The 144,179-nt window shown below is 39.5% G+C and overlaps 3 protein-coding genes across 8 annotated transcripts in view; all 3 read left to right on the top strand.

Moving 5' to 3' along the window:
* Positions 1–24,836, top strand: part of ROR1 (receptor tyrosine kinase like orphan receptor 1) — a 455,574-nt gene extending 430,738 nt beyond the window's left edge. For all 3 annotated transcript variants that reach the window (XM_043461091.1, XM_043461092.1, XM_043461093.1), the window contains 2 exons: positions 6,216–6,427; positions 20,988–24,836. In XM_043461091.1, the coding sequence (XP_043317026.1) occupies positions 6,216–6,427; positions 20,988–22,415 (1,640 nt within the window). In that variant the 3' untranslated portion in view covers positions 22,416–24,836. The remainder of the gene's footprint in view (positions 1–6,215; positions 6,428–20,987) is intronic.
* A 19,210-nt stretch (positions 24,837–44,046) lies between these two features.
* UBE2U (ubiquitin conjugating enzyme E2 U) lies at positions 44,047–111,225 on the top strand. 4 transcript variants are annotated; one of them, XM_043461085.1, is made up of 10 exons: positions 44,047–44,553; positions 45,855–45,936; positions 46,933–47,025; positions 50,333–50,430; positions 61,131–61,251; positions 71,794–71,842; positions 80,694–80,782; positions 92,551–92,632; positions 104,840–104,934; positions 110,895–111,225. In XM_043461085.1, the coding sequence occupies exons 1-10, from the start codon at positions 44,488–44,490 to the stop codon at positions 111,068–111,070; spliced, it is 951 nt and encodes a 316-aa protein (XP_043317020.1). In that variant the 5' UTR covers positions 44,047–44,487; the 3' UTR covers positions 111,071–111,225. The 4 variants fall into 4 exon arrangements, with proteins under 4 accessions (XP_043317020.1, XP_043317021.1, XP_043317023.1 ...); XM_043461088.1 differs by lacking the exon at positions 45,855–45,936 and having other exon boundaries at positions 44,542–44,553; XM_043461086.1 differs by lacking the exons at positions 104,840–104,934; positions 110,895–111,225 and having other exon boundaries at positions 92,551–92,636.
* Positions 63,304–63,988, top strand: LOC122436878 (histone H2A.V). The gene has a single exon (XM_043461090.1). It carries the CDS (start codon positions 63,380–63,382, stop codon positions 63,764–63,766), a length of 387 nt encoding a protein of 128 aa, XP_043317025.1. The 5' UTR covers positions 63,304–63,379; the 3' UTR covers positions 63,767–63,988.
* Positions 111,226–144,179: the final 32,954 nt, after the last annotated feature.

Below are 144,179 nucleotides of genomic sequence, written 5' to 3'. Positions count from 1 at the left end.
GCAAAGGACTTAGACATTCCTCCAAAGATGATATACAAATGGACAAGAAGCATTATAAAAATATGCTCAATATCACTTAATAATTAACATAATTAAAGTAATGCAAATCAAAACTACAATGATATCTCATCTCATATCCATTAAGATGGCTACTATCAAAAAATAGAATATAGCAAATGTTAGTAAAGATGTGGAGAAATTAGGACCATTTTGCACTGTAGGTAGAAAGGCAAAATGTTGTAGTGGTGACTATAGAAAACTTATGGATATTCCTCAAAAAGTTAAAAATAGAATAACCATATGATCCAGCAATCCCACTTTGAGTATACATCCAAAAAAACTGAAAGCAAGATCTCAAAAAGATATTTACACACCCATGTTCATCGCAGCATTATTCACAATACCTAAAAGCAGAAAGCAAGTCAATGCCAACAGTAGATGAATGGGTAAAAAAAAAAAAATATGGTACTTATATACAATGGAGCATGGTTCAGCCTTGAAAAAGAAGAAAGGCTTGTCACATGCAACAACATGGATAAACCTTGAGGACATTATTCTGAGTAAAGCAAGCCAACCAAAAGACAAATGCCATTTGAGTCCACTTACATGAGATATCTAAAGTAGTCTAGTTCCTAGAAACAAAAGGTAGAATGGTGGTTGCCAAGGTCTGGGGGGAGGGGGAAATGGAGAATTGCTATTCAATGAGTACAGAGTTTCAGTTTTGCAAAGTGAAAAAATTCTGGAGATCTGTATAATAGTATGAATATACTTCACACTATTGAAATGTACACTTCCAAATGGTTAGGATGGTAAATTTTCTTACATGTTTTTTTTACCATGATTTTTAAGAAAAAATGTTTTCATTTAAAAGATTAGCCCAACTCTTTCCTTTTGTAGAAAATGGAGGCCCCAAGATTTAAAGAAACTTTTAGTGAACTTGTGTGGATTCCAGTTACTAAGGTTTTTCTCAAGGACTCACAAATGAGTTACTGCCCCTAACTTAATGTGGTTAAAACATTTTCCAAGGAGAAAAATGTTAATCACTGTATATGGGCTATTCAGAGTCTTTTAAAGAATTCATTTGAGAATACATAAGGCAATAGATCATCTACTTAGTCTTTCTATCATTAAGTCAAGAGAGCTAGTGGCTGGGCCCAGTGCGCCAACTGAAGGCCTATTTGCCACCTTTCTTTCTTCAGTTTCCAGGTACTTGCTTAAATATCACCAGTGCAGGCCCCCATCTGCCACAGGCCCACTTATTTTGTAGTTTTCAAATAATAAATGGCGGCTCCTCTGTTTGTTTTCTATGGTATTTTAAATTTTTTCAGACAAGACCATAATTCAACTTGTTTAATTTCCTTTGAATTCTAAGGTTCTGTAAGACTTCTTCCCACCTTTGCCAGATTTAAGATCTGAGTACTTTCTTTTTTTAACTCAAAGTAATATCCCAGATGATGTTTCACTTCATAAAAGTACCTCTTGAATGAGAAATCTTGTTTACCTTGCTGTAAGCCCCAAGAGAAGAAAGAAGTGTTTTCTCCATTATATTTAATTACTAATCAAAGTATTGAATATCATTGTAAAAACAAAATAGGAATGTCAGATGTGAACTGTGATACCAAATTGTTGATTTTTAAAAAGAAAATTAATCATGTGATCCAGGCTAAATTGTTGGTTTCAAAAATCCCAAGTATTTAACTTGATGTAACTAATATGTGCATTTAACTTTTAAACAGTTATTCCAAAGTTTTAAAAATCTTCCCCATTCTAATTTTCAGCCAATTTTCTTTGCAGTGCCTCAGAGGTGTCTATTACCCTTTAAAATGAATAGTAAGAATAATGTCCATTGTTCTTATGTGATTCTTTTTAATAGTATAACTCCCACTAGATATTAGTCCTTACTTAGAAGGAATCTTGGAATCTTAACAAGAATGATGAAAAACAATTCCATATAGTATTTTGATTTTTATTAGTCATATAATTTAAAAAGCACAGAGGCATCGAAGACAGACAGACTTTCATTCCAGCCCTGACTCCCCCACTTCCTCTGTTGTTCAGCCGCTCAGTGGTGTCCAACTCTTTGTGACCCCATGGACTGCAGCACGCCAGGCCTCCCTGTCCTTCATCATCTCCCAGAGCTTGTTCAAACTCATGTCCATTGAGTTGGTGATGCCATCAACCATCTTGTCCTCTGTCGACCTCTTCTCCTCCTGCCTTCAATCTTTTCCAGTATCAGGGTCTTTTCTAATGAGTCAGCTCTTTGCATCAGATGGCCAAAATATTGGAGCTTCAGCTACAGCATCTGTCCTTCCAATGAATATTCAGGCTTGATTTCCTTTAGGATGGACTGGTTTGATCTTGCAGTCCAAGGGACTCTCAAGAGTCTTCTCCAACACCACAGTTCAAGCTTTGGCAAATTTATCCTTTCTCAGCCTCAGTTTCCCTGTGTGTGAAATCAAGATAACCTGGACTTCCCTGGTGGTCCAGTGGTTAGGACTTTGCCTTCCAACATGAGGGATTCGGGTTCAACCCCTGGTTGGGGAGCTAGGATCCCACATCACTCTCTGCCAAGAGGGCAAAACATTAAACAGAAGCAATAGTGTAACAAGTTCAAGAAAGACTTAAAAAAAAAATAGAAAACAAGATAATCCAAAGTGTGGGGTTAAAATGAGGAATAAAAATGGTAGGACATTAGAAAGAGGTTGGGCAAATGTTAGTTTTCTAATTTTCCATGAGTAAGGTTAGTTGTTCTGTGGAATGTTTTTATATGAAGTTTTTTGAGCCAGACGGTGACTCCCCTTCTGGCCAAGTGCAGAGAGCCGTGTGGGAAAGGAAGCGTGTAGTCAGTAAGACTTACAATGGGCCTGAATTTGTTTTCTGTCACTTCCAACACGACCACGTAGTGTTCTGCTTGATTATTTCACTTGGCAAGAAGACACTGTCCTCGTTTGCATATCCTCAGTGTAATCAGAGGGAGCCAAGTTTGACAATGTTTAAAGGATTTAGCTTCTTGAAGTTTGTTCTCCGGCAGACCTACACGGGGATTTGTCCCAGACCTCCCGTTTACAGTCAAAGGCGTTCCATGAATAATCTGATACGGAGTGAGTACAGAATAGACTCCTTTGTTTGCCAGACAGGTGAGGACCCTAGTTTCTCTTGTTGCTAAATATGTGGCCAGAAAAATGACTAACTTTACATTCGTGCTAAATTAACCTCATTCCTTTTGTAATCTTACCCTCAAAATGATTTCACTGAAAATCCAAGAATAACAAGAGGCACTTCCCCCCCAGGGGCCTGAGAAACTTGAAAGTGTTTTATAATGTTAATAATAATCATAGATGCAATGGTTTATTTCTGGACCTTCTATCCTGTTCCATTGCTTTACAGCAGAAATTAACAAAAAATTGTAAGGCAAATTATACTCCAAAAAAATTAATAATAATAATAAAAATAAAAGTGTTAGTCACTCAAGTCACGTCCGACTCTTTGTGACTCCATGGACTGTAGCTCACCAGGCTCCTCTGTCCATGGGATTTTCCAGGCAAGAATACTGGAATGGGTTGCCATTTCCTTCTCCAAATAATAATAATAACAGCATTGAAAAACTACTCAACAGTTTTCAGTTTTCCCAGACTCTTTGCTGACTATCCTCTCTCATATGAACTAAACAAGGTTGGCAGAGCAGGTATTATTATCCCCCTTGAATAATTGAGGTTAGAGAGAGGTTTCTGGCTTACTGTTATTTAGAATTTCCAGCCCAAAGTTTTATTCCCTGAATCTTCCTACTCTAAAGGTGGAGGGTAAACATTGTGTGATTGAGCTATAACAGGAACTAGAATAGATACTTGCCATGTTTCTTCACTTGTGGTTTATAACAGTTTTCTGAAAGAGTCCTATTTTACAGATGAGTTTGCTCAGAGAAGCCACATGCCTACTCAAGGGTACACAGATAATGAAAAAGTCCGTCTTCAGAGATTTCTCGCTCTAAAACATAATCCCCTTTGTTGTATAAAGTGGATGGATAGATAGATTAAGAGATATAGCCATCCCTTTCCCTCAGTCTGTCCACCCACCCACAGACATGCAGAAATAGGTGTTATTACAACATCCAAAACCCAGTTCCCAATGACTAGTATGATTAGAACAACCTTCAGAGACGCCTGGGTTTATGCTCACCTGCCACAGTGTACGAGTGGAGCGTTCAAAAGCATCATACCTGGCGAAGCTTCAGTGTTAGTCCCTACCTTTTAGGCCTCCTTCCTTCCTACTTCCATGAAACAAGAGAAAACCTACGCCAGGAAAATAGGTGCAAAACAACAGCCACTCTCAGATGACTGGTGGTCTAGTGTAGTACTGGAGCAGGAGGTGTGAAGCAAGACCAACTGGAGAGGAATCCGAGCTGTTGAATTACTGGCTACATGTCCTTGGGCAAGTAAATTAACCACCCTGCCCCTCAGCTTCCTCATCTGTAAAAGCAAGGGTAAGGATGGTACCTATCCCATGGGGTTGGTGGTGAGGATAAAATGAATGAGTTACGAAAAGTACTTAGAACATTACTTGGCCCATAGTAATAATAACAGCTAACATGATTTTCCACTGATAGAAAACACTCAACAAATATTAAAACTATAATTTTTATTATATTCAGCAAGCAGATTTCATCCTTCCCCCAGCTCCTCTGAGGGTTAACCCACAGATGACATGTTTTAGGGCCCCTTCCTAACTTCTCATGTTGAGTCTGTTTCTATGGAAAGTGTGATTAATTACTGCTGTATCTCACTGAACAGCAGGTTCCCAAAGAAAGTGTGTGCAAGTAAAAGCTATGTATAGTATATTCTCACTTACATGTGTTGAGGAAGCTTACTGTTTAAAGGGACTTTTAGGGTCTCTCCACGCCTCTATCCTTACTTCCCTTGTAGCATTTCCAATAGCGTGTTGTAGTTATCTTGTCGCTGTTTTCCTTACCCGATCATGAACTCCTTCAGAGCAAAGCACATGTTGTATTTCATTCTATATTCCCAGTACCTAGTGGAGTGCTTGCCAGTAGTAAGTTTTGTTTATTGACTAACTGAACAAATGGGAGGATGAGGGAATGGATGCATGGTTAATTCTTTTAAGTAAATAATCAACTCTCAATTTTATGTCAATCTGACTTTTCACACTGTGGATTTTCTTAAAGCTAGGTAGCTGATGACGTTGTTGGTGATCAGGGTGCATCATTATGCAGCCCCTCTAATTACTGTCCCATAATGCTTGCATTTGTCCTACCAGTCAGGTCATTAATTTTAGTGTATACTCAGGGCATTGAGTTTAATGGTCAGACTCAAATCAGAAAAAGAAAAATATGAGTCCTTGTGCCCTTCTATACATGTTATTTTATGTATATTCTTTTATATTGTATTCTTTCCCAAGCAATGGTAACAGTGGATGTGTCAGATTTCAAAAATATACTTCAAAGGGTTACCACTCATAATTATTGAGTTCATATGAAACTCTTTAAGAAGAATTCTTGGCTTTCAAAAAAGTGTCAAGTTATACAGTGATGCTGTGAGAGAGGGAATTGTAGACACCATCCAAAACAGACAGATACTTCACTTCTGTGGATGAGAAAAAGCGAGACCCAGAGAGGTGAATGATTTGTTCAGGGTCACACAGCTCAGCAGAGATGGAGCTAGCCCTGACTTCTGGTCCTCATATTCTCAGGCTAGGGGCTTTGTGGCCCCTGGGGTCAATATGCTTTGGTGATGTTGATTCTGGAAGATGCAGGACTGGCCCTGTATATCCAAGCCAGCCCAGACAAGGGCACGATTCCTGGAATGTGCATTGTGGTTGATATGGGCTGGCGGCCAATGGAAGAAGACCCCTGTGGTCCACATTAACACTCCTGGATGTATACAGTCCATCCATGTGGCGTTTAACTTTTAAGGTGTTGGAGAAATGCAGCTCTGCTGCTAAACAGAGGTGACCCACGCACATGCGAAGTCTTCATAATGTCCCTCTGCAATTTTTAAACGTTTGAACTCTAAACTTTTCAACTTTAATAAATTACATTGAAGGTTTGATAGAAACAAATTGTAATAAGCAAGGGTTCTTTTTTCTCACAGAAGATTTGTGTGTATTGAGGAATAGGAGATCATTTTAAAGCTCTGCTATGTAATATTATCTGTGTTATTTGAACTAGTATAACTTTTGCTGTTTTCCATTTCTACACCCAGATTCAAAGGATTCCAAGGAGAAGAATAAAATGGAAATCCTGTACATACTGGTGCCCAGTGTTGCCATCCCCCTGGCCATTGCTTTGCTCTTCTTCTTCATTTGTGTCTGTCGCAATAACCAGAAGTCGTCATCACCGCCTGTCCAGAGACAACCGAAACATGTCAGAGGCCAAAATGTAGAGATGTCAATGTTGAACGCGTATAAACCCAAGGTAAAACTAGCAGTCCTGAGCTGCGCTTATTCTACAGACTTCAAGTTAAAGCAAAACTTATAATCCTCTCAAGCTTAGAAATCAAATGATACAGAATTAGAAGCTGTATTAGTACTGGAGTGCATTGTCAGCATAAGCATGCATCTCTAACTATCCCAGGCAGCTTGAGCATACTTTCATCGGTGTGACCACTTTGGGGTTGGACTATCACCTCACTGCCTTGCATAGAGTTTGCGATGGAAGGAACCCTTATGAGATCATCTCTACCAGCCCCTCAGGATTCAGAGTGTGAGCTGTTTTTCTAAATTTTCAAAAATGAAATTCCATTTTCTTCCAATTAAACTGAAAAGAGCTGAACAGACAGAGAGAAAGCCAACACTGTTTACTAACTTCATTGTCAAAAAATCCTTGCACAACAATGTGCATGTATTAACACTAATGGTCAGTTTTGTTATTTGCTTTTTACCACAGTTCAGAAAATCTATTTCATGCTTAACCTAAATGCCTTTCTCTTTGGTTTCAATATATTTTAAGACAAGTTTTGTCCTTCCTACAGTCTTTGAAGGCTGTTTTATGATAGCCCTTAGCTTTCTCCTCTCTCATGCTAAATCAATCCACTTCCTTTTAGTTTTTTCTCCACATCTTTCAACATTTGGGTTGCTCAAGGTCCTGGCAAGGAAACCGGGGTCACTGGCCCTTCCCTTAAATGGAACACACATCATATCTTGGGGCTGAAATACAACAGGGGCTTTCTCTCCGGAAAACCAGCACCTCAATCCCAGGCCTCTCGGGAAAGAGATTTCATTTAAATAATTTAGGATTCTTGCATCCACAGAAGCCTGCTTTTTCTTCATGTTCCCACTCCATAGGAACATTCATTCAGCAAGTATTTATCTTCTCTGTGGGTTAGAGACCATATTATTCTTTTGACCCTCATAAAGAGAAGATGCATCGCTTTTTTATACAGTTTTAGAGGAAAAAATGCCTTCACACTCAAATCAATCCTTTCACCCAATAAGTAGCATAATTGGGCCTGACACATAGCTCTCATTTGATCTTACTTTGCTTTGCTGTTGGATATTTGTTTTTAATTTTAAAAGACTTAAAATAGTTTTCCATTGCAGAGTCATACTTGTTGGTAGGGCTATGGGGTTTCTTAAATGCTAAAAAATTCATCATTAAGCATTCTGTCCCAAGCAAAACCACTGTTCTCTTAAGTGTGAATTTTTACCAGAAAAAAACCCACAGACTCTGGAGACCACAGAGTTCACTCAGTGGATTGGGGAGTGGGTCGGGGAGGGAGGTTTAACTCTTGATATCCTGGCTGCTTGTTGGCCAATTTACATATATTATAATGTGTTACATCACAGCACTCTTAATCCTTACAATTAATAGAAGAAAATAGAAGGGTTAATATTAGTGTACATTCATGTAGGCACACCTAGTTGACCTTTAACACATCCCATGACTTCAAACTTGTAATGCAATAGTCTTTGTTCTGTGAGAATCTTTCCCTGTCATTTCCGTTATGAAATGCTGAGAATCCTTACAAACACCAGAACTCTGGGTGAAAGTGAGACCCAGATCAGTTTGGTTCCAGTAGTCAATGTGCAGCAACCACCATCCTGGGGAGGTGGGCTCCTTGTTGCTATAGCAGGAGTCATAGAAAGAGTCATTTCCGTCTGGAGAAACAATCAGTTTTGTAGGTCAGCCTCAGTCTGCAACTCAGTTCCATTGTTGTTGGAGGTTTATTTTGCAGCACAACACGTCCAACATGCATGATGATTGGGATTTATATCATCTTTCAGATAAAGATCTCAGAGAGTTTGTGGTGTCACAGAGAAAGCAAATATATATTCAGTGACACAAATTTTCAGAAACTATTCTAGGAATAGTTTATAGGAACATTCATAATCTCATTTAATCCTCACGCCCATTACATCAGGGAGGTATTATCATCACTATTGTACAACCAGGGTAACCGAGACTGCAAATCAGTTAAGTAACTTGCTGAAGGTCAAAGAGCTAGTAACTGGAAGAGACAAAATGTGACTAGAGGATTTTCAGCTCTAGGTAAAGCCCTTGAACTTGCCTGACACCATGGTAACTTTTTGACTAAAGAAATCATACTGTGAAGAGGGAGTAGGCGGCCAGACGGACAACTAAATATGACTCCATTTGTCAGTTTGGGCTGAACGCTAACCACAGGCATCACCTGGCTTGTGAATGAGCTCCTGAGGAGGCCTGGATAACAGTTGTAAGCCTGAGTTATACAGCCCCAGTCAGTCCTGCCAGGGACATGGGAAATTTGGCCAAAGAAATAACAGTCCTCCGTCCTCCATGGTCATGGAGACAAATGTAACATACACTGGGATAAATTTTTTCCTAAGACTTGGTAGAGCAAAACATTGTTTTCATCATTTCTGGACCATTTCCTCAGCATGCCTTGCAAAATCTCCCAGTGTCAAGATTTTTCCAACACAAGGCTTAGAGTTTCGCCTTAATCAGCTCACCAGCAATTCTGAATCAGACTGGAAGTAGGAATGGCTCAAGCATATGTGACTGGGTTGAGGAGGGAGAGGGAACAACAAAAACAAATGCTGAGTTTTTTTCTTTTTCTTTCTCTCCTAAGAGATTTGGCTCCAATCAAATTTGACTTATTCAGCTGTTTGTTTTGGTTCTTACTGAGTGCCTTTCCTGGAAAAAGCACAAAGGACTTTGTAGACCTTAAAGAAAATTCCTAAATGTAAACAGTTGATCTCTAAAACTGGTTTGAAAGGTCACCAACACATAAATATTACATGTACCTATAAAATCTAAAAAGAAGGGACACACATAAGAAAGAAAGAGGGGGGAAAAGAGTCCTAAAAACAAACACCCTACCAGAATAAAATCAAAAGGATATTTCAAGGCTGGGATGAGAAAGGAATGAAGGATAGAAGCTAGTCGGCCCTGGCCTCATACTTATTTATCCAAATGAATGTGCCCTTCAGGTTTTAAACTATCTCTTTCCATTCTCTCCACTTGCTGAGCTGATTTTACCCACCCCTACCCCCCTCCCCGACACTGAGTGTTTGTATTAAGAAGAGGCTTCTCTGGGAGATTAGAAATCCATACCCACAGAGGAGACAATAGGCAGCCCAGACAGACTGGCTGATGGGATCTGGCTTGAGTCCCCAGAGAGGTAGATGGGAAAGGTGGAAGTTAAAAATTTGATGAGGCATGAGTCTCCTTCAAATATGTGGGGAAAGGAAGCCAGTGGACCAGAGAGGCATCTTAACTCTGAGCCTTGAACAGTCAGGAAATAGAGATGCTCCCCAGCCCCACCACTAACTGCCCTCTGACCCTGAGAAGCCAGTTTGCCTCTCTGTGTCTCAATTTTCTCAGCTGTTCAGAGAAAGAGGTCAACTGTGTTCATGCAAAGGACTGCTTGTTTATTTTCCTTTTATTTTGTTAGGCAAAAGATTTCAATCCATTCTGTTGGATCAGTTCATCTCCTATCTTTTCCATCTTTAAAATCCTCTGACAGTACTCTGGTGATGCAGAAACTAAGTAGGTTATTCCATCTTGCATTACACATTTTACAATCTGAGCAGGGATTTTTTTTTTTTTAATGTGCTATGGAAAATGAAACTTCTCCAATAATTCTGGAAACCCTAACTTCCCATCTCTCGGATTCTTTCCCTTTGCCAGCCCCCCAACTCCTGCCACCCTGGCCCAACTGTCATGTCTGAAATACAGAGTAGTCTCCTGGGGGAGGAACGCTGTGGAGCTCACCTCCTGGGGAGTTAGAAAAGGGGCAGAGCCTCCCCCTCAAACTCAGGGTTAACCTAGTTCTGTCTTCCCCTATGTGACCCACTTACGTGGGATTTAGATCCACAGAGAGGTTAAGGGGTGGAGGAGTGTGAAAATGAGGAGCAGGAAGACTTCGGGGAGGGCTACAGGGTCAAACTCCTGCAGCTCTTGGCTGATTGTAAGGAAGATTTTGGAGAAAGCAAAATTTGCCTATAGCTTTCTAAAACTGGTGGCTGTATTTTATTTTATTTAGTTTTTAAACTTTTATTTTGTATTGGGATATAGCCAATTAATAATATTGGGACAGTTTCAGCTGAACAGCAAAGGGACTCAGCCATGCAGATACATGTATCCATTCTCCCCAAACTCCCCTCCCATCCCTGCTACCACATAACATTGAGCAGGGTTCCCTGGGCTATGCAGTAGGTCCTTGTGGGTTATCCACTTTAAATATAGCAGAGTACACATCCCAAACTCCCTAACTACCCCTTCCCCCCATCCACCCACTAGCCACCATAAATTCATTCTCTGTCTGTGAGTCTCTTTCTGTTTTATAAATTCATTTGTATCATTTCTTTTTAGATTCTACACAGAAGGGACGTCATATAATATTTCTCCTTCTCTGACTTACTTCATTCAGTATGACAATCTCTAGGTCCATCCATGTTGAGGCAAATGACATTATTTCATTCTTTTTAATGGCTGAGTAATATTTCATTGTATATACACACACACACCCCCCACATCCTCTTTATGCATACCTCTGTCAGTGGACAGTCCTATTGTTTCTGTATCTTGGCTCTTGTAAACAGTGCTGCTTGTATGCTGTGCATGTATACTGCAGTGCATGTATTTTATTTCTCAACTAACTCTCATTTCTGTTTCTTCACTTCCAGACTATTCCTCTCTCCTTTTCCTTTCCAGCCAAAGTAGTCAGGCTTTGCTGAATGAACTGACAGTTGATTGTATTCCCTGGACCAGTCCCTTTTGCTAGCAACATGCTTTCATCTAAAAAGCCCTGCTATGGTTGGGGGACCCCTTGGAAACCCCTGTCCTTTTCCAATGTCACTACACTTATTGCTAAAACATCCTCAATAAATTTTCCTCTCACTCTTTAAAGCCGTTGTCTCCCAGGCTTCTGAGCTCATCATGCTATTCACACGGCCTCTGGGGAATCACTAGTGATGTAATTTAATCCAATGACCTTTCCTAAGTCTTCTTCCTCCTTAATTTCTCTGGAGCATTCTTCTTAGCCACCATCTTGAAATACTTTTTCTCTTGGCTCTCCTCCTATCTCCTCCTGTTTCCTTCACTAGTTCTTTTAACTCCCTAAAGGAGAGCCTCCTCTGATGTTTTTCAGTTCTCTTTCCTCTTTCTTTCTCTCATGCTAATTTCATCCTCTGGCATTGCTTTAGCTCCCAGTTGACATCATGATTCAGCAATCTGGGAGGACCTAATCTCAAGTTATCAAGTTCTTTGTCCCAGCACCCAGGAGTCTCTCTGGGCCTAAATTACCTTACTCTCTGGGCCTAACTTACCTTTCCAGCCACATTTGTTCTTGGTTTATTTCTGGGAAGTAATATGAGATACTTCAAAGATCAAGGATTTAGAGACAAAGAGATATGATTATAAATCTTGGCTTCATTATTTACCGGCCATGAGATCATTGTTTTCTCATTTATAAAACAAGGATACAAATAGTACTTAGAAGAGATTTTTAAATTTATTTTTATTGAGGTATAATTGACACACGTGATATTAGTTTCAGGTATATAACATAATGATTCAATATTTTTAAGTAGTGCAAAATGATCACCGCAACAGGACTAGCTAACATCTGTCATAGTTATAACAGCTTTTTTCTTGTGATGAGAACTTTTAAAATTTACTCTCTCAGCAACTTTCAAATGTGCAGTACAGTATTATGAAGTATATTCACCATGCTATACATCCCTATGACATTTTATAACTGGAAGTTTGTACCATTTGCCTCTCTTTACCTGTTTTGTCCCTCCCCCCCGAAAAGCCCCCCTCCCCCACCACCACCACTAGTAGCCACCAATCTTCTCTAAAAGAGGTATTTCTGACACTTCAAGATAGTGTGTCTGGCACCTCACAGGTACTCAACAGCTAGAATTTACTATTATTGTTTGTTACAGCGATAATATGAACAGTCAGAAACCTTTTAGTCAACTACCAAATGCTGTGTGCAGGATTCTGCGGGCAGGGGAGGAAGATACAGGATTCAGCAGCCTGCAGCATTAACTGTGGTGGGGACAAGCGGATCAGAGAAAAGATTATAGTGATAACTCTTTAGGTAGCTCTGGTATTCCTGTGCCAGTGAGCATAAATCCTCTGCCCCACCTCCTGTTCACACCCTGGATGAAACCCCTCAGGATGGAGAGGGTAGTCTCTACCCTGTGGTGGTGTGAGGACTGGGGGCCATCCAGTTCAGAGTTCACCTTAAAGCTATGTCTGAAGAAGCTTTACTTCTAGGAAGAATGAGTATTATAAATGGATGTTACGAAAAAGCTAAAGTACTTTACATGCTTTATCTCAATATAATCTTTACAGTAATCTTCTGAAGGTGGTACTAATTTTGAGCCTGATTTTGGGAGGTGAGAAAACTGAGGCTTGAGATTAAGATTTTATCCAAAGTCACTCAGCTGGTGAGTGGCAGAGCCAAAACTCAAACCCAGGTGTGAGCAGGTCTGGAACCCAATGTTCCCTAATTTTCTGGCTGCTGAAACACACAAGCCCAAGTTACAAGCCCACGGTGGCTCACGCAGATATTCAAATTACTGACGTCTGTTCTACCTCTTTGCAGGCAGAATTGACCCTCTCCTGCTGACACTATAAAGTAACCCCACCACAGAATCAACCCTGGTCACCACCAAACATTCAAACTATCAGAAAGTTACATTATAGAGAAAAGAACTGTTTCTGAAGTTAAATCACTTCCAGAGAAGCGTAGCTGAACTCTGAGCAAATGTGGCCAACTATTGGTTGGAATGCCCTCTAGGATTTGATTGCTTAAGCCAGAAGGTACTTAGTTTGGCTGTAGTCTTTGAAAATGTCCATAACCTCTCCAAATCAAATGGTTGTGGCCTTTAAGCTTTAGAATGTAATCATTTCCATTTATGAGTGGAGTCAGTTGTTTCACAATTCTACCACTGTTTACCTAAGAACCAGTAAAATGCACAGGAAAGGAAAACCAGCTTTAGAGTCAAATGAATTCCTCTCAGATACTAAAAACTCTCAATCTTGTATGCTATCCAAGGCTCTTAGGCCCAACTCAGGTAAAGTCGGCTGTTGAATGGCTTTATTCATTATCCCAGTCAACTAATGTGAGCAACAAAGGATCAGCCAGAGTAAAGTCTAGGTCATCAGAGACCAGAGAGTAATTAATTACACCTTGACATCCCACTTTTACACCAGTGGGACTCATGCTTCTAAAATTGTGGAGCCCTCTGAGGATCAAATGAAAACTACCCTCTTCTTCCCAGAAAAGTGCTCCATCTTTGAAGCCAGACATAGGTGAATCTGAATCTTGGCATTACTACTTAATAGTTATGCTTCCACAGGCAAGCTCCCTAACCTTGAAGGCCTTAATTTCTTGACCCATAAAGTGGAGAAATCATAGTATGAATCTCATGGGTTTGTGATGAGGGTTAAATGAGTTGATGCATTAAACAATGAGAGAGCCCACGAGGGAGTATAGTATAGTCATGAGGAAGACAGACCCTGGAGTCTGAATTAACAATCTAAATACTAGTTATGTGGTCACTTAACTGCTGTTCCTCGGGTTCTGCATCTGTGAAACGGGGATAATAGTCATAGGGACCAATTTCATAGGGTTATTGTGATATGAAAGGAATACCTATGTATAAAGTACTTATAGCCTGACACATAAACACTCCACCCCTTGCCCCAGCTTGCAGCCATTATTATGATCTCAGCATCTGGCACATGGCAAGTATTCAGTACATGGTAGCTCAGATTACAAACATCTACAATAGGAGCTGTGTCCCTTCTCCTTGTGATTCTTAAATGGTTTCTCATATACCATTCCCTGTGTACACTCGTTGGTATATAGTATAGTATATAGTATCAGCTGACTGACTGAGGTAACCAGCTATGAAAATTCATCATATACGATTGGTTGCACATGAAAATAGAATAAACTGATGACATGGCCCAAGCTATAAAGTGATGTCTATTTCAAAATCCGAATCTCTCTAAGACAGGAGCCATGCAGAATGTAACCCAGTAAAACACTAGTTGATGGCTCTTACATTTTTCTCTGCTGGCATTTCCAAAGCATCTTCCCAAAGCGGAGTGTTACAGTCTCTGTCTCTATTAGTCAGAATTGCTCAAATAGGTTCTGCAGAGAGACTGTAGTCATTCATCATGCCAGGAGCAGGGACCAGACAGTTGTTAACTGTCTGATCCAGGAAGGCATATTTTCTTTCCTTTCTTTTGAAAGTCATATTCCATTTATTCCAGTGGTTCTCTCTTTATTCCAGTCCCAGAGCATCCTCATCACCTGGGAACCTGTCAGAACTTCAGAATCTGACTTACAGAATTAGAAACTCTAGGAGTGAGGCCTAGCAATCTGTGTCATAACAAGCCCTCTGGGGGATTCCAGTGCCTGCTCTGGTGTAGACTCTGCTGGTCAGTAAGTAAGTCCGCAAGGAATATAGTTCTCAGAGAAGACTGTGCCTCCAAAGAGAAGCAAACCTGGTCATATCCTCCTATTATCCCAAATACCACCCCCTTCCCCCTGCACTTTCAATAGGGCCACGATCTGCTTCATTATTCCTCTAATAGAGCTGGGGACAAATGCCGCTTGTGGGACCTACCCCTCTCCTGCAGATACTTGCATCCAGCTAGAATCGGCACCTGTGTCTAGTGAAAGATACTTGTGAAAGGGCAGCAGTGGTGGGGCATGAGGATTGGGAAAGGAGCCAGGAGAGGGGATTCAAGGACTACAGGAGGAGGTTTGCCCATGGCAAGAACATGAACGTCAGTCCTTTCCCAGCACCTGCTGCTGGGGCCACCTTCCTGTCCCGGAGTCCCACCCTGGCTTCTGGTTCACACCGCCTTCCTGTGGCTCTGCTTTCTGTCTGCGTGTCTAGGTCACTCTGGACGCAAAGTAAAGCCATCAATCATGCCCCGTTCAGGTTAGAGGTGAAAAGTCACAGAGCGGGATCTGTGCTGCACGCCAGCGTTGACGGCCATCACAAAATCCTCACCTCATTTCCTGTGGTAATCATTTAGGAAAAGTGAGCAGGAAATGGCAGGTTAGTCGCAAGCTGTGTCACCCAGAGGTATATTATCACCTAAGGTGTAACTTCCCAAAGGTGGAGAGAGATAAAGTCGCTGAGTCTGTCGCTCTTATCCATCTTCCATCTACATAATTGCAATTTTGTTAAAAAACTCTACCCATGGTTCATTGCTTTCATACCTCAAGTTAATGGATGTAAAAGGGGCACATGTCTTCACTTAGTATTCATCATTCAGGTGAAAGAAGCCTGGCCTCTGTAGCAGCTGTTTAGACAGGACTACACTACTCATATGGGCTCACACCTAACAACTCACCATCTAAAAATGTTCTCTCTTCATTTTCTTTCTGGTCAGAGCTCACTGAAGCCTGAAGACAGTTGCTCTTCAGAAATTTCAAGGGGAAGAAATACAATCAGATTTTAGAATAATGTATCAACTTCCACATCAACTCTGATTTTTCTCCCCCGCCAAAATTATATAATTTTTTAAACCACACTGAGGCAGATGTGTGTTTACTTTGAGAAGTAAAAATGTTAACATTTAAACTGAAAGCCTGTTTCAGTTTTAAGGTACTTAATTGCCTTGCAGCATATAATAAACGGAGCCCATCTTGTCATTCAACTAATGGAGGGAGTGATAAAGAGATAGGAGCCCAGGACCCTATTCATTCCAGCTTTCCTTTGTACTTGGTTTACTTTGGCATCGTGCCTCATGTGTATTTTACACTTCTTTACATTTTGTACATCCCTGTATGACAAATACTTGTCAAACAAAAACTAAACAGATTTATAACCCTTTAACTTGAAATGAGCCAAAATTGAACTGCCAAAACTTTATGACTTCATTTTCTTTCATAGTTTTCCACTACATTGGTTCAAACAGACAAACCCCACTTGAGGTCAAGCAGAGGTCATTTCACTTTCATTACTAAAATATAATTTACAATATGCCAGACCTAAACAAGTTTAGCCTAAAGGGTTTGTATAATGTAAACCATCTGTTCCTCAACAATACAGCTAATTTCCTGCCGTCACCATACAGTCTACTGACTGCTTCTTTAAGGATTTTTATGATTTTTTAACTAGTTCAGGATTTATGTAAAATTTGAAAATGAGTCTATAGTTAAAACTCATTTGTACCAAATAACTTGAGCATTTAAAAAATGCAAATCACTGTGTAAATTGTTCCCCTGAAACCAAGCTCTGAGCAGTTTTTTGGTTTTGGTGGGTTTTTTTTTTTTCCTGGGTATTTCTATGCCGGCTGCTGCACAGGTGTTCCAAGAAAAGGTTTTGTGAAATTGGTCATTTTAGTTACTTTGCATGCTTCCTTCCAAAGCAAATCCCCAAATTTGGTTATGACTGTCTCCTGTGAACTATTCCTTCCTTCTATCGGCTGGAGAAGTGTTGGGACTATATGCCTCTGGCCCACTGGGTACCTGTAAGCTATGACAAGGCACACTTGGAGTCAAAACGTACTTTTTTCATGTGTCTGAACAGGGAGAAAGAAGAGCAATTATCGTTCCACAGAGTGACCACACACCGAAAGCTGACCTCACAGCCCTGCAAGGTGTCAGGCCCCAGGCTGAGCTGACAGAGACGTGCTGTGTCCAACTGGGATTGTTGGCCGGCGGGCTTCTCTGGTTTCAAACAGAAGGCCTTATACACGCAAGGACAGCAGTTTTGGCTCTCTTAAAAATTCTTGATACTTTTCTAAGCCTCTTTCTCTGTCTATAAAATGGCAAGAGTAAGAGTTCTTCTTCCATAGATGAATACCAGAGAACTAATTTGCTTACCTCAGTGTAGGGGAATGCAGCCGGCCTCCTTAGCCATGAAGCCCCAGGGGCCATGTGTCAGGCGGGCGCCAAAGTCCTGTCCACCTCTTCTTCTCTTCCCATCCACACAAGTTTGGCCTGCTTGCTTCCTTTCCCATCTGCCACCATCTACTCTTCCCCATGGGTTTTTTTGCTCCCTCCGCCTCCATCAGCATCTTCCAGAATCCTCAGAGGAACAAGCCACAGGACACTCAAATTCTTATCCACCCGCAAGTTCCAAGACAGACTCTCTGTAACTTTTAAAGAATTTATTTAAAAACCAAAAACTACAGGAGAACAGAGAAAGATTAACAAGAAACTTAAACATTCTTTTTTTTTTAAAAAACAGAGATGGCTATCTAGAGCTATTTAAGGCTGGACTGTGCTATGCTTAGTCACTCAGTCATGTCCGACTCTTTGCAACTTCATGGACAGTGGCCCGCCAGGCTCCTCTGTCCATGGAGATTCTCCAGGCAAGAATACTGGAGTGGGTTGCCATGCCCTTCTCCAGGGGATCTTCCCAACCCAGGGACTGAACTCATGTCTCCCACATTGCAGGCAGACTCTGTACCATCTGAGCCACCAGGAAAGCCCAACAACACTAGAGTGGGTAGCCTATCCCTTCTTGAGGGGATCTTCCTGACCCAGGAATCAAACCGGGGTCTCCTGCATTGCAGGCAGATTCTTTACCAACTGAGTTACCAGGGAAGCCCTATTTAAGACTGTAAATGGATCTAAATAATTTGCATTGACTCCACTTTTTGGATTACTTCCCTAATATGGATAATAAAATTGATTTAAAGACCACTTATTACATGGAAATTACTTTCATACATTGTTGCATTTAATCCCTACTGTAATTATGGAAGCTAGATATTATATTATCTTACAGATATGGAACTAGAGGTTTAGAGAAGTTAAGAAATCACCCAAGTTCAGTCACCTATAATATAGGACTTATCCCACAGGGTTGTTGTAGTAATGTTAGTTGCTCAGTTGTGTCCAACTCTTTGCAACCCCATGGACCATAGACCACCAGGCTCCTCTGTCCATGGGATTCTCCAGGCAAGAATATTGGAGTGGGTAGCCATTCCCTTCTCCAGGGGATCTTCCCAATCCAGGGATGGAACCCTACACATCTCCTGCATGACAGGTGTTTTCTTTACCCTCTGAGCCACCAGGATATTTGTCAAGTGCTTAGAACAGTGTCTGGCGCATAGTAAATACTATATAAATATTAACTATTATTAATGAAAAGCAGCAGGTCCAAAATGCAAATTCAGATTCGTGTTGATTAGTCCAAAGGTCATATGGTTTGAATTATCCCACACTGCCTATGGGTTAGCTTCAGTGAGGGATGTGGGAGAGTCCTAAATCCTCATTGAGTGTGTGCATGCTAGGTCGCTTCAGTCATGTCTGACTCTTTGTGATCATCAGGCTCCTCTGTCCATGGGATTCTACGGTCAAGAATACTTGAGTGGGTTGCTCTGCCCTCCTTCAGGGGATCTTCCCAGCCCGAGGATCGAACCTGCATCTATGTCTCCTGCATTGGCAGGCAGGTTTTTACTACTAGCACCACCTGGGAAGCTTAGATCAGTCTCTATTCCTTGAATTTAGTTCCTCATCCCAGTTTCCCTCAAAAGTACTTTAGTACTCAACCCCTTACCTTTCTCTAACACCAAAAGCATGGGGATCCTGTTTAGATCAAAAGTAATACCTTCCGTGCCATTCAAGGGACTTTCACTTAAATTGGATTCTTTTAAATCATTAGGAAAAGTTCTGAGGGAAACCCTCAGTTCTGAAAAGTTCACTTTAGTGGGTATCTTGCTGCAAGTTTATTTACACTTATCATTAGGTTAATGGGCATTTTGCCCTGGAAAATAGCAGCCTAGAACAGAGCTAATCATCATGAATTCTAGATCAGCAGAGTTTGAATTGGAGAAATTTTTTACTTAATTTTCCAAACTGTTAAAACTGTGTGCACAGAACTCAGGATTCCATATATATTTGCAAAATTGTCAACTTCAATTGGGATACTCACAGCAGTACTTTTTCTAAAAAATAAGGATTTAAATTCCATTTAAAGGGATTATTTTAAAAACCAGTTTATGTACAAATGCATTGCTTTTATGACTTTTTCCCTAACAAATTAGGTTAAACTTCAGGATAGATTGAAGGTGAGTTTCAAAAATAGTAAAAACACATGACAGGTCAATCAGCAAATAATTCCGGAGAAGGCAATGGCAACCCACTCCAGTACTCTTGCCTGGAAAATCCCATGGACAGAGGAGCCTGGTAGGCTACAGTCCATCGGGTCACTAAGAGTCAGACACAACTGAGCGACTTCACTTTCCCTTTTCACTTTCATGCATTGGAGAAGGAAATGGCAACCCACTCTTGCCTGGAGAATCCCAGGACGGGGGAGCCTGGTGGGCTGCCATCTATGGGGTCGCACAGAGTCTGACACGACTGAAGCGACTTAGCAGCAGCAGCAGTAAATAATTCACTTGCAAAGCTGTAGAGATAATCAGTTGGTTTGAAGGCAATGGCTCCCTTCAAAAAATTGAATTCTAATTGAAAGGACAAAATATAAAATGGACAAATGTTGTTGTTCTTTCATAAAAAGAACAGCAACAGTGAGATAATAATTGCTAAAAGTTAAATAGACCTTACCATGTGCCAGACATCATGCAAATTTGCAAAAACCCTACAAGATAAGTACAATGATTATCATCCCATTTTATAGATGAGAGAATTGAGGCACAGAGTGGTTCAATATTGTACCCAGGGTCACACAACTGGTGAATATAGAGGGCAGAATTTCAACTTGAAGTATCAGTCTGCAGAGGTCATGCAAGTGACCATTTACCTCACTGTGTCCTGCACGTAGCGACATTCAGGCTGTAAAGCCAGAGGGATTCTAGAAGAGGCAAAGACCAGAGTGGTCAGGGAGAGTTTCAGAGCAAGGATTCGAAAAGTAGAGAGGAGCCACCTCCAAACCTCCCCATCTCTACTAAGGGCACCTCAGAACAGTCTTTTATTTTGGTTTTTCTGGCTTTTAGCTCAATATGCACCTTAAAAATAGGACAACATTGCAAGAACAAACGTGTACAGCAAGAACATGCATGGTGTTTGCATGTGGATGATAAGGAAACCTATTCAGCTAAATGATGCCATCATGTAGAGGGGTAGCAAGGGTAAGAGCAAATCACAGATACTCTTAAGTGCCAGGCTAAACATGAAGGCTGTATCCTCTGCAGCACTGCTTCTCACACTCCAGTGTATACCGAAATCACCTGGGGTCTTGTCAAATGCACATCCTGATTCTGTAGGTCTAAGGTGGGCCCAAGAGTCTGCATTTATCATGAGCTTCAAGTGGTGCTGATATTGCTCTTCCCAAGACCACACTTTAAGTAGAAAGATTCTAGGCAATAGCAGTAAAGCATTGTAGGAGCAGAGGGTGTGGATAGAGGGATAGGTGAGTGATGGACAGAAATTTGCTTATGGCTAAGTTGCAGCCAACAATTTTAAAGACTTCTAGATGTACAACGTTGTATTTAATTTGATGTATAGAACCTTCCTCGACATACCCTATCCCTGCTTTCAGATGCCAGGATATCTTGCCTTAGGAAATGTTTTAAACAACATTTTTTTTTCTTTTCCATACAGAGCAAGGCTAAAGAGCTGCCTCTTTCTGCTGTACGTTTTATGGAAGAGTTGGGTGAATGTGCCTTTGGAAAGATCTATAAGGGCCATCTCTATCTCCCAGGCATGGACCATGCTCAGTTAGTTGCTATAAAGACCTTGAAGGACTATAACAACCCCCAGCAATGGACAGAATTTCAACAGGAAGCCTCCCTGATGGCAGAACTACACCACCCCAACATTGTCTGCCTTCTGGGAGCTGTCACTCAGGAACAACCTGTGTGTATGCTTTTTGAGTATATGAATCAGGGAGATCTCCATGAGTTCCTTATCATGCGGTCCCCACATTCAGATGTTGGCTGTAGCAGTGATGAAGATGGGACTGTAAAATCCAGCCTGGATCACGGAGATTTTCTACATATTGCAATTCAGATTGCAGCTGGCATGGAATACCTGTCTAGTCACTTCTTTGTTCATAAGGATCTTGCAGCTCGCAATATTTTAATTGGAGAGCAACTTCATGTGAAGATTTCAGACCTTGGGCTTTCCAGAGAAATATATTCTGCTGATTACTACAGGGTGCAGAGTAAGTCTTTGCTGCCCATTCGCTGGATGCCCCCTGAAGCCATCATGTATGGCAAATTCTCTTCTGATTCAGATATCTGGTCTTTTGGAGTTGTCTTATGGGAGATTTTCAGTTTTGGACTCCAGCCATATTATGGATTTAGTAATCAGGAAGTGATCGAAATGGTGAGAAAACGACAGCTGTTGCCATGCTCTGAAGACTGCCCACCCAGGATGTACAGCCTCATGACAGAGTGTTGGAATGAGATTCCTTCCAGGAGACCAAGATTTAAAGATATTCATGTCCGACTTCGGTCCTGGGAGGGACTCTCAAGTCATACCAGCTCTACTACTCCTTCCGGCGGAAATGCCACCACTCAGACAACCTCCCTTAGTGCCAGCCCAGTGAGTAATCTCAGCAATCCCAGATATCCCAATTATATGTTCCCGAGCCAGGGTATTACACCACAGGGCCAGATTGCTGGTTTCATCAGCCCACCAATACCTCAGAACCAGCGATTCATCCCCATCAATGGATACCCAATACCTCCTGGATATGCTGCATTTCCAGCTGCCCACTATCAGCCAACAGGTCCTCCCAGAGTGATTCAGCACTGCCCGCCTCCCAAGAGTCGGTCCCCCAGCAGTGCTAGTGGGTCGACTAGTACTGGTCATGTGACCAGCTTGCCTTCATCAGGATCCAATCAGGAAGCAAATATTCCCTTACTACCACACATGTCGATTCCAAATCATCCCAGTGGGATGGGTATCACCGTTTTTGGCAACAAATCTCAAAAACCCTACAAAATGGACTCAAAGCAACCGTCTTTGCTAGGAGACTCCAACATTCATGGACACACCGAATCTATGATTTCTGCAGAACTGTAAAATGCACGACTTTTGTAAATGTGGTATACAGGAGAAACTAGAAAGTCGTAGAAAAGATTTATATTCAAATATTTTTATTAAAGTAAGGTTCTCATTTAGCAGACACTGCAACAAGTATCTTCTGTGAAGTTTAACTGTGTCTTACCAACCAGGGCAGACACCAGCCAGAAAAGAAACGTTGTGGGATCAACACTCCCATCAGGGTGTATGCCCTGACACTGGGATTGGGACATCTGGTTTCAAGTACTGAGCACTGTAAACCAGTGAAGAGGAAAAGGACCTTATGATTAAGTATCAAACCAAAAAGGAAAGTCAAATGGTGCTTTATGTATTCACCTTTGGTCACCATGACTGTTCTCTCTCCAAAATGTATATACCATAGCATTTGTCTACCTGCTGTCTTTTCTTCAGGACAGATGTTCAGGAATTACATAGATTCAGTTTAGATTCTATGCATGTTTGTATGGAAGTGATGTTCAGAATCAATGAGGAAACTTTAGGCCAAATTTAAAATCCCAAATGGAAACGAGCCATAAAACAAGTGTAAGTTTCTAAGACAAGTGTAAGATTCTGAAGCCTTCTATACAGTGGGGCTTCTTGGAGAAGGTGCAGAGTACACTTCTCTCTGAATCTCCTATGTTGATCATGAAGGCCTTTTCCACAGTTTACACAAGCCCTTGAAATAACTAGGGCATCAGATCATAAGAAGGCTAGATATGGATGCTGAAGTTGATTGTGGATTGATAGTTCTCTGTGTTGCATTAGAAATGAGGCACCAAAGGCAGCAGAGTCCGAAAAGCGGCCTCTTGGCCTAGATCAGCATCCGTGGGAAGGGAACAGGGTTCCCATGGGGACAGCCTCACAGAAGCGTCCCTGGACCAGTAATGTTGAAGAATAGCGGTGTGGCTACAGATCAGCTCATCTGTGCTTGCCTCCTCCTGCATATGAGTTGCCCAAGGTATGGGAGTACACACCATCAGTGGACTCTGGGGAAGGAGGAAACTGTTATCAATATCTAGTTAATTTAAAGTTTCTCACACTTTATTTTGTTATCTGGAAATGTTCACAGATTTTATTCCAGCATCAAGAGTTATATGACAGTTTATCCATAGAGTTAGTTGGAATCCAAAGACTATGAATTCTATCTGCAAAATATTACATATCTTTGAAAACCAAGTACTGAGTTCTCACTTCAAACATTTACCATGAACTGAATTTTTTAAGCTGGTAAATAGAAGCAAAATGATCATTTTTGCCTTAGTTAGAGGAAGGTATCAAATGTGCATCTCATGCCTTACCTGCTAGACATCTTTTGCCAAACTTAGAGTTCTTATGGGTTTCAAGTTCTATATAAAAAGGAATATTATGATTGATGTTTCTCTTGTTAAACCAAAAAAAACTCCTTTATTCTAAGAACAATGTCTCAAAGTCTCATTTTTTTTTAAATTTTACAGCTGAAGAGACTTATAAAGAGACTTACAGGATATAAAATAATTCCTGGCAATAATATTTGATAAAGAGAATGTAAGATAATTAGAAGCACATTGACATTTCAGTTTTGTAAAAAAACAAATTCAGTTAAGATGAGAAAGCAAAGAAATATGTTTACAAAAATGTGTGGCAATTTTCCCAAGCAATGAATCTTCAGACAAGAAAACATGGACCTATAGGTATTATGAGCATTAAAAATTGGCTATATTCAGATTTATTTGGAAATAAATTAATACAATTTTACGGCATAAATAAGCGGATTCAGCAGTTAATTTTTTAACTTTAGGTAAAGGCGAATATTTGTATCCTTTTGTTGCTATGCAACTGTTTAATGATGAAGATTCAACCACAATTTTGTATATCATACGACAATCAATTGTTTTCCAAGAATATTTATTATTTTAAGGAAACACAATTTCAGTGAATCTGAGTTTTTCTAGGAGTCCCTTAAAGGGAAATTAGCATTCCATGAGCCAGTAAAATATCTACTCTGGAAAAACATTACTATGGATAAAAAATAAATTCAAGTTAGTTTTTTATAAAGAACTATAACATTTATTTTAAACATTTTATAATTACTGAAGTCATTAAGGTGAACAAACTAAATTTCAAAACCACTTGTAACAATGTATTTTATAAAGCACTGTGATACTGCATAACACAGTCCCTTTTGTATTAAAATAGTATTTTTTCATAGACTGAAAAATATCTTTTGCTTTGTGGACAACATTTTGTAAGATGACTTTATTTTCAGATCTTTTCCCTTTTTTGCACAAAACGATGTTTATGGTTTGTATCACAGAAATGAAATATATCTCTGCATTTTTATATCTGGTCTGTTTCCTTGTTTCCTTCGTTTTTAACTCGATATAGTTTTTTTTTGAATATATAATGGCACTATTCAGATATCTTGCCCTATCTTTCCTTATTTTCACTGCATGCATTTAATCACTGTATTACTTAATGTTTGATTTGTTATTATGGGCATTTCAAATAGACAAGCATGAAATTGTAATGACAAGAAGCCTATTTTATATTGAGGATATATGCATTTGTATTTCACACACCAGAGATATTAAACACTGATTATTTTATGCTGCTGTTTATTAAAAATGTTTACCATAAAATATTTCCTGAATATTGCTATCATGGAGGTATTTGGGAATTTTAATATTATTTCTCCTAATGTTTGACATTTCATAGAAAGAAGAATCATAATTTCTATTTACTGCTATTTCATTGAAATGCTTTTTTGAGTAAGCTTTTATAATAGACTTGAACATTTTTGGCTAGTGACCACAAGTGGAAGGAAGAATTCCAGTGATTTTTATCACCATATATCACTCACCTATAGATGGCAAGATTTAAATTTTTAAAATCAAAATAATATATTGAGTAATTACTTGACAATTAAATGGATTGTCAAAATTGGGTTTTAAGGTTGAATCTTTTTCTGCCTTGATGTTTCCATATGAACTGAGACATCAAAACTCATCTTAGAACTCTGAATAAGCTGTGTACATCTTATTGTGTTCAACTTAGACTCCAACCATATTGATAAAATAAAAGAAATGTGGCCATTTCATTGTCACAGCTTATCTTTATGACCTTATTTGCCCAAAAGAAAGAACTCCCCATCTGGCGATTAATACACACTGTCAAAGAAAATGAGTATCATTATGAAAGTTCAAAGAACTTGTCCATTTCTGCTATTTAATACAGAAGGGGATACAATAAAACCTTCAGGGCCTTAACCATATGTTTTAGGTACAGCTCTTGTCACCACCTCAGCGATCAAACTCAATAAAGCAGTCACTTCACATGGCAGTGAGATCGGTGTCAGGTTGGGTTTTTCCCTCTCAGTTGAATTCCTCAGTCTGCCCTTCACTCCCTTTTCCTTCTTATGTCTCCAGGCTCTTCCCCTCCCACCATTCCCAATTCCTTCAACTCTGAGATGGGGGCCTTACCCTTAAAGCCCTAATCATCAACATCTGCAGGCTCACAGCACTACCTCAGATAATGCCTCCTGCAAACCTTTCAGTACTAATTAAAGATGAGCTCTGTTATCTACACACCTTCAAAAATGGTTACCTAACACAGAGGTTCTCAAAGTGTCCTCAGACCAGCAGATTTGGAACTTGTTAGAAATGCACATTGACAGGCCCCACTTCAAAGTAATGAATCAGAAATTCTGGGGCATGCTCCAGCAATTTGTGCTTTAACAAGCCCTTCTATTGTCTAAAGATTGAGAATTACAGAACCTGCCTAGAAGTCTAGGGGTGGAAGGTGGGAGGATGCTCATTACATCCTCAGTAATGTGCGTATAAACATTTAATAACATTTCAAAGGCTTTAGTCCCCTTAAAGGAAGTCAAGTTTCGCTTCAACAAAAATTCAAAAGAGAAAACCAAATGTTGTATATTAATGCCTACATGTGGGAATCTAGGAAAATGGTATAGATGAACTTATTTGCAAAGCAAAGGGGGAAAAGAGGGATGGGAAAAAATGGGAGCTTGGGATTGATATATATACACTGTATAAAATAGATAACTAATGAGAACCTACTGTATAGCACAGGGAACTCTACTCAATGTTCTGTGCTGCCCTAAACGGGAAGGAAATCCCAAAAAGAGCAGATAATATGTATACATGTGACTGGCTCACTTTGATATACAGCAGAAACTAACACAACATTGTAAAGCAACTATAATTTAAAAAATAATAAAATTACAAGGCATCAACATAAAATTCAAAGCTAAAAATGTTTGGATTAAGCATTTGACAATTGGTTATATTTTTCTGTAGTTGTTCACTTGAATGAAGAAGTGACAGTACCTAGATTTTTCCAAAAATATACTCCTTGTCTAGTTCACTCAAGCCCACAGTGTTGGATGGTGAACAGGCTCAAAAGAGTTGGTCTCTTAGTGTACCTTTTTTTGGCTCCTTGTATTGATGGCTAACACAACTAAAGTAACTGTCCTCTGTTTTGCAACTTGAGGTCAAGGTTAGGCTGGCCTTTCTTGCAAGGATGGAAGGCCCAGATCCCAGTAAGCATCAAGCGGAAGCAACTACAGAGGCTCCCCATCACCCCTGAGCTTCCTGTGACAACCTGACCCAGTTGGCTGGATGCCGTCACCTGAGCCTGTTTATGCCTTGTTCCTTTGCCAGCTACAGTCTATCAGTCCCCACTGGCTGGCCTATGCACTCTTCTGTGCCACTGTGCTCCCCACTGCCTTTAGAGCCTAAGAACTCTGGGGGAGGACCGAGAAGGGGAGCCAAGGGAGGTTCAAGCGCTGACTCTCAGACTCTTCTTAATTTATACAGCATCTTTTTCAACCAGTAGTTCAAACACCAAGGAGGAAATGCTATAGAAGAGGAGCAGAAGGAGCAAGGGAGCACACAGATAAGAGGAAAATTTTGCAGTCAAAAGATGACTGCACCCGGAGAAGGCAATGGCACCCCACTCCAGTACTCTTGCCTGGAAAATCCCAAGGACAGAGGAGCCCAATAGGCTGCAGTCCATGGGGTCGCTAAGAGTCGGACACGACTGAGCGACTTCACTTTCATTTTTCACTTTCATGCATTGGAGAAGGAAATGGCAACCTACTCCAGTATTCTTGCCTGGAGAATCCCAGGGACGGGGGAGCATGGTGGGCTGCCGTCTATGGGGTCACACAGAGTCGGACACGACTGACGTGACTTAGCAGCAGCAGCAGCATACCTGCTGTTATCCGGGAGTTTGTACCTGGAACTAGTTACCTTCCCAAATCACGAACGACACCGAACCCACTCCTTTTCAAAACAAAACTGCCCGCTCAGGTCAGGGCTTGGAAGGGTGCTCCGCCGAGCTCAGGGTAGCTTCCGCGTCTGCTCTTACCTGAGAGAAAGCTGTTCCAGACGGGCGAGAGAATGGAAGAGCATCCCGGGAAGATGGGCCGGGGCCACCAGTGTGAAGTCAATCAAAAAAAAAAAAAAAAAAAAAAGATGACTGCACCCAAAATTTGTTACCATAAGTGTCAAAAGTATTAAGACCCTGTTAACGCAGAGGAAGAAAAGCCTTACAAACCATCAAAGCACCCAAGGTCAATGTAATCCTCTGAGAAATTAGACTGGGAAGGCTTAAAAACATAGAAGGTCATTTGACACATTTATGACTGTGAATCATTCAACTGAAGTTGAATCTTCAGTTCAGTTCAGTTGCTCAGTCGTGTCCGACTCTTTGCAACCCCATGAATCCCAGCACACCAGGCCTTCCTGTCCATCACCAACTCCCGGAGTTTACTCAAACTCATGTCCGTCAAGTCAGTGATGCCATCCAGCCATCTCATCCTCTGCTGTGCCCTTCTCCTCCTGCCCCCAATCCCTCCCAGCATCAGGGTCTTTTCCAATGAGTCAACTCTTCGCATCAGGTGGCCAAAGTATTGCAGTTTCAGCCTCAGCATCAGTCCTTCCAATGAACACCCAGGACTGATCTCCTTTAGGATGGACTGGTTGGATCTCCTTGCAGTCCAAGGGACTCTCAAGAGTCTTCTCCAACACCACAGTTCAAAAGCATCACTTTTTTAGTGCTTCTTTCTTCTTTAGTTTTCTTCACAGCCCAACTCTCACATCCATACATGACTCCTGGAAAAACCATAGCCTTGACTAGACGGACCTTTGTTGGCAAAGTAATGTCTCTGCTTTTTAATATGCTGTCTAGGTTGGTCATAACTTTCCTTCCAAGGACTAAGCATCTTTTAATTTCATGGCTACAATCACCATCTGCAGTAATTTGGGAGCCCCGAAAAATAAAGTCAGCCACTGTTTCCACTGTTTCCCCATCTATTTCCCATGAAGTGATGGGACCAGATGCCATGATCTTAGTTTTCTGAATGTTGAGCTTTAAGCCAACTTTTTAACTCTCCTCTTTCACTTTCATCAAGAGGCTCTACAGTTCCTCTTCATTTTCTGCCATAAGGGTGGTGTCATCTGCATATCTGAGGTTATTGATATTTCTCCCAGAAATCTTGATTCCAACTTTTGCTTCTTCCAGCCCAGCATTTCTCATGATGTACTCTGCATATAAGTTAAATAAGCAGGGTGACAATATACAGCGAATCTTAGGCACCATGAATTGCTTATTCACACAAGGACTATGACATTCACTAACCAGGCCTAACATCATGCTGATCCTTACCCAAGTGACCAGGTTATTTGTTATTTTTATCCAAGAATGGTTCAATTAGGAGAAAGGCCCCTCATTAAGATTGGATAGGGCATTGTATACTTACAGGGCTTCCCAGGTGGCGTTAGTGGTAAAGAATCCACCTGCCAATGCAGGAGACATAAGAGATGCGGGTTTGATCCCAGGCTCAGGAACATCACCTGGAGAAGGAAATGGCAACCCACTCCAGTATTCATGCCTGGAGAATCCCATGGACAGAGGAGCCTGGCAGGCTACAGTCCATAGGGTCACAAAGAGTTGGACAAGACTGAAGTGACTTAGCATGCATGCATATTATGTACTTATACTTTTTAGAAGGTTGATATTTTAAGAGGTCAACATGATGAAATAAAGATAATTGAGGGGGATATTAAATTTGAAGCAAAGTGGTTCTAAACAATCTTCATGGACCTGTGTTAGTAAATGTAAATTCAAATACACACATGAAACAACAGAACTGACAGCACAAAGCCATAGATTAATGCTCAAGCTCTCCCTAGCCCTAGAGACACATGAAACGTGTATCAGAAATAAGTGGAGATCAGGCTCCATTCTATGACAAATCCTCCTAAGCCATTGTAGTCCTTGGGTATTAGGATGATAGCTCTAGTTATCACTGGGGTCCATTCTAACACAATTACCTGAAAGGTTTCTTTTGGGTCACTGTCCCTTAAAATCACTTGAAAGGAGCTGAAACTGAAACTCCCTGTAGGGAAAGAGCAAATTAGCCAAGGTGGCGATGGTTAGGCTCTCTCATCCCACGTTTTGCAAATATATCATTATGTAACAGCTGAGATCACTTACAGCACTGTGCATGCGCGTCATGATGTACCCACTTGGCCATGTGCCTCTTTTGTTCTGTAAACTGTATTCAAGCCCCACCTGAGAAACCCCTTTTGCCTCTCCACCGCCATTAGAAAATAAATATCTCTGCAGTTCTGAGGGCTCCTGGAGTTTTCTCCCAGCTTCCCCACTCACGCCTTGCCCACCCTGGGTTCAGCAAGCCAGTGTGAAAAGTGAGACAATTGGTGTAGTCGGCAGGATACCCAGTAGGTAGGGGAACCTGAGGCTTCAATGGAAGGAGGAGGCCAGTGGGCCACCAGATAGCATGTTTTAGCTGGTGGCCATGGTCGTCTCGGCATGGGTCCCAGTGGAAGACTGGGAGGCGGTGGATGGGTCACCGGATAGTATTAAAGAGGCATTACAGGTGCTGAGTTCTCTTTGCCAACCAAAGCGGCATGTACTGCTGCAGGCGCTGTGGGGCGGGTTTCCTAGATTGCCTTGAAGACTAATGTGGATCGTGCTCTCCATCATGCTGCACAAGTGCATGAGTTTCAGAGACAGAGGAAGAGATAGAGCAGCATCTGAGCACGCTGAAGCAAGAGATGCCTGGCCTTGAGGAACCCAGCACCTTGAACTAAGAGGTAATGAGGGTTGGTGACAACAAACATCATGAGACCATGGGTCCTCGCTTGTTAGTGAGGCCCATTGTACAGCAGAAAGTGAAACATGAGCTGTCCAGGACCCTAAGGGACATCCTCAAGGGGCCCCCAAAGTGACTAAGTTCATGACATATCGACCATGTACTCAGGCGGAATTGGTAGACTTGGGTAAGCAATTTTGGCAAAAGAAAGGGGAACCCTTGGCAGCATGGCTTTTGAGACTCTGGGACACAGGGGTGGAGGGTATCATTTGCTCGGGGACAGCATAGCATGGTTGGCATCTTTAACCCCTCACCCCTCATTAAGACAAAGTTTGCGGAACACTAGGCAACTCATTCAGGGGGTCCTTAACCAAACACACACCTTGATGGAATGGATTAATGTTGCCATCTGCACCCTGTGGGTAAACGTGGGAGAGCTCCCGGATACTGTGAGTAAATGGTATACCTATGCCAAGTTGACCCACGTTGTGAGAGAACTGGGTGTGAAACAGTCAATGTTTAACCCAAATATCTGAGACCCAGATGACAAGCACTTTACTGGTGGCATGCAAGATGCCATTTTGAACAATGCCTCATCCACCACTTTTGGATCCTTGACTGCTATTCTTGCACCCTATTGGGGCACCCCATCTATGAAGTAACCTCAATGGTGGCTAGCTTGGGAGAAATAGAGGGGCGGTAGCAGGCCAAAGGTATTAGGAGTGTGAAGACCCTGTAGGGAGGCCAAGCTGGGGAAGACCCCCTCTGGACTACACGAATGCAAAGGTGGCCCAATTTGCTGGCAGCAGGAACTGCCAGAAATAAAATTGGTAAATAGCCCAATGGTCTGCTCCTAGAGCTATGGAGGCAACTGAGACCAGAGCAGCGGTTAGTCAAGTGTGAGAAGGGTCCACAGCAAGAGATAGGGGCGATTCAACTAGATTTTATGGCATCCAAGGATGTTCTTTCAGATGCCCTTTTCCAGCTTTGAATAGAGCTCTGGCCAAGGTGCCCACCCAAAGAGCCCAAGCAGAAACTGGAGGCCCCATGTAGAACTTGCAGTTCACTGATCACTGGCTAATGTACAGAGTAATGGCCCTGGTTGACACCAGTGTCAAACGCAGCCTTGTTTATGGCAAACCGGAGCAGTTTCCCAGTCCTAGGGCACACGGTGTTGGCTGTGGCAGCCAAATGGTTAAGATCTAGTCTGTGTCCTGTGATGTAGATTTAGAACAGTGTACTGTAAAGGTTGTGTCCTGTGATTATGATGTAGATTTAGGCTGTGTGCTGTGATGTGGGATTAGAACAGTGTACTGTGTGTTGTTGTCATGGCACAGGGAAAAGAGCAAGGGGGCAGAACTGAAACACAATCCCTCAGAAAACTTGCGCTCAGACATGCTGTATGTCATCTGCCCATCTCACGTCCTCTTGGTCAACACCAACTCTGAGCCCAAACCTGATCAGAGGACATGGATGATGAATCCTGACCTACTGAGAGTCATGGCTAGCCACATCATCATAGTCAAGGGCAGGGATGAAGAATCTTCTTCCAGGGAAGGGGGCGAATCCTAGTTACGAACACCAATACCAGCCCAGCCCGTGGAAGCCCTGAGGGCACAGAGTCAGTATTGCAAACCCAGGGCACTAGTCTCCTGTGTTTGCAGCTAATCACTAATTGGTGCTCTTCCCAGCTGAGCTCAGATTTAGCCTTAGGTTCGACGTGAAAGTGAAAGTGAAGTCGCTCAGTCGTGTCCGACTCTTTTGTGACCCCATGAACTGTGGCCCACCAGGCTCCTCCATCCATGGAATTTTCTAGGCAAGAGTACTGGAGTGGATTGCCATTTCCTTCTCCAGGGGATCTTCCCGACCCGGGGATTGAACCCAGGTCTCCCACATTGCAGGCAGACGCTTTACCGTCTGTGCCACCAGGGAATCCCTGGGGTTCGACATACTGCCCTAAATAACCTACTCATCAGCCAAAGATAGCACCAGGAATGAAACATTAGCCAGCCCCACAATAGAGTAATAGCTGCCAAACCCTGTCATTATGACAATTGTCTGGGGAGATTCTAAAATTCCTAAATTCTCAAGACCACCCCTGAATGTGCCATAAAAGTGACCTTACAATCTATAAATTCATTCCTCAGACATAGAATCCAACACTGTATGTCCACCCACCCCCGCTTCATGGACCCTGGATGAAGAGAATGGAGTAGGCACATGTACATTTCAACTACTCCCACATTGAGCCAAAAGACCTTATAAGTAAGGCACTCTCTGCTTCCTTATCCACAAAATGGTGTAACTGTAGCATAGAGGTTAAGATGAAAGGTTCTGATGTCAGACCCCCTGGGCTTAAACCTCCCCTTCACCCTTTGGTAATCATATGAGTTTATACAAGTTACTGAACTGCTGTTTCTTCATCTGAGAAAGTATCCACCTCACAGAATTGAAGGTGAGGAACATGAGTTGCAGAGAAGAGCACCTGACACAAGAGTTCTCAAAAGCATAGTCTATGGCTTCCCTGGTGGCTCAGATGGTAAAGAATCCATCTGCAATGCAGCAGACCCTGGTTTGATTCCTGAGTTGGGAAGGTTCTCTGGAGAAGGGATAGGATACCACTCCAGTATTCTTGGGCTTCCCTGGTGCCTCCGATGGTAAAGAATCAGCTGTGGGAGACCTGGGTTTGATCCCTGGTTTGGAAAAATCCCCTGGAGGCGGGCATGGCAACTCAATCCAGTATTTTTGCCTGGAGAATCCCCATGGACAGAGGAATCTGGCAGGCTATAGTCCATGGGGTCACAAAGGGCCGGACACAACTGTGCGGCTAAGCACACACATCATAAAATTTTATATTTTTCCTCTAATATCTGTCTTTCAGAGTTGATATAAGCATTTAATGAGAACATATACACACATGAGAAGTATCTGGCACATAGGAAGTGCTCAAAGTGACAACGTTGCTATCACTATTCAATGTGTGTTAAACAATTTTCATAAAGGAATAGATTATTTTCTAATGTGGCAAAATATTTAGAGCACAAATATCCTACTTAATTATTCATGCACATGCCATAATGTAGAACACTCTGTGCTGGTGCCAATGAAGTGGGGGTAGGTTTAATCTGTCAATAAGTTTCATCATCTCCCTTCAAACCATCCCTAATAAACACACACTAAGTAAAAACAGCTTCAGGAGACATCCCTAAGCCATCCCTAAACCATATGTCATCCCTTACACCCCCTCCAAACCGATTGCCACCTCAAAGGTCCTCCCATGTTGAAATTCTGGAACTCCCCTGGGGGCGACTGAGAGACTATGTGAAGGTATATTAAATGCTTCATCCCTCTTTGTAGATATATACGTGAAAGAAACCTGAATAATTGTATACTTTAACCAGTACCCTCCCCTTACAAACACACTCACACATAATAGTCATAGTCACACTTAGATATTATAAAGTAATATCTAAGTTTATTATATATACTTATAAGTTTATATATATACTTATTATAAGTATACTTATAATAAGTGTATATATATAAATATATATAAGTATATATATTTATATATATATATATAATAAATATAAGTATATATATTTATATATATATATATATATAATAAGTATATATATATATACTGCATTATCTCTCAGTGATTGGTATTCCCATATTGGGAACAAAGGAGACATAATTCTCTTAAAACACTTCAGTGCAAGTAAGGTACCCAGGCAGACATTGCATTCCTTCATCATCATTGTTGTTGTTTAGTCGCTAAGTTGTGTCTGACTCTTTGCAACCCCATGGATTGTACCCACCAGGCTCCTCTGTCCAAGGGATTTCCCAGGCAAGAAGACTGGAGTGGGTTGCCATTTCCTTCCCCAGAGGATCTTCCCAACCCAGAGATCAAACCAGCATCTCCTGCGTCTCCTGCACCAGCAGGCAGATTCTTTACTGGTAAGCCACCAGGGATGCCCCATCATAGGCAACCCTAAAATCCTCTCCTAATGTGATTCTGGGGATTATGCTGTTAACGCAAGTTCCTGCACCCAACTACACACAAGAGACCAAACAAACTGAAACATCGGTGTTTGGAGCAGAGAAAGGTTTATTGCAAGGCCATGCAGAGAGACAAACTGGCTCAGGCCCTGAAAAGCCTCGAGCTCTCCAAAGGGTTTCAACAAAGCATTTTTAAAGGGCAGGTGGGAGGAGGGTGTCGCAGGATAGTGATCAGTTTGTGCACAGCTCTCTGATTGGCTGATGGTGAGGCAACAGGGTGGGGTCATAGGGGTTAACTTCATCCTGATTAACTCCAGGAGGCCTGGGGATATGAGCTTATAGGCATCAAGTAGTTTCTCCTTTGGGGTGGGGGGTGGGGTGTTCCTATCTGCAAAACAACTCAGGAAATTTGCATCAAATACTATCATCTAGGTGCTTCTGGGAGGAGCCAAAACAGAGGATATTGGAGAAGGAAATGGCAACCCACTACAGTATTCTTGCCTGGAGAATCCCATGGACAGAGGAGGTGGGCAGTCTACAGTCCATGGGCTCACAAAGAGTCGGACAGGACTTAGCGACTAAACCACCACCAAAACAGAGGATATGGAGGGAGACCTGTCCAGGGAAGGCTCTGTAAGATCCTGGTCGGTTAAAATGTTTCAGAACTTTGATTACAAGGTTTGGGCACCAGCCTGCATGAGAAACAAACTGACACCAACATTTAAACACCAACCTCCAAAAAAGAACAGTCTATACAACTCCCATCCTGTAAAGGTTCTTGACACCCAAGCTAGAATGAACAATGGTGCCAGCTTACCAGTGATTATGCCAGTTTTGGCTATTTGAAAGTCCTTTTTCCCAGGAATTCCCCCAGACCCAGGCAAAGCTGGACTTCCAGTCACCCTAGCCAAAGCAAAGAAGATGACATTAAGGGTCAGCATGTATTGATTCTGAGTCCCCTTCCATTAGGTAGACACATATATAGAGATCAATAGATCCCTGCATCTCAGGTCCTTGACAAGGAGAGACCTAATTATTTTACAGTTAAGAGAATTCTGAAATTTGAGAGTGCCTGCAACTTCAACTTTACAAAGGAAAACCAAGCATTTCTTTGAGCCTAGGCTTTTATAAGCTAAAACAAAAATGTTTAAATGAGAAATTTCAGGAATTCAAGTCACTGAGCTATGCTGCCTACCTCTTTCTTCCTGTTTGATCTTTGAAGATTAGCATTCAGTATTTTTCATGACATTTATATTGAGGAAGGAATATAAGATTATTAAAAGCAGAGAAACTCAATATTGGGAACGCACATCAAAAGGTCTTTAAGACAAAGAAGGGATCATATGATTTGAAACCAGAGTTACTAGAAGCATGTGTGCTGCACTTCATTTTCTAGTTAACAGTGTAACGTACGTCAAAATATGATTTAAAACACTTCTCACAGCTGAGCTGACATTTGGCTATCCTCAGCCTTCTTTTGCTCTTGAGGATGGGGGTTCAAATCCAAATGAGGTTAACACTTTGTACTGGTACATATTCCTGGTGGATGAGGAAAACAGTCTTTTAGTTTAAGTAAAATGAAAACATCTGTTCCACTCCTTAGGGAAAGAATTGTTTTTTAAAAGGGAGGGGGGTAATTCTTGATTGTTAAAGCTGGAGATGGCCTCAGTAACTCTGCAAATGTTTAATAAAATAGGCTCTCAGTTGCCTTGCTCACCTAGAATTATGAAAACTTGTGCATGAGGCATGGTTCACTTCATTTTTCAGGGTGCCATACCCATGTTATCCCCTAACATTGTCTAAAGCCATATGCTAATGTTGATCAGTTGGTTTTTTCACACTAAATCAGATAAACTTAGTTCAATAAGTGACTGATCTTTTGCCATATAACTCATTTTGGTCAATAGCGATGCATTTTTGGCAATAAGCTGTATAAGTTAGCTGTTGCTCCAAAACAAAGACTACAGACTTAATGTGTGTTCAGTTGCTCAGTCGTGTCCAACTCTTTGCAGCCCCATGGACTGTAGCCTGCCAGGCTCCTCTGTCCATGGAATTTTCCAGGCAAGAATACTGGAGTGGGTTGCCTTTTCCAATTCCAGGGGATCTTCTTGACCCAGGGACTGAATCCATGTCTTATACATCTCATGCACTGGTAGGTGAGTTCTTTACCACTAGTGCCTTCTGGGAAGCCCACAGACTTAATATCTTTAAACAATCCTCATTTATTAGCCCATAACCTTTTTGGTCAAATCTGGGTACAGCATGACTGAATTGTCTGCTCAGGGTCTAATGAGTATTGATTGTGTTCTGATTTGAAGTTCAGGTCCTCTTCCAAGCCTGTGTGTTTTTCCCACAATTGAGTTGCTTATGGTTGTAGGACTGAGGCCCTGATTCTCTTACTAGCTATCAGCCAGCAGCCACTCTCAGGCCCTAGAAGCTGCCCACATTTCTGGCCATATGGCACCTTCCATTTTCAAAAGGGCAGCTGAGGCTCTTTCTCACATGGAATCCCTCTCATGCTTTCAATGACTTTGGGAAGAGCCCAGTCCCATTTAAGGGCTCACCAAATTAGGTCAGGCTCTCCGAGGATAATCTGCCTTTCTTAAAGTCAACTATGCCACAAAAGTTGACTTAATCACAGGAGAAAAAACGCATCATATTCACAGTCCTGAGGATTATACAAGGGGTGGAGATCTGGAGGTTATCTAAGAATTCTGTCTACCATAAGAAATGCAGTGCAACATCTCTCTTTTCAATTCTTTGTACTATAGTGTATGGTTTCTTATGCTTTTTACATCAAAGGAGGCTATTATTAAATTAATGAATTCCATGGTCCCTGTTCTAACAAAAGTCTATATGCACAGATTTATACACATAGATACACAGACACATTGTCCACAATTTCAGCCACCCTACCCACACCCCAAGAAGTCGATCCACATAACAACTTTGTAGATGGAGACAGAATAAGCTAGAGTGATGAAGGGGATTCCTTGAAGTATTTTAAGCAGAGAATTACATAATTACATGTTAGCTTAAATAAATTACTGTTAAGTTTTATGAAAGGCAGGTCTGGAGACAAAGAATGCAGTATAAAGATGTTCTGTGCTTTGGAAACCGATGGCAAGGCTGTGAACTCAGGAACTGGTGATAGGTTTGAGAAGAAGCTAGAAAAGCAGTTGGTTTTAGTAAGTGATTGAATTAGCATCATGAAGAGGAAGCAGGGTCAGAGAAAACTTCAAGTTTCTAGCTAGAGAAACTGGGTAAAACAAATGGAACAGAAGGCTGGTTGAGAGAATGGAAGCTAATGAATTTATTTTTGGACATTTTGAGTTTGAAATGTCTTTGGGGCAACTTGGTGAGAACTAGGCAACTGGGGACACTAATCTGATGTCCCAAGGAGAGGACAAGGCTAGCAATAGATTTGAGGTATGAGAATATGTGGGGGCTTCCCGGGGGTTCAGTGGTAAAGAATCCTTCTGCAATGCAGTAGATGTGGGTTTGTTCACTGGGTTGGAAGGTCCCCTGGAGGAGGGCATGCAACTCACTCCAGTATTCTTGCCTGGAGAATCCCCATGACAGAGGAGTCTGGTAGGCTATAGTCCATAGGGTCTCAAAGAGTCTGACACAACTGAAGTACTTAGCACATGAGAATATACTAAATTTGATTCTCACAAGACTCACAAAGTACCATATAAATATCAATTTCTAAAAATTCAGAACAGATAATGCTTTAATTTTATCTTTTACTTTATCATAATTTCTCTTAGTGGACAAAACATGGTCCACTGGAGAAGGGAATGGCAAACCACTTCAGTATTCTTGCCTTGAGAACTTTCATGAACAGTATGAAAAGGCAAAAAGATAGGACACTGAAAGATGAACTCCCCAGGTCAGTAGGTGCCCAATATGCTACTGAATATCAGTGGAGAAATCACTCCAGAAAGAATAAAGAGACAGAGCCAAAGCAAAAACAACACCCACCTGTGCATGTGACTGGTGATGGAAAATAAAGTCCAATGCTGTAAAGAACAATATTGCATAGGAATAAAGAATGTTAGGTCCATGAATCAAGGCAAATTGGAAGTGGTCACCAGGAGATGGCAAGAGTGAACATTGACATTTTAGGAATCAGTGAATAAAATGGACTGAAATGGGTGGATTTAACTCAGAGGATCATGATATCTACTACTGTGGGCAAGAATCCCTTAGAAGAAATGGAGTAGCCATCATAGTCAACAAAAGAGTCTGAAATGCAGTACTTGGATGCAGTCTCAAAAATGACAATGATCTCTGTTCATTTCCAAGGCAAACCATTCAGTATCACGATAATCCAAGTCTATGCCCCGACCAGTAATGCTGAAGAAGCTGAAGTTGAACAGTTCTATGAAGACCTACAAGGCCTTCTAGAACTAACACCCAAAAAAGTTGTCTGTTTCATGATAGGGGACTGGAATGCAAAAGTAGGAAGTCAAGAAACACCTGGAGTAACAGGCAAATTTGGCCTTGGAGTACGGAATGAAGCAGGGCAAAGGCTAATAGAGATTTGCTAAGAGAACCTACTGGTCATAGCAAATACCCTTTTCCAACAACACAAGAGAAGACTCTACACATGGACTTCACTAGATGGTCAATACCAAAATCAGATTGATTATATTCTTTGCAGGCAAAGATGGAGAAGCTCCATACAGTCAGCAAAAACAAGACCAGGAGCTGACTGTGGATCAGATCCACATGACTGTTCATGACTGCAGATCATGAACTCCTTATTGCCAAATTCAGACTTAAATTGAAGAAAGTGGGGAAAACCACTAGACCATTCAGGTATGACCTAAATCAAATCCCTTATGACTATACAGTGGAAGTGAGAAATAGATTTAAGGGACTAGATCTGATAGACAGAGTGCCTGATGAACTATGGACGGAGGTTTGTGACATTGTACAGGAGACAGGGAGTAAGACCATCCCCAAGAAAAAGAAATGCAAAAAATCAAAATGATTGTCTGAGGAGGCCTTACAAATAGCTATGAAAAGAAATGAAAGGCAAAGGAGAAAAAGAAAGATATTCCCATTTGAATGCAGAGTTCCAAAGAATAGCAAGGAGAGATAAGAAGGCCTTCCTCAGTGATCAGTGCAAAGAAATAGAGGAAAGCAATAGAATGGGAAAGACTAGAGATCTCTTCAAGGAAATTAGAGATACCAATGGAACATTTCATTGAAATATGGGCACAATAAAGGACAGAAATGGTATGGACCTAACAGAAGCAGAAGATATTAAGAAGAGGTAGCAAGAATACACAGAAAACTATACAACAAGGATCTTCACAAACCAAATAATCATGATGGTGTGATCACTCACCTAAAGCCAGACATCCTGGAATGAGAAGTCAAGTGGGTCTTAGGACGCATCACTTTGAACAAAGCTAGTGCAGATGATGGAATTCCAGTTGAGCTATTTCAAATCCTAAAAGATGATGCTGCGAAAGTGCTGCACTCACTATGCCAGCTAATTTGGAAAACTCAGCAGTGGCCTCAGGACTGGAAAAGGTCAGTTTTCATTCCAATCCCAAAGAAAGGCAATGCCAAAGAATGCTCAAACTACTGCACAATTGCACCCATCTCACATGCTAGCAAAGTAATTCTCAAAATTCTCCAAGCTAGGCTTCAACAGTTCATGAACCATGAACTTCCAGATGTTGAAGCTGGATTTAGAAAAGGCAGAGGAACCAGAGATCAAATTTCCAACATCCATTGGCTCGCTGAAAGAGCAAGAGAGTTCCAGAAAAACATCTATTTCTGCTTTGTTGACTATACCAAAGCCTTTGACTGTGTGAATCATAACAAACTGTGGAAAATTCTGAAAGAGATGAGAATACCAGACCACCTGACCTGCCTCCTGAGAAATCTGTATGCAGATCAAGAAGCAGCAGTTAGAACTGGACATGGAACAACAGACTGGTTCCAAATAGGAAAAGGAGTACGACAAGGTTGTATATTGCCACCTTGCTTATTTAACTTACATGCAGAGTATATAATGAGAAATGCTGGACTGGATGAAGCACAAGCTGGAATCAAGATTGCAGGGAGAAATATCAATAACCTCAGATAAGCAGATGACACCACACTTAGGGCAGAAAGTGAAAAAGAACTAAAGAGCCTCTTGATGAAAGTGGAAGAGGAGAGTGAAAAAGTTGGCCTAAAGCTCAACATTCAGAAAACTAAGATCATGGCATCTGGTCCCATCACCTCATGGGAAATAGATGGGGAAACAGTGGAAACAGTGGCTGACTTTATTTTTTGGGACTCCAAAATCACTGCGGATGGTGATTGAAGCCATGAGATTAAAAGACGCTTACTCCTTGGAAGGAAAGTTATGACCAAACTAGACAGCATGTTAAAAAGCAGAGACATTACTTTGCCACCAAAGTCCATCTAGTCAAAGCTATGGTTTTTCCAGTGGTCATGTATGGATGTGAGAATTGGACTGTAAAGAAAGCTGAGCACCAAAGAATTGATAATTTTGAACTGTGGTGTTGGAGAAGACTCTTGAGAGTCCCTTGGACAGCAAGGAGATCCAACCAGTCCATCCTAAAGGAGATCAGTCCTCAATATTCATTGGAAGGACTGACGCTGAAGCTGAAACTCCAATATTTTGGCCACTGGATGTGAAGAACTGACTAATTTGTAAAAACCCTGATGCTGGAAAAGATTGAAGGTGAGAGGAGAAGGGGATGGTAGAGGATGAGATGGTTGGTTGGCATCACCGACTGAATGGACATGAGTCTGAGTAAACTCCAGGTGGTGATGGACAGGGAGGCCTGGCATGCTGCAGTCCATGGGGTTGCAAAGAGCCACTGAACTGAACTGAATTTCTCCTAGAACAAAATTTTACACAGAGTCTGCATTTACTATCACAGATTTCTCCTGTCAAAGCAGAATCAAAGTCCATGGTATCATTGAAGAAACCTGGTTAAAATTCCCTAATTGTTTCCCACTCCTTTCTCACGGAAGCAGTTCTTTATTCACTCCCACCATACGTTGCCAGTGTTCCATAAATGCAAGGGAAAATCTGTTGGGCTCTGAAGGAGAGCCCCACCAAAATTCAATCTCAGGTCCTAGTTGATGTTTTCATAGGAAAAATTCCTTAGTATTCAGTTTTATAAAACAAAATCAAATCATTTTGTTGTGCCAAATGTTAGTAAAGTGAAGATATTGTTGGAAATTTCTCAACTGCCTTGCTGCTGCTGCTGCTGCTAAGTCGATTCAGTCATGTTCAACTCTGTGCAACCCCATAGACAGCAGCCCACCAGGCTCCTCCATCCACGGGATTTTCCAGGCAAGAGTACTGGAGTGAGGTGCCATTGCCTTCTCCCTCAACTACCCTACCTGGACATGAAACTGACCATGGGAGTCTGCTAAGTGGTCTCCCCTACAATCCATCCTCCACAAAGAATTGGAGTAATTTTGTAAATGTAGAGAAAAACACTCTCATCCCTAAAGCCATTCAATGATTCCCACTGCTATTCTATTCAAATAAAACCCAAACTTCCCTATACGTAGAGCTCCAACCTAATCACATCTCCACCATATTCTCTCAGGCCTTGCCAGTTCCCATTTGAAGCCGAGCTTTTTCCTGACTGAGAACAATTGTCTTTTCCTCTTCCTGGAACTCTTTGCCCTCAACATTTCAAATAACTGGCTCCTTCTCGTCCAACCTATCATGTGTCATCTCACTGCCCACTCCTGATGGAGGACTTCCCTGACCACCATTTCTAACCCTTAGCTGCTTTTTATTACATTACTGTTTTATCGTCTATAGTATGTGTGATCTGAAATTATGATTTTTGCTTTGTACACTTGTTTTTGTTTTGTATATTTATTTATTGAATACTGGAGCCAAAAAGGTAGTCACTTCATCTGAATTGTTGCACAGCACATGAGAAGTGTGAAATAAATATCTGTGAAATGAATGAACTCATTAAACTGATGTCCTGTTTTCCACAAAATTAGTAAACAGTAAGAAAAGGTAGTCTGAGAAAAGATGCCAGTTTCTGTAGTTGATATGGGCAAATTATCACCTTTAAGAGGCTCACAGTTGACTGAAGAAAGCAATGGGCAATTGTGATACAGCCTGATAAATGCCATGCCTGCCTGCTAAAGTCTCTTCGGTCTTGTCCGACTCTGTGACCCTATGGACTCAGAACCCGCCAGGCTCCTCTGTCCACGGGATTTTCCAGGCAAGAATATCCAGTGGATTTCCGTGCCCTCCTCCAGGGGATCTTCCCAACCCAAGGATCAAACCCATGTCGCCTGCAGCTCCTGCATTGCAAGTGGATTTTTTTTTTTTTAACCGTTGAGCCACTGAGGAAGGCCAACAAACGCCAACAAGGAGGTAAATATAGGGTCCTCTAGGATCACAAGAAAGGAGCCTAATCTTGTCTTCGGTGATTTCATAAGGAATCGTCAGACCCAGAGGGATGGGATGGAGAGGGAGGCGGGAGGGGGGATCCGGAAGGGGAACACATGTAAATCCATGACTGATTCATGTCAATGTATGGCAAAAACCACTACAATATTGTAAAGTAATTAGCCTCTAACTAATAAAAATAAATGGGGAAAAAAAAGCAAAAAAAAAAAAAAGGAATCGTCAGTTCAGTTCAGTTCAGTCGCTCAGTCGTGTCCGACTCTTTGCGACCCCATGAATCGCAGCACGCCACATAAGGAATCGTAGGCAAAGGTAAATCTGAACGATGAGTGAAGGAAAAATGGAGGGGGGAAGGATGAAATGAACGTGGTAAATATCTAGACAGAAGGACAGAAAGTGGCAAAACTCAGCAAGAGATGAGAAATTTTAAGTAGTTCATGTTGCAGAGCATTCTTCCAGAGTAACTGAAGGATTCGATGACATAATAATGTATGCGAACATATCATGACCGCTGAAGTGCCATATGAAAGTGAAAGTCGCATAGTTGTGTCCAACTCTTTGTGACCCCATGGATTATACAGTCCATTTAATTCTCCAGGCCAGAGTACTGGAGTGGGTAGCCTCTCCCTTATCCAGAGTACATTCCCAACCCAGGGATCGAACCCAGGTCTCCCGAATTGCAGGCGGATTCTTTATCAGCGGAGCCACAGGGGAAGTGCCATATAAGTTGTTATAAACAAGCGCAGACCAGTACTATCGGTCATATGTTACCTGATAATTTCTAATATTCAAAGAAAAAGAAAAGATGATTTCGGAGGACTTCTAGTGAAGTCTTCTCTTAAACGCTAGACCCTCTGATTTTTTCCCCCTACCCCAACAAAATTGATGGACCTAGCAGTCTCACCGGGCGCGGAGATAGAGGGGGCAAAGGAGGCCTTAACAACGGTTCTCATTGGCCTTTCAAACTGAACCGTTTGGACGATTGGCTGCGGAGGTTGCCAGAGGCCACCCCACATCGCTGATTGGATGAGGAGCAGCCAAGTGCCCACCTCCTCTACAGTTCCGGTTAGTCTTGTTGCTTGGCAACCGATTTGCATCTTCTTGCCCAACTGGCACTCAGTTAGTTACACCTGTGAAGGGGAGACGGTGACTGGTTAAGAATACCCTAAACTTACGCCTCTTACGCCCACTTCACGCACAAACAGCACGAGTGGTCTCAGGGTTTCATCCACGTTTACCTTCAGGCTGGGCTGTGGGCTGGAGCCGCAAGGAAACACCGCGGTGGAGAAAATGCTCACGTCTTCCTTCTGAAGTCCTCCTTTAGAAGAGTCAGAGGAGGAAAGAAAGTCGCTGCTACGTGCCCAACATAGGGCCACCTCTCTTGGGAGTATACAGCATTCTGAAGCTCGAGAAAGCAAATATTTATGTCAGTTTACTAGGTATAGGAGAGTGACCCATAACGTCAGACACTTGCCTCAGAGCGAACCCTAGTAGTGAGGGGACAGGGTCAGAGGCTTTTTTGCCTTATCATGTACAGCAGAGCTTACATCTTGCTAAAAAGAGAATTCAAAGAGTTGAAGAACAACAATTATGAGGTGAGTATTGGAGACGTGGAGGGTGTGTTTCATTGGGGTATGAGTTTTTAAAAGCAGTTTAATCTCTTTGTTCTACAAGGCATAATTTAGTTAAATCTAATTTGCACTACAGACTTTTTAATGAAACTATTTCAGTATAATAATCTGTTTCATAATAATTATTAGTATTTCATAATAATAGTTAACAGTACTGAGCACACTGTGCTGAGTAATTTATGGACTTTAATCCCTGAATGTAACAGTCTATCAGGTAGTAAATAACTAGTAGGTGCAGGGTTGCATTCACTAATTATCAATTGTGCCTGCATGTTCAGTGGCTAATTTGTGTCCGACTCTTTGCAACCCCATGCACTGCAGCTCACCAGGCTTCTCTGTCCATGAGATTTTTCCAGGCAAGAATACTGGAGTGGGTTGCCATTTCCTTCTCCAAGGGGTCTTCCCCACCCAGGGATGAAACCCAAGGTCTCCTGCATTGGCAAGTGGATTCTTTACCTCTGTACCACCTGGGAAGCCCCTCAATTATCAATACAATATTGTAAAATAAGTAGATAGTGTTTTGTTTTACCTACCAGAAACCTAAGTCTCAGAAAGCTTTCAGTAAATATTTGGGCTCGGGATTCCATCACAAGGTTTTTGACTCCAAAATCCCTTGCTCTTAAGTCTTGAGTTCTGTTTCTTCCTGTCTAGTACACTTTTTGCCAATTGCTGTGACGTATAACACATAAGTGTCTTTCCCTTATAATTTTATTTTTTAAATTTTATTTATTATCATTTTTGGTTTGGGCTGGGTCTTCATTGTTTTGCACAGTAATACATTCTTTTCCCTCCATTGGAATAATGCCTCAAGTATAGGAAAATTTTATTTTTATATATGAGTATAATTTTAGAGTTGAGTTTTTCTTAATGAAAATTTCTTACTTCATGCCTAATATAGCATCTATAGGGTTTTTTTTTTAAAGCTATGAAGAAATACATGCTTTCCAACTATTCCTTTCTTTTTTAATTTGAATCTTAAATTGTCTATAGAATATATAAGTCACATATTCCATTCTTGACCTTCCGGTCCCATTTGTGATTTTCATACTAATGATTTATTTAAAATTTACTATTGCATGTATTTTCTGGAATCTACCTTAACTTCTGGGTAATAAGACAATATATAACACCTTCTCAAATCAAAAATTTTTATCAATAAAAGAAAATTTAGAGTTTTTGGAATTCATTGTAGCCTAATATCTGATTTCCCAAGCTGCAATAAATATTTAATCTTTTTTTCTGCTTTAATTTTTCTTGCTGCTTAGGGTATCACTGCCTTTCCTATAAGTGAAGATATGATGCAATGGGATGTTGACATTGAAGGTCTACAGAATACAATTTGGCATGGTTTGTGCTTTGAAAACCAATTTACTTTTTTTTTTAAGCCTTTATATTACTAGCCTAATTTCTTTAAGGTTGCACTGTATAAATTTTCTAGAATGCCTGAAGTTTTCACATGTTAATTTTTTCATTGTATGGCTTAATTTTTTTTGCCATTTGTCAACATGGATGGAAATTTCAGGTTTGAATTTTTCTTTATGCCCAGTCTTACTGTTATCATGTTTTTAAGAAGCAGACATAGGAAAACATATCAACTGAGAATATTATCTAATAGTCTTCCATGAATTCAGAAAATAACTTAAAAAAATGCCTATTGACAGAAAAATCCCACAATTATGTTTCATTTTTTTTTCTCTATGATTTTCCCACAAATGTCTGTAAGTTAAGTTCTCAAGAAGACTAGGCAATCATAAACTTTAATGACCATGCCCTCTTACAGTTGCAGATTAACAACATACATTTGCTTAGTGAGATAGGGGAGAAAAGCATGTAAGTGGATAGTTACAATAAACTATAACATGTCCTGTTATGAATTTTGAATGGAAAATTGAGGAGGCAGTACTTAGTTAATTTTGCCTTGGAGTGTCGGGAACAGCTTCCCAATGAAGTGACACTTGAATTGGGTCTTGAAGAAAGTCTGAGAATTCACCAGGTTTAGAATCAGAAGGTAGTGCAGGTAGACTGAACAGCCTAGCAAGAGCTGAAGAGAGAGGATTCTGGAGCAGAGAGTAAATATGACAAACCCAGTGAAGAGGCTGGTATTAGAGGGACAGAGTTAGTGGATGAAAAGGACTGGTAAGAATGTGGCTGAAAACACTGGGTTAGATTGTGAGTAGTCTGTTATACCATCTAGAGGTGTCTGGGCATCCTCTAATTCAATTTACTTATAGTAAAACTCTAGGGACATTAGGGAGGCTAAACTGTAGGCATAAACATCAATGTTAGGTTACAGTTAATCATTAATGTGACACTTTAGTAAAAATATTTATTTCTGTATCACAGGAGCATTCTTCCAACTGAGAATAAATTTTACATCAGAATATAATTTTGTCCCTCCAGTTGTGAAATTCAGAACAATTCCTTTTCATCCAAATGGTAAGGAACAAATAAAATTATTATCATAAATTCTGTCCATATTAATGTTATTCTTCATTAGCGTTTAATAATGTTTATTTTTAACATTATAAAGTAAGCATACTTATTGGGGAAAATATTAAAAAGCAGGAAAAATTATCATCTGAATCCTAATTCAGAGAGATACTGTTCTCAACATTTAATGAGATTTATTTCCTTTCTTCCATGTATGTATTTTATTTCCATAGTTGAGTTATTACACAAAGATGTATATATTTTTATTTAAAATGACATAATACATTTATTTCTGCAGTGTTAAACATTCTTCAATATATAATTTTGAACATGGATGATATTTGTATGTCTTCTTTAGAAAGATGTCTTTTCAGGTCTTCTGCCCACTTTTGGTTGATTTGGGGTTTTTTTTAATATTGAATTGTATAAACTGTTTGCATATTTTAGATGTTAACCCTTTGTTGGTAACATCATTTGCAAATATTTTCTCAAATTCTATAGGTTGTCTTTTCATTTTGTCAATGGTTTCCTTTGCTATGCAAAGCTTTTAAGTTTAATTGGGTCCCATTTGTTTATTTTTGCTTGCCTTGGGAGACTGAGCCAAGAAAATAATGCTATAATTTATGTCAAAGAGTATTCCATGTATGCTTTCTTCTAGGCATTTTATGGTTGCTGGTCTTACATTTAGGTCTCTAAACTGTTTTGAATTTAATTTGTATATGGTATGAGGGAATATTCTAATCTCATTGTTTTGGCTCACTGATATGGCTGTCCAGTTTTCCCATTACCACTTGTTGAAGAAACTGTATTTTCTCCATTGTATATTCTTGCCTCTTTTGTTGTAGTTGAATTGACCACAAGCACATGGACTTATTTCTGGGCTCTCTGTTCTGTTCCATTGATTTATGTGTCTGTTTTTATGACAATATGATGTTGTTTTGACAACTGCAGCTTTGTAGCATAGTCTAAACCCTCAGAGGGTTATACCTCTAGCTTCATTCTTTTTTCTCAAGATTTCTCTGTGGCTCCATATGAATTTTAGGATTATTTGTTCTAGTTCTATGAAAATATTCAGGATATTTTGATAGCAATCTGTTGATTGCTTTGAATAGTATGACCATTTTAACAATATTAATTCTTCTAATCAAAGAGTATGGGATATTGTTCCATTTCTTTGAATCATCTTCAGTTTCCTTCATCAGCATTTTATAGTTTTCAGGGCATTGATCTTTCACCTCCTTGGCTAAATTTACTTCTAGGGTTTTATATGCTATTTTAAATGGGATTTTTTTTTTTTTTTTTACTTTCTCTATATGATATTTCATCATTGTTGTTCAATCACTAAGTTGTATCTGACTCTTTGCAACCCCTTGGACTTCAGCACCCCAGGCTTCCCTGTCTTTCAGTATCTCCTGGAGTTTGCTCAAGCTCATATTGAGTTGATGATGCCATCCAACCATCTCAAACTCTGCCACCCACTTCTCCTGCCCTCAGTCTTTCCCAGCATCAAGATCTTTTTCAGTGAGTTGGCTCTTTGCATCAGGTTACCAGAGTGTTGGAGTTTCAGCTTCAGCATTAGTCCTTCCATGACTATTCAGGGTTGATTTCCTTTAGGATTGACTGTTTCATCATTAGTGTATAGAAATACAATAGATTTTTGTATATTAATTTTTTTTCCTTCAGACTTGCTGAATTCATTTATTCTAATAACTTTGGGATGGAAACTTTAGGGTTCTATATAAAGAATATGTTTAATATTCTTATTCATATTTAATTAATAAAGATTTGTTTCCAGTAACAGTATTGAATGTACAGAAAAGGGAAATGTCCATAAATAGCTACAATGTCCATAAATATAGGAATTTTTAAGTAAAATGTATTATAGCTATATACATTGCTTTTACACATAACAAGAAAGATATATGAAGACTTTACTCTTTGGTCATTGTTATGTCCCTAGAATCTTCACTCCCTGGCATAGAGTTGGTGTTCAAATATTTTTTGAATAAATTTGTCCAAAAATATGTTGGCAATTTACTATTAAATGAAAAATACTCTGAAGAATAAAATGTAATTTAATTTTAAAAACACAATAACTACACACACAAAATTGTGTGTATTTTTTCCCAAATACTACTAATAAGTTAGTTAATTGACTGTATTAGGGCATAGGCTAACCTTTTCAAATGACTTTCCAATGTACATAGAACAAAGCTGGCAGGAAGGTTTTACCATCATCAACTTGTGGGTTTCATTTCTGGACCTAAGACATTTATTCTGTCACTATTTCCAGCCAGTGGGGAGGGGAGAGAAAAAGAGAAGAGGGCAGAACAGCTTCCTTAAGAAAATATGATCCAAAAGGTGCACACTTTACTTCTGCTGATGTCCCATGATTAAGACTTAGTCACACGGTCACATCTTGTTAGAGGAAAGGCTGGGAAAATGTGGGCAACTATGTATTCATCTAAAATGACACAGGGGGATGGGGAGGAGGCAGGCATCATATTTCTTACTATGGAGAGAAGAAATGGAGAAAAGGAAGAACAAACACTGGAGGACCATGAGTAACGTTCTTGAAACTTTTCATATCATTTCTTGATCATCTTTTTTACCACTGAGTCATAATTTCAGTTTTCACTTACCACAGTTTTAATACCAACTAGAATTTTTTTCTAAATACTTTTTTTTATCACATTGTTCACTCACATCTTTTGTCCATTGCACTGTTAACTATTATTGTAGTTTTACACTTGATCTTAGCCAAAAGGCCAATAAGCCATTATTGTAGCTTTAAAACACAGTGTCCCAAATTGAAGACCCCTCTTTTCACCTTGTCAACATTTTCTTCCCAGATCTTTCCTAAAGGTTGCAGGATCTTTCCATTGGATATAAATATTTTTCTTATTTTTTATAAAAATTGTTTATATGTTAATAAAAGTATTTTTAATAATGATAACTATCATTTTTTGAGGATCCACTCTATGCCAGGTACTATATTAAGGACTTTGTTTTTTAAACTCTTTTCAGTGAAAGTAGGTACTTCAAGCATATTCCCCACTTCACATACTAGGAAAATGAGACCTAGAGAGGTAGTTCATTGCTCAGTGTCCATTGCTGATAAGTGGAGGAGTCAACCGTCAAATTTATGTGTATCTGACACCAAAGTCCATGCTCTAACAACTGGTTTATGTTGACTGTCACATTCATTGCAAAGATTGTCACTTGCTTTCTAACTTAGTCTATGATATGTTGATCTTCATAAGTTTTAAATGATAATTTTATGTATAAATATTAATGTGTTATTTTAATACAGTAGACCCACATTCTGGCAAGCCCTGTATAGATTTTTTGGACAGCCCTCGTAAATGGAATAGAAGCTATACATTGAGTAGCATCTTACTTACCCTCCAGGTAAGAACAGATTAATAATAAAATGCTGTCTTTGTTGTTGTTTAGTTTCTCAGCTGTATCAGACTCTTTTGCACCCCCATGGACTGTTGCCTGCCAGGCTCCTCTGTCCATGGGATTTCCCAGGCAAGAATACTGAAGTGGGTTGCCATTTCCTTCTCCAGGGAATATTCCCGACTCAGGGATCAAACTTGTGTCTCCTGCATTGGCAGGTGGATTCTTTACCACTGAGCCACCAGGGAAGCCCAATGATTTCTTTAATACATTTAATTACCCAATTATTCAAAGTATAAGGAATAAAATATACAATGTTATATTTAAATTTTAAAGGATTTGAGTAAGCTTATATGACTCAATAATATTTCTACATCAAAACTGTAAAATGGAACTTGAACTATAAAAACTATTATTTTTAAAGTGAAATTGATAGCTTAGGCCCTTTCCAACCAAACAATATGTATTTTATAAAAGAAGAAAAGAACTGTTTGGATGGTTTCAATTCTGGAAATATACTCTTAGGCTTGCTTTTGGCTCCTAACATCACTTTGTAATGTTGAACAGGCCTTTTAGATCTTTCTTCATTCATGAACCTTGCCTTCCTCAGAGAGGTGAACAAGTGACTACAACATAAAATAGTCAGCTATATCCTTTATTTATGACAGTACTAGAGACCTGCTTTGATAAGCTTTCATGTCAAACCCAGTGAACAATTAAACCTGAAATGTCCTCCTCTGCTCAGTAGATCCCTGTTTATAGAATGCATCCTTTGCATCCTAAATCTATGGTATTTAGAAGCTGCTTCTGTGTTGTGAGTGTGTTATGTCATTCCTGACCCTCAAAGAGCCTCCTTTCTCATCCTGAGATGTTAAATGATTTGAGCATCACTTGCTTTGACCACTTACATCTGGCCCGGTGAGATTCTATCCACCAGATTTTATCCATGATAAAATTCTATCTACTCATCATTAATAATAGTTGGAGATAAGTATTAAATTTTGATCTGAAATACCTGGAGAATAAAGTATTCTGGCTTAATTGAATTTTCTCAGTAACATAGAATTATAATAAAAATTCCATCTCTCCTATGTCTTGTTTTCAAAAATAAAACTATCCTTGATTTTCTATCTAGTCATCCTAGTAGGCTGAGTAAAATTTAAATTTTTTAAAAAATAAATTTAAATTTACAATAAATTTTTAAAAATTCAATGTTAAATTTAATCATTCATTCATTCTACAACTGTGTGTTGAGCATATGTGCTGGTGCCAGGCCATGCTCTGGAAGAGAGATTGGAGCAAAACCTTTGAGGAAGTAAGCGAGCGTGATGTGCAGAGATTTGTGGTTGATCTTTCAGATTCTTTCAACCTGAGTCATCCTATCTCTTCCACCTAAGTAGAAACAGCCTTAAAAACAGTAAAAGTGAATGTTCTCAAAAATGTAATGAGTGAGGGCAAACCAGAATGAAATGGTGAACAGTTTGAATTGCAGAATAATTTAATAAAGGTAAATTGGGGACTGTGAGTTTAGATAGCTTGGCTTCACTTCTTGGTTCTGCCACTTAATACTTTTTTTTTTCACTTAATACTTTTAATACTTAATACTTAACACTTTTGGAACAAGTTTGTCCACTTATCATTCCCTTTATTTCTTCATCAGTAAAGTGGGGCTGTTAGTAGCTAACTCATATAACTTGTAAGGACTAAATGTATAAATACATGTAAAGTACTTAGAACCATGAGTGGTCTAAGAAAAGAATTCAATAAAATCTGGTTAATATTTTATTGTTCTTAATTTTTACCAGTAATACAAAGTGACAACAAAGTGTTCCCAAATACATCATGAAAAGCCAGTAGATTACACAGTTTCTTTTATTTTTCAAATAGTTTTATAAAACAAATATGCCCACATTAGAAAACATTTTTAAGATAGTAGAAAGGAAAAGAAAATCACTGGTAATCATAAAGAAAATTCCTTCCCTGTTGTTATTAACATTTTCTTCTGATCTTTTCTCTTGTGTTTTTGTTTTAAATCTTCAGTTCCACATTCCCTGCAAGATCAAGGCCAAATTCTGTTGCCTGACAAATGATCTACTTCTCACACCTTGGCCTTAACCCTCTGAAACACACCATGGCATCCCGCTCATATTTATATCTTTATTATTTTTTTATTTTTTAACTCACAGTTCTTGGTTCAATTCAGGTTAAAAAGCATTTATAGAGTTCTAAACTCTAAAGTTACAAACCAAGTCAATCTTGGACCTTACAAAGTCCTCAGTCCAGTTCTGCGTCTGACTAGCATCCTACTTTATTCCCTCTTTCTCAGTCCTTTTAGCAAGCAGCTGCTCACATTTTAAGAGTCAGGTCAAAAGATGATTCCTCTGAAATGCCTTTCCTGATTTCCTTTCCTAGGTGAAATTGATGGCTTTGGTTTGGGGAGGGGGTCTTTCTTTGTGAAGTGGTGCCCTAAGTATGTGTGTGAGAGAACTATAATGCTATAATGCAAATACTGCTTCCTTATCTGTCTTCCCCTATTAGAGTGTAAGACCCTGAAGGTCAGGAAACAAATTTAATTCCTGTGGTAGATACTAAGTAATATGACTGAAGCAACCAATCTGTCTTTACATAGTTGCAATGATACTATCAGTTAGTTCAGTAGCTCAGCTATCAGTTCAGTTCAGTCGCGTCTGACTCTTTGTGACCCCATGCCTCTCTGTCAATCACCAACTCCCAGAGTCCACCAAAACCCATGTCCATTGTGTCGATGATGCCATCCAGCCATCTCATCCTCTGTCATCCCCTTTTCTTCCTGCCCCCAATCCCTCCCAGCATTAGGGTCTTTTCCAACGAGTCAACTCTTTGCATGAGGTGGCCAAAGTATTGGAGTTTCAGCTTCAGCATCAGTCCTTCCAATGAACACCCAGGACTTATCTCCTTCAGGATGGACTGGTTGGATCTCCTTGCAGTCCAAGGACTCTCAAGAGTCTTCTCAACACCATAGTTTCAAAAGCATCAATTTTTCGGCACTCAGCTTTCTGTCACAGTTGAAATGGGAGCAATTGTGTGGTAGTTTGAGCATTCTTTGGGATTGCCTTTCTTAGGGATTAGAATGAAAATGACCTTTTCCAGTTCTGTGGCCACTGCTGAGTTTTCCAAATTTGCTGACGTATTGAGTGCAGCACTTTCACAGCATCATCTTTTAGTATTTAAATAGCTCAACTGGAATTCCATCACCTCCACTAGCTTGTTCATAGTGATGCTTCCTAAGGCCCACCTTGACTTCACATTCCAGGATGTCTGGCTCTAGGAGAGTGTGAGTGATCCACACTTTGTGATTATTCTGTGTTGTGAAGATCTTTTTTTACAGTTCTTCTGTGTATTCTTTGCCACCTCTTCTTAATATCTTTCTGCTTCTGGACTCTATGGGAGAAGGCGCGAGGGTGGGATTAATCTGAGAGAACAGCATCGAAACATGTATTTATTCAAGTGTGAAACAGATCGCACAGTCCAGGTTGATGCATGAGACAAGTGCTTGGGGCTGGTGCACTGGGATGACCCAGAGGATGGGATGGGGAGGAGATGGGAGGGGGTTCAGGATGGGGAATACATGTAAATCCATGGATTCATGTCAATGTATGGCAAAAACCACTACAATATTGTAAGTATATTAGCCTCCAACTAATAAAAAAAAAAAAAAAAAAAGGGGGGGAGAGAAAAAAAATATCTTCTGCTTCTGTTAGGTCCATACAATTTCTGTCTTTATTGAGCCCATCTTTGCATGAAATGTTCCCTTGGTATCTCTAATTTTCTTGAAGAGATCTCTAGTCTTTCCCATTCTTTTGTTTTCCTCTATTTCTTTGCACTGATCACTGAGGAAGGCGTTCTTATCTCTCCTTGCTATTCTTCGGAACTCTGCATTCAAATGGGTATAGCTTTCCTTTCCTCCTTTGCATTTTGCCTCTCTTCTTTTAATAGCTACTTGTAAGGCCTCCTCAGACAGTCATTTTGATTTTTTGCATTTCTTATTCTTGGGGATGGTCTTACTCCCTGTCTCCTGTACAGTGTCACAAACCTCCGTCCATAGTTCATCAGGCACTCTGTCTATCAGATCTAGTCCCTTAAATCTATTTCTCACTTCCACTGTATAGTCATAAGGGATTTGATTTAGGTCATACCTGAATGGTCTAGTGGTTTTCCCCACTTTCTTCAATTTAAGTCTGAATTTGGCAATAAGGAGTTCATGATCTGATCCACAGTCAGCTCCTGGTCTTGTTTTTGCTGACTGTATAGAGCTTCTCCATCTTTGGCTGCAAAGAATATAATCAATCTGATTTTGGTATTGACCATCTGGTGATGTCCATGTGTAGAGTCTTCTCTTGTGTTGTTGCAAGAGGGTGTTTGCTATGACCAGTGGGTTCTCTTGGCAAATCTGTATTAGCCTTTGCCCTGCTTCATTCCGTACTCCAAGGCCAAATTTGTTACTCCAGGTGTTTCTTGACTTCCTACTTTTGCATTCCAGTCCCCTATCATGAAAAGGACATCTTTTTTGGGTGTTAGTTTTAGAAGGTCTTGTAGGTTTTCATAGAACCGTTCACCTTCAGCTTCTTCAGCATTACTGGTTGGGGTATAGACTTGGATTATCGTGATATTGAATGGTTTGCCTTTGAAACGAACAGAGATCTTTCTGTCATTTTTGAGATTGCATCCATGTACTGCATTTTGAACTCTTTTGTTGACTATGATGGCTACTCCGTTTCTTCTAAGGGATTCCTGCCCACAGTAGTAGATATAATGGTCATCTGAGTTAATTTCACACATTCCAGTCCATCTTAGTTCGCTGATTCCTAGAATGTCGATGTTCACTCTTGCCATCTCCTAGTGACCACTTCCAATTTGCCTTGATTCATGGACCTAACATTCCAGGTTCCTATGCAATAGTGGTCTTTACAGCATTGAACCTTGCTTCTATCACCAGTCTCATCCACAACTGGGTGTTGTTTTTGCTTTGGCTTCATCCCTTCATTCTTTCTGGAGTTATTTCTCCACTGATCTCTAGTAGCATATTGGGCACCTACTGACCTAGGGAGTTCATCTTTCAGGGTCCTATCTTTTTGCCTTGTCATGGGCTATAAAATATTTTATACTATCCAATTAGTTAAAGCCCGTGAATTTGGAATTCCTTCTGTGGATGAGTTTGATATTTACTTTTGCTTATATATGAAAGCACAAGTTTTCAAAGAAATCAAGATCATAGACATTTAGGAGCATATGATTAGCATATTAGACTTGAAAATATTTTTAACACTATTTCAAGTATCAACCCCATGGATAACAATGTGATAATTATAAATGTGTATCACTTGTTATTCAAAAGGTTATAATCAGAGAGTCATCTAAATTTAAATTATTAGTACTTAAAGAAAATGAAAAACTCAGTTCTGGAATGTGAAGTCAAGTGGGCCTTAGAAAGCATCACTACAGACAAAGCTAGTGGAGGTGATGGAATTCCAGTTGAGCTATTTCAAATCCTGAAAGATGATGCTGTGAAAGTGCTGCACTCATCCCCTTTTCCTCCTGCCCCCAGTCCCTCCCAGCATTAGGGTCTTTTCCAACGAGTCCGCTCTTTGCATGAGGTGGCCAAAGTATTGGAGTTTCAGCTTCAGCATGTCCTTCCAATGAACACCCAGGACTGATCTCCTTTGGGATGGACTGGTTGGATCTCCTTGCAGTCCAAGGGACTCTCAAGAGTCTTCTCCAACACCACACTTCAAAAGCATCAATTTTTCGGTGCTCAGCTTTCTTCACAGTCCAACTCTCACATCCATACATGACCACTGGAAAAACCATAGCCTTGACCAGACGGAACTTTGTTGGCAAAGTAATGTCTCTGCTTTTTAATATGCTAACTAGGTTGGTCATAACTTTCCCTCCAAGGAGTAAGCGTCTTTTAATTTCTTGGCTGCAGTCACCATCTGCAGTGATTTTGGAGCCCAGAAAAATGACAGAGGATGAGATGGCTGGATGGTATCACTGACTCGATGGGCATGAGTTTGAGTAAACTCTGGGAGTTGGTGATGGACAGAGAGGCCTGGTGTGCTGCAGTTCATTGGGTTGCAAAGAGTCTCACATGACTGAGCAACTGAACTGAACTTGTGTAGTTGTTTATTGATCCTTCAAATTTATTTATCCTCTGGATAGCTTTCTATGTTATTTCATGCTATCACAAGGCTACTTTAGAAGCTGGACTTTTACTACTACTGCGGGGTATTTGATTTGTGTATGTTAATTATTCCTTTCATTGCAATTCTTAAAAAATCATTAAATGTAGTTTGTGTGTATATTATATGCAAGTTCTTAAGCATAGTGGTGAATGCAAAGACCACTGAATAAACTCTACCAAATGTGTCTCTCTGAGTAAGACTTTCTCCAACCAAAGAGCAAAAGCTTACTCTTGAAGAAAAGTTTCATCTGCTTCCCACCCACTTTGAAAGATATAGTGAAATCCACATCAAATCCTTGTTTAAGCAGTTGCAATATTCTTGAAAATATAGCCCAGTGTGTTTTCCAAATATGAAAAAAAAAAGTCAGAAAATTCTTGTTGCTTTTGAAATATCCGCTGTCAGATTACTGGTTTTGTTAGTGAAAGGTTGCCGTCATTTCCATGACTCTTAAGCCACAATAATCCACTCTGAGCTGTAACTGCACTTAGACATTCTGGTTGTAATTATTTTGGCTATATTTTATTATCTAGTTTATTTGTTGTAATCTGACATTCAGCATACTGAATTATTGAATAAATATTTCAAATTTGTGTTAATATTAATTTTGAGATTCCAGATAAATAAGAACATAGCCTAACAACCACCATATTTTGGTTCCTACTGGTCACCTATATTATCCAGATGTGCAGATACTATTATAGGCAGAATTTTGAAGATGTCCCCAAGACTCTCACTGTCTGGTTACTCAGTCAAACTCTAGGTGTGAAGGAATTTTGCAGAAGGAATTACCATTACTAATCAGCTCACCTTAAATAGAAAGGTTTCATGAGTTATGCTGGGGGATGACCAAAATAATCACATGAGCCCTTACCAATAGAAGAGGAAGACGAGTCTCTCAGAGGAATGCAGTAAAGATGGAGGAAAGGAAATTGTAGGAGAAGTCCAAGCAAAAGCAGGTTTTTCTCACTTTTGCCTCTTGAGACATAGAGGTCCCAGTGTAAGTTCCAGCAAGAGATGTCTCAGGGTTGAGGGCAGCCCCCAGTTAACCATCAGCAAAGAAACAGGAAACAGTCCTACAAACAGTGAATTCAGGAACTGAATTCATCTAGCAGACAACCATAGGAGTGGAAAAGGTCAGTTTTCATTCCAATCCCAAAGAAAGGCAATGCCAAAGAATGCTCAAACTACCGCACAATTGCACTCATCTCAAACACTAGCAAAGTAATGCTCAAAATTCTCCAAGCCAGGCTTCAACAGTACATGAACCGAGAACTACCAGATGTTCAAGCTGGAATTAGAAAAGGCAGAGGAACCAGAGATCAAATTGCCAACATCCAGTGGATCATCGAAAAAGCAAGAGAGTTCCAAAAAAACCTTTACTTTTGCTTTATTGACTACGCCAAAACCTTTGACTGTGTGGATTACAACAAACTGTGGAAAATTCTTAAAGAGATGGGAATACCAGATCACCTTACTTGTATTCAGGTCAGGAAGCAACAGTTAGAACTGGACATGGAACAACAGACTGGTTCCAAATAAGGAAAGGAGTATGACAAGGTTGTATATTGTCACCCTGCTTATTTAAATATATAGAGTATATCATGTGATATGCTGAATGAATGAAGCAAATGAATGAATGAATGGATGGATGAAGCACAAGCTATAATCAAGATTGCAGGGAGAAATATCAATAAGCTCATACACACAGATGACACCACCCTTATGGCAGAAAACAAAGAGAAACTAAAGAGCCTCTTGATGAAAGTGAAAGAGGAGAATGAAAAAGCTGGTTTGAAACTCAACATTCAGAAAACTGAGATTATGGTATCCGGTCCCATCACTTCATGGCAAACAGATGGGGAAACAGTGGAAACAGTGCAGACTTTATTTTGGGGGAGTCCAAAATCACTGAAGATGGTGGCTGCAGCCATGAAATTAAAAGATGCTTGCTCCTTGGAAGAAAAGCTGTGATCAACCTAGATAGCATATTAAAAAGCAGAGACATCACTTTGCCAACAAAGGTCCGTCTAGTCAAAGCTATGGTTTTTCCAGTAGCCATGTGTGGATGTGAGAGTTGGACTATAAAGAAAGCTGAGTGCTGAAGAATTGATGATTTTGAACTATGGTGTTGGAGAAGACTCTTGAGAGTCCTTTGGAGGAGGGAGGAGCCAAGATGGCGGAGGAATAGGATGGGGAGACCACTTTCTCCCCTACAAATTCATCAAAAAAACAATTGAACGCAGAGCAAACTTCACAAAACAACTTCTGATTGCTAGCTGAGGACATCAGGTGCCCAGAAAAGCAGCCCATCATCTTCAAAAGGAGGTAGGACAAAATATAAAAGATGAAAAGAGAGAGTCCCTTGGACAGCAAGGAGATCTAACCAGTCTATCCTAAAGGAAATCAGTCCTGAATATTCATTGGAAAGACTGATGCTGAAGCTGAAACTGCATTACTTTGGCCACGTGATGTGAAGAACTGACTTATTTGAAAAGACCCTAATGCTGGGGAAGATTGAGGGCAGGAGGAGAAGGGGAAGACAAAGGATGAGATGGTTGGATGGCATCACCGACTCAATGGCTATCAGTTTGAGCAAGCTCTGGAAGCTGGTGATGGACAGGGAGGCCTGGCGTGCTGCAGTCCATGGGGTCACAAACAGTTGGATACAACTGAGTGAACTGAACTAACTGAACAGAAACCTGAATGAACTGAGACACATTCTTCCCAGAACCTCTGAAAAGAGCCCAGCCAGCCAATACCTTAATTTAAGTCTTGTGCAATCTTGAGAAGAGAAGCCAGTAGAACCAACCCCAGCTTCCTACCTCTAGAAATATGAGAGAATAAATTTGTGTTGATTTAGATGCTAAATTTGTGGTAATTTGTTATAGCAGTGGTAGAAAACTATGGTTGTTCAGTCGCTAAGTCATGTCCCTTTGTGACCCCATGGACTGCAGCATTCACACTTCCGTGACCTTCACTACCTCCAAGAGTTTGCTCAGACTCATGTCTATTGAGTCAGTGATGTCATCCAACCATCTCATTCTCTGATACCCTCTTCTCCTCTTGCCTTCAGTCTTTCTCAGCATCAGGGTCTTTTCCAATGAGTCGGCTCTTCACATCAGGTGGCCACAGTATTAGAGCTTCAGTTTCAACATCACTCCTTCTAATGAATATTTAGGGTCGATTTCCTTTAGGATTGACTGGTTTGATCTCCTTGCAGCCCAAAGGACTCAAGAGTCTTCTCTAGCACCACAATTCAAAAACATCAGTTCTTCAGTGCTCAGCCTTTTTTATGGTCCAACTCTCATATCTGTACATGACTACTGGAAAAACCATAGCTTTGACTATATGGACCTTTGTTGGCAAAGTGATGTCTTTGCTTTTTAATACGCTCCCTTGGTTTGTCATAGCTTTCCTTGCAAGGAGCAAGCATCTTTTAGTTTCATGGCTGCAGTCACTGCAGTGATTTTGGAGCCCAGGAAAATAAATCCGTTACTATTTCTACTTTTCCCCCCAATTTGCCATGAAGGATGGGACCATGAGTGTCTTGAGAGAAGGACAATGTCTCATTTGTCTTTGTCTCCAGGTGGACATATTGTAGGCATTTAATAAATGCTTCTTGAATGTTGTATGTAGTGGTTTGTCTTTTTCCCCTAAGAAAAAAGCCGCTTTAAAAATTCTATGTTCTATATGTTTTCCTATAGTTATGCTTTCTAATCCAGTGCTAGAAAATCCAGTGAATTTGGAAGCAACCCATATACTGGTGACAGACGAAATTCTGTACATGCCATGATCTTAATTTTTTGGATGTTGAGAAAACTACTTGTTTTTGTTGTTCAGCCTCTAACACTTCAGTTAAAGTTCAATCCAACACTTTCCAACCCCATGGACTGTAGCACGCCAGGCCTCCCTGTCTCTCACTATCTCCTAGAGTTTGCCTAAATTCATGTCCATTGAGTCGGTGATGCCATCCAAACATCTCATCTTCTGTCACCCTCTTCTCTTTCTCCTTTCAATCTTTCCCAGCAGAGAAAACTACTAGTGACACCAAATTAAGCATTCAGTGATCTGTGGGGATATTGAATTGCATGCAAGCTTTTAATACATGTGTTTGTTTATTCATGATCTAAATATCTCATGTTAAAATGTAATTATTTTTTTAATGGAAATGTTTCAGTGTTTCCTAATGTTTGGTTCCCTTTACACATAAATCAATTTAAAGTTATATGATAGGAAGGAATAATTTACGGGGAGGAACTTGTAACTTGCTTTGATCCTAATGTTTGGCTCATGAATGTACAGTGTAAAACCAAGATAGATCATGAGTGTCTTGAGAGTAAGGACCATGTCTCATTTGTCTTTGTCTCCAGGTGGACACATTGTAAGCATTTATGAATGCTTCTTGAATGTTGTATGTACTGGTTTGTCTTTTTCCCCTAAGAAAAAAAGCCGCTTTAAAAATTCTGTGTTTTATATGTTTTCCTATAGGTTATGCTTTCTAATCCAGTTCTAGAAAATCCAGTGAATTTGGAAGCAGCCCATATACTGATGAAAGATGAAACTCTGTACAGACTAATAATTCTACGACTTTTCCACCAGCCGTTACCATGTAAGAAGTGACTACTTATTGTTATTTGCCAAGTATTAATTATTAGTAGCAAGTAAATGATCTAGCAAGTAACTTGCAGTATTTTCTGTATCCATTTTCAGTAATGAAGTCATACTGAGATCTTTCCTGTTGTATCTGTGTCAAAGCCATCTGTGTCATCCTTTCTTTTTCTAAGTGAAGTAATTGACTTACAACGTTGTGTTGGTTTCAGATGTACAGCAAAATGATCCCGTTATACACATATATTTATCTATTTTATATATGTGTTTTTTCAGATTCTTTGCTCTTATAGGTTATTATAAAATATTGAGTTTAATTCCCTGTGCTGTACAGTAGGCCCTTACTGATTATATATTTTATGTATAGTCAAGTATATATGTTAATCCCAAACTCTTAATTTATCCCTGCTTCCCCCTTTCATAATGACAAGTCTGTTTGCTATGTCTGTAGGTCTATTTCTATATTGCATATAGGTTCATTTCTGTCATTTTTTAAGATTCCACATATAAGCAGTATCATGTTTGTCTTTCTCCATTTGGTTTAGTGTGATCCTTTTTTTTTAATTATCAAAAATTGTAAGCTTAGTATTTTTAAATGTCATGGTCATATGGACAAATGGTGCCCGTGTCATAAAGATATGACATCAGTTTTTAACTCTCTGATCTACAGTAGCTGTTTCTTAGACTTCACCCTCAGTAACCACCAGATCTTACTAATCTGAGACTCCTTTCCCCTTGGTTAGGAAAACTGTCAGCATTTTTTTTTTTTCTAGAGAGCTCCCCTTCTACGTTTTCCTTCAAAGAATCAATGTGGAAATGACTGAGGCTTTGCAGTCCTTCTGTTCTGTTGACCAGTGTTTTTCCGATACCCTTGGTCACTTCACTCTCTTCTTAACCAACAACCCTTTCGTAACTCTTAACTCCATCACCTCCATGGCTCCTTTGCTTTCTCTGCAATGAGAAGAGCAAAGCTATTGGCTCCTCTTGCCCAGAGGGGTTAGCCACAGGTAGGGTTGGGCTTCTGGTGACATAGCGTTTTCCTTTACAATCTGCCCTTCCTTTCAGTGGTACCCAACAGCATCATACGGTAACTGGCCTTGTTATCTCCCCAATCAGCAGGCGTTGCTGCTCAGGCTCACTCTTCCAGACTGATCTCTCTTGTGTTTCTTCTCTTCACTAGATGTCCATGGTCTCTTCTTTCCCCTTCCGGGACCTGCCAGTCCATTGAATGTGTACAATTGGCATTGAAGTTCAAGTGCTTTTCCACAGAGCATCTGAATCTGATGCAGTATTGATCAGGCATCTTTTTCAGCATCTTCAAATATGTCATGATTGTTGCAGAGTTCTTCAGAATTCTCTTGACAGTTTTAAGGCTGGTGTGTCCACAGAGGAATGGTACTTCTTCACACTGATCATATTTCTGACCAAGCAGAATCTGTAGCATTCCCTCGCTGTATCCTCTCCACTCAGGAAATGTTTGTGGAATGAGCAAATGAATGATATGTATCCGTTAATCTTTCATCAAGCCCTACAGTACCATCCTTGCACAAGAATATTCTATACAAAGCTATATTCATATTCTAGTGAATGGAAATTTAAGAACCGGTTGTAAAGAATTTTCATGATAAATGGTTCTGTGCATTAGATTTTGGTTTTAGCCTGAAAGAGAAGGATGAGAAGAAACTGGAAGACAAGCTGGCCCTTTCTTTTCTTCTTTTCTCTCAGGGCAGTGTCACCCTTCATGCCTTTCAGTCCCCCAGCTTTGCCATCAACCCAGACAGGAAAGCTGTCCAGGTTGCCAAATCACCGAACAAATGAGCGACAAAGCAAATAGAGCTTTGGCAGGTTTTCACGGTTTGCTTTATGTGTGTTGGTGAAATATGTGGAAATCCAAGACAGTGAATAGTTTTCAGCTTGCCTGCCCTCACAGCAGGACTGGAGTAGTACCTTTAGTGCCAGGAAGAAAATGATTTTCTGCAGCTTCGTAGGGAAAGACTGCTGTAATGAAGCAGAAGCAGCTGCTGTGGTGGAAAATAAAGTGCAAAAAACCATGTTCGGGCAACGGCGGTCGGTGCTGCACTAGCTGCGGCGGCGGCTCGGCGGGACCGAGGGCACGAGCGGCCGAGACCATGGCTGGAGGCAAAGCTGGAAAGGACAGTGGAAAGGCCAAGGCCAAGGCAGTGTCTCGCTCACAGAGAGCTGGGCTACAGTTTCCTGTGGGCCGCATCCATAGACATTTGAAGACTCGTACCACGAGCCACGGAAGGGTCGGTGCCACTGCTGCAGTGTATAGTGCTGCGATTCTGGAGTACCTCACCGCTGAGGTGCTGGAGCTGGCAGGTAATGCATCCAAGGATCTCAAAGTTAAGCGGATCACTCCACGCCACTTGCAGCTTGCAATCCGTGGTGACGAAGAGTTGGATTCTCTTATCAAAGCTACCATAGCTGGGGGTGGAGTGATCCCTCACATCCACAAGTCTCTGATTGGAAAGAAGGGACAGCAGAAAACTGCTTAGAGAGTTGTTTTAACCAACCCTCTTCCTCCCTGTCATTGTACTGTAACGGGACAGAAGAAATAATGGGGTTATGTGGAATTTTTAAAACAGTTAAATGGAAAACCATAGACAATTACTGTAGACATGGTGAAAGAAACATTTGTACGTTCTTAGACTCGAAGTTTGATAAAAGTACCTTTTCATGTGGCAGCAGTTGTGTTGATTGGCTAGGTTTCTCCCATGTGTTTGTGCTGTGTTGGACATATTTTGCTCGTCCTTTGAAATTTTTAAAATTTTAAATTGGTTATATATTCAGAAAAATAAATTGGGAATCAACTTCTATCATGGTTGATACCATATTATATTGGATCTTAGATGCTACCTATTTGTAGTATATAACAATTATTTTACATACCACTAAAGAAAGAAAACTGCTAATTAAACCATGATATGTCATCAATTATAAGTTGCATCCAAATTTCAGAGATCTTAGAATATAAAAACATGTCTAAGAACTGATGAAATACAAGAGTGAAATTATTTTAATTACTTAATGAGCACTTACTTTGTGGCAGGTTCTGCACTAAGTGCTTTACTGATGAAATTTTATTACCCCTGTCTTAAAGGTATGGAGGCTGAGGCTCACAGAAGTTATATGGCTTGCCAGAAAACATCTATTTAGTAGATAGAAAAAGGCAGAACTAGGATACAAACCTAGATTTGGCTGACTCCAGAACCCGCACCCTTAAACCTAGAATTGAAGTGAAAGTTATGAAAGTTGTCTGCTTTTGGCTTAAAATTCCAGCTTTTAGTGATCTTTTATTGGTACAGTAACATTCAGTAATTTGTACAATATTTTAAAAATTATTTTTGTCAGTTTCTAAGTAACTATTGTAAGATTTAAGTTAATGTACCAGTTAATGGTCCATCAGGAAATTATATTTTTTCTGCCTGGAAGTCTTCATTGACAATGGAACTTCTTGAATGTTTTCTAATATAACAGTATCAGTACAAAATTCTCATTTTTAAAAACTTATTTTATAATGGAAATTTTCAAAAATAAAGAGAATAGTATGATGAAAAAAAAAAAAACAAAAGAAAACAAAAAACCATGTTCACTCTAAATTAGATGGTCGTATAGTACCATGTGAATTTCTGTGAAAAAAAAAACATCTGGTGAGAATTAATTACCTATAATGAATTGGGCTTCCCTGGTAGCTCAGCTGGTAAAAATCTGCCTGCAATGCAGGAGACCCTGGTTAAATTCCTGGGTCGGGAAGATCCACTGGAGAAGGGATAGTTTACCCACTCTAGCATTCTTGGACTTCCCTGATGGCTCAGCTGGTAAAGAATCTGCCTGCAGTGCAGGAGACCTGGCTTTGATCCCTGGGTTGGGAAGATCCCCTGGAGAAGGGAACAGCTACCCTGTTGGGGTCCTTTAATGGACCGGAACCTGGTGGTACGGAGTCGACGATAAGAAAGTAAAAGAGAGAAAGAGAGAGAGAGAGAGAAAAAGACCCGGGGACCTAAGCTCTGATGGAGCAAAGGTGCTTTAATGATTCTCTATGAGTATATATAGGCTGTGGTACAAGAAACTTCTTTCAGGAATGATAAAGATCAGAAAACCAAACATACAGCAACAGTTACCAAGGGAACAAGGGGTAATGTTAGTCACAAGGTCAGGAGGCAATCCATATCTCAAGAAAGGGGAATGAGACTAAGCAGTTTTGTCCTAAAGAGAATGTTTACTAAAGGAGACCCAAGCCTGCTTCACACAATGACCTCAGTCCCTGGGAGCAGCGTGCTGTTCCGCTTGAAGAGGGACAAAGGACTCATGAGAGACAGCACGTAGGAATCCTCCTGTCAAACATTCCCTGACACTACCCACTCCAGTATTCTGGCCTGGAGAATTCAATGGACTGTATAGACCGTGGGGTTGCAAAGATTCAGACACGACTGAGCCACTTTCACTTCGATGACTTGAAAAAAAGGTCTCTACTACATTACCGCAAGAATCAGATCTCATATTCATTTAATATATTAATAAAGAGGTCTAGAAAGTACATAGAAGAAATTATTATCCCATTCTTAGATAACACAGAACTGGAGCAGATAATTAATTACATACATGAGAAACTCGAGAGGTAGCTAACTGTATCATCTCTGTAGGCATTAATTTTAGGCTACAACAATATTGTCAATGCATAAACTTAGATCCTGATTTTACTTCATAGTTTACAAAGTGCTTTCACATGCATTTTATCCATCTGATCCTCAGCTTCCTCTTCCTCAGTGGGGAAGCTGAAGATCAGTGATGAAAGGATTAGCCCAAGGCCACACAGAGCTAAGCTACAAGGCCAGAGAGCCAACCTGGATATTCCCATTGCCCCTCCAATGGGGTAATGCAATGAAAACCTCCAATTTAATGCAATGAACATAAAGTCATCCATTTGGGATCAAAGAATTAAAATTTCCAAGTACAGAAGAGAAGAGACCTGACTTCATAGCAGAACATTAATCTATGAAAAATTATCAGAAAGCCCTTTGAACAGAAGCCTAATGTGGATAATAATTAAATAATAATAATAATAATAATTTACCAAGCATGTGTAAGATGATAGCTTTCCTGACTCTGGTTTGCTGTGCCCTCATCCAAGCATGCTCAACTTGGAGCCTCACATTTCCTGTGATGAAGAAACTGTACATTTAGCTAGTGGAAGGAAAGCTAAAAGGCAGTTGTAAAATCCATTTTCAAATATTTGAAGGGATTTCCTATAGAAAAGGAAAATTTCTTCTCCGTTGCTCCAGGATACTAATATCAGACTAATATTGAAGCTACAAGTCAGTCATATCTTCCCCAGGACTGGTAGGTTGTAGCCACTGATGTCCATGATATACAGGCTTTGTCCTATTTTGTGTCAGAACGTACCTTGAATACACCAGGGACTTTTTTTTTATTCTCATAATCAGTGGTCTGGAATTAATTTTGTTATGCAAAGCCTAAGACTCCCATTTGGTATGTAGACGTGCCAGTGCCTCTCATTTCCCCAAGTTTGCCTACCATCTGCTGTGTGCTTGAAGAGCTAGGTCTTTACCTTGGTGGATTGACAAAAATGCACAAGCTGTGAGCTCAAACCCAGCTGTTGGAGATCCTGATGACTTTCCCGTGTCTCGGCAGCCTCTCCTCCTCGTGGCCTGTGGACTCTGACCCCCTTACTTACAGCTTGTGTGCTCACACATACCAGACTACTTGGAGCAGTCCTGGGGTAATTATGTTGAGTTCTCCCTTCACTCTCCCTCCACTTCCTTCACTCTCTTCATTCCAGTTTGAGCAATGAGTTACAGTCAGTTGGGTTAGCTGATCTTCCTAGATGTTGCATTTGCAGCATCCCTCATGGGAAAGTCCATCCAGCAGGTCCCAGCCGGCCAAACACAAGGAAGGATTTTCTAACCAAGTCGCTTACAAATGGGCAAGACAGTGTTAACAGGTGGTAAACTCCCTCTCACTGAAGGTATGCTTTCATAGCTTTCATTCATTTGGCAGAGCTTAATGACTTGATTTTCAGGGATGTTGTCAAAGAATATTTTGCCCAGTGTCAGGAGTTGGACAAGGGGATTTTTCAAGTGCCTCCCAAGTTATACTTCAATTTGTTTATGAAAACTTGGAGGTCTGGAAGAAGACAATGTATATCATAACTGTGTTGCCTCCTAGATTCTGAGTAAATTAGAGACTTTCTAATTTGTTACAAAGGGATTTCATATATAGTGGTCCCCCCTTATCCACCATTTCACTTTCCAGTTTTAGCCATCTGTAGTCAATTGCGATCTAAAAGTATTAAATGGAAAATTCCAGAAATAAATGATTCATGAGTTTTCAATTGTGCATCATTCTGAGTAGCATGATGAATTCTCTTGCCATCCAGCTTCATCCTGCCTAGCATGTGAGTCTTCTCTTTGTTCAGCATCTCTCACCTGTTAGTCACTTAGTAGCCATCTGTGTTGTCAAATGAACTGTCTGATATCTGAGGTATCTTAGTACTTCTGATCAAGTGACCCTTACTTAATCATGACCCCAAAGCACAAGAGTGGAGCTGCTGGCCATTCACACATGTCAAGAGAAGCCATAAAGTGCTTCCTTTAAGTGAAAGTTCTCAACTTAGTAAGAAAAAATATCATATCTGAGGTTGCTAAGATTTACAGTAAGAACAAATCTTCTATCCATGAAATTATGAAGAAGGAAAAAGAGATCCATGCTAATTTTGCTGTCATACCTCAAACTGCAAAAGATATGGCCATAAAGCATAAGTGCTTAGTTAAGATGGAAACAAGACATTAAATTTGTCCAAGATATTTTGAGAGAGAAAGAGACCATATTCACATAACTTTTCTTGCAGTATGTTGTTACAATTGTTCTGTCTTATTATTAATTATTCTTGTTAACCTCTTACTGTGCCTAAGTTACAAATTAAACTTCATCATAAGTATGTATTTATAGGGGAAAAAACATAGTATAATGTATATAGTGTTTCATACTGTCCATGTTTTTAAGCACCACTCGGGGGCTTGGAGGGTATCCCCTGCCAATAATGGGGAACTACTGTAAGCTCATACATCTTATCTTTTTTTTTTCAGTTTGTCCCAGTGAATTTTTATTTCTGTGTGGTAATATGGTCACATTTTTTTTTGTTTATCATGTTTATTTTGATACTTAAAGCATGCATGCGTGCATACTCAGTCACTCGGTTGTGCCCGATTCTATGCGACCCGGTGGACTGTAGCCCACCAGACTTCTCTGTTCATGGGATTTCCCAGGCAAGAATACTGCAGTGGGTAGCCATTTGATCCTCCAGGGGAGGGGATCTTCCCAACCGAGGAAGCAAACTGGCATCTCCTGTGTCTCCTGCATTGGCAGGTGGATTACCACTGAGCCACCTGGGAAGCCCTATTCAAAATATAGAGTTCATATAATTTAAAAAAATCTTTGGTTGAAACAAAATGTATAAGAATATAAAGATAAATAATAGTAGCCAAACCTAAGGTAATAATTTTTCTTTTAGCTAAGCATATTCCTTTAGCTTTTGTTAAAGAAGAGTCATTCTACTAAGTTTCAGATTCTTATCTAAATAAACTATAATTTAATTACTGACAGTCAAAATACAAGAATAGAGAAGAATTATAGAAATATTAGGGAGATTATACTACTAATTCACATTATGTAGTACTTTAAAAAAGAAAACACATGATGATTGTGCAAATACATCCCATTCTGCTTACAATGAGGAAGATGTGATAAGCATTTGATCACTTCTTCAGTTTAAGTTCTCAGTTGGTTCACTGTTCTTTTTAAAGTCCCCATTGCAACAGAACAAGTTTTAAAGAAACTTGTTTCTACAGCTGAAGCAGATGTTGTCTCAGAATTTCAGGTGTTTTTTTTTTCTTCAAAGGGATATTGGTTGTTGAGTATTCCTATAAGAATTTTGTTTCCTCTGGAAAAATATTCTTTCTGAATATCAGGAGGGAGAAATTTAGTCCAGTAGTATAACTTGCTAATTAACATGAGCTTTTAGCACCATCATTCAACCATACTTTTGTTGTTGATGATTACAGTATTATCACAGATAGATCTGCTATCTACAGATGTCAGGCAATGTAAAAATTGTGACTTTAACAGGGATAGTGTATGTGGATCTGTTTGCTGAGGTTACAAACCTCATTTTTCCTGTTTGTACTTCATTGAACCAGATAGTCCAATAACTGTTAAGTAAAGTTTTAAAGCAGTTTTACTAAAAATCTTAAGTATCTATTTTCTATCAAAGAAGTATTTGTTTATAGCTTTAAAGGACAAATAATCCAAATCAGTTTTTAAGGAAATACAGCAGACTTGTAAGCCCCACCATCCATAACTAAAAGCTGCCCCCACCCCCCACAAGGTACCAACAGCTTTCAACACATTTAGCTGTTTCTTATGGAATTACCACTGTATTTCTAAGTGCATTCCATACTAAAATTCTAGGATTTTTCAGTTTAGATATGACTCATGGGCTTCTTCTGAAAGATAAAGATAGAAGTTTTATGGTGCCATTTCCACTCACATTTTCTCTCCCCCATTCTCCTAGTATCATTCATTTACATTGATATGACTTAGTAAATATTCTTCACAGATGAGCCATGACTGACTTTTCTTTTCTTGGACAAGTGGCCTGTATTTTTATTCCCTTGGTTTTGTTTTTTGGATTTATTTTGGTTTGTGTTTTGGAAGAATATCTACCATTTATTCTTCCCCCAGACTTTCTGACAAAACCGTGAAGAACAGTTTTGGTATTCAGTTTGGTTTCTTCCCTGGGAAACGCCTTTGCTGAGGCGCTCACTCATCCTCCTCTTCCAGTTCTGAAAGGGCAGTTCCCTCACAGGAATCCTGGGGAGACCGTTCTGCCACCTATTGAATGGGAGTTCTCCTTTTCCTCCTGGTTGGTTTGCTCCTTTATTTTGTTGAAGCACTTCTGCCAGGAGCTTTCTAGTATGGGAGCACTAAATCTTTCATTACTTCACATGTTTAAAAAGGTATTCACTCCACTCTCGTATGTTCATAATTTGGTTAAACTTTAGTTTGAAAATAGTTTTCTTTCAGAATTGTAAAGACTAGTTTCCAGTATTACCCTTAAGAAATCTGCTTTCATGCAGATGTCTGCTTCTCCACATGTGATTTATTTTCAGTGGAAGCTTTTAAAATCTTCTCTTTATTCCCAGTGATCTGAAATTTCTTGATAGTATTTCTTGATATAATTTCATTTTTTTCCTCCTCATTCATCATGTAGGGCATTTCATAGGCTGTTTGAATCTTGAACTCCTAATTCTTTAGTTTTGGACTTTTTTCTCATTTGATTTCTTTTATAATTCCCTTCCCCTCCAGTTTCCCTGTTCTCTCTTCTAAAATCTCCAAAGATTTGGATGTCGGATCTACTGATCTGTTATGCAACCTTTTTAAAAAATCTATTTTCTCCAATTATCCTTCTCTCTGTTTTTTGTTCTGTATTCTGGAAAATGTCCAGAAAAGTATGTTTCTCGTTTCTATTTTCTTCCTGTTTATTCTTGTTGTTATCATTCAAAATAAGGACTTTACTCAATTATCTACTCAGCTTTAACTGTGCATCTGTATAATGTGTGAAAATCATTCATTGAATGATGAATGAAAATGATGAAAGACAGTCATTCATTGAAAAGACTGGAAATTTTGGATACAGACTAGACTTGCTAATGGTTTTGTTTCATTATAGGATCATTCACTGAGGATCTGACCTTACCATTAGCTAGGTTTAACTGTTTCTTCTGAGATGAATCCTCCAGTCATATGCCTGAAGAAAGAAAGGTTAACTACTTACACTCTAGGAGCTGGACAAGGAGAGGGAGTAAGGAATATTGCTTATTCAATATGATCTGTTTGATTTATTCTCTGTCATCGGTCCCTTACCACACTCTTGTTCTGCTGTCCTCTGAATCTCTCTGGCTCAGTCTCTCCAGAATAAGGTATCTTCTCTCCTGCCTAGGCAGCAGTGGTCATCTGGTTGCATAGGATGAAGGCTATGTCTTTGGTATCCACGCTATACATTTCACCTTTCAGGGTTATCTGGTACCTCCAATTCCTAAGTTGTTTCTCAAGTTCTGAAGTGTAAATCTGTTTGCTTTTTATTGGCCTTCTCTCATCATGTCATTAGGTTTCAAATTTCTATAACCTGTTAAGATAGTTACCACTTGACATCTGCTTTCTATCTTGAACATTTTTCTTGCCATCTTTCTTTTGCTCTTCTTGAGGTTTTACACCTTATTTATTTATTTTTTTTTCGACCTCATGGACTGTAGCCCACCAGGCTCCTCTGCCCATGGGTATACTCCAGGCAAGAATACTGAAGTGGATTGCCATTTCCTTCTCCATACACCTTATTTTTATTCCTTTCTTACTATCTTACTGGGGCTTTGGAAAGAATGCACATAGGGCCATATATTCAGTCTTCCTTAAGTAAACCAGAATCTTTTCATATTTTTCTTTATAGTGAAAGAGGATGGTTCTGAGTTGCCAAAAGAGCCAGATAAACTAAACAGGTAAGTTTTACTTTATACAGTTCTATGCCAATTTATACACTAAAAGAACTATTGACTTAAACTGTATTTTCTATCATAATTGTATTTTCATTTTTTGACTTAGAAAAATTATTCCATTTAAATATATCTTCCCTTCCAATACCTTTTAAAAATGATTTTTTTTTCCAGGAAGAATGTGAAAATCTTGAGTTCTTTCTAGACTATTTAATTAACATTGAATGTAACTATATTAGTTGCCTGGTCTTTTATTTTTTATTTCTGAAAAGGAAAAAAAAAAAGCCCATTGTCTACATTATAGCCTGACCATTATAGATCATAAAAATCCAAACAGTTTAGGAAAAGAATAAGTCTTGGAGCAAAATGGTGAGAGTTAGGGTTGAAGCCATCGTGCACTTGGGAGACCACCTGACAGTGTGACCTTGAACGCTTGGAGGTGTGGGTTCTGCAGCTGTTAGGTTCTCTAACATTTGCATCAGCCTTAGTTTAATAGTCAACCAGACTATTCCTACATAGAAAATAGTCAACTTACTAGTGCTGAAATAATACTTATTTTATCTTGGTTTTATACTGTACATGCTCCAGAACAAGGATCCTCTTAGTGGATTAATAACAGTATAAAATGTTCCCCAAAAACTGAAATCAAAAGGAACACTCAGGTCCGGAGTCTGTCCCAGAATGTGCTGCTGCTGCTGCTGCTAAGTCGCTTCAGTCGTGTCCGACTCTGTGCGACCCCATAGACGACAGCCCATCAGGCTCCCCCGTCCCTGGGATTCTCCAGGCAAGAACACTGGAGGGGGCTGCCATTTCCTTCTCCAATGCATGAAAGTGAAAAGTGAAAGTGAAGTCGCTCAGTCGTGCCCAACTCGTAGCGACCCCATGGACTGCAGCCCACCAGGCTCCTCCGTCCATGGGATTTTCCAGGCAAGAGTATTGGGGTGGGTTGCCATTGCCTTCTCCCCCAGAATGTGAGACAATGTTATACCAAGGGGCTCTGTGCCTGGAAGTGTTAGAACTCAGAACGAGAAGACCGAGAACAACTAACGAAATGGTTCATTGGAACATGACAGCAAGATCACTGACCTCGTCTGTCCCCCAGCACTGAGATGAAGCCCAGCCAGTAGCAACGGTGGCATTTGTCCCAGGCAGGAGCAGGAAGAAGGGGAAACCCTGTTACAGGGAGGAAACTTTGGCCCTTTGATTCTTTGTCTGGGTGCTGAGTCCCTCATCAGACAGCACCGTGAGGATCCAGCACCGATCACAGTACTATAAAATCTGGACCATGGAAGAAAGAGTTCACTAGAACTGTATTCAGAAATGATTCAAGAACCATGCTGAGATCAACTCGTAGTTGGTATTTTCTTGGAAAATCAAGATTCATGACGTTGAAAGGGAAAAAAAAAAGTGAAAAGTGAGGAGAGAATAATGTCTAAAAGGTACAATGAGATTCTAGGCAGAGGGAATAGCTAGAGTATTGACTAATTGAGTATTGGATGTGAGCAAAGTGTGGTGGAGGGCTTCCTAGGTGGCTCAAGTGGTAAAGAATCCGCCTGACAATGCAGGAGGTGCAGGAGACACCAGTTTGATCTCTGGGTCAGGAAGATCCCCTGGAGGAGGAAATGGCAACCCATTCCAGTATTCTTGCCTAAAGAATCCTGTGGACAGAGGAGCCTGGCAGGCTGCAGTCCATGGGGTTGCCAAGAGTCGGACGGGACTGAGCATGCACACAAATGTGTTAGAGGATCAGAAGGAAGGCCACTGCAGTTGGAACAGAGCAAGAGGGAAGAAGAGATGGGTATGGAGGGAGTAAGAGATGTAGATAGGGCTTTATAAACTAGGTGAGGAATTTGTGGGAAAAGATGAGTGGTTTGGGCTAGGGCTAAGGGCATAAATGTGGAGTGGGAGATAAGTGGATGAAATGGTTGGATTCAAGGCTTTAGCTTGACTTATTTGGGGCAAGAGAGAAAGTAGAATCAAGGATTAGTAATAGATTGTGGCTTGAACTGGATGGGTACCACAGTGACTTACTAAGATGGGGGAGATTGGAAGATCACACTACTGGCTTAAACTAACAATCCCAGTTATTGATGAAGCTGTGATTGTGCTGTAGCGCTCCTGTGTTGCTATGCCTATTGACTGCCCACAGCCAGTTCAGAACACAGTTTAACAGTTTCTTGTCATGTCAGAGGTTCACCTGCCCTCTAACCCACTCCTAAGTATTTGCCTAAAAGAAATAAAAGTATATATTCACAAAAGACTTGTACACAAATGTTCATAGAAGATTATTTTGTAATATCCCAAACTGAAAACAACTAAAATGTCTATCAACAGTCAATATATGTATTCAGCAGTTGAATATATAAATAAATTGTGTTGTATTTATAAACTGAATACTCTCAGCATTAAAATTGTTGATACATGCAACAACATGGAATAGTAATACAGGCATTATGTTGAGGGGGGAAAAAAACTCAGTAATAAAAGAGTACATGCTGTGGAGTTCAATTTGTATGAAGTCTAGGATAGGCAAAACCCATCTATGGTGATAGAGACTGGATCAGTGATAACCCAAAGTGTCAAGGGAGCTTAACTGGGAAGGGGCAGTAGGGAACTTTCAGGACTAGTGAAAATATTCTGTAACTTGTTTGGGCTTATGGTTATTCAGGGGCATGTTTTTATCAAAACTCATCAATCTGTACTCAACACTTACACATTTTGTTGAATGTAAATTATACTTTAACAAAGCTAATTTTAAAGGTATTCAACTAACTTTACAACTCTTCTAAAGTTACTTCTAAAGTTCTAAAGTTACTTCAAATAAAATCTTTTTTAAAAAGGCATTCAAACTCTTCCAGTAAATAGAGACAGTGAATATGTTACCAAACTTCCAAATTCTGATTCTAAAATCAGAATTCATTACAAGAAAGGAAAAGTATAGGTCAGTATTCTCATAAACCTGAAATGTATAAATCCTAACCAAAATATTAGCAAATTAAACCCTCTGATATATAAAGAAGGGATAGTACATGATGACTAAGTGAGCTTTGTTTCAGGAAAGCCAGATTGGTTTAAAATTTGAAAATCAATGCTTGTAACTCCGTTAACCAAATAAAGGAAAAATAAAAACAGAATTATCTCTGTTAATCTAGAAGAAATCATTAATACTCATTCATGATAAAAAATTCTCACCAAACTAGGGATAGAAGAGAATTTCCTTATTTCAATAAAGGGAATCTACAGAAATCAAACCAGTTAATCCTAAAGGAAATCAGTCCTGAATTCATTGGAAGGACTGATGCTGAAGCTGAAGCTTCAATACTTTGGCCACCTGATGCGAAGAACTGACTGATTGGAAAAGACCCTGATACTTTGAAGATTGAAGGCAGAAGAAGAAGGGGACGACAGAGGGTGAGGTAGTTGGATGGCATCACCAACATGAATTTGAGTAAGCTCCAGGAGTTGGTGATGGACAGGGAAGTCAGGCGTGCTGCAGTCCATGGGATCACAAAGTGTCGAACATGACTGAGTGACTGAATGGAATTGAACAGAAATCTAACAGCTAACCTCACACTTAAATGTGAAATGTTTAATCCTTTTCTCCTGAGTTTAGGAGCAAGGCAAATATCCACATTATCACTCTTTCTATCTGACATTGTACTGGAATCCTAGCCAGTGCAATGAGGGAAGAAAAACAAAAGTTATAAAATTTGGAAAGAATACAGTAAACCATTTGTATTCACAGATAACACAATTATATACATATTGAAATCCAAAAGAATATACAAACTTGAAAGTTTGAAAATTAGTAAGTAAATCTAGCAAGGATCTTAGCTAGAAGATGAATATTCAAAAATTAACTGTTTTTATATACGAGCAATAAACATAAAAATGAAACTTTAAAAATACCATTACAACAGCATCAAAATGTAACAAAAGATGAGTATGACATTTATACTGAAAATCACAAAATATATATGGGAGGATTTTTTTCAAGACCTAAAGGAATAGAGATATACAATGTTTACCACTTAGGAAGGACTCAATATTATTACAGTATCAATTCTTCCCAAATTGTAGATTCAGTTCACTCTCAGTCAAAAATCTCAACAGCCTTATTTTTTTCCTGGCAATTGATAAGGTGCTCTAAAATGTATCTAGAAATGCAAAGGGTTTAAAATAATAAGGCAGTCTTGAAGAAGAACAAAGAGGATCAACAGTCTCAGAGACGAGGACATACTAGTAAGCTAGAATAAACTGTACTGTTATTGGAGCTACTCAGGTCAGATTCCTGTCCCTGTGCCGGTTATCACTGAGGTCCTGATTTAGAGCCAGTGGTACGATCCAGTCCCCACATCAGACCACAGGGCGTGTATGGAATGGGAGAAGAATGGAACAGCTTTTGGGGAGGCAACCACAATGTCCAGTGTGACAACCTCCATGTATGTATTAGTTTTATTGGACCTGAATCTTAATGAGTATGAGTTTGACAGGCACAGAGGGCAAAAGAGTCTCTAATAGAACTGCTTGCACAGACATGGATGTGTAAGATTGTGGTACACTTAGGATCATCAGGAAACAGTTCCATGTGATGGAGCCTCTGGATGTGAGGATGAATGATGGGAGAAAAGGTTGGAAATGGCCAGATGATGAACCGCCTCAAATTCTATGTAAAAGTTTTTCGATGTTATGCTATAGAAGCAGATAACCTACTGTGGCTTCCAAGCAGGGACATGGTAACCTGGAATAGGGAGAAACCAAAGCAGAGCAATCAGATATGACTGAAGTGACTGCATACGCGTGCACAAGGTAGAACAGCAATTAGGAAGCTATTTGGAGTTTGCAGGAGAAAAGTGATGAGGTACTTATCCAAGGCAGTGAGGAGACCAGCTGACATTGAGTGCTGAGGGGTGCTGAACCCCTCCTTGACTCTCTTCATGCATGCTTTCATTGAATGCTCACAACCACCACTGGAGAAAATTCTGTCTCTGAAAACGGGAAGAGGTTAGGTAACTTGTTCAGTCACACAGCTAATCAATAATGGTGCCACCGTGTTTTAACCCAAGCCAGCTAATTGGGTTAGCTAATCATAGTCATGATACTACATGACTAATGTAGTCATGATACTACATGACTCTTCATGATTGATTTGTTGTTGTTGTTTTAGTTGCTAGTTGTGTCTGACTCTTTTTTGACCCCATGGACTGTAGACTGCCAGGCTCCTCTGTCCATGGGATTTCCCAGGCAGGAATACTGGAGTGGATTGCCACTTCCATCTCCAGGAGATCTTTCTGATGCAGGGATCAAACCAGTATCTTCTACATTGGCAAGCAAATTCTTTATCAGTGAGCCATCAGAGAAGTCCTCATGGCTTATTAGCTAATTTCTTTTTAGTGCTTAATAATATTCCATTGTCTGAATATATACCACTTAACTTATCCATTCACCCATTGATGGAATCTTGGTTGCTTCTACATTTTGGCAATTATGAATAAAGCTGCTGTAAACATCTGCATATAAGATTCTGTGTGCACTTAAGTTTTCAGCTCCTTTGGGTAAATACCAAGGAGTGTTATTGCTGCATTGTGTGGTAAGAGTATGTTTAGTTTTGTAAGAAACCACCATGCTGTCTTACAAAAAAGCTGTACCATTTTCCATTCCCTATCCAGAGATATTTAAGGATTTAGTCATTAGGCTTTGGCAATGGCTGGGGTGTTGCTTGCATGAAACAGGGCTACCGTGATTCTCTTCCTTTAATGATCCAGGGAGGCCTGGTGTGCTGAGATTCATGGGGTTGCAGAGAGTCGGACACGACTGAGCAACTGAACTGAACTCAATGATCCTTTTGGTTTCCTTCACTCCCCGCCCCCTGCCCCTTAACTATGAATTGGTTTCTGCCCTTTCTTTTCTAAACACTTATTCTTTTGGAATTTGTTTTCCCTAATGGTGTCATCTATCAACTTTTATGTTGATTTGACCTAAATCTCTTATTTCCAGTCCCAATTTCTCAATCACACTCCTAGAGGTCATCACCTACAACCCATGTTTAAAATTAAACTCATATTTTACTTCAATTTCTCTAGACACTTTGTATTAATAGCAAAAATAACTGGCCTTCTGGGTTTTAGGAGAATATGTGACCCTCAAATTCCTTTACTTTTCACACTCTATCAGGCAGCTGATTCAGTCAGTTCTTTAGCATTCTCATAAATTCATCTCCTCCCCTTCATAATCTTTGCTCCCACCCTAGTACTGGCTCTCAGGATCTCTTGCCTAAGTTACTGAATTTATTTCCTAACTGGTCCTCTTGCATTTAATCTCTCATATAATCTACTCTGCATGCTAGTGCTAGAGAAAATTCTTGCTCAAACACTGGTTTCTTAGTTTACTTGCCTTATTTGAGAACTTCTGATTACTCTCTATCACCTAATAAATCAAGATTACTGAATCAACTCTAATCCATTCTCTGCCTAAATTTGAAGACCTATCATTGCCTCATTTCACCTATTTTTTAATTAAATGCCAATTCCTCTGAAATTGGAACTTTTCCCTCTGGTCAGTTATCTTGTTACTAATCACATCTTCCCCCAGCATCCTCTCTATGTAGGCATGAACACACTGTACTCCTTGCCATCTAAGCTATTGTTAATACTGTTTCCCTAAAATACCTGCTTCCTTTGTCCCAGGTCTAAATCCAAGTGACTCTTTCCCAAGTGGCTCCAAAATAAAGTTACAGCTCCCTCCTCCAACTTTCTTCCTTATTGCCACTGCCAAAGACAGATTTTTCACCATAGTCTCCAAATGTCTGTTAAATGATGTGACCATTTATTATGTTAATATATAAAGCTATTCTACTTAATAGTTCAGGTATATATCGTATTTTCCCAACAGGATAATAAACCCTGATGTTCAGTTTAAAATAATGTCTTCTACTTTTTCGTATTCTTAATGCCAAAAATAATACTCAATAAATTCCTATTATTGGTTGAAACTATAAACACAGGTGTTTTTATGCTGTATCTATCCATTAGTAGTTTATCTGAGTAATAATAGTAAATAATTATTGTTCTCTTATTTTAAGGGGTTGTTTATAGAGTTGAAGGTGCAGATATTCCCAAGTGTTCAAGGCATTCTGTTTCGTATATTCACACTATACTAAAGTTATACCTTTTAGGGTAATATTTTTAATTATTCTAGGGGAAGAAAAGAAAGCCCCTGAAGGCTAACAGCTTGAAATTGAACAGGACACCATTGGGAAGGGAGAGGGTCATGGGTCGTCGTGAAACAGACAAAAAACAATGGAGACGATTGTGCCTGAAGATGGTGTATTTTTTTCACGAGACAGTATGTTGACAGTCTCCTTCCTCTTGGGTCATTGTTGTCTGCTAAATGATCTGTGACAGCAGATTGATCACAAGCTTTTTCATGCAGGAGATATAATGCAGTCTTTCATTTTGTTACCTCCGTTGCCAAATGCCGAAACATTTTGTTGGCAAATTAATGTTAGTTTAGTATATCATTTAGTAGTATAAAGCGCTGAGTGTAGCTCTGGAAGCAATAGTAGTAGTGATTAATTTATCTTCACGAAGTTTCAGGTTTCTACTTAAGTGTGATTACAGATGCAATAGCACACTTGAAAAATGTTAGCCTTGAAATTTAGATGTCCGTAATTATTATTTAAATAAATGAATGCATTAACACATTCAGGTATTGCCCTATTACTTTCAAAATTGAGTCAAATATTTAAGCACCTATGATTTAAAAATTAATGCTAATAACCTATTATAACTGAAAATTTGCTTCTTCCTCCAGAGCTAGGAATTTAAAACAGACATAAGGTCTTTTACATTTGATGTTTAAGCACCCATTTAAGCCAGTTAATTGATGATTTCACATGTCTAAAAATTATCTGAAAGTAGTGTTTTGTTTATAGAGTATTGAGAATCCCTGCATTCAAAATGTTTGTAGGAAAAAAATCAGAAATGCAGTTATCTAAGAGTAAGAGACTGTTTCATAATTCCTGTTTAATGCTTTGTAGCAGTTTTTGCTCTTCCATTAGGATTTGGTAACATTAGCACAGAGGAAGGAAATGTGCTGGCAGTAATATTAGAAAAGAGTTGTTTATTTTCCCTCTTTGGAAGTGATCAGATTTCTGTATAAAAATTAAACTAATCTCAATTCTGGAGTTTCTTTTCTCCTCATAATAAAAAAGAAATAAAGGTGATTTTACTAAAATTCGGCATAGAAATGTAAGAAAGTTGTTTATTGTAGAAAGAGAAAATATACAGCTGTGATGCTTTATTTAAAGTTCTTTTTACTGTTAGTCACAAAAGACAGTTATATTAAACCTAATTTTTTTCTTTTTATAATATACACATGTATGCACATTTATACTTATTATTGAAAACTGGTTTGGGCAGATCTTTTTTGTGATTTGCATGTATTAGTGGAAAATTATGTTAGATTCGTTTGTTAGAAATAACCATGCTAGAATTTGCAGATCAGCCTAATGGTTTGTGGGGGCTTCCCAGGTGGCACTAGTGGTGAAGAACCCACCTGCCGGTACAGGAGACATAAAGAGGCACGGGTCAATTCCTGGGTAGGGAAGATTCCATGGAGGAGGGTGTGATAGCCCACTCCAGTATTCTTGCCTGGAGAATCCCATGGACAGAGGAGCCTGGCAGGTTACAGTCCATAGCATTGCAAAGAGTCGGACACAATTGAAGTGACTTAGCACACGCACACACACACACTAATGTCTTATAACCAAATATCTGAAAGAGTCCACTCTGATAAAATAATTTTAAAAAGCAAGTTTGCATGCTACTCACTGCCTGATTTTATTTTGTATTTTCAGATCAATTAAATCAGTCTCATTTAGTGATTACTACAAGACATGGTCTGGAATAGCCACATCAAAAGCCACAGAATATTACAGAACTCCATGTAAGGTGATCTAGCCTTGTCTTATTTTGTGGGGAGTGGGGTGGTATATTAATCTATGAACATTCTTAGCTTGTCTTGCCTTCAAAGACTAATTGACACATATTTGGAGTTTGAGGGTGATAAGCTTCTTTTTTGGCTCCATATACTAATCATTCAATAACTGTTCATTTAGTCCCTTTTGTATAGAGTCCTGGACTAAAGTCTGATCAAAAGCCAGAAGGAAAGATAGACAGTTGGAGGGATAAAAGATAAAGTTCTCAGTTCTTTGAGATTTACTTTACTCCCTCACCCCAGAAGGAAGCCTTTAGAGCAGGTGGAAACTTTTTAATTCTGAACACAATTATCCCCAAAGCCAGAGGCCCCTAAGTAGAAAAACAGTAAGAAAACCTGGGGCTGCTCAATTATATCAGTCTAGTGAAAAATCATCTGTTACCATCATATAGTAAGAGCTGAAAAGATGCAACGGGAGAGCTGGACAACTTTCCGGTCCCTTTTAATCTAATCTTTAGAGTGCTATTTTCTGATTTGTATCAAAGTCGGTTATCCAGTATGCACACATTTCTGAAATGTGACTTTCCTCCAGCCATCCAACTGAAATGGTACATTCTAAAGTTATCAATGACTTCCGAATTCTCAGATTCAGTGATTACTTTTTTGAGTCCTTATCTTACTTGAAGTCATATTAGCTATGCTCTCCTTATGACTCCATGGTTTTCCTCTTACCTTTCCAAGTGCTCCTCTGCCTCTTTCCTTGGCAATAACTTCTTCATTCAGTATTCGCTGCCCAGCTCTCTCTGAAAGACATCATCCATTACTATGGTTTTCATTAGCCCACGTGCCAATAATTCCTAAAGCCTCATCTCTAACCAGACTGTCATCTGAATTTCGAATACATATTTCCAGCTGTGTAATAAGGTACCTCATATCTAAGATGTCCCAAAATGAACTCATTATGTTGCCCCCAAACCTCTTCTCCCTCCCTGATTATTTCTCTTGATTAGTAGTCGATCACCATTCTTGTATTTACTTGCTGAGCCAGAATCATGTACATTTCCCAGTCCTCTTTATCTCCCTCATTAAGCCGTATTGTTTATCTCCTGCAACATTACAAATGTTTTCCCTCTATTCCACCTGTGTGACCACTGCCTTAATTTGTGATCTCATCGTGTTTCATCTCATCCTTGTGATAGTCTGGTTTTAAGAGAACAAAATATCACCCCCCAAAAAATCGTATCTAGTAATAAGAGCAAAAAGAACCTCCCAGGTGGCGCGATGGTAAAGCACCTGCCTGCCAATGCAGGAGACATAAGAGGTCTGGGTTTGATCCCTGGGTTGGGAAAATCCTCTGGAGGAGAAAATGGTAACCCACTCCAGTATTCTTGCCTGGAGAACCCTATGGACAGAGGAGCCTGGCAGGCTACAGCTCCATGGGGTCGCAAAGAATTGGACATGACTGAAGCAACTTAGCACACAACACCTAAAAGGAGTACTAAACATAATAAATATAAAAATGTGAGATCAAGTAATTTCTAAGAAATTACTTGCTCTTTCAGGATGTTGGCTATTAGTTATTTTGTAATTACACTTTATCTTCCTCACTGAGTCATGGACTAGTGGTTAAGAAAAATAATTTGTTTAAGGTTCTTTAAGAAATAGTCTTTAGCAACACTATCAGTATGTAAGAGTTTCATTGATTTTGGTACCAGAATACATGAGCGTTGACTTCATTTCTAAGATTTTGCTTGACTGCTTCTTAGTCAATTCAGCAAATGCATCTTGAGTACTTGTTATGTAAGAGGCCCTGAGGAGCTCAGATGGGTTCCAGGAGATGAGAACCCTTAACAGACGTGTGGAGAGGCAGTTGCCTTGCTTCAGGGAACAGTTCAGTGTCCAATTCCTTCAACCAGAAAACAAACAGGTTGTTACAGGATGGTGCTTTATGGGATAACATGTAAATATTAGAGGCTCTGGAAAACTCCAAGCTGCTAAGGAAATAATAGAAGCACATGCCCAATTAAAGAAAATTGGAAACGATTTCTTATAATAAAGAATAATTTTGAAATGGAAGAAATAATGCAATATCACTAGCTGAAATTTCTTCAAAAGAGTTTGACACCAAAATATTAATTTGGTTCTTGTTTCTACATCTGTCACTAAGCTAGTATGTAATTCATTCCTTTTTGTGAAGGCAATAGCTGGTAATAGTTACCTCTAGCCCAGAAGAATTTCTGAGACTCTGATTGTAGCCCGTGGTGCAAGATTTCACAATCACTCTGCCTCTTTTTCCTACAGAGATTTGTATAAGAATGTTTCAAAAGCTTTCCTTCAATAATAACCAGCACTTAATTAAAAAAAATTAAATGTAAACCTTACATGTTCTGCTGGCCATTTTGTCTTTGGATAGTTCAGCTGGATAAGATCCAATACTATCTTTTTAATGGCTTAATTTCCTGGCAATAATAAAGATGAAGCTTTCAGATGATAGAATGCTCCTTCAACTACTCAGAAATAAAAGAAACTTCTATTAACTTCATTTTTACAGTTATATTTTTATCACTGGAAAGATTATTAAACTCTTGTGCATATTTTAAAAAGCTTTTTATTTTATGAGTAGTGATGAGTGGTTATGATTTTGAGTTTTAACTCTATTGCATATATCTGTGCCACAAATAGTAAGTTTATTCTTGTATGATACAGAATAACTGTATAATAGTGTTTACAAAGTATATGCCCTATGGTTTTTTTAATTGAGATATGGTTGATGTACAATATTATGTAAGTTTCAAGCATACAATGATAGTGATTCACAATTTTTAAAGGTTATATTCCATTTATAGTTATTATAAATTATTGGCTAAATTCCCTGTGTTGTATAATATATTTTTGTAGCTTGTTTATCTTGTGCTTAGTTGCTTGTACCTCTTAATCTGTATTTTTTAATCATTTCAATATTATTATTCTTTTTTCACTTATCAACCAATATTTACTGAACACCAAATTTCTGTCATCCAGTGTTGTATATGAACCCAATGAGCTGGGCATTATTATTATTACTCTCTTTAACACATGAGAAAACCAAGACCAAGGGAAGCTAAGTAATTTACCTAAAATCACACATGGAATATGACATATTGGTAGCAGTGTAAATTCTGGACGTATATTGCCAAGACCCTGCAATTTACTAGAAGTGTGACCTTGGGCAAGTTTCTTAAACTGTTTGTGTCCCAGTTCTCTCATCTGTAAGATGAGAATAATCACAGAACCTGCCTCATAACACTGAGACTCTCCAACAATGCCTAGTGTACAGTGAGTGCCCAGTAAGTGTGGCCCAAAGACCTGAACCAGATCCTCTGATTCCACATTCACTGTTCTTTGTTTTATATTATACTGCCTTCATAATATGATATAAAATTGTTCTTTCTATATAACTTGAGATTTAAATTCAAACTCTGAAGTATGTGTGGTACATTTTCAATAATTACAATTATTTATTCATAATCATAGCTAATCACGGGAAAATGTACTGATGATCCACTGTTCTCTGTCCATCACTACAGGATGGCAAATAAAAAGTTTGGCAGAGAATAAACCAATACATCTGGTTGTGGGCAGCAGCACCTTAATGACAAAATCCGATCCCCATAAGGAAATGTTTATGTTACAGGAAAAGAATTCCTTCAGACCAGTGTACCCTGTGATAGTGAGTGGAGGCTTCCTGGCATTTGTTTGCTGTCAGCAAGACAGACCAAACAGCCTGAAGCATCGTGGGAATGCTTGCTTTCACCTTGGGGTACTTTCATTCCTTGAGCCTTTGAACTAGCGATGAGGGCAGGTATCTCCAAAAATACATTTAGATGCAAGAAGCAGTATCATCAAATTCCAGTGCAGTGGTTTCAGTCTCGACCACTCATTAGAATCCCCCAGAGGAGCTTGTGAAAATTCCCATGTAAAAGGTGCACCCCCAGACCAATTACAATAGGGTCTCGGGAGCAGGACCCAGGGAGAGTAGTTTTTACAGCTCCCCAGGTGGTTACAATATTCAAGCAATGGAAAGGCCCTTGTAGGAAAAGCCTGATGTCAGAAATTAGAGACTCCTACTTAAGTGAATTTAGGTTAGTCATTTAACTCTTTGTATCTCATTTTTCATTTTTATTCATTGACAAAAATATTCTATCCTAAGTTGTTCCTCTATGGTTAGCATAAGGTAGGATGTGTGAAAATAGAACTTACTAAGGTAAGTTAATGCTTATATATTTCTTTGGACATGACAGTCCCAGAGTGGAAAAAATTTTTTCAGATCAGCCTATACAGATATTGGACAATAGGTGTATTATAGAAGAAAACAGTAGAAGTGATGTCCAGTAATCCTCAGAAGTAAAGGCAGGAAGAACTATACTATGGAGGCAATGGAGGATGCTTTTCTACCAAAGATTACAAAATTGCCACAGTGTCAAGTTCTGGTAGTGATGAGAGATTTTAATGAAGAATTTCTGACAAAATCTCACCAGTTCTCATTTCTTCATTAGTCCCCTTTGAACATCATCCACTGAACATATTCTCTGTCTAGACAGCAGGTTGTACTGAAGACAAAAAGATAAGCATTATGATAAGCTTTTTGAGACATTTACGGTTAGATGGTAGGAGACAGATGAGTGAAAAAACTATGACAAAAAAATTTTCTTAAGTCACTCAGTCATGTGTGACTCTGCAACCCCATGGACTGCAAGCATGCCAGGCTTCCCTGTCCTTCACTATCTCCCGGAGTTTGCTTAAACTCATGTCATCAAGTCGGTGATTCCATTCAACCATCTCATCCTCTGTCACCCTCTTCTCCTCCTGACTTCAATCTTTCCCAGCATCAGGGTCTTTTCTGATGAGTCAGCTCTTCACATCAGATAGCCAAAGTGTTGGAGCCTCAGCTTTAGCAACAGTTCTTCCAATGAATGGTCAGGGCGGATTTCCTTTAGGATTGACTGGGTTTATCTCCTTGCAGTCCAGGGTACTCTCAAGAGTCTTCTTTAGCACCACAGTTCAAAAGTATCAATTCTTTGGTGCTCAGCCTTCTTGATTGTTCAACTCTCACATCTGTACGTGACTACTGGAAAAACCATAACTTTGACTAGACAGACCTTTGTCTATAGTGATGTCTCTGCTTTTTAACTCATTGTCTAGGTTTGTCATAGCTTTTCTTCCAAGGGGCCAGCATCTTTTAATTTCATGGCTGCCGTCACTGTCCACAGTGATTTTTTTTTTTTTAATTTTTTATTAGTTGGAGGCTAATTACTTCACAACATTTCGGTGGGTTTTGTCATACATTGATATGAATCAGCCATAGATTTACACGTATTCCCCATCCCGATCCCCCCTCCCACCTCCCTCTCCACCCGATTCCTCTGGGTCTTCCCAGTGCACCAGGCCGAGCACTTGTCTCATGCATCCCACCTGGGCTGGGGGTCTGTTTCACCATAGATAGTATACATGCTGTTCTTTTGAAATATCCCACCCTCACATTCTCCCACATAGTTCAATAGTCTGTTCTGTATTTCTGTGTCTCTTTTTCTGTTTTGCATATAGGGTTATCGTTACCATCTTTCTAAATTCCATATATATGTGTTAGTATGCTGTAATGTTCTTTATCTTTCTGGCTTACTTCACTCTGTATAAGGGGCTCCAGTTTCATCCATCTCATTAGGACTGGTTCAAATGAATTCTTTTTAACGGCTGAGTAATATTCCATGGTGTATATGTACCACAGCTTCCTTATCCATTCATCTGCTGATGGGCATCTAGGTTGCTTCCATGTCCTGGCTATTATAAACAGTGCTGCGATGAACATTGGGGTGCATGTGTCTCTTTCAGATCTGGTTTCCTCAGTGTGTATGCCCAGAAGTGGGATTGCTGGGTCATATGGCAGTTCTATTTCCAGTTTTTTAAGAAATCTCCACACTGTTCTCCATAGCGGCTGTACTAGCTTGCATTCCCACCAACAGTGTAAGAGGGTTCCCTTTTCTCCACACCCTCTCCAGCATTTATTGCTTGTAGACTTTGGATAGCAGCCATCCTGACTGGCGTGTAATGGTACCTCATTGTGGTTTTGATTTGCATTTCTCTAATAATGAGTGATGTTGAGCATCTTTTCATGTGTTTGTTAGCCATCTGTATGTCTTCTTTGGAGAAATGTCTGTTTAGTTCTTTGGCCCATTTTTGAATTGGGTCATTTATTTTTCTGGAATTGAGCTTCAGGAGTTGCTTGTATATTTTTGAGATTAATCCTTTGTTTCTTCATTTGCTATTATTTTCTCCCAATCTGAGGGCTGTCTTTTCACCTTACTTATAGTTTCCTTTGTAGTGCAAAAGCTTTTAAGTTTCATTAGGTCCCATTTGTTTACTTTTGCTTTTATTTCCAATATTCTGGGAGGTGGGTCATAGAGGATCTTGCTGTGATTTATGTCGGAGAGTGTTTTGCCTATGTTCTCCTCTAGGAGTTTTATAGTTTCTGGTCTTACATTTAGATCTTTAATCCATTTTGAGTTTATTTTTGTGTATGGTGTTAGAAAGTGTTCTAGTTTCATTCTTTTACAAGTGGTTGACCAGTTTTCCCAGCACCACTTGTTAAAGAGGTTGTCTTTTTTCCATTGTATATCCTTGCCTCCTTTGTCAAAGATAAGGTGTCCATAGGTTCGTGGATTTATCTCTGGGCTTTCTATTCTGTTCCATTGATCTATATCACAGTGATTTTTGAGCCCAGGAAAATAAAGTCTGTCACTATCTCCATTTTTCCCCATTTATTGCCATGAATTGATGGGACTGGATATCATGATCTTAGTTTTTTCAATGTTGTGTTAAAAGTTTGTACAAATATGGTGGCATCTGTCCTCTCTCAGATAGTAGAGAAAGCAATGGAGAAAATGAGTCTGTAATATAAGAATAATGGGAATATTCAGAAAAGATGACCGTGCCATTTGGGATTTCATAATATATAAGGAAGAGAGTGCCATACATACTCAAATAGAAAACGTAGGAAAGGCAATCCCAAAAAATTAAGCAAAGACATGAATTATCCTTAAATGGAAACAGCAAACTTTGGGAAATGCCTTGGTAGCCTAGTGGTTCTGTTCAGTTCAGTTGCTCATTCGTCTGCAGCACTTTGCAAGCCCGTGGACTGCAGCACACCAGGATTCCCTGTCCATCACCAACTCCCGGAGGTTGCTCAAACTCCTGTCCTTCAAATGGGTGATGCCATCTCATCCTCAATCATCCCCTTCTCCTCCTGACTTCAGTCTTTCCCAGCATCAGGGTCTTTTCCAACGAGTCACCTCTTCACATCAGGTGACCAAAATATTGGAGCTTCAGCTTTAGTCCTTCCAATGAATATTCAGGACTGATTTCCTTGAGGATTGACTGGTTTGATCTCCTGCAGTCCAAGGGACTCTCAAGCATCTTCTCCAACACCACAGTTCAAAAGCATCAATTCTTTGGCACTTAGCTTTCTTTATAGTCCAACTCTCACATCCATACATGACTACTGGAAAAGTCATAGCCTTGACTAGACAGACCCGTGTCAGCAAAGTAATGTCTGTGCTTTTTCATATGCTCTCTAGGTTGGTCATAGCCAAGGAGCAAGTGACTTTTAATTTCATGGCTGCAGTCACCATCTCCAGTGATTTTGGAGCCCATGAAAAAAGTCTGTCACTGTTTCCATTGTTTCCCCATCTACTTGCCATGAAGTGATGGGACCAGATGCCATGATCTTATTTTTTTGAATGTTGAATTTTAAGCCAGTTTTTTCACTCCTCTTTCACTTTGATCAAAGGCTCTTTAGTTCCTCTTCGCTTTCTGCTATAAGGGTGGTGTTATCTGCATATCTGAGGTTATTGATATCTCCCCCATCAATCTTGATTCTAGCTTGTGCTTCATCCAGCCTGGCATTTTGAATGATGTACTCTGCATATAAGTTAAATAAGCAGAATGACAATATACAGCCTTGATGTACTCCTTTCCCAATTTGGAAGCAGTCTGCTGTTCCATGTCCAGTTCTAACAGTTGCTTCTTGACCTGCATACAAGTTTCACAGGAAGCAGGTAAGGTGATCTGGTATTCCCATTTCTTTAAGAATTTTCCACGGTTTGTTGTGATCCACACACTCAAAGGCTTTGGAGTAGTCAATGAAGCAGAAGTAGATGTTTTTTCCAGAATTCTCTTGCTTTTTCTATAACCTAGTGGATGTTGGCAATTTGATCTCTGGTCCCTCTGCCTTTTCTAAATCCAGCTTGTACATCTGGAAGTTCTTGTTTCACGTACTGTTGAAGCCTAACTTGGATGATTTCGAGCATGATCTTGCTAGCATGTGAAATTAGTGCAATTGTGTGGTAATTTGAACATTTTTTGGCATTGCCTTTCTTTGGGATTGGAATGAAAATCGATCTTTTCCAGTCCTGTGGCCATTGCTGAGTTTCCCAAATATGCTGCCATAACGAATGCAGCACTTGAACAGCATCATCTTTAAGATTTGAATTAGCTCAGCTGGAATTCCATCACCTCTACTAGCTTTGTTCATAGTGATGCTTCTTAATGCCCATTTGACTTTATAATTCAGGATGTCTGGCTCTAGGTGAGTAATTGCACCATCATGTTTATCCACATCATTAGATCTTTTTTGTGTAGCTCTTCTGTTTCTTCTTGTTACCTCTTCCTAATATCTTCGGCTTCTGTTCTCTTAATATCTCCTGTTTCACTGCTATGGTCCAGGTTCAATCCCTGGTCAGGGAGCTGAGATGCCACAAGCTGCTAGTATGGCAAAAAAATTTTTTTGTGTGTTTCAAGTCTTTGACTGTGTGGATCACAACAAACTGTGCAAAATTCTTAAAAGAGATGGGAATACCAGGTCACCTTACCTGCCTCCTGCAAAACCTGTATGCAGGTCAAGAAGCAACAGTTAGAACCAGACATGGAACAACAGACTGGTTCCAAATTGGGAAAGGAGTACGTCAAGGCTGTATATTGTTACCCTGTTTATTTAACCTATATGCAGAGTACATCATTCAAATAGTAATGAATGAGTAATCAATAGTACATTTGAGAAGACATTTCTCAACTTTTCTCTGTCTGTCTGTCTGTCTGTCTGTGAAGTGGGTATTATGATGGTAAGACTGCATATCTACAAGTACCCCCATACATAGTAAGAATTCTATTAAAGTTAATTATTATAATCATCTAAAAGTAATAATCCTGCTAAGGACTCTGGGGAGTGCAGGTTTGCTTCCTTGAAGGAAGGAATATATTCCAAATAACAATAAAAAGAGTATCAACAAAGTCTTTAAGACTATGTATGTATGTGTGTTTGAATTAAATACATTAAAGTATAGATAGGAACATTGCTGGTGACAATCATGTAACATTAATAGAAGAAGAGGAGAATGACTAAGTTTAAATGTTTTTTGTGTTAATGACAAATTTCATCAAGCTGGAAGGTGTTAATTAATCACTGTTAAGAAGGAAGCTCCAGATAAGGACAAGACTGATAGGGAGCATCAGGTTGGTTAAATAGTTCAGGGCTGTAAGCCCGGGACAATTAGAAGAAAGAGAGAGAAAAAGAAGTGCGGGATAGGGGAGAAGGGAAAGGGAGGAGAGGGGGAAGAGGCAGAAAGCCAGGGGGAGGACAAGGGAGATAAGGAAGGATATATATGTGTGTGTATGTAAATGATCTGGCTTAATAGTATTTCATGTAAAAACTACCAGTGCTTAAGCTTAGTAGGTTTCCAATAACTTTATGTGAAACTGATTGAAGGCATAAGGCTTATAATTAACCACAGACATACGAGCCAGTGGTGTAGTGTGATTTCCAGAATGCCGAGGCAAATCTAAACTGAATTGATTGTCGATTTTGAGGGAGACAGCAATCCCACCTGTGTCTTGCTATTGGTATGAAGTCAAGATTCTGAGCCAGTTCTGGATACAAATTCTAATAGGAATATCAACAAAGTTCACTGCTGGGCTGAGAACGATTAGGTCTCTAGAAAGCCATGACTTAAGAAAAAGTTGAAGGAACTGAGACTGCCCTGAGAGCTGTCTTCAAATATTAGAGGGATCCTGCCCATGGGGGAGGGATAAATTTACTCAGTATTGCTGACGGGGTCAGAAGGATGAACAGAGGAAACTCAGATTAAGCCCTCAGATTAAGGAAAGACTGTGTGACCTAAATAACTGTCAATGGAATGGGCAGTCTCAAAATACAGAGGAGAATTTTCTGTCATTGGCAAGGAATCTATTTAGAGGCTGGATGATCATTTGTTGCAGATTCTTGCTTTGTGGAAAATCATGATCTGTAACATCACATCAGACTCCAAGGTTTTGTTTTTTTCACTTGAAGTGCTGAATTAGAATATTATTAAACAATGATGTCAGTTTCTATATGAGCTATTTTAACACTGTCTTCATTTCTGTAAGTGATACATAAACAGTCATCAGTATAATGATAAGTTCAGTCAGTTCAGTTCAGTTGCTCAGTTGTGTCCAATTCTTTGCAACCCCATGGACGACAGCACGCCAGGCTTCCTTGTCCATCTCCATCTCCCGGAGGTTGCTCAAACTCATGTCCATCGAGTGGGTGATGCCATCCAACCATCTCATCTTCTGTCCTCCTCTTCTCCTTCTGTCTTCAATCTCTCCCAGCATCAGGGTCTTTTCCAATGAGTCAGTTCTTAGCATCAGGTAGCCCCAAAGTATTGGAGCTTCAGCTTCAGCATCAGTCCTTCCAATGAATATTCCAGACTGATTTCGTTTAGAATTGACTGGTTTGATATCCTTTCAATCCAAGGGACTCTCAAGCATCTTCTTCAACACCACAATTCAAAAGCATCAATTCTTTGGTGCTCAGCTTTCTTTATAGTCCAACTCTCACATCCATACATGACTACTGGAAAAACCATAGCCTTGACTAGATTGACCTTTGTTGGCAAAGTAATGTCTGTGTTTTTTAATATGCTGTCTAAGTTGGTCATAGCTTTCTTTCCAAAGAGCAAGCGTCTTTTAATTTCATGGCTGCAGTCACCATCTCCAGTGATTTTGGAGCCCATGAAAATAAATTCTGTCACTGTTTCCATTGTTTCCCCATCTTTTTGCCATGAAGTGATGGGACAGGATGCCATGATCTTAGTTTTTGAATGTTGAGTTTTTACTCTCCTCTTTCACTTTCATCAAGAGACTCTTTAGTTCCTCTTTGCTTTCTGCCGTAAGGGTGGTGTCGTCTGCATATCTGAGGTTACTGATATTTCTCCTGGCAATCTTGACTCCAGCTTGTGCTTCATCCAGGCCAGCGTTTCTCATGATATACTCTGCATATAAGTTAAATAAGCAGGGTGACAATATACAGCCTTGACCTACTCCTTTCCCAATTTGGAACCAGTCTGCTGTTCCATGTACAGTTCTAACTGTTGCTTCTTGACCTGCATAAAGGTTTCGCAGGAGGCAGGTAAGGTGATCTGGTATTCCCATCTCTTTAAGAATTTTCCAGTTTGTTGTGATCCACATGGTCTTTGTATAAGAGTTTGTATAAGTTACAAAGTTACAATCTGATTATTCAAATAACATCCAATATCACAAAATTTAAGTAAAATGAATTTGGAAAGTGTCTGAGGATTGTGATGTGACTTGAACTATGATAGTATGTGTTATTGCCACATACCAACTTAAGACATGAATTATTTTAAGCTTTGAACTGTTGTTAAAGAATGTATGCATAGCTCCTTTTTTAATTGTTCTAATTTCAGTTCTTAAAGATCCAAATTTCATTAAACAGTATTATAATTGGAAGAAAGATGATCTAAGACATACTAAAGAATGGAGTTTAAGGTAAGTAATTTTAAGTGTCTAGAATATTTTCCTATGCACCTGAAATATCTATTATTTACTTTCTACTAATGAACTATTAGAAGAAACCCATTGAATTTCTTTAAAACCTGGACAAAGCTAAGTATCATTTTGTCCTTTCTATGAACCCAGGTGGGAAATATCTTTGCTATCTACTGGCTTCCAAAGATGGAGACAGGACCTGAGCCACCGTGAAGGGATCTCACAATACTTTTCCTATTAATTTTCTTGTTTCCATCCTCAGTCACCAAGTCGTGTCCAACTCTTTGCGACTCCATGGACTGCGGCATACCACGCTCCTCTGTCCACCTCTATCTCCCAGAGTTTACATAAATTCATGTCCATTGAATCAGTGATGCCATCTAACCATCTCATCCTCTGCCACCCACTTCTCTGTTTTCCTTCAATCTTTCTCAGCATCAGGATCTTTTCCAGTGAGTCAGTTCTTATCATCAAGTGGCCAAAGTATTGAAGTTTCAGCTAACATCAGTCCTTCCAATGAATATTCAGGGTTGATTTCCTTTAAATTGATTGGTTTGATCTCCTTGCAGTCCAAGGGACTCTGAAGAGTTCTCCAGCATCACAATTCAAAAACATCAATTCTTTAGTGATCAGCCTTCTTTATGGTCCAACTCTCACATCTGTATAGATCACCAGTTAGCATTTCATCTTTCTCATAGTTTCAAATACCTTTTCCTCTTTCACAAAAGGATTATTCACTCAGGAACCAAGTATATTAAATTAATGAGGAAGTATGTAACTAAATACAATGATAAATTATGACAGTATCTTTTGGAATTACTTTTAGACCACATTAAGGAAGGGACCTTAATCTCAGCTTTGGTCTTCTGACTTCTGAAGGCATGTTTTTTGCTTCATCTGCTTAGAGCACAGATTCCATCTCTGCTCTGTGGTACTGGCTGTGTTGTAGTGGTCATTTATTCCGATGTGCTTATTTCAAAGCATGCAGTGAATGTGCTACCACAAAGCTAGGGGAATTACAGTTCCTATTTTTTTGTATTTACTTCATTTTTTAGCATTTAGCATTTACAATCCTTGTTAGCATTGTAACCTCTTTACTAGGTGAAAATACAGGATTAAAAAAATAGTGTGCTTATTATGAATTTGTGTAGAAACCGAGGCTCTTAAAATAGACTTTCCTGTCCTTTAATGTCATAGTTCAGGTCGAATTTTTCGGTTGGAGAATTTTTTTCAGTTAATTTCTTCATCAACCTTCCTTTGAGCCAAAATGGAGAAAAGCTTTTGCATTAGATAGATACTTTTCTGCTTTCAGAGTAAATTGCAAGCAGTAGAAAAGTTTTTATGGAGCAGAAGTTGAAGAAGTATGAGCATGGTTTTTGTTTTTTTTTCTGGAAGGCCTGCTTCAAGTTTCACTTAAAGAAACCTACGTAGAATATAAGGTTAATTTTGCTTTGACATGACTTCCTTTTTGATTTCCTCTGACAGAAATACTTTGTTTTATTTGTTTGATTATTGATTCTTTATGTAAGGCCAGTCCCGCAGAACTCAAAATGTAGAAAGAGTAGGACCATGTCATTTTCAACTTATCCACCCACTTCTCCCATATGGCTGAAATAATTGTGAGCTGTTGGAGTGCTAGAACATTTTCCAAAATACATTATTTTGAAGTTATAGGTCAGATTATCATGTGCATGGTAACCCTGTCAGAATAAAACTCTCACACCTTATGCCATCTGGTGGTTGATGAGAATATATTTAGATCAGATGATAACAAAACGTTGATTTAAACAATATTTAAAGTGTTTAAAAGATATATTTATCTGCATAATTTTATTGCATGCAAAGATATAAAGTATGGTGAAATCCATTTTTTAAAATAATTAATAAAAATCTTGTGTTTATCAAAACACATAAGGTGTAATAAAGTGGTCAATTCACCAAATTCAAGTAAAATTTTTGGGAATCTATGCAAGTGAGTAGTTGGTCTATGTGCACATGCAATATAATACCTTATGCATCTCTCTGTTTTTAATATCTGAAAATGCTTTCCTCACACGGAAATTTCCCCCTTTTAAAAGACCCAGAAAATGCAGGTTGAGAGTCTTTCATCTACAGAGTTCAGGAAAGAGACTTATCCCTTCTGCCTCATGGTCTTCCCCCTACTGTCTGGAATCCCATCCCCTCATCAATCAAGACTGATTTGTAAGCTACCCTAAATTCTTTTTTTTTCTCCCTCCCTATTGTTTGGGAACATGAGATCTTTTCACCACTTTGTGCCTTCTGCCTGGGATATCTTTCCCAGCAGGATCTCAAGTGAGGATTTGGTCTGAGTTAAAAGGTAGGACGTGGGGCACTTAAATGCTAAATGCAGGGACGTGGGAGCCAGACTTTTGCATCTGAATCCTGGCTCTACCAGTTACCAACGCAGTGACCTCGGGCATGTTATCTGACTGCTTTGTCCCTCAGTTTCCTTATCTATTAAATGGCAGTAATAACTCTAGCCACCTCCCAAGGAGATTGTGAGGATTAAATATACTGATACGTGCATGTAAAACGCTTCAACCCAGTATCTGGTACATGTAAAGTGTGCCCCACTTGAGGTTCACTGTTATTCATCTTTTCCTTACTGTGGCCCTAGTTCGATTGTCACATGGGAACTCTTTCTTTCTGGGCAGCATGGGGAACGGGGGTGGGCTGTAGTGTCAGACAGATCTTGGAGAAATTCTTACCCTCTCTGACCTTATCTCCTTATCTATTATGTGAGATATTACCTACCTTACGAAGTGGTTTTGCATTTGATCTCTTGAATGAGATCATACATATAAAAACCACACAGTGTTTAGCACATGGACATTCAGTAAATATTAGTTCCCAAGGAGAGGGGGTGACAAAAACCCATGTTCCCCAACTTTTTAGAGAATAAAAATAGAAATGTGTAAAACTGTTGAAATTTTCTCAGTCTAGAAACCAAACATCAACACCTATCAAGGCCACACTTATTCTAACCCCACTCTACCCATGGTTCTTTTCCCTTCTCTGTCCCGTTGTCTCTTCAGCCTGGCAAAGCGCTCCACAAGGATGGCATGAAGACCCAACTCAGCTGTGTTTTGTGGAACGGTCCCTGCTTCAGGCCCCCGTGTCCCCCCGTCCTTTCCTTCTGGAGCATTCTGTCCCTGTCTTTCTCAGTGCCTGTGGTAGGGAAATTCATCTGTTCACGCGGAATGATCAGGGCAGGACTGTTCTTGTAGCTTTGTATTCTCTGCACTTAGCCTGGAACCTGGCAACTAGTAGGCACTTGATTCATGTAAGCTGAATGATACATACTCACCCTGTTTTCCCACTTAATAAAAGGATTAAATGTGAAGGCAGTTAATTTTAGGAAAAGTAAAATGTTGGGGCCCATTTTAATGTACTGATTATGGTTATATTTGAGGTATTCTAAGGGTATAGTCATAGAGCAGTGATTGAAAATTGGAAATATAAATGACTGTCATGAATATTTTATGCAAATTCTTAAGTTTTACACATGTTTTTAGTTAGTATTAATAGGAACTCACTGTCATTATTAGCAGCTCATAAATATTCATGAACCAATCATTTGGTTTGGTGTTCATTTCTAAGGTCTTTTTTCTTTCCTATTGCCTTGCCGGACTTCTGGCTATTCATGAAAAGGCTTTATGTCTACCAAGAAATGGGAAAGAATATGAACCTAGAATCTAATCAGTAGTTCATATTGATTTTCTCTAGAGAAAATGAAAGCTACAAACTAGGAAAGCAGTGCAAGCTTTTCTTTTGACTATCCTTACTTAAGCACATGTAACATGACTTTTACATCATACTCTATACCTAGTGATTGCTTATCTGGTCATGGAAAGAACTATGGCAGTCACCTAAGCTTTGTCAGCCTGCAAGTTATCTAAATAAAAGTTATCAATTCTGGAGAAGTTTTACATTCAGTGTGACTTCGGGAGAGAATATTGCCCTTTTCCATACTTTGAAGCACAAAGGAAACGGGAACTAATGTGGTGCCATGCATTCTCTCTTCATTTCCTAATGTGACACTGGCCACACTGTGGAGTGGACAGTTACACCTCCAAGCATAAGCACACGCCTCTAAGTGTAACCCACAAGAATATCCATCAGCCACCTTCAAAGCCACAGCAAATCAACCTACGCTCCAAATCAGACCACTTCCCTTGTCATACAGACAGAGCCTCATGACAAGGTTCCTAGCTTCCCTTTTCAACTGGATTGTGACTCCTAGGTTTCTGGACAGGAGTGTGGAGGAAATGTAGAGGGTAACTGTAATGAATGAAAAAATGAGGCACAAAGAGATAACTAACTTGCCCAAAGTTATTGATAAAAACATACTGTTTTTGAAAACTGAAACTCTATTTCCCATCTGCCTATGAATATGTGCTTATTAAAAGCTTAAAATTTTCAGGTACATGTAAAAATACTACCTACCCAATTACTAACATAAGTCAAGTCTGCTATTGCGAAAAAGTTTTGTGGTTTTGGATCGATTTTAATTCTATTATTAAACAGTGTTAGTTCCTTTTTTCTTCTGTATAAAACGGTTTGTGCATGCATGCTCAGTCGTGGCCAACTCTTTGCGACCCCCTGGACTGTAATCCACCACCCTCCTCTGTCCATGAAGTTTTCCAAGCAAGGATACTGGAGTGGGTTGCCATTTTCCTTCTCCAGGGGATCTTTCCAACCTAGGGATCAAACCTGCATCCCCTGCATTGCAGGCAGATTCTTTACCGCTGAGCCACCAGGGAAGCCCTTTAATAAAAATGGATTGTTGTCACTGTTATTCAGTTGCTGAGTCGTGTCCAACTCCTTGCAACCCGGTGGACGGCCACACACCAGGCTTCCCAGCCGTTCACCGTCGCCTGGAGTTTGCTCAAACTCATGTCCATTGTCATTGATGCCATCCAACCATCTCATCCTCTGTCACTTCCTTCTCAACCTGCTTCAATCTCTCCCAGCATCAGGGTCTTTTCCAGTAAGTTGGCTCTTTGCATCAGATGGCCAAAGTACTGGCGTTTCAGCTTCAGCATCAATCCTTCCAATGAATATTCAGAGTTGATTTCCTTTAGGGATTGATTGGTTTGATCTCCTTGCAGTCCAAGAGACTCTGAAGAGTTTTCTCCAGCACCACAATTCAAAGACATCAATTCTTTGGCACTCAGCCTTCTTTATGGCCCAGTTCTCACATCCATATACGACTACTGGAAAAACCATAGGTTTGACTATATGGACCTATGTTGGCAAAATAAATCTCTGCTTTTTAATGTGCTGTCTAGGTTTGCCACAGCTTTCCTTCCAAGGAGTAAGCATATTTTAAAATGGATTATCATGTGTTATATCAAAATACCAACATAAAACTTTCTTATATTTGTAAAATGTACTCTTAATTGTACTTTATTTTAAGTGAAGGAGTTAATATTCATTGTTTCTAAGTTCCTGTAGTATCTGATTTTTTGACTGTGTGTTTTAACTCACAAAAATATGTGATCATCCTTTAACATAACTATGTTTGATTCCAGTTTCTCCAGTTATATAGAAAGTATCTATTCTGGGTACGTTAACTTAATGTTTGCTTGTGCTATCCTTCCAGGATTATTGATGTTAAACATTGTTTTTGTAGGTTTACATAATTATATATTTAATGCATTTTTAAGCAGGAATTACATACTTTTTTATTCCCCAAAGATTAAACCTTGGGTGCCATCTTGTGGTTGAAGGGAGAAATGGCATTAGAATGAGTATTTCAAATGTCCCTTTTAAAATAAAGACATGGAAAAATTAGAGAAAAATTCTTTTAAAAAATAATTTTACTTAGTGGCTGCTCAGATATTTTTAGAGACTGGAAGCTCAGTATTTCAGGAACATTTAAGTAGCTCTAATCTTCCTTATTTCAAAGTTAAATCTAACATTTTGTGATATTCAGCTACTCCAGATTTCTTTCATTCATTTAACAGACTTTTCTTGAACACCTATTATGCACTTTTACATATGTCTGCAAAGCCATCCAGAGAGTGAGAAATTGCCTCCATCTTATAAGGAAGATTTTAACAGAAAAAAAGAAAAAAACAAATTCGCTAAGGTTACACACACAGTGAACAACAGAGCTGAAATTCAAATCCAGGCCTACCTACCAGATGCTACAAGGCATGCCTTATTTGATCAGATTGAGCATCAGCTCAGACACCAAGCACCTTGGCTTTGGATGTGGGTAGAAAGCATTATCCAGGGGAGACTGCTGTGGTAGAAGGGGCTTCCCAGGTGGCATTAGTGGTAAAGAACCTTCCTGCCAAGTCAGGAAACATAAGAGATGTGGGTTCGATCCCTGAGTCAGAAAGATGCCCTGGAGGAGGGCGTGGCAACCCACTCCAGTTTTCTTGCCTGGAGAATCCCATGGACAGAGGAGCCTGGCGGGCTCCAGTCCATGGGATTGCAAAGAGTCAGACATGACTGAAGAGATTTAGCAGGCACACACGTTGTGGCAGATGAGAAAGTACTCCTACTGTCCTTCGAAGCAACACAGGTAAGCCGCCTCTGTTTTGTGGACTTGCCCTTTAAGTCTCAGAAAATAGTCATAATGTCTTTCTCTTTCCTCCTCTTGAGTTTTCTCTTTTTCACAATAAACACACCAAGTTCTCTCAACTGTTTTTTTTTAATGAATTTTTTAGTCTTTATTGTTTCTCTCTTATGGATATGATTCATTAATTTTTCTCTCAGAAGGTTGCCCCCAGATTTTACCATGGATCTTTGGCTGTAGCACAGAATCTGATGGATCTTCCTGTGTTATAGACAGTGTGGCTTAAGGCTGCTTCCTCTTCCATCTCTCTTCAGAAAGACGGGTTTCAATTCAAAAACATACTAGGCTACCCCCCTTCTCCTGTCAAAAAGGGAATCACTTCTTTGGTTCTGCTCCCACATAGAACACTCTTCTGAGAGAGTGCTCTCTCTTTCTCTTTTTCTCTCTCTCCCTCTCCCCATTGCCTACCCCTACAACAACCTACCCCACTCCCCAAGGCCACAGAAACGTGTTGCATGAATTTACTTATGCCTTGGTCTAAGCAAGGTAAGACTGAAGACAGCTGTGGTTCCCTAAAGGCTTATTAGTGTATATTTTACCTGAAGGGAAGGATAAAAAGGAGACCAAGAAGTTTCTTAGAGCATGTTACTGAAAGTCAGGTTACTAGATAGAAGGATGTAATAAGTTTTATGACACTTGTTATGTACATAGAGCAACTTCTCAAGAATGTGTAACAGTTTACAGAGCCACCAAAAGGATACAAGAATTTAATAAGAACAAGCATTAAGGTTTTTTGCTTTGTTACTTTTAATATTTATTGCACCTTCCCTTATAGTCATTTTAATTGCATTTTTAATTTTAAAATTGTGACAATCAAGATTTTTTTTACAATTTATGTTTTCAGTTAGATAAAGGCAAATGTTTAAATGAAAGAGGAAATATCAATAGTATATAGTTTCTTGAGGACAAAGATTTACCACTGGGGGAGAAACGGTATAAATCAAGTTATACTGTTTTCTAACTAAAGTCATGTTTGCCTTGGGGAAAATAAGATTATAATGATTTTGCTTGTTTTGGAATTCATACAAGACTTAACAGAGCTAGACATGGTGTACATTCCTGCTAGTTAGAGTGGCTAGAACTCTTAATTCAAAGGACATTGGATGGAAACTTCAGAAGGGTCATATGTTAGGAATGGGGCTATAAAGATAAAAAAAGATAGGGCTAACTCATGTCCGACTCTTGCAATCCCATGAACTGTAGCCTGCCAGGCTCCTCTGTCCATGGGATTCTCCAGGCAAGAATACTGGAGTGGGTTGCCATTTCCTCCTCCAGGGGACCTTCCTGATCCAGGTATTGAACCTCGGTCTTCTGCATTGCAGGCAGATGCTTTATGGACTGAGCTTGTCTCCAGGTAAAGGCTATTCTGGACCCCTGTGGAAGCCTAAACACAAACCTTGAAGGACTAAAGTGATTTGTAAGATACTGAACTTCATGCCACAGCAATGGACAACTATATGTAAAGGAAAATAACAAAATTCAGCACCCGCCAACATAAAATTTACATTGTTCATCATCCCATCAAAATGATCAGTTGTACAAAAAAGCAGGAAAATATAATTCATAGCCAAAAGAAAATCTATCAGTATAAATAGATCCATAACTGATAGAGATAATAGAATTAGTAAGTATGAACTTTAATGCAGCTTTTATACATCTTATGAAATATACTCAAGGATCTGAAGAAAATCATGAATATAATGAAAAGTAGTGGAAGATATACAAAAGAGTGATGGAACATCCAGAGATAAAATAAATACAAAATACTTTAAATATACACTATATGGAAAGAAGCAAATTAGATACTGAAGAAGAAATGACTGATGAACTTGAAAATGTAGCAATAAACACTTTTGAAAGTAAGCATAGTGAGAAAAAAGATTTAAAGCCCCAAAGGGCTGTGGAGAAGGAAATGGCAACCCACTCCAGTACTCTTGCGTGGAAAATCCCATGGATGGAGGAGCCTGGTGAGCTACAGTCCACAGGGTTGCAAAGAGTTGGACACGACTGAGCGACTACACTTTCACTTTCTTTCAAAATACACATAATTGGTGTACTCCCAAAAAACTGACAGGAAAAATATGCAAAGAAATAATTACGGCAGAAAATTTTCCAAATTTGATAAAAGATACAAACTCAGAGACCAAGAAGCTCAACAAATCCCAAGAAGCAGAAGTATAAAGAAACCATTCCAAGACATACAAAAATCAGATTGCTATTACTCAGTGATAGGAGAAAATCTTAAAAGCAATGAAGGTTAAACACACATACACACTGCATATAGAGGAACAAAGATAAGAACAACCAATAACTTCTTGTCAGAAAACTTGCAAGCCAAAAGATAATGGATGCCAGTTTTAAAGTGTTTAGAAGAAATTGTTAACCTAGAGGTTCATCAGTTCAGTTCAGTTCAGTTGCTCAGTTCAGTTCAGTCGCTCAGTCATGTCTGACTCTTTCCGACCCCATGGACTGCATGCAGCATGCCAGGCCTCCCTGTCCATCACCAGCTCCCAGAGTTTACTCAAACTCATGTCCATTGAGTTGGTGATGCCATCCAACCATCTCATCCTCTGTCGTCCCCTTCTCCTCCCACCTTCAATCTTTCCCAGCATCAGGTCTTTTCAAATGAGTCAGCTCTTCGCATCAGGTGGCCAAAGTATTGGAGTTTTCAGCTTCAACATCAGTCCTTCCAATGAATATTCAGGACTGATCTCCTTTAGGATGGACTGGTTGGATCTCCTTGCAGTCCAAGGGACTCTCAAGAGTCTTCTCCAACACCACAATTCAAAAGCATCAATTCTTTGGCCCTCAGCTTTCTTTATGATTCAACTCTCACATCCACACATGACTCCTGGAAAAATCATAGCTTTGACTAGACGGACCATCCTATACAGTTCATGGAATTCACCAGGCCAGAATATTGGAGTGGGTAGCCTTTCCCTTCTCCAGGAGATCTTCCCAACCCAGGGATCAAACCCATGTCTCTTACATTGCATGCAGATTCTTTACCAGCTGAGCCACCAGGGAAGCCCAAGAATACTGGAATGGGTAGCCTATCCCTTCTCCAGCGGATCTTCCCAACACAGGAATCGAACTAGGGTCTCCTGCATTGTAGGCAGATTCTTTACCAGCTGAGCTACCAGTGAAAAGGAAAGATATGTCCATCTGAATGCAGAGTTCCAAAGAATTGCAAGGAGAGATAAGAAAAAACTTCCTAAGTGATCAATGCAAAGAAATAGAGGAAAACAATAGAATGGAAAAGACTAGAGATCTCTTCAAGAAAATTAGAGATACCAAGGGAACATTCCATGCAAAGATGGGCTCAATAAAGGACAGAGTTTATACCCTGTGAAAATCTCTCTAAAATGAAGATGAAGAATTTTTTGCATCAGTGAATAAAAAAATGGATGAAATGAACGAATTTCTTGAAAGACAACATCTACCAACACTCACTTGAAAAAAAAAAAAAGGATAAACTAAATAATCCTATGTCTAATAAAGAAATTGAATTGATTGCTAAAAGCCTTTACACAAGGACAACTCCAAGCCAAATGTCTAGAATTTTCTAGACTTTAAGAAAAACAAAATGCCACTGTACACAAACTCTTTCAGAAAGTAGAAGGGGAGTATATTCCATTATCTGTTTAAAAGTCAGCATTACCTCAATAACAACACCAAAGACAGCACAAAACAACAACAACAACAAAAACCCTACAAATCAATATACCTTATATATATACATAGATGAAAACAATTTAGCAAATTGAATGTAAATATATACATTTTAAATATGGTTTAAATGTTAAATATTTTTTTTTAAAAAAATGTTAAAGCAGGGTTACATGCCTGGTATAAATCCAGTTGGTCACAATTAAATATAATAAGTAATTATGATAATTATATGACCAGGTGGGGTTTACACTAGAATGTAACCTTGGCTTAATATTTGAAAAATTCAAACAATGTAAAATAAAATAAGAAATCAGATCATTTCAGTAGGTAAAATTTCAACATCAAATCCTGACTTAATAAAAAGCTCTCAGTAAACTAAGAATAGGAAAGAGCTTCCTCAACCTTATAAAGTACATCTATGAAAATACTACAGTCGACATTCATGATAGTAAAAGACTGAATATTTTGCCACTAATGTCAGGAACAATGCAAGGCTGTCTGCCCTCAGCATCGCCATACATTTTATTGGAGGGTTTATTTTCATCATAGCACATATCGCATCTGATATATCTTGATTTTCACATTCGCTCATTTTTGTCTCCTCTTGATGGGCCAGGGACCTTGTCTACCTTGGTCTCCCTGTATCATTAGCTCCTAGAATAGCACTTGGCACAAGGTACATGCTCCATGAATAGTTTTCAAATGAATGAGCTTTTTAGTAGTAGTGTGTATGAACAAGGTACACCTGTGGGGCAAAAACATTTCTATTCTACGTAATTTCAGCTACAGTAAGCAGTGTTTTCACCGAAAGTTTTCTTATCATAGTAAAAAAATTAGTCATCCCCAAAAGAAATTTTTGTAAAAATTTTCATTTCCATATATGAACTCCTTCTCTAAGGAAATGCTGTGGTAGCTTGACTTGGGTTCCTTGATGTCTTCTACCAGGTATGTCAAGAATTTTTCTGGTGAAGTTGTTCTCTTGTGTAGAGAGTTGAAGTGTTCCACCCCAAACTCATGTCCACCCAGCACCTCAGATTATAACCTTATTTCAAAAGAGGATCTTTGGAGATATTATTAGTTAAGATGAAGCTATACTAAATTAAGGGAGGCCCTAAATCCAATGGCTGGTGTCCTTATAAGAAGAGAAAAGGACACAGAGACAGGAAAGAAGATCATGTGGTGATGGAGGCAGAGATGGGAATAATGATGGTAGAAGCCAGGATCATCAAGGATTGCTGGGAATCAGCAAAAGCTAGGAAGAGGCAAAGAAGGATTCTTCCCTGAAGCCTTTGGGGGAAGCATGGTCCTGCCAACAGCTTGTTTCTAGACTTTAGTCTCCAAAACCATGAGAAATTAAATGTCTGTTATTTTAGGTCACCGTGTTTGTAGTAGTTTGTTATGGCTGCTCTAAGAAATTAACCTACCTTGGTATACCAAATGATGTTTTTATTACTCTTAAAATATTACTCTAACACCATATTTGTTTATTTTCTAGATACTCTTCCACTGGAAAACGCATACAGAGTAATTTCAGTTTACCATTGCATTAGTCAATACTCAGAATGGCACCATAGTCAAAACTCATTGCTCTGCTTCTTGGGTTCATTGGATTTGTTGGCCTTATTTTTTTCAAAAGTAATGTACACGTCCCAAAATTCATAGAAATTAGACAATTTCTTCTTCGTCTTTTAACTAAGTACAAATGTTTTTAATAGATTTTTTTTAACCTAAGTTTCAAGAATAGGTCACTCAAACCTTATATGTAGTCTTCCAGAAAACAGAGGGGGGAAAAAAACTCACCAACTTATTCAACACATTGACATCAAAAGTTAACAATGATTTTTTAAATATTATTTTTCTAGAAATTGTGTTTGGCCTTTCCATTTATATTCATAAGTGACAGCTTCTTCTTTTTGTTATTCTAGGTATATTGCTGCCGTATCTCGGATTGCTAGAGAAAATATAAATGCTCAGAAAGTCAATTATCAAACTAGAAGAAGTTATATCTGCGTACCTCCGAGTAAACTGAGTTCAATCTATTTGTTTTACTTGGTTTTAAGGACTAAGATACTAGTCGCATTAATGCATTTAAATTTTTGTTTAGTTCAAATAAGTTGAAATGTGTGAGGTCTAATCTTTTGTTCTCCTTTTGAAGTTGCTTTATTAACTCTCACTAACAAAATAAACTCAGTAAATTACTTATATAAGAATTGGAGCTTTGAAAAAAAAATGGATTAGTTTTACTCTCAAGCTTTTGTAGCCTTTAATAGGTGAATACACAGTTTGAAAATCTAAGGCTAAATTTCAAAATGTATAAAAGTAGCAAAAATAAGCAAAACACTAAACTGACTCCTAGAGCTCATTTTAGATTTATTTATTTATTTTTTTTTAAATTTTTTATTAGTTGGAGGCTAATTACTTCACAACATTTCAGTGGGTTTTGTCATACATTGATATGAATCAGCCATAGATTTACACGTATTCCCCATCCCGATCCCCCCTCCCACCTCCCTCTCCACCCGATTCCTCTGGGTCTTCCCAGTGCACCAGGCCCGAGCACTTGTCTCATGCATCCCACCTGGGCTGGTGATCTGTTTCACCATAGATAGTATACATGCTGTTCTTTTGAAACATCCCACCCTCACCTTCTCCCTTCAAAAGTCTGTTCTGTATTTCTGTGTCTCTTTTTCTGTTTTGCATATAGGGTTATCATTACCATCTTTCTAAATTCCATATATATGTGTTAGTATGCTGTAATGTTCTTTATCTTTCTGGCTTACTTCACTCTGTATAAGGGGCTCCAGTTTCATCCATCTCATTAGGACTGATTCAAATGAATTCTTTTTGACGGCTGAGTAATATTCCATGGTGTAGATTTAGAGATAACTGCAATATGACTAAAAAGAAAGGAATAAGTTAGTTGAGATATTTTGGGTATTTTATTTTTTTAGAATTAATGTTTTTCAAAGAAACATTTGGAGCAGATTGGGGGCAGGTCTTAAGCAATAAGAGAGAGCTGGTAATTTATCATGGAAATCAGCTACTGTAGAAGGGAAAGCAAAATGTTTGGGGTCAGAGAATTTGGGTGGAGCCAGCAGGTCTGTGTGATTATAGGACAGCCTCTTAACCTCTGAGCTTCAGTTTCTTCATCCTCAGCTAGAGCTGGAAAAATGTTCAATATGTATTTGTTTCCAAAATCCTTCCCTGCTTCACAGGATTCTTGTGACTAAATGACTCCACACAGGTAAAAAGTCTTTGTGAACTGGGAAGTCTTATGAACTATTAGTTACTGCTTTTGCTGTTGCCTGTCCTTGAAACACAACCACATCTAATTCCCAGGCACAGGCAGTAACCTTCATTCAGTGATTCTTCAAGGTCCTGCTCCCTTATCTCTAACTTCCTGTTCCCAGGCTCCATATCTATCTGGTTAAGTTGATGATTACAATAATTTCTGTTCATGCTTTGTCAGACTGCTTTCTACAGCTCAAATCTGCTTATGTTTTTCACATATCTAAAACCTCTTGTTTATCATTTCCTTCAGGATAAAATTTCTACCCTTTGATAAGGCAAAGTCCTTAATACTCTAATATCTGTCTGCCTTTCCCGTGATATCATTTACTGATGTTTTACTTACACCATAAACACCACACTGACTTAGGAGGTCATGGTTGTTTATTCCTGTCTTCATTTCAAAAAAATTTGAGAGGTGCACCGTTTTCTTATTACCTGCCCCCAAAGACCATTGCTTCCTTTTCCTTCCTTTCTAGTACCTAATCCTTTGCGATTCAACTCAGGTTTTTCTAAGAATCTTTCCCTGTGGGCTCTCATAGCATTTCTATCATGCCTTATCATGCTCTATTAGTTTTCTATTGTATGTAACAAATTGCCATATACTTAATGGCTTATAACAACACATTTTTATTTCAATTTCTGTGTGCTCAGAGACAGGGCACAGTGTAGCAGGGCCCTCTGGTTGGGGTCTCATTATGCTGTGGTCCAGGTGTCAGCTGGGCTGCATTCTCATCTGGAGGCTCGAATGGGGAATCTGTTTGTTGTAAGCTCACTGAGGTGAATACACAGAATTGTTGACAGAATTCACTCCCTTTTGTCTTTACTAAGGCTGTTCTTGCTGGCTGTATGCTGGAGGCCTTCCTATGCTTTTAAGGTTGCCTGCAGTTCATTGTCGTGTGGGCTTTCCTAACACAGCCTCCTGCTTCATCCACCCAGCAAGGAGAGTCTCTAGAACAAGTCCGATAGCAAGGCAGAATCTTACATAATGTGACATAATCATGGAGATGAGATTTCATTACCTTTCGCATGTTTCATTGATTAGAAGCAAGTAGCAAGTCCTACCCACACTCAAAAGGGAAGGGATTACACAAAGGTGTTAACACCAGAATGTGGAGATCGTAACAAGTCACTCTAGAGTCTGTCCACCACACATGCCATGTTATAATGGTCTCTTTATGGCCAGTCTCATTCAATAGAAAGTGACTTCCTTGAGGGAAGGGGCTGCTGACCTCTCTGCACAGTAATAGGCATGTAGTAGTCATTCAGTGCTCATAAACAAATGAGTAAATGAATGATAGAATGGAGTAGAGTTGTCATGGTTTCAGCAGCCCTGTGATTTTGGAGAAAAGGGGAATGAACTCCTGGTGAATGAAAAAAAGTAAGAAATGTGAGCTGGGAGAGAGAACGTTTTAAAGAATGTCCAGTAACTCATTTAATTTCTAGTGCTGAGCCATGCCCGCTTTGAAATTGAGGTAGACTCTCCTTTGTATCTAATCTTCCTGCTAAGAGAAGATACTATACCTAAGAGGTTGTGACCAATTAGATTATTGTTCAGAAATCTTCACTCCCTATCATGTTCTACCACCACGGGCGAAATATACTCCCTTGACCCTTGACTTTGAGCTTTGCCATACTACTTGTTTGATCAATGGTATTTTAGTGAGGTGTGATGTGCTCAGAGCTTGGGAAGGGTTTGTGCAATTTGGTTTGCTCTTTTTCACCTCTGCCATCATCCCAAGAGCATGCCTGGACTAGCCATCTGGTCACCAAGCTTCCCAACCAAGCTTCCCAGCCATTCCCAACCCAGAGAGGCCAACTCTCAGCGGACCTGTAGATGTGTAACCTAAACAAATGCTTGCTGTCATATGTCACTGGGATCTTGTGGTTGTTTATAATGTAGAAAGAGTGAGCTTATCCAGGATACCAAAGGGAAATATGGCTCAGCTATAAAAGAAATGAACTCTGTGCTTCCCTTTTGCAGAGAAGGGTTAGCATATCATAATTTGCTAATGTGAAAAAAATTTATCTCAAATTTTGGAGGTGGGAGTAAAGAAGAGGCCGTAATTCTTGAGGAGCTGTGTGTATCGTACATGGCAGTTTTCTCAGACACAGCAGTTTCATGCAGCTCTTCACACACTCTCACTTTACAGGTGTGAGGGCTTCATAGAAACCTCCGTGAGCGCACAGTGTCTGTCCCATGCAGAGTGGCTAGCTGTGTGCAGCATGTTGTGCTCCCCTTGCACTCCTGGTGTTTCCACTCACGTCCCTGCATCAGACTGACATAAAGCAGTGATGCTCTTCCAGCTACGGCCTTCCATAGTTCTCCAGCTATGGCCTTCCAGACTTCACTGTTCCAGGTCTTTCCACACATGTGTGATCCGTTTCTTAAACCTTTCATCCTTGTATTACTTATAAGGGCTCTGTTTTTCTAACTAAACTGAGGGTGATACAGAAGTGAATGGAAATTAACCATCAGGCAATAAACCAGAGCCCACCAATCAGAACAAAATTTAGTCTCTTCACTGACAAAATTATGTTAAGACTAGAAAAAAAATTTTAAGAAGCAGGGGATCCACCCTAGAAAGGCATACAAACCATAAGGCAATGAGAATCCGTGCTTCTGTAACTTATTTTAATGTAGTAACAAAGCTATTGGTTCATTCCAACCAGTAAATCCAAGGTTTCTCAGAGGGGTTTATAATGCTTACAATTTTCTGGAGGAACAAAGTTCAAAATAATATTTACTTTTTCTGTGTCACGAGGAAACATTTTTATGTTTATTTTGCATTAGGCTCTGCTAATCTAGCCAGAATTTCTCTTTATGCTTCCTGGGAGTGTGGTTTTTGTTTTTGTTTTTTAAAAAACAAACAGTAGGAACTAAGAGGGCAAATAATCAAGGTCATTGACTCCCAATATTCATTCCACTTTAACAACTGTTGTTGACCAATCATAGTAATCTCATTTTCCTTGCCAGTGACTAGCTTAGGAGCAGGGTGTGACACAAACCATCCTGAGAGGAAATATACTAGGAGCTTGCAGAGATAGTTTTCCTACTTTTAAAAATGAGACCCTGGAGAAAAGACTCCATTTCTCCTCTGGATATTGCTGTGTCTGATATGAGTACTAGAATGACCACACCTCTCTTCACTGTGACCCTGAAGATGAAGACAACACCAGAGATGGTAGAGCAAAACTGTGGAAAGAATGTCCTAAATGACATCATTCAGCCACTGTATCATTCAGTCCTGCCCTTCCTCTGATCTTCCTCTTCTATGAGATGAGACACTTCTCTATTGTTTAAACTGGTTTGAACAGTATTTCTTGTGACCAAAAGCATATGAACTCAGAACAGCTCAAACATGGCTAGAAAGAAGTATAGTTAATCCATCAATGATATGTTCATAAAGAAGATTTTCTCAAGGAAAAGAGAATTTAGTTCTAAATTAATGAAATCTAGAGATTAATGTTAAAGTATAAAAATAAAAACTCAATAATGGTGACATCAGGCTTCTTATAGAATAATGGCAGCTGTCTAAACTCAAATCCTCTGAAAATCTTTGCAATAACCAAAGAAATCAAGAGAACAATTCATTCATAATCCTTGCCTATAGCACAACTAGAAGACAATGAATATGACAAGGTTCATTCAATTTGTTACTGGGGAAATAAACACAGAACTATTATGAGACGGAATTTGTCCTGGACCACGTGCTGGGCAATGAATTAGGGGCAACAGGTACACAGAGGAGAATACAGTGGGATTGTAGGGGTAGCGGAACATAAATAGCACCAACTTGGGGTCATCCCTGGAAAGCAAGTTCCCCTCACTGAGTAGAAATATTGAGAAATAAAGATACTGTATCTGTATTCTTTTAAAATGTAATCAGTTTATTTCCCTGTTTATGAGACCGATACAAGAAAGATGAGACTTCTTTGCATGATATATGAGGTGTTCCTAACCTGGCCTCAGCCTAACTAGCCAGCTCCACTCACCTGTCCACACACTGTAACACCGTGATTTGGGATCCAGCAGACCAATGATTAACTATTATAAGCTGAATGTCCTTGGACAATTTACTGCAGGCTACTTAGTCTCAATTGTCTCATCCTTAAAGTAAAGATAATAATACCTGTCCATCATAAGCATTGTGTATGAGTTAAATTATATTTTGCATGTAGCACATGCTTAGCAAAGCACCTGGCAGAACGTAGATACTGAAGCATCAACTCTGATTACCTCCAAACCTGTGAAGTTCTCTCTCTCATACCTATGTGCTGTGGTTTGTGCTGTGTCCTCCATCTAAAGTGGTCCCGTCTCCTCCCTTTGCCCCTCTCTCTTCAGCAAACTTCTTGGCTTTCAAAGCCCACGTCTGTTTTCCCTTAGATCCAGTGATTCCATCCCTGTGCTCACATCTATGTGAAGCACTCAGGGACACCTTTCGCTTGTACACCTACTGGCACTTAGCAGGGGCTCAGTAAATATATGAGCATAAGAAGATTGACCAAAATGAAAAGAATGATTTTTGAAAAATAAGCTCATTGCAATTGTAAAATTTAGAAACTTTAAAAAGGTTGCTTGCATTCACTTAGATGATCTTAGGCATTATGGTACAAATGCAGGGACACTTTCTTTTACTGTTTTTCCTGCCATGTCTATTCAATTTCTGTTTTACGTGTTTCTCATTATAGTTCAAACTTCTCCTGATTCACAAACTGAAACAGATACTGTCACAAAGAAGGACCAAAAAAAGGAATGGTGGAAGAGAAAGTCGGTTGAAATTAGCATAAATGAGCCATGGGAAAACGAAGTGGATGATCTGGTTGCCTGGACCAACTCCCTTGATACAGATGCTTTGGAAGATTAAGCTCCAGGATTTAAAAAATGAACAGTCTCAACCACAGCTCAGCTTCATGGAGCAACTCTGGAAGACTCACAGCTTGGCTTCCTTTTTTTTTTTTTTTTCAAGTTTGTCTCATCCACTCACTGCAAGAACAAATTAGAAATATAAGTGTGAATCAGTGAATGTGTTGCTTTGGATTTTTTTGAGCTCTCTTTCATTGTTTGACCCCAAGTTAGCCAAGCAGCAGTATTCATTATGGTTTTCCAATTAATGGTATTATATCCAGAGTTTTAGACTACCAGACACACATTTTTGCTGGCAGGACTTGGATCAGGAAGAGGCTGGTATTGGAGAGGAGTACTCAGGAGTTTCAGAGGCTGGACATTAACCCAAGTAGAGAATTCATGGGCTCAGATGGTAAAGAATTTGCCTGCAGTGTAGGAGACCTAGGTCCAATCCCTGGGTTGGGAAGATCCCCTGGAGAAGGGAATGGCTACCCACTTCAGTATTCTTGCCCGGGGAATTCCATGGACAGAGAAGCCTGGTGAGCTACAGAGGAGTCCATGGGGTTGCAAGGAGCCTGACGTGACTGAGTGACTAACACACACACACAGAGGATCTATACATTTATCTACACACACACACACACACACACACACACAGGATCTATACATTTATCTCCATCTGCCTGGTTTAGCATCTTATTTCCTGCATGTTCAAGGGATAGGATGTCATCTGTCCAGTTCACCAGTGTTCCTGTTGTTTTCTCCTAGAGGACATGCTCTATTTTCTCTTTGACCTTAACTAACCATCCTCTTATATTCTCATATCTCTATTCTTTCCCTTCTTTTTTTTTTTTTTTGTTGTGTTACCCCAACCTGAAAATACACTGAAATCTCTCCTAAACTACATCTCCACCTCTGACCCTGCATTTTCACTTCCCTCAATACTATGTCATTCATATTTTTTCTCAGATTTATTGATAGTAATCTGTCACAGACTGTCTGTATTTCTTTAGTTCATGTTTGCATGCAATGCACAATAAAATCTATCTTATGCTAGGTTAAAATTCACTATGATCACCAAAAACTTCCATATTTCCCAAATTCAACAGATGCCGTATCTTAGTGGGCCTCTAGGCTATATTGGATATTATTGATCACTTTTCTCTGTGTGTGTTTTTTAATGTTTATGTGCTAAGTGCTAAGTCACTTTAGTCGTGTCCAACTCTTTGCAACCCTGTGGACTGTAGCCCACCAGTCTCCTCTGTCCATGGGATTTTCCAGGCAAGAACACTGGAGTGGGTTGCCATTTCCTCCTCCAGGGGATCTTCCCAACCCTGGAATTGAACCCCTGTCTCTTATGTCTCCTGCATTTGGAGGCAGGTTCTTTACCACTAGCGCCACCTGTGAAACCCTTGTTTCAGCCTTGCTTAAAAAAGAGATTTAGTTTGTAGCTTCCCTACCTATACAACACAGTTCTCCCCCAAACACCACAAATTGTGTGTCTTCCTATCTACCCACCTATCTTTCTATCTATCCATCCATCTATCCTACCTTGGATCTAGGTATTAAATAGGTCTCTCCCTTATTTCTAGAGAAACTGATCTTAGTTGCTATGAAAAAAGACAAAAGCTCTGTCTTCATACTTTGATGTCTGGGCACTTCCCTGGCTAGTAGATATTTCCAAGTCTACCTGTGGTAGTTCATAAAATAAGTTCTCAACAGGTTGTAGTGCTGGATCTTGTTATCCTTCCCAACAAGAACCACACAATTCCAGCAGCTGTCTCAGATCTCTCCTCATTTTATCAATGCTAAAGTACAGTCAGAGCCAAATTCACCACCCCCATCCAGCTCCATTGCAGTTATAGTTCTTTCTACATCTAGTAAAAGAGCCACAGTGCATGGCCTACCCCATACCTCAGTGAAACTACAGAACGTTGCTCAAAGGTGCATTTTGCTGATGGTCACAACACAGGCTGGGCTTCTGACTCTTCTCTGATAGTTCTCTAGGAGGACAAGCATGTGAATTGTCAACAGGTAAACAGCAGTCACCAAGAAGTCCTGGACAGGGCAGTCAATCAAAAATATTTCCTTGATATCAGCTGTCTCATAATGTATTTTATCCTGTCTGTTTCTTATCTTTTCTTTAGGGCAAAGTAGTTGCATTTGTTATTTCCTTTCCTGCAACCAGAAGACCTGGGGGTGAAAATGGGTGGTGGGGGCAAGTGGGGAGAGAACAGGTTTTTATAATAGATACTTTAATTGGTAGAACAGGATAGTTAATTTAGTTACCTTCACTGACCATTCATTCTGGGTCTTCAATATGCATTTCCCTTTTACTCCTAGCGCTTGGTGGAAGGTTCTTTTGGTCTGTAGCCCAGTGCTGTCCTCTACACATTTTTCATGGACATCTTGCCGCTATGAGAGTTGCACCACCCATGTGTATTCTTAGTCTCTGACTTTTTTCTACCTGCCTTAAAAGACCTTTGCTTTAACTTTCCAGCGTACCTGAAACTCAACAAGCCCAACTTAAACTCATTTCCTCCTCCTCATCCCACCCCCAGCAGACTACCTCCTGCCTCTTATGCTTCTTTTTTCAGTTAGGGAATAACCACAAGATAAAAACTTGGGGATTACTATAGACTTCACTCTTTCATTTATGGCTTGTTGATGCCCAAGATTTAGCATATTGTCCATTCAATGTCTTAAATCCATCTTCTCATTCCTGTCCTCACCATCACTGTTTATTTTGAAGCCCTTTTCATCCACAGATGAGATTATACTTTTTTTTTGATGACGTCATTCACCTACCTAAAATTCTCCAGGGAATCTCTACCTGAAAGATAAGGTCCACATCACTGTGTGCACCATGTCAGCCCTCACCCACCCTCTTCATCCTCATCCACTGTGATTCCCCACCTTGTGCCTGAACTCCTTCTGCTTTTCCACATGTAACAAGCTCTCTCCCGTCTCACTGTCTCTGCTTATGCTATTTTCTCTTCCCGTAATGCCTTTTCCCGTCCTCACTTGATCAACTCCTCTTCATCCCCTGAAACTCATTCAGGTACCATCTCCACAACATCTTCTCTGCACACTGCATACCCACCCCCAGACTCTCAGAGAGTGTGTGTGTAGCTGTGTGCAGTTATATTGTTGTATGTTTGCCCATCTGACTCTCCCCCTAAATCTTCAAAGTATAAGCTAACCAGATAGAATCCATTTTAGGAGATCTCATCATGTGGGACCCACATTCTAACAGCTGCCACAATTCTTTCCACCTCAAAGAAAAGCTGCTGTTTCAGAGAAAGGCAAATAAGATAAGCACTTATAGGTGAAATCTTTAAAAAAAAAAAAAAAAGGTACAAATTAACCTGTTTACAAAACAGAGATAGAGTCACAGACATAGAAAACAAGGTTACCAAAGGGGGAAAGCGAGGAGAGTGATAATTTGGGAGATTGGGACTGACATATACACGCCTCTCTATGTAAAATAGATAACTAATAAGGGCCTACAGTTTAGCACAGGGAACTCTACTCAGTACTCTGTAATGACCTATACTGGAACAGAATCTTAGAAAGTGGATATAAAACAAGTAGCTAAATACGTAAATGGAGCTTTTTGAAAAAAAAAAAAAAACTACTATTTTATTGGGGGCTTCCCTGATAGCTCAGTTGGTAAAGAATCTGCCTGCAATGCATTGTCTTAGAATCTACTAAAAAATAAATTTGGAAAACTCAAGTGATGAAAAGGGAAGCTTTCATTAACAAGCAGCAATATCTAAACAAAGTTGATTCTGAAAACAGATGTTTAAAAAAAAAACAGCTTCAGTGAGGTATGATTGACATAGAATTAATTGAACTATTTAAAATATGCAGCTTGAAACAGTTTGTTTATGAAACAGCCATGTAATCATCACTACCATTAAGATTGTAAACATATCTGTCACTCGCAGAACTTTACTCCTGCCTTTTTGTAATATCTCTCTCCTGTCTCAGCACTTCCTGCCCTTGACTCTCATTCCCAGACCATCCCTGATCTGCTTTCTGACCTTATAGATTAGTGTGAATTTTCCACAGTTTTATATAAATGGAATCATACTGTAAGTACTTGTTCTTGTCTAGCTTCTTTCACTCAGCACAATTATTTTGTGATTGATTCATGTTTTGTGTATACCATTCATCTTTAGTGCTAAGTAGTATTCCACTGTATAGAAATACTGCAGCTTGTTTATCCATTCACCTGTTGATGGGTATTTGAGTTGTTTTAAACTGGAAACTGTTACAAATATAAAAGTTGCTGTGGTAGATTCACCCTAAGATGACACAGTGAGTCATGCTCTTGTAGAATCCCTTCTCCTTGAGTGTAAACAGAACCTGTGACTTTTTCTAGCCAATAGAATATGACAAAGGTGATTGTCAGTAATGTTTTGTTATATAAGACTCCATCTTAGCAGATTGGAGAGATTCCCCTGCTGGCTTTCAGGAAGTAAGCTGTCATGTTATAAGAGGCCCACATGGCCAGGAAATGCTCATGGCTTCTAGGAGCTAAAAATAGTCCCTGGGTGACATCCAGCAATAAAATAGTGACCTTGGCCCTACAACCACAAGGAATTGAATCTGTCACCATGTGAGCTGGAAAAAGCCTGAATTCCAGAAAGGAGTGCAGTGTGGCCAATACCTTGGATGCAGTTAAGAGATCTTAAGCATCCTACTAAGCCATGACTGGACTCCTGACCCACGGAAACTGTGAGATAATGAGTGTATGTCTTTTTTCAGCTGCTAAAATTTGGGGAAATTTGTCATGCAAAAATAGAAGATTAATACAGCTGATAGAAACACTTATGCAAACATTCTTGAATGGACACATGCTTTATTTTCTCTTGGGTAAATGCGTAGAATTGAAATGGCTGGATCATATGGTAACATTTTTAAGAAATGGCCAACTATTTTTCAAAAGGATTTTGCTATTTTACTTTCTCACCAGCAGTACATGAGAGTTCTAGTTCCTCTACTTCCTGGCCAACACTTGGCATGTTCATTCTTTCAAATGTTAGTCATTCCAAAAGGTGTGTATTGGTATATTATTGTTGTTTATATTTATGTTTCCCTGAAGACTGTGGTGATAAGCATCATGTGCTTATTTGCCATCCTTTTATCTTCTCTGATGAAGTATCTGTTCAAATCTTTTATCCATTTTTTATTGTTTTTTCTGTTATTAAGTTTTTAGAGTTCTTTATTTTTTCTGGATACAAGTCCTTTATCAGATAAATGACTTACAGATTTATAATTTACAAGCAAGTAACTAGTATGCCACTTGATTTTTCATTATCTTAACGGAATCTTCAAAAAGCAGAAGTTTTTAATTTTGATAAAGTCCTACATATGTTTTGTTTCTATTATAGATTGTGTATTGTATTTAGAAAACTCTTGCCTAACCCAAGGTAACAAGATTTTCTCTTATTATTTCATGTAGAAATTTTATAACGTTAGGTTTTACATTTAGGTTCTATGATGCATTTTGAGTTGCATATGGTATAAGGAATGGATCAAAATTATGTGTGTGTTCCTTCCTTTCCCTTCCTACCTCCTTTGCTTCCTTCCTTCATTCCTCCCTTTCTTTTTTTCTCCATTTGTTCAAAACACTATCCTTTCTCCACTGAATTATTTTAGGATCTTTGTCAGAAAGCAATTATCCATATATGTATGGGTCTATTTCTAGACTCTGTGATCCACTGACCTGTGTATCTTTACATCAATACCATATTGTCTTGATTATACTATTGTTTTAATTTCTTGTTTTAAAATAAGTTAATATTAGACCTCTAGTTTTGTTAGTTTATTTCAAAATTGTTTTGGCTATTCTAGATTCTTTATATCTCTATGAGAAATATAGAAATAATTTCTATATTATCTTAGGAGAAGCCTATCAATTTCTACAAAAAAAGTCATGTGAAGATTTTTATTGGGATTACAGTGAATCTATGGGTCAATTTGAAAAGAATTGACATATTAACTATATTGAGTCTTCTCACTCATGAATTCTCCTTTATTTGGATCTTCTGTAATATCTGTTAAAATTCTTTCTAATTTTCAGTTGTCCATGTGTAGAATATGGAAGTTAGATTTTGTCTGATGATATTCCTGTCTGTTGGGCTTCCCAGGTGGCACTAGTGGTGAAGAACCCATTTGCCAATGCAGGAGATGTAAAGAGATGTGGGCTCGATCCCTGGGTCAGGAAGATCCCCTGGAGGAGAGCATGGCAACCCACTTCAGTATTCCAGCCTAGAGAATATCATGGACAGAGGAGCGTGGCAGGCTACAGTCTATAGCATCGCAAAGAGTGACTTAGCATTAGCATTGAGATAAAAATATGATTTTTTTAGATTATTAACATGGTAAATTACATTGATTTATTGTTTAAAATATTAAACCAACTTTGCATTCCCAGGGTAAACTTCACTTGGTCATGGTATGTTATCCATTTATATATTGTTAATTTGATTTGCTATCATATTGTTTAGAATTTTTATATCTATGTTCATGAGGAAAATCAACTATAGTTTTCTTCAAATGTATTTGTCTAGGTTTGATATCAGCGTAGTGCTAGTCTCATAGAATGAATTGGGAAGAATTCCCTTCTTTTTAATTTTCTGGAAGAGTTTTTGCAGAATTCATGTTATTTCTTCCTTATGGTTGGTATAATTCACCAGTGTAGCCATTTGGGCTTGGAGTTTTCTTTCTGGGATGTCATTTAATTACAATTAATTTTTAAAAATAGCTTTACGGCTATTTAGATTATCCATTTCTTTTTGAGTGAACTTTGTTAGTTTGCATCTTTCATGTAGCTTATCCATTCCATCAAAGGGGTCTAATTTTTTAGTATGAAGTAATTAATAATATTTCCTTATCATCCTTTTAATATCTGTAAATTCTGTAGTTATGTGACTTATATCTTCTCTCTTTTTTAACTGTGCTAAGTAGTTTGCTATGTGGATTATGTCATAATAATCCATAATAATAAATAACTGTTTAACTTACAGTGGTTCTAGTAAGAGGGTATTATGGTACATACTATTTTCTAACTTTTCTTGGATCATAAGGTGATTCTTTTTTAAAATTAATTTTTATTGGAGTGTAGTTTCTCTACAATGTTGTGTTAGTTTCTGTTGTTCAGCAAAGTGAATCAGTTATATGTTTACACGTGTCCCATCGTTTTTGAATTTCCTTCCCTTGAGGAAATGGCACCCCACTCCAGTATTCTTGCTTGGAAAATCCCATGGACGGAGGCTATAGTCCATGGGGTTGCAAAGAGTCGAGGACACGACTGAGTGGCTTCACTTTCTCTTTCCCTTTAGGTTACCACAGAGCATTGAATAGAATTCCCTGTGCTATACAGTACGTACTCATTAGTTACCTATTTTATACATAGTATCTATAGTGTATATGTCGATCCCAATTGCCCAGATTATCCCAACCCCACTCTCCCCCCAACCCCCGCCTTTCTTATCACTATAGTCAAGGCAGTGAGAACATTCCTTAACATGTCAGAATGTTTTCATTACTTGGCTACAATTCTATTTATATTTTCTACTTTTAGATACAAATAGAAAAATACACTAAAAATATATCAAGGCCAAAGTAGAAATGTTTAAAAAAAAACCCGAAGGAGAATATTTCCTATTATTTAACCTAAGCAGTGCAGCATGGGATAGTAGTTAGGAGCTTAGATTCTGGAGCCAGAATGCCTGGTGGATCATCCTGTGCTAGCTAGCCATGGGACCTTGGGCAAGTATCTTGGTTTTCTCATCAGTCAGGGACGCATAATAATGACATCTAGGTTCCTATGGTTGTTGAGAAGTCCTCATGCATTGATACATTAATATTTGTAAAGTGCTCAGAACAGTGCCATCCTATAATAAGTGCTCTGGCAACCCACTGCAGTATTCTTGCCTGGGAAATCTCCTCCCACAAAGGAGCCTGGTGGGCTACAGGGGTTACAAAGGGTTGAACACAACTTAGTAGCTAAACCACCATATAAATAAAAAAACATAAACTTTACTTGCTTCCACTCATTGTTCTAATAAAGTATAAAAGAAATGAAATCCAAAAAGCCTAAACTGAAGCCCATAAATCTATAGTTTTGTTAAATACTCCAGGTGATTCTGATGGAAGTGATCACAGGATGACACTTTGAGACCATATAACTCCATGATTCATTTCAAACATGAGTAACAGGGGATGACGAGTGGTATCAGCTGGTAATGGGAGTGTCACAGTATGTGATAAAGCCCTACGACTGAGTGTAGAACCTGATTTGGAGAGAGAAATCTAGTGTCCTCTTGAGGAGAGTGAAAATGTTGGCTTAAAGCTCAACATTCAGAAAACTAAGATCATGGCATCTGGTCCCATCACTTCATGGCAAATAGGAAAACAGTGGAAACAGTGTCAGACTTTATTTTTTTGGGGCTCCAAAATCACTGCAGATGGTGATTACAGCCATGAAATTAAAAGATGCTTACTCCTTGGAAGGAAAATTATGACCAACCTAGACAGCATATTAAAAAGCAGAGACATTACTTTGTCAACAAAGGTCCATCTAGTCAAGGCTATGGTTTTTTCCAGTAGTCATTTGTGAATGTGAGAGTTGGACTATAAAGAAAGCTGAGTGCCAAAGAATTGATGGTTTTGAACTGTGGTGTTGGAGAAGACTCTTGAGAGTCCCTTGGACTGCAAGGAAATCCAACCAGTCCATCCTAATGGAGATCAGTCCTGGGTGTTCATTGGAAGGACTGATGTTGAAGCTGAAACTCCGGTACTTTGGCCTCCTCATGCGAAGAGTTGACTCATTGGAAAAGACCCTGATGCTGGGAAAGATTGAGGGTAGGAGGAGAAGGGGATGACAGAGAATGAGATGGTTGGATAGCATCACCGACTCAATGGACATGAGTCTGAGTAAACTCCGGGAGTTGGTGATGGACAGGGAGGCCTGGTGTGCTGCAGCCCACAGGGTCGCAAAGAGTCGGATATGACTGAGCGACTGAACTGAACTGAAGAGATTCCCCCAGCCCTCCTTGTGAATGGCCCAGGCACATTCAGGAAAGGGAGCAGAAAAGGAGCAGGAAATTCTATTAATTCTATAATGTTTAGATTCATAAGCATGCCTCATTTTATTGTGGTTTGCTTTATTACACTTTGCAATTTTTTTTTAACATATTGAAGGTTTGTGGCAACCCTGCTTTGTCAGATGATAATATATTTTAGTAACTGTTTTTTAATATCTGGGTGCTCTTTCTTTGTTAAAATTTTTCTTCTTCTAGTTTTATTATAATTGTCATACTGTTCAAGGTGTACAGCATAGTACATACATAGGTCATGACTTACATAGGTCATTAAATGATTAACATAATAAGTTTAGTGAACATCCATCATATCATACAGATACAAAATTAAAGAAATAGGTAAAAACTTTTCCCTGTGATGAGAACTCCTAGGATTTACTCTCTTAGCAACTTTCATACGTAACATACAGTGTTATCTTTATCATGTTGTACATTACATCCTCAGTATTTATTTATAACTGGAAATTTGTACCTTTTGGTTATCTTCATCCAGCTCCTCCTCCCCCTGTGCCCTTTCTCTGGTGGCCACAAATCTGGTCTCTTATGAGAGTGTTTGTTTAGTATAACTGACTTATACCACTATATTAGTTCCTGGTACCCAATATAATGATTCAGTATTTCCATACATTTCAAAATAATCATCATAAGTTTAGTCACCATGATAATATATTTTTAAGTTATGTATAATGATTTTTTAAACATCATAATGTTTTAAAACATTGTGCACTTAAGAGACCACAGTATAAACATAACTTTTATATGCACTGAGAAACCAGAAAATTCATATGACTCACTGCATTGCATTATTGGCTTTATAGTGGTGATCTGGAACCTGCCATATCTCTGAAATATGCCTATATGTCATTTCTAAGTTTTTCAAATTTGCTTTGGTGTTCAGACTCCTCTTGCCCTCCAGATGGCGCCAGTTAGCTGCTATTTTGTGTACTGGAGTCAAGGTGCGCTGATATTTTTCCCCGGAAGCCAGGTATACAATCTTCTTCCCATTTCAAAGGTATGCAAAGCAGGCAAACATAATTTAAGAGTGAGAATATTTTGCTTTTCCTCCCTAGAAAGATGTTTACTCCGTACTAGGAAGGGTTTACTAAGAAGGAAGAAATCCAGAGCTTACAAATCATGTACAGTGATAAAATCATAGAACCATCCTGGAGAAATCAGTCAGTTCTGACCAATGCCTTTAGGCAGTACCACACAGATGAGAATGAGTACAAAGAGAACTAGAAAAGCTCAGGGTTTTGTGTAATGGCTTCCAGACACCAGTGCATTCACTGAGAGCTGCTTTACTTCCTACCTGAGGGAAGGAGTTCTCTAAAGGCTGGCAGAGAGCCGCAAGGCTTCAAGGCCTATCTCCCACCTAGAGGGCCTCTGTCTCCTTGTTTCTTACTTATAGACCTTGGGTGTCCCTAAAGAATAAATGCTCAGCAGCTTTGCCTATGGAGGTGGAGGTGTCATGGGAGACCCTGTCTTATGCATCTCCACTTTTTGTTTCTTAACAAAAAGGATAAGGAGACTCAGCGTTTAGTTGTTTGTTTGTTGGAGACTCAATTAAATGTAAGCCACTACCTCCAGAGAATAAGATCTAAATCTTACCTAAATATTCAGTTCCAGGAGGAATAGTCAATATTCACCTTTCAGGAGGGAGTTCTTTTTGGCTTCTGTGAATTCCAGATGCAAAAATATAAGCCCACTCCATAGGGGGTTTTCATCATAAAATTGGAGAACAGCTGGTTCTCATTTTCTGAACAATATCCCTTAATAGATGTGAAGGCTAATTTTAAGTGCTCCATATACCGTACTCATCTACTATCTGTACTAACCAACCCCAGCCCTTTTGTCTTCTGTCATGGCCTGAATGTCCAAATCCTGCCTCAGACCCCTCATTTCCCTCTTAAGTGCTAGAGACCAGACCAGAATTCAAATGAAAAGCGTTCACTCTAATGACCAAGGATAATTATATTTATGAGTTGAATTCTGTTTCAGCAAATATGATGACAACATCCAATCTGATCTCCTGAGACTTTTTTGCATGTCTCAACAACTAGCTCATATTAACAATGCACTGCGTGCTAAGTCACTTCAGTAACAATGCATTACTGATAGATAAAAATGTTTCCTGTAGAGAAGAAAATCATATATAATAGATGTGCTCACAAGTTGTTATACATGTTGAGGTCAAACTACATAATTAAGGTATTGTTCTGCTTAAGTGTGTGTATAATAATGTCTAAAACCTTAGTTTATGTCATCAGTGAGAGCTATTAATAAGATGTGTGTGTTAGTCACTCAGTAGTGTCCATTGTGTCCATATTTCTTTTGCGACCCCATAGACTGTGGCCTGCCAGGCTCCTCTGTCCCTGGAATTCTCCAGGCAAGAATACTAGACTGGGTTGCCATTTCGTTCTCCAGGAGATCTTCCCATCCCAGGGATCGAATCCTGTACTACAGGCAGATTCTTTACTGTCTGAGTTGCCAGGGAAGCCCCTCGAGTGGTATTAATAAGACAGTACCACTCTAATGTCCAAAAATGTTCAAATTATAACTGATTTCTCACACTGTTTTACCACCAGAAGTTCAGTTCAGTTCAGTCGCTGTCATATCCAACTCTTTGCTACCCTCTGGACTGCAGCACACCAGGCCTCCTTGTCCATCACCAACTCACGGAGTTTACTCAGACTCATGTCCATTGAGTCGGTGATGCTATCCAACCATCTCATCCTCTGTTGTCCCCTTCTCCTCCTGCCCTCAATCTTTCCCAGCATCAGGGTCTTTTCCAATGAGTCAACTCTTCGAATCAGGTGGCCAAAGTATTGGAGTTTCAGCTTCAGCATCAGTCCTTCCAATGAACAGCCAGGACTGATCTCCTTTAGGATGGACTGGTTGGATTTCCTTGCAGTCCAAGGGACTCTCAAGAGTCTTCTCCAACACCACAGTTCAAAAGCATCAATTCTTTGGCGCTCAGCTTACTTTATAGTCCAACTCTCACACCCATACACGACCACTGGAAAAACCATAGCCTTGACTAGATGGACCTTTGTTGGCAAAGTAATGTCTCTGCTTTTTAATATGCTGTCTAGGTTGGTCATAATTTTCCTTCCAAGGAGTAAGCGTCTTTTAATTTCATGGCTGTAATCAACATCTGCAGTGATTTTAGAGACCAGAAAAATAAAGTCAGCCACTGTTTCCACTGTTTCCCCATCTATTTGCCATGAAGTGATGGGACCAGATGCCATGATCTTAATGTTGAGCTTTAAGCCAACTTTTTCACTCTCCTCTTTCATTTTCATCAAGAGGCTCTTTAGTTCTTCTTCACTTTCTGCCATAACGGTGGTGTCATCTGTTATTGATATTTCTCATAGCAATCTTGATTCCAGCTTGTCCTTCTTCCAGCCCAGCGTTTCTCATGAGGTACTCTGCATATAAGTTAAATAAGCAGGGTGACAATATACAGCCTTGACGTACTCCTTTACCTATTTGGAACCAGTCTGTTGTTCCATGTCCAATTCTAACTGTTGCTTCCTAACCTGCATACAGATTTCTCAGGAGGCAGGTCAGGTGGTCTAGTATTCCCATCTCGTTCAGAATTTTCCACAGTTTGTTGTGATCCACACACTCAAAGGCTTTGGCATAGTTAATAAAGCAGAAATAGATGTTTTTTCTGGAACTCTCTTGCTTTTTCAATGATCCAGTGGATGTTGGCAATTTGATGTCTGGTTCCTCTGCCTTTTCTAAAACCAGCTTGAACATATGGAAGTTCACGGTTCATGTATTGCTGAGGCCTGACTTGGAGAATTTTGAGCATTACTTTACTAGCGTGTGAGATGAGTGCAACTGTGCAGTAGTTTGAGCATTCTTTGGCATTGCCTTTCTTTGGGATTGGAATGAAAACTGACCTTTTCCAGTCCTGTGGCCACTGCTGAGTTTTCCAAATTTGCTGGCATATTGAGTGCAGCACTTTCAGAGCATCATCTTTTACGATTTGAAATAGCTCAAGTGGAATTCCATCACCTGCACTAGGTTTGTTCATAGTGATGCTTCCTAAGGCCCACCTGACTTCACCTTCAAGGATGTCTGGTTCTAGGTAAGTGATCACACCATCGTGATTATCTGGGTCATGAAGATCTTTTTTGTACAGTTCTTCTGTGTATTCTTGCCACCTCTTCTAAATATCTTCTGCTTCTGTTAGGTCCATAACATTTTTGTCCTTTATTGACCACATCCTTGCATGAAATGTTCCCTTGGTATCTCTAATTTTCTTGAAGAGATTTCTAGTCTTTCCCATTCTTTTGTTTTCCTCTATTTCTTTGCATTGATCACTGAGAAAGGCTTTCTTATCTCTCCTTGCTATTCTTTGGAACTCTGCATTCAAATGGGAATATCTTTCCTTTTCCCCTTTGTTTTTCACTTCTCTTCTTTTCACAGCTAATTATAAGGCCTCCTCAGACAGCCATTTTGCTTCTTTGCATTTCTTTTTCTTGGGGATGGTCTTGATCCCTGTCTCCTGTACAATATCATGAACCTCCATCCATAGTTCATCAGGCACTCTGTCTATCAGATCTAGTCCCTTAAATCTATTTCTCACTGCCACTGTATAGTAATAAGGGATTTGATTTAGGTCATACCTGAATGGTTAGTGATTTTCTCCACTTTCTTCAATTTCAGTATGAATTTGGCAATAAGGAGTTCATGATCTGAGCCACAGTCAGCTCCCGGTCTTGTTTTTGCTGACTGTACATAGCTTCTCCATCTTTGGCTGCAAAGAATATATTCAATCTGATTTCAGTGTCGACCATTGGTGATGTCCATGTGTAGAGTCTTCTCTTGTGTTGTTGGAAGAGGCTGTTTGCTATGACCAGTGCGTTCTCTTAGCAGAACTCTATTAGCCTTTGCCCTGCTTCATTCCGTACTCCAAGGCCAAATTTGCCTGTTACTCCAGGTGTTTCTTGACTTCCTACTTTTGCATTCCAGTCCCCTATCATGAAAAAGACATCTTTTTTGGTTGTTAGTTCTAGAAGGTCTTGTAGGTCTTCATAGAACTGTTCAACGTCAGCTTCTCCAGCGTTACTGGTCAGGGCATAGACTTGGATTACCGTGATATTGAATGGTTGCCTTGGAAACAAACAGAGATCACTCTGTTGCTTTTGAGATTGCATCCAAGTACTGCATTTCGGACTCTTTTGTTGACTATGATGGCTACTCCATTTCTTCTAAGGGATTCCTGATGGTCATCTGAGTTAAATTCATCCATTCCAGTCCATCTTAGTTCGCTGATTCCTAGAAAGTCAGTGTTCACTCTTGTCATCTCCTGTTTGACCACTTCCAATTTGCCTTGATTCATGGACCTAACATTCCAGGTTCCTATGCAATATTGCTGTTTACAGCATCGGACCTTGCTTCTATCACCAGTCACATCCACACTGGGTATTGTTTTTGCTTTGGCTCCATCCCTTCATTCTTTCTGGAGTTATTTCTCCACTGATCTCCAGTAGCATATTGGGCACCTACTGGCCACAAGAAGTAAGTTTCCCTTTGTTCAGATGCAAATAACAGAAACCCTATCAGAGAATTAAAGAAACAGAGTTCATTTTTCTCACAGAACAAGGAATTCTAAGGTGGGAAGTTGAAGCCAGTGGTCCAGCTAGTTGTGCAATGATGCCATCTAAGACTAAGCTTTTTCTATATTTCCACAGTGCCATTTTTACAGTTTTGGCATTTGTCTTCATACTTTCTGTTTCATGATTACAAGATGGCTGCTGCAGCTCAGACTTCTCCTCTGTCTTTAACAGAGAAAGAAGGGAGGGGGAAAGAATGAGGAGTGATGCTGGCTGCTACCTCTGTTCCAGAGCAAAGGACTACCTCAAGATGACTTAGTGTCTTCAATGCTAGAAAATAAAACTGCTGGCAAATTTAATATCAGTTCTGTTAGTAATACAATTTATCCACACCTTCACTTTTTCATTCATGGTTGATTCAGCAGGTAGTTTATAATATCCTCTGCCACATTTTCAAGTGCTTGAATTGATAAGGAAGGAAATGGTTGGTTCTATGTATCAAGTTGTATTTTTTATTTTTATATTTTTGTTCTTACAAAAACGTTGACACCGTTTGAAGCAAATAAGAGACAGGCAATTGAGACTGCAGAAATTCTAGGCATTTATATCTTGGTTAGGTAACCAAATATCCTGGGTGGCCTAGGACAAAGACTTTTAACATTCCACATAAAAGCAAGGATATAAAAAGAGTCCTAATATCAGATCTTCCTTGAAGTAATTTTTTCTCAGTCATAAAATAGCTTGGAAAGAAGGGATCATAGGATGATTAGGCCCATTCTGTATTTCAGAATTTTTGGGTTCAGTGATGTAGACAGTCCACCAAAGTCTCATAAACTAGGGTATGCTTAGAACTTGGGGCACTACAACACACATAGCAGCAGTCAGGGATGGTCAGACGCAGGGCGGCCCCAGAAAGAGAAGGCTTAATGTCAGCATGCACTATAAACTGCAGTCTAGAGTCAAAGAGACTTTGATGCACCCTGGAAAGCAATGCACTCGTGATCAGGAGAAATTTAGATACTTGTCTAATAACAGTATAAACTACAGTGTCCTGGAGATGGGGCATTGATGGAGGAGTAGGGGAGGATAGGATTCAGCATTTAAGACTTTGACATGCAGAACTGATTTCATCCTATAAATAAAAGCATTCTGAGACTTAGGTATCCAACCTCTCCAGCCTTCAGTTGATTGCTTCAGTGATCAAGGAAGTCCTGTGCCATTGTTCTATATTTTTAAAAAATCTGATTTGTGCAAGGGAGAACCAGAAGAGCTCAAGAATTCTTCTCTATCTTTAATTTGGAATTGAATATAATTTGGCCAAAAATTAAAAGAGAACCTTATCATAGAAAATCTAAAGAATGTTCAGACTCTCAAGACAGCTAAATCGACATGAACTTTTACTTACACAGAAGTAAACTCAAGGGATGTACTGTCTTGTTTTGATCAGAGCATCTAAAAGATATCCTGTCTCTGGCAAAAATAAATAAGTAAATAAACATAACAGCTTTTAAAATAAAGGATTTGAGATTGGGGGAAAAGCCTGAATTTCATCAAAAAGCTTAGGAAATTTAAATGAAAATAGATACAGTCTACCAAATTCAATTTGTCTCCCAATCCAATTTAAAAAGAGAGAAGTGAATTTAAAGAAAAATAAGAATTTCTGCACTTTAAAACAGCACCTCATAATTTTGCCAAAATTAATTCCGTTTGTCCTAAAATTGAGTCATCAGTACAATCTTTCTATGGATCAGTTATCTACTTTTGCATACAGATGGTATCCCCATTATTTCTATCCTGACACCTGCAAGGGTGTGATAGTTGATTTGTTGCTCACAAAAGGAAGGAATCAAATAGTGTATTAGTTAGCTTGTACTATATAAGAAATTACCTTAAAACTCTGTGGTTCAAACCAGTAGCCATTTTTTTTTAGCTCACAATTCTTTATTTTAGCAGTTTAGGTTGAACTTAGCTTTTCATTTCTTCTGGTGGCATTGGGGCTCAGTCATGTGTACCTGCAACAGCATCCGGCTTAGTTGAGGGTCTGTCTGATTATTCATTTGGGCCCCAGTGTGGTGGGCCTTATCCAATCAGTTGAAGACCTGAATAGGTCAAAAAGGCCGACCACCCCATGAGTGAGAGAATTATCCCTATCTTATGGACTTCCCAGGGGGTGCTAATGGTAAAGAATCCACTTGCCAATGCAGGAGATGCAACAGACTCAGATTTGATCCCTGGATTGGGAAGATCCCCTGGAGAAGAAATGGCAACCCACTCTAGTATTCTTGCCTGGAAAATTCCATGGACAGAGGACCCTGGCAGGCTATAGTCCATGGGGCCACAAAGAGTTGGACACAACTGAAGCAACTGAGCGCTCCCGCACACATGGACATGAATTCACAGATATTCAAGAGATATCAGCTCTTCCTGGGTCTTAAGCCTATTGGCCTTCAACTGGAACAAAACCATCAGCTCTCTTGGGTTTTCTGCTTGCTCACTCACCCTGTAGATATTGGGACGTGACAGCCTCCATAATCACGTGAGTCAACTGCTCATAATAAATGCATTTTTCTCTATGTATATCCTATAGGTTATTTCTCTAGAGAACCCTAATACATGTAAATATTCAAATTCATGTGCATATTCATTCATTCAACAAATATATATTGAGTTAATTGCTGGGGATAGTGATGAACCCTGCCCTCAATGAGCTTATAATTGAGAGTATAAATGAATAAAGGGACATGGTGTGATGAGTGAAGTTCAAGCTGGGTTGGTGTTACAAGGACCCTTAACGGACTTGGGGAATTAAGCTAAAACTTCTCAGAGGAAGTAATATCTAAGCTGAGCCCTGAAAAATTAGTAGAGTTAGCCAGGCAATGAGGAGAATTGTAGGAAATGGTAGGGGCAGACAGAACAGTTTGTCTAGTAACCTGCCTGAGACAGGTAACAGGACACAACACCTGAGAAGACCTCAAAGTACTTAATTATAACTGTTTCTTAGAGTAGATGGGCAAGAGGCAACAAAAGTGAGGCAAGAGAAAGAGACAGGGGTCGGACCACGCACAAAATTGCAGGCTATGTGGGAAGTGATAGTGACCAGACCAAAGCAGGGAGAGGACAAAACTGGATGGATTCAAGGGTACACAGGAGGCTGAACTGATGCAAGTGGATGATGAATTACGCTTTAGGAGAGAGGGGTCAGAGGTCTGGATGGCCTGAGGGATACGGGGGCATTTACTGAGGTGAGGGGTAAGAAATTTGGGATGGGATGTTGCTATTAATCCCCACAGTTTGTCTCACTTTTTATCGTCAGACTTAATATCCATTTTAACCTTATCACAAATGAATTAATCTGGGTTCTGGAGGTAGACAGACTTGACTCAAAACTGCTCCACCACCTACGGGCTATGAGATGTGACCTTGGGAAAATCAATTAACCTCTGAGCCTCGTCTCCCTCATCATATTTCATAGAGTTGCTATTGGAGTCAAATACAAAACTATATATAAAGTGCTTCACAAAGTGTTGCATTCAGTAAATGCTAACTACAATTACTGTGTTGAAAATGGTGGAAAGAAAAAGGAAGAACATTAGATCTAGATGCTGTTCCAAAAATTAAGGAGTTAAAAATAGGCAGGAGCTTAGGGGAAGAAGGGAAGACACAGGGTCTGAGGAAATGTAGTAGACTAGGGCCCCTAGACCATTGTCCCCTCCCTCCTGAGACACTTCTTCCCAGTGAGAGGCTGACCGGAGATGCATTTGCTCCCTGCCCCAGAAACACATTCTGACCTGCTTCTCTCTGCCCCTAATTGTTCCTCAGTGTTTGTCTTTTCATCTGTTTCTCAAATTCCCAGCACTGCATTCTGCAAATATATATATTAACAGCTTCCTTCCTTCAACAAGAAAGAGCGCAGGTCCTATGGCACTTACGTGCCTGCTCTGAAACCAAACCTCCCAGATTCCCATCTGACCACTGGTTTTGGTCAAGTGACTTAATCCTGTTGTGACCTGAATTTCAGAGGTGGTCAGTGAGGATTCAGAGTCAATATTTTTAAAACGGGTAAAACAATTGCTGGTCCAAGTACACCTTTAGAAAGTGTTAGCCATTATTACAGCATCAGCAGGAAGACTAGCGAGCCAGGATGGTACCTTCTCAAGCCCTTAGGTCCTGAACGGAAAGTGAAGTGAAGTCACTCAGTTGTGTCCAACTCTTTGCGACCCCATGGACTGTAGCTCACCAAGCTCCTCTGTCCATGGAATTTTCCAGGCAAGAGTACTGGACTGGGTTGCCATTTCCTTCTCCAGGGGATCTTCCTGACCCATGGATCAAACCCGGGTCTCCCGCATTGCAGGCAGACGCTTTACCATCTGAACAGAAGTGGTGTCCAAACCAATGGGTAAAAGAGAGGACAGCTGTCCTGGGTGCCCCCTGCTGGGATGATAGACATAGTGATACTTGTCAGTTACTGGGTGTTATTTCATTTCAGCTCACAATTCAGGGGGCGGATATTGGAAGTTAACCCTGTTGGGATTAGAACCCAAGACTTCATGAGGTTTTTAGTAACATTTTAGTCTATTGGGGGACAACTACTGGTAGATCAGAGATAAGTTAAAATATAGGTTGGGAGCCCACGGATAGCCAGAATCCACAAATAGCACTCCCTAGAAAACCTGGGAATTAGAGTAGGAAACCATCGTTCTGCTGTCCTGGGAGAATCTGCAGGGAGATTCTCTCATCTGTTTGATGACAGCTGCTTCTCCTGCCCTTGCGGTGTCCCCAGCCTGGCAGGGGGATCGAATCCGCCAGCCTCCTCCTCCTCTCCCAGCTGGGCTGATCTGGAAGGCCGCCAGCCTAACAGCCAGGACATTTGAGGAGGCCTGATTTTAATAAATTCCTATTTCCTGTAGAAAACCGGTTTTTCAGTGCCTTTTTAACTCAACCATTCTTGATCACATCAGGACTTAAAACTGGCAGTCAGTTTGGCAGCTTGTGTGCAAATTGTATACAATGGCAGATTGTTTAGCATTTATTATGATCCAGAGCAACTGAAGGCAAAGGGAGGGAGGGAAGGAAAGCAAAGAAAGAAGAAAGTGAAAGAAAAAAAAAGTCCAAACCTCATATATAATTACATAATACAGTGAAGTCACAATTCTCTTTAAGGAAAATATAGAATCAATTAGTGTCTCTCTCTCACACACACATATCAACTATGAAAGGGACAAATGATGAATTCTAAGTTGATGCCTTTTCCCTTTTCTTCTTCTTTGCAACACATCTTATGTCCAAGGAGAGTTGTTGTTGTTCTGTCACTAAATCATGTCCAACTCTTTGTGACCCCACGGACTGCAGCACGTCAGGCTTCCCTGTCCTTCACCATTTCCCGGAATTTGTTCAAACTCTTGTCTGTTGAGTCAGTGATGGCATCCAATCATCTCATCCTTTGTCATCCCCCCCTCCCCCTTGACTTCAGTCTTTCCCAGTATCAGGGTCTTTTCCAATGAGTCGACTCTTTGCCTCAAGTGACCAAAGTATTGGAGCTTCAGCTTCAGCACCAGTCCTTCCAATGAATATTCAGGGTTTATCTCCTTTAGGATTGACTGGTTCAATCTCCTTGTTGTCCAAGGAACTCTCAAGAGTCTTCTGAAAGAGTGATAAATCAAATCCCGAGGGAAAATAGCATGTTTAAAGGATATTAGAGACAAGGAAGAGAAATGAGAGTGGGTCTGAGAGGGCCAAGGAGAGTATGAAAAAACCAAATGAGTAACAAGTACCAGCACATTAAGATTATCGGGTTGAGGGAGAACATGAAATTAGACATTATGTGAATTGAATGGTTAGAAAGTGTCCTACTTCATTCCTATGTTCTCAGAAAAAGTGCTACCTGTGAGCTGTGTTTTCGGCCTCCCTTTCCCAGCGTTATCAAATATCTCTACCCTTTTCTACACCTGTAGTGGGTGGTCACAAAGACAAGTGCTTCAGGGTATCCTGCTCAAGTCTCTGCCCTCAAGTGCTAGACAGACTAACCTTCCTCTTCTCCCATTTATCACGCTCACTAGCTCCATGCTGTGTCCTCAAAGCCTGCATTTGAAATAACCAGAGAAACTAGTGAGTGTTTATAGACCTTAATATGCCCCATGTTCTGGGCATATTTTCTTCTGAAGGGAAGAAAATATATAGTTGTTCTATCGAAATTCTAGGCACCTGGGCAGTTCTGCTGGGGAGAATTTAGCTGTGAGCAGTTCAGCTGTGTCCAATCAGGCCTATCACAGGGAGACCTAGGATTCATTTACAGTAGAACTGATCATGTCGTGTATGTGTCATTACTAAGGGCAAGGCAGAGGCTTACTGGCAGCCAGGGCATGCTTTGAATGTGATGCAGCGTTTATGTCAATGGTCTGAAAAAATCAGAATGTACCAACTGAAAGGATGTAGAATTCTAATGAGGGTAGATTTTTAAGCCACTTACCTATTATGGATGCCAGTGTCGAGAGATAGCTAGCCAGGCAAGTGAAAAAACCTAATTAAACCAGGAATAGGTTTGGATACATGGTAGCGTCAAAAGCTAGTTAGGTGGGAAGTGGTGTATGGGTAAGGAAATGGAATAGAAATTTTAATTCTACTACCCAATTTCCTATTGAACACCATTATGTCCTTGGCATTGTATCAGGTTCAAAATTATAGGTCTTGAAACTTACCATCAATATTTTAGTCTCTTTTGGGGTGGGAGGGTGAAGGTTGCACAATCCCGTGCCTAACCCTCTAGAAACGGATTGTTAACTGAGGCAGGAGTTGGAAACGAAAACACAGGAATCAGCTAAGAAACTTTTAAAAAACATATTCTAGACTTCATGACTCAGAATCTCTGAAATGGGTTGAGATGAAAATGGGCTTCCCCGGGGTGAAAAGCTTCCCAAGGACGTTCAGGTGTGTACCCTGGTTATGAGCCACTGAATTAGACCAGCCCTTTCTAATCTTACCTGATCATGAGAATCACCTGAATTGCTTCTTGAGTTTAGATTGCCTGGTTCCACCCACCTCCAGAGTTGCTAATTCAGGAGCCCTGGTGCAGGGCACAGAAATACATGTTTCTAACAACTACTCCAAGTAATTTATATAAACAGGTAAAATTTAAGAATACCAAGTTAGCTAATACTTCCTTGTTCAAGAACTACTCACTGAGTACCTTCTATTGTGCTGAATGCCGGGAAAACAGAGGAATTCTATCCTTCCGGCCTGCAGAAGCCCACAGAGAAGGCAAATATAAGGGAGGTGCAATCAAGGGCTGGGTGAGGGATGAACAGAGGTTTTAACAGGGACTGTGGTCAAAGGAAATTTGTTGAAAAGGGTGAGAGTTGAACTGGTCTGTGAAGCATTTGTTTCTACAGAAAAGAAAGAAGATGTCGGATGGACAAAGATGAGGTGAGTGTGGCTTGTTCTGAAACTTGGAGAAGTGATCACTGGCATGGCTGCCTCTTTGTGAGGAATGGGCAGTCATCATATTTAATAGGAGAGCCTCAGGATGGTCGAAGTATGGGCTCGAGGATTAGAGCCCGTGTTGGACTGTCTGCTGTGTCCCTAAGATGCTAGAACCCACATGTACCCGGTTATCTTACTGTAAAATGGAAATAACAATAGACATCCTATTAGTGAGATTTAGTGAGCAAGTATGCTGCCTACCAGCTCAGTGGTAAAGAATCTGCCTGCCCATTGCAGGAGACGCAGGTTCAGTCCCTGAGTCGGGAAGATCCCCTGGAGGAGGAAATGACAGACAACCCAGTATTCTTGTCTGGGAAATCTCAAGGACAGAAGAGCTTGGCGGGCTACAGTCCATCGGGGTCACAAAAGATCAGACATGACTGAGCAACTATACAGCAGCAGCATGCTACCTAGCATTTCATACAAGTACTCCACAAATGTTATTATATTTTACAAGGTTTACTGCTTACAGAGTGCTTTCACCGGCATGAATTCATTTGCTCCTCACAACAATCTTGAGAGGTAGATATTATTATTAATCCCTTTTTTACAAATGAGAAAATTGAAGCTAAAAGAGGTCAGGAAATCCAAACAAGATACTTGGCTTTAACTTGAACCCAAGTCTCTTAATATCACATCATCTGTTCTTTCTCTTAGGCCAGAATGAGGTATTCAGATTATAGAGCACTTCTTGAGTGCTAATTTAAGAAAGTTAGACTTACAGAGAAAGACAAATATTGTATGGTATCACTTATAGGTGGAATCTAAAAACATGGGACAAACGAACCCATTTACAAAAGAGAAATAGAGTCACATATATAGAAACAAATTTATTGTTCCTAAAGGAGAGAGGAGGGGAGGGATATATTGGGAGATTGAGACTGATATATACAGATGACTATATATACCATAGGTGACTAATAAGAACCTGCCCTATAGTACCGGGAACTCTACTCAGTACTGTGTAATGGCCTACATGGAAACAGAATCTAAAAAAGAGTGGGCATAGCTGATTTACTTTGCTGTAGAGCAGAAACTAACCCAACACTGTAAATCAACTGTACTCCAATAAAAATTCATTTAAAAAAAGAAAGACTTAATTCTGCCCATAGTAGGAAGAATTCAAGCAGAAGATGGACATGTTAACATTACATTGTGAAAAGTTGAATATTCTGGATTAGATGGAAAACGAACACCACTGAGGGTCTAGGGAGAGAGGGCTAACTACAGTATTTGGGGAATAAACAGAACCGTAATCATTATGAGTTTGGCAAGGAAAGGAAGGTTAGGGAAACAGGGGCTGAAAAGAAAAGGAGACACACGCTACTAAGCAATGAGAACTGATGCACAAAATGCTTGGAAGGGGATGGTCCAACATTCAAAAATTATAGTGGCTATTTTCACTTCTAATTGCTAGGATCAAAAGCTAGGGGCATTACATTCTGCTTCTCATGTTTATTCTGAGTGCTTGAGCATTCTTTCTACAACTTTGCACAAAGCTTTATATTTGCCAAGTGCCGCAGTCCTTATTATTTATTGTTTCTCACATCAAGGGTCCAAGGTCTCAGCACTTAACTCGAGAAAGTGGTATTAGAATGCCTTGGGGATCTGACTGAGGGTCAGGGAAGCTTTTCAACATCCTAAACATAAATATCTTCTAAGTAAAAGCATTGATTGGAAGCCCGGATGGATAAAATTAACTGCTGCAAACTTAAAGACTTCTGGTTTGTACCCTGGGTAAAAGGGGAAGAGCTTTATGGAGACTATTAATGCCATGTTCAATGACATGAGGCAGCATTATGCTAACCCTCTCCCCGAATCCCGTCTACTGCATTATCTACTGCTTCTTACTGTGGTTCAGTGTCCAAGAAGGTCCCCCATCCCACAGCCAGGTGGGAGTCATACGACCCCTGCTTCCCTGTCAAGTAATGGGTTTGATTTCTGGAGAGGTCACATTGATGGCTAAAGGTCACAAAGCTAGTAAGTTGCAGAGTCAGTATTCAAACCAGTCTTCATATCTATCTTCATTGCCCTTTTAAGCTTTCTGGGACATATGGCATTTGAAAGTAATTTTTAAATAAAGTAGGTATTGATGGAAACACTCAAATAGCACAGAAGTGCTTGAGTCAGGAAGCAAAGTTACCTCCCCACTCCCTCTCAGAGACGATCAGTGCTCCAGTTTGATAACGTCCTGTTAGGCCCTGTGTGGTGCAGGTACGCATGTGCACATGTACATCTGCATCATGTCTGCTTGGGAAAAGTGAGAGGTCTCCCTCTATTCATACAACTCTGTAACCGACGGTACTTCCCCTCAACAATGCATCCCAGGGAGTTTTAACATACAGATCAGCCTGCTGACCTTCAAATTTATTTTCCAAGGCACAGAAACATGTTTAACCAATTCCTTATTAACGAGCATTTACGTTCTGATTTATCTTATTCTTTTTTTTATTAAAGTATAGTTGATTTACAACATCATATTAGTTTCATGTGTAGCACAGTGATTCAGTTATGCAAACACACATGGATATATATTCTTTTTTAAATTCTTTTCCCTTATCAGTTCAGTTTAGTTCAGTTCACTCACTCAGTCATGTACGACTCTTTGTGACCCCATGAATCACAGCACGCCAAGCCTCCCTGTCCATCACCAACTCCTGGAGTTTACTCAAACCCATGTCCATGAGTTGGTGATGCCATCCAACCATCTCATCCTCTGTCGTCCCCTTCTCCTCTTGCCCCCAATCCCTCCCAGCATCAGGGCTTTTTCCAATGAGTCAACTCTTTGCATGAGGTGGCCAAAGTACTAGAGTTTCAGCTTCAGCATCAGTCCTTCCCATGAACACCCAGGACTTTTCCCTGATAGGTTATTATAAAATATTTAGTCCTCTGAGCCATATAGTAGATCCTTGTTGATTATATATTTTATAAATAGTAGTGTATATATTAATCTCAAACTCCTTATTTATCCTTCCTTGCCCTTGAATAACCATAAGTGTGTTTGCTATGCCTGTGAGTCTGTTTCTGTTTTGTAAATAAGTTCATTTGTATTTTTTCTTTTTAGATTTGCAGTTAGTACTGTGCATTGTGATTTATTCTGTGAAAAAAATATTTAACTATTGTTGGCCATGTATCTTTTTGAACCTAGTACTATTATGGGGAATATTCCTAGAAATTGAGTTGCTAGATCAAAAGGAATATTTGTCTTTTATTTTTATGAATATTTCCAAGTGCTGAATAGCTCTCTAAAGTGTTTGTCTCAATTTATTTTTCCACCAACAGAATGCAATGCGATTACCCCATAACCTCACCACCACTAAGTATTACTAATCTTTTTAATTGTTTAATTAGTGTGATAAGTGAGGTGTTCATTCACTGACTCTTTGTTCATTCAATCAACACAAATGCCTACCATGTGACAGAAACAATTTTACTTCCTGAAGACACTTCAGTGTAAAACACAAAGTCTCTGTCCACACAAAGATGAACTGTTTTAGAGGTAGAAAGGGTAATATATGTAATAACAAATGTATACTGGATATATGAGAGGTCAGGTGGTAATAAGTGTTGTGGAGAAAAATAACTGTATAAGGGTAATAGCGAGTGAGGGGAGGAGGGTTAGAATTTAGTACAGTGTGCACAGAGAAGCCCTGTTTATCAGGGATACTTGAGCAGACATCTGAATGAAATAAGGGACTGAGTCAAGCCTTTGTTAAGGGAAGAATCTTCCTGGTTCAGAGCAGAGAAAGTGGAACCAAAAGCCCTAGTACAGAGGCCCACCTGGGCTCTTTGAGAGCAGTGAAAAGGCTCGATGGCTGGACTCAAGTGAGCAGGTGGGGGAGGGGTGGAGAGGTGTCATGTAAAAGCCTTCGGTTTTAACTCCAAATGAAAAGAAAATCTTTGGAGTGTTTCAAGCCAAGGCAAGGCATATTTTAAAGGCTTGCCCTGGCTCCTGGGTGGTGAATAGACCATCCAGGCAAGGCAGGGTGGGAGTGGGCAGTGGCTAAGAGATGAGTGAGGAGACTATGCAAAAATCTAAGGGAAGTGGGGTGGTGGCTTAGCCCAGGGTAGTAACAGGGGAGGCAAGCAGAATGATCAGATAATTTTGAATGTTGAGCTTACAGGATTTGCTGATGCTTTGAATATAGGATATGTGAAAAACAGGTATATCAAAAATGCCCCCAGGATTGGTAGGCTGAACAACAGAACATCATTGCCATTTCCTAAGAGAGGGGCAATTGCCAGAGGAACAGGTTTGGGGTTGGTGGGAAATTGAGAGTTTTAGTTTTGGTCATGGTGAGTCTGTGAAGAGACTAACAAGCTGGCCAGCCAGATGACCCCCAGAAGTTTCCTCTGAGTTGCCTGGTGATGAACTAGCTGGGTTGGGTGGTTCCCAGTGCCCCTTTAAGCAGCTCAGGGCTCCAGATACTGTCAGTACAACTGCCATCTGGGAGAGTGGAAGAGCAACTGGAGAAGAGAAATGTAGTAGTAGGAATGCTGTCTTGGTCACGTGCATTATTTGTCCTAGTAGCCAAGTTCAGCTGTGTGTGAGTGTGTATGTCCATCACACATTAGGACTGGCCTAGATATTCTTGGCTTCCATGCACCTCTGCATCTAGGAATAAGACATCTTTTTTGTTTGTTTTCTAAATTTTATTCTCATGTGTCAGGAACCAGAGGAAAATAAGACCTAGTTCCCTGTCCTCACTGGGGTCATAGTTCAATAAAGGAGACAAGCTTATAAACATAATGATAATAAAATGAGGAAAATGCAATTTAAAATATTATAGAAACACAGAGAACAGAAACCTAATTGATTCTGATAGAGTTTGGAACACTTCCAGTGGAAGTGAAATAGTCAAGTATAGTTGCTTTACAGTGTTACGTTAGTTTCTGCCGTACAGCAAAGTGAATCAGCTATGTATGTACAAGCATCCCCTCACTTTTGGGTTTCCTTCCTATTTTGGTCACCACAGAGAATTGAGTAGAGTTCCCTGTGCTCTTCACTAGGTTCTCATTAATTATCTCTTTTATACATAGTATTGTGTATATGAGAATAAGACATCTTTGAATTAAACTTTTTATAATGTTACTATTCTGGGATTGTCATTACTTATTTTCTCCTCTTTACTAGGAAAAATTTACTATACTCTGCTTTTAACGCAGCCTCTAATCTAGGCTGAAAAGCACAGGGGATAGGCTGATGCTGACTAGGGACCGGTTTCTCCACTCATCTGCCAATTTCATCCTGTAAACTATAAGAGAAGGTGCTTATAGTGGTGCCATATACTGTCCTGAACCTTATGTCAAGGACAATTACATTTTAGGTGAATCCATCTTCACACATGCCTCCTTTATTAAGCACATTCTCATGTGTCAGGAACCAGAGGAAAATAAGACCTAGTTCCCTGTCCTCACTGGGGTCATAGTTCAATAAAGGAGACAAGCTTATAAACATAATGATAATAAAATGAGGAAAATGCAATTTAAAATATTATAGAAACACAGAGAACAGAAACCTAATTGATTCTGATAGAGTTTGGAACACTTCCAGTGGAAGTGAAATAGTCAAGTCATAAAGATGAGAGGAGATTGTCTGGGTAAATGGGAAGAAAGTCCATTGCTGGTAGAGGAGACAATTTGGGTAGAGGTAAGAAACTACAGAGAGTACATGCAGAACTATGCATGTGATGGTGTTGCTGGAGTTCAAGGCCAAAAATGGCAAGCCATGAGGCTGAGCACTCCAGAAAGAGCCACCAGTGATGGAGGGCCTCCTATACTAGATCCAAGAGCTTGGTCTTCATCCAGGGCTTAGGATTCCAGTGAAGGATTTACTTGTGACGTGGTCAGGTCAGCCTTCACCTACAGGACAAATTTACGTATTATTGGACTTAACATTATTTAAAGATGTTCTGCCCTTTCATATTATATAAGAAAAGCAGAATAATACTGTAAATCAAGTGAAGGACTTGGAGCCTCATTCCTCTTCTATTTTCCATGTGAACTTGGGTTAGTTAACAACTCTGAACCACAATTTCCTCATCTGTAAAACTGGGATAATAATCTTCATATACTTTGTGGAATTTTTGTGAGATCCAAATGAACAATAATGTTCATAAAGGCCTTTTATAAGAGGTAATATTATAATTCAAATTAAAGTTGTTATAGTACTCTATAATAACAGTTTTCAAGCAATTCTATATATCAATGTTATTTGTGTATACATTTGTCTTTACTGTGAGATCCTAGAAGCATTTATCCATCTTTATGCCCTCATAATGTGTTGCATCTTGTTTTATATTGACTATGTAGATACATAAATAATGATTATTTAATTGAATCAGTGTTGGTGGTCACTTATCTTCCTTGTTGCTAAATTTTATAATGTAACACCTAGAGCATCAGAAGGTAAGTCTAAGTAGTATATACAACAGTTCTCAGATGTTTCTAGAGAAAACAAGTCTTATGCATTTGTTTATTTGGCTTTCTGTTTAGAATTAATTCTCTCCCTCCTTCTAAAAATGTATGAGGTATCTTGCATGATAACATTAAACAAAATGTTAAAGGTCCATGAACATCAAAACAACATCAATCCCATTAAAATGAACAAAGGAATTCAAAAAGTAGAGGAATATTATCAAGCACCTGGAATGGGTTAGTTTCTGCATTTAAGACCATTAGTGCTGAAAGCATCAATGATTCTCTTTTCTTTGTTTAATTTTTCCATAGTGGACAGTAGTTTTCAGGGAAGGGAAACAATCTATTGTTTCATCTCATGCCAGAACCTCAAATTTGTTTTGTCCCAAGTGTTGATCAATTTAATCTCCAGATTCTACCGCAACTGTGTATAAAGTGTTTTGTTGAACTTCCTGTCACTGGACCTTGAAAGTGGCATTTCTTTGTTATTGAGCTGCACTCACTCTTGAGACAATGGTGCTGTAAAAGTTTGGTGCATGGTTAAAACACTTCAGGATTCTCTTGGAAAAACATATTACAGACTCATTAAAACTGCATTAGTTTATCATGATTAATAGTGAGAAAACTAGGAAATAAATTATTGAGTAACTTATTAACAAAAAAGAATTCTGTCACACTAAATTATAAACTGTAATTTAAGGCTTCAACTATAGGCTTCAGAAGCAGAATATATAAGGGATGTTCTTCAATCCAAATGTCCCACTACCCAAGAATGGTCACAGGACTCTTGAATATCAGTATCTGGAGAAAGAATATGTGGTTCCTACTAGGCTCTTCACAAATTATTTCAACATAAATGGGACTTAACTTCACAAAGTTGTTATAAGAGATAAATAATGTGTGTAGGGCCTGGTACATTTCTATGGAAGGGAAATGAGCTTCCAGTCTCCCTAACACTTCTAAGAATCGAGCTTTTATTGACACAGCTGGAAAATCCACAGAAGGAAGAACAAGCCAACAGCTACAGAGCACCTACTAGTTGTCAGCATAGTGTATATATCTATTTACTCTTCACAACTACTTGCTCGGCAAACTATTTTTGAAGTGAAGAAACTGAGAGTCTGAGGGACAGAGAACTTACCCCAAGTTAATTAGGGACAGAGTCTGTCTGATCTATCTGACTTCAAAGAGTGTCCACTTCACCATACAGCTTGTACACTGAAGTAGATCATTTATCTCTCATGCTTCGGAAAAGAGGTAACAAGATAACTGAAGTTTTCCCTTTAGGCACAGAAAATCTTAAATGGAAATAATTCTAGAATACATTGCTTTGCTACCTTAAAAATCAGGACATGCTGAAGGGAGATTAACTTTTTTAAGAAATAAAGGATTGTTATATAAATGAAGGACTAGTTCACTTATGAGTAGGTATACGTTGACTGGAACTCACACGACTGCCTCCCCATGGCTGTGAGGTAGACCCCATGGTCAGTCATTTTGTACTGTTCCGGGCAGGATCAACAACTTAGTGAAGCTCAAGTGGCAAGATAGAAAGATTCTGAGCCCCAGAAAACATCACAGAGCAGAGCCAACAAACTGTTTATCTGTTTACACAAAAGAAAAATGACTATACCCGGTGTTGGTAAAGTTTTTTTGTAAAGGATCATGCAGTAAATATTCTAGCTTGGCAAGCCACATGATTGGTGTCATGACTACTAATGCTGCTGTCATGGCACAAAAGCGGCCATAGATGATTCATAAGTAAATGAGTGTTGGTGTGTTCTAATAAAACTTTATTTATAAAGACAGGTAGTGGGCCAGATTTGGCCCCAAGGCCATGGTTTTCTGACTCTTGATTTATATAATTGAAAGCATACTCTTTTAGGTCTGTCAGAACAACTGAACCTATATTCTAACTTAAGTGCAAACCTGAAACTTGTTAAATCTGTTTTCCTTACCATCTTGTTGCTATCTAGACATTTTTCTTTTTCCTCATGAATGTGGACAGAAATAGTTTCAGTTGCATGACCTCCTAAATAAAGTAATATGATCATCTTTCTATACAATTACTCATTGCATGAAAGATCAAAGTAGCTTGTCCCTTCAGTCAAAAGAATCCACATCTTCATAGTTTTTTATCAATTTATTATTTTTTACTTTGGCAGAACTCAAGCATGATATTTTTTAGTATCAGAACCCCCATTACAACCATGTCAGTTTCAACCCATTTTCCTTTATTTTATAAATATTATCAGTTGCACATGTCAGGCAGTGAGTTAATTTTCTTTCATTCACTTATTGCTCTGCAAACTGAGAAATTTAATTTAGGTGGGCTTCCCTGGTGGCTCAGATGGTAAAGAATCTGCCTGCAATGCAGGAGACACAAGTTCAGTACCAGGGTCAAGAAGATCCCCTGGAGAAGGAAATGGCAACCCACTCCAGTATTCTTGCCTGGCGAATTCCATGGACAGAGGAGCCTGGCAGGTTCCATGGGGTCACAAAGAATCAGACATGACTGGTGACTAACACTTTCACTGTCTTTCAAAAATTTACTCCCTGTGAATTTTTAAAAGATATGTACTAAAACAGCCATTTCTGGAACTATAACATCAATAGACTTCCCATCTTAGTTTCCATTTATGGGGCTTAGTTTTCTGAGCCTCTGTGGTTATGTCCAAGTTTATTATAGTAACCTGAGAATGTGCAATTTTTTACATGTATAACTGAGGGTTTATTATAAAACAGAACTAATACATGACTTCATGAGAAAACATATGATTCCTATATTTGGGATCTTTCTACATTTAAAATTAAATTAGCTGTGGCTGTGATGGAGTAACTATAATCAAAACAAACAAATAAGCAGAAAATTTAGATAAAAAAGCAAAGGAACAAATATAAGTAACAAATCTAGATTAAAAAGAAAAACAACAATAAGCAAAAAGAAAAAATCTGCAGGAAACCATTGAGAGAGCTAGAATGTAAGGAATCAAAACACTAGAGAGAAGGAAACGTTACTATTTCTAAATGAGTTCATTTGTGTCATATTTTAGATTCCAAAAATATGATATCATATAGTATTTGTCTTTCTCTTTCTGACTTCACTTAGTATGATAATCTCTATGTCCATCCAAGTTGCTGGCAATGACATTAATTCATTATTTCTTATGTCAGAGTAGTATTCCATTATACATACATATATATATATGGTCTCTCTCTATATATATATGTATACATATACATATGGATATGGATATGGATATATATGAAGTTGAACGGTTCTATGAAGACCTACAAGACCTTTTAGAATGAACACCCAAAAAAGATGGTTATTTGCATTATAGGGGACTGGAATGCAAAAGTAGGAAGTCAAGAAACACCTGGAGTAACAGGCAAATTTAGCCTTTGAGTACGGAATGAAGCAGGGCAAAGTTTAACAGAGTTTTGCCAAGAGAACGCACTGGTCATAGCAAACAGCCGCTTCCAACAACACAATAGAAGACTCTACACATGGACATCACCAGATGGTCAACACTGAAATCAGATTGATTACATTCTTTGCAGCCAAAGATGGAGAAGCTCTATACAGTCAGCAAAAACAAGACCAGGAGCTGACTGTGGCTCAGATCATGGACTCCTTATTGCCAAATTCATACTGAAATGGAAGGAAGTGGAGAAAACCACTAGACCATTCAGGTATGACCTAAATCAAATCCCTTATGACTATACAGTGGAAGTGAGAAATAGATTTAAGGGACTAGATCTGATAGACAGAGTGCCTGATGAAGTATGGACGGAGGTTTGTGACATTGTACAGGAGGCAGGGATCAAGACCATCCCCAAGAAAAAGAAATGCAAAAAGGCAAAATGACTGTCTGAGGAGGCCTTAAAAAAGAAGAGAAAGCGAAAAACAAAGGAGAAAAGGAAAGATATAAGCATCTGAATGCAGAGTTCCAAAGAGTAGCAAGGAAAGATAAGAAAGCCTTTCTCAGTGATCAGTGCAAAGAAATAGAGGAAAACAACAGAATGGGAAAGACTAGAGATCTCTTCAAGAAAATTAGAGATACCAAGGGAACATTTCATGCAAGGGTGGGCTCAATAAAAGACAGAAATGGTATGGACCTAACAGAAGCAGAAGATATTAAGAAGAGGTGGCAAGACTATACAGAAGAACTATACAAAAAAAGATCTTCACGACCCAGATAATCACAATGGTATGATCACTCAACTAGAGCCAGACATCCTAGAATGTGAAGTCAAGTGGGCCTTAGGAAGCATCACTACGAACAAAGCTAGTGGATGTGATGGAATTCCAGTTGAACTATTTCAAATCCTAAAAGATGATGCTCTGAAAGTGCTCCACTCAATATGCCAGCAAATTTGGAAAACTCAGCAGTGGCCACAGGACTGGAACAGGTCAGTTTTCATTCCAATCCCAAAGAAAGGCGATGCCAAAGAATGCTCAAACTACCACACAATTGCACTCATCTCACACGCTAGTAAAGTAATGCTCAAAATTCTCCAAGCCAGGCTTCAGCAATACGTGAACCAT

This window comes from Cervus canadensis, chromosome 2, assembly GCF_019320065.1.
Source record: "Cervus canadensis isolate Bull #8, Minnesota chromosome 2, ASM1932006v1, whole genome shotgun sequence".
Lineage (NCBI taxonomy): Eukaryota > Metazoa > Chordata > Mammalia > Artiodactyla > Cervidae > Cervus > Cervus canadensis.
This window is presented reverse-complemented; position numbering and strand designations above follow the sequence as displayed.

Coding starts and splice junctions, on each gene's coding strand:
- UBE2U (XM_043461085.1), top strand. CDS start 44,488: ATGTACAGCAGAGCTTACATCTTGCTAAAAAGAGAATTCAAAGAGTTG. Junction 44,554..45,854: donor TGAAGAACAACAATTATGAG/GTGAGTATTGGA, acceptor CTTGCTGCTTAG/GGTATCACTGCCTTTCCTAT. Junction 104,935..110,894: donor TTATATCTGCGTACCTCCGA/GTAAACTGAGTT, acceptor TTCTCATTATAG/TTCAAACTTCTCCTGATTCA.
- LOC122436878 (XM_043461090.1), top strand. CDS start 63,380: ATGGCTGGAGGCAAAGCTGGAAAGGACAGTGGAAAGGCCAAGGCCAAG.